This window comes from Physella acuta, unplaced genomic scaffold, assembly GCF_028476545.2.
Source record: "Physella acuta isolate Inbredline_101_S28 unplaced genomic scaffold, ASM2847654v3 ptg001157l, whole genome shotgun sequence".
Classification (NCBI taxonomy): domain Eukaryota; kingdom Metazoa; phylum Mollusca; class Gastropoda; family Physidae; genus Physella; species Physella acuta.
Window position 1 is genome coordinate 356,281 of NW_026732674.1, and position 144,179 is coordinate 500,459.

At 36.7% G+C, this 144,179-nt stretch overlaps 10 protein-coding genes across 18 annotated transcripts in view; 6 read left to right on the top strand and 4 right to left on the bottom strand.

The window, feature by feature from the left end:
- The first annotated feature begins 334 nt into the window (after nt 1-334).
- Nucleotides 335-40,353, top strand: LOC131956538 (neuroblast differentiation-associated protein AHNAK). Of its 3 annotated transcripts, none has more exons than XM_059321044.1 (8): nt 335-575; nt 3,923-4,004; nt 11,738-11,803; nt 11,916-12,038; nt 15,787-15,960; nt 17,770-17,835; nt 18,243-38,972; nt 39,458-40,353. In XM_059321044.1, exons 3-8 carry the CDS (start codon nt 11,794-11,796, stop codon nt 39,478-39,480), a joined length of 21,126 nt encoding a protein of 7,041 aa, XP_059177027.1. In that variant the 5' UTR covers nt 335-575; nt 3,923-4,004; nt 11,738-11,793; the 3' UTR covers nt 39,481-40,353. The 3 variants fall into 3 exon arrangements, with proteins under 3 accessions (XP_059177027.1, XP_059177028.1, XP_059177029.1); XM_059321045.1 differs by having other exon boundaries at nt 39,461-40,353; XM_059321046.1 differs by lacking the exon at nt 15,787-15,960.
- A 9,490-nt stretch (nt 40,354-49,843) lies between these two features.
- On the top strand, nt 49,844-74,811 carry LOC131956523 (mucin-4). Of its 2 annotated transcripts, none has more exons than XM_059321016.1 (6): nt 49,844-49,952; nt 58,112-58,588; nt 65,983-66,172; nt 67,414-67,686; nt 69,130-71,280; nt 72,005-74,811. In XM_059321016.1, the coding sequence occupies exons 2-6, from the start codon at nt 58,293-58,295 to the stop codon at nt 74,114-74,116; spliced, it is 5,022 nt and encodes a 1,673-aa protein (XP_059176999.1). In that variant the 5' UTR covers nt 49,844-49,952; nt 58,112-58,292; the 3' UTR covers nt 74,117-74,811. The 2 variants fall into 2 exon arrangements, with proteins under 2 accessions (XP_059176999.1, XP_059177000.1); XM_059321017.1 differs by lacking the exon at nt 49,844-49,952 and adding an exon at nt 50,119-50,183.
- Nucleotides 74,812-78,499: 3,688 nt separating this feature from the next.
- LOC131956516 (SR-related and CTD-associated factor 4) lies at nt 78,500-95,834 on the top strand. 2 transcript variants are annotated; one of them, XM_059321003.1, is made up of 17 exons: nt 78,500-78,638; nt 86,387-86,515; nt 86,705-86,866; nt 86,977-87,094; nt 88,913-89,070; nt 90,351-90,584; nt 90,915-91,024; nt 91,218-91,371; nt 91,500-91,621; nt 91,719-91,808; nt 91,903-91,991; nt 92,067-92,167; nt 92,277-92,384; nt 92,660-92,825; nt 92,987-93,136; nt 93,438-93,607; nt 93,771-95,834. In XM_059321003.1, exons 1-17 carry the CDS (start codon nt 78,609-78,611, stop codon nt 95,199-95,201), a joined length of 3,522 nt encoding a protein of 1,173 aa, XP_059176986.1. In that variant the 5' UTR covers nt 78,500-78,608; the 3' UTR covers nt 95,202-95,834. The 2 variants fall into 2 exon arrangements, with proteins under 2 accessions (XP_059176986.1, XP_059176987.1); XM_059321004.1 differs by having other exon boundaries at nt 93,444-93,607.
- Nucleotides 95,835-97,382: 1,548 nt separating this feature from the next.
- Nucleotides 97,383-103,197, bottom strand: LOC131956530 (uncharacterized). The gene is made up of 4 exons (XM_059321031.1): nt 103,079-103,197; nt 100,218-100,431; nt 98,639-99,220; nt 97,383-97,666 (listed from the first exon to the last, which is right to left on the bottom strand). Exons 2-4 carry the CDS (start codon nt 100,410-100,412, stop codon nt 97,523-97,525), a joined length of 921 nt encoding a protein of 306 aa, XP_059177014.1. The 5' UTR covers nt 100,413-100,431; nt 103,079-103,197; the 3' UTR covers nt 97,383-97,522.
- Nucleotides 103,198-104,368: 1,171 nt separating this feature from the next.
- LOC131956545 (synaptonemal complex protein 1) lies at nt 104,369-117,054 on the bottom strand. 3 transcript variants are annotated; one of them, XM_059321056.1, is made up of 30 exons: nt 117,037-117,054; nt 115,966-116,017; nt 115,397-115,433; nt 114,674-114,828; nt 114,106-114,171; nt 113,585-113,652; nt 113,294-113,367; nt 113,078-113,136; nt 112,615-112,684; nt 112,240-112,313; nt 111,468-111,576; nt 111,217-111,311; nt 110,921-111,105; nt 110,740-110,807; nt 110,077-110,138; nt 109,697-109,813; nt 109,484-109,588; nt 109,120-109,223; nt 108,432-108,549; nt 107,817-107,887; nt 107,580-107,652; nt 107,380-107,451; nt 106,896-107,105; nt 106,483-106,671; nt 106,158-106,232; nt 105,952-106,062; nt 105,470-105,682; nt 105,047-105,166; nt 104,722-104,775; nt 104,369-104,615 (listed from the first exon to the last, which is right to left on the bottom strand). In XM_059321056.1, exons 2-30 carry the CDS (start codon nt 115,999-116,001, stop codon nt 104,436-104,438), a joined length of 2,970 nt encoding a protein of 989 aa, XP_059177039.1. In that variant the 5' UTR covers nt 116,002-116,017; nt 117,037-117,054; the 3' UTR covers nt 104,369-104,435. The 3 variants fall into 3 exon arrangements, with proteins under 3 accessions (XP_059177039.1, XP_059177038.1, XP_059177037.1); XM_059321055.1 differs by lacking the exon at nt 117,037-117,054 and adding an exon at nt 116,541-116,579; XM_059321054.1 differs by lacking the exon at nt 117,037-117,054 and adding an exon at nt 116,541-116,579 and having other exon boundaries at nt 115,945-116,017.
- An 856-nt stretch (nt 117,055-117,910) lies between these two features.
- LOC131956518 (SET domain-containing protein 4) lies at nt 117,911-123,412 on the top strand. The gene is made up of 11 exons (XM_059321006.1): nt 117,911-117,994; nt 119,144-119,278; nt 119,408-119,506; nt 119,739-119,865; nt 120,030-120,227; nt 120,331-120,556; nt 120,826-121,000; nt 121,577-121,655; nt 121,772-121,852; nt 122,198-122,324; nt 122,468-123,412. The coding sequence occupies exons 2-11, from the start codon at nt 119,212-119,214 to the stop codon at nt 122,594-122,596; spliced, it is 1,308 nt and encodes a 435-aa protein (XP_059176989.1). The 5' UTR covers nt 117,911-117,994; nt 119,144-119,211; the 3' UTR covers nt 122,597-123,412.
- Nucleotides 123,413-123,484: 72 nt separating this feature from the next.
- LOC131956519 (citramalyl-CoA lyase, mitochondrial-like) lies at nt 123,485-127,438 on the bottom strand. Of its 2 annotated transcripts, none has more exons than XM_059321008.1 (7): nt 127,301-127,438; nt 125,109-125,373; nt 124,674-124,886; nt 124,259-124,448; nt 124,062-124,175; nt 123,708-123,886; nt 123,485-123,599 (listed from the first exon to the last, which is right to left on the bottom strand). In XM_059321008.1, exons 2-7 carry the CDS (start codon nt 125,364-125,366, stop codon nt 123,504-123,506), a joined length of 1,050 nt encoding a protein of 349 aa, XP_059176991.1. In that variant the 5' UTR covers nt 125,367-125,373; nt 127,301-127,438; the 3' UTR covers nt 123,485-123,503. The 2 variants fall into 2 exon arrangements, with proteins under 2 accessions (XP_059176991.1, XP_059176990.1); XM_059321007.1 differs by having other exon boundaries at nt 125,109-125,381; nt 127,301-127,426.
- Nucleotides 127,439-127,734: 296 nt separating this feature from the next.
- On the top strand, nt 127,735-134,447 carry LOC131956517 (uncharacterized). The gene is made up of 9 exons (XM_059321005.1): nt 127,735-127,828; nt 128,546-129,656; nt 130,239-130,461; nt 130,550-130,735; nt 130,828-131,565; nt 131,689-131,884; nt 132,316-132,561; nt 132,709-132,802; nt 133,028-134,447. Exons 2-9 carry the CDS (start codon nt 128,553-128,555, stop codon nt 133,250-133,252), a joined length of 3,012 nt encoding a protein of 1,003 aa, XP_059176988.1. The 5' UTR covers nt 127,735-127,828; nt 128,546-128,552; the 3' UTR covers nt 133,253-134,447.
- Nucleotides 134,448-135,587: 1,140 nt separating this feature from the next.
- On the top strand, nt 135,588-141,514 carry LOC131956540 (WD repeat and coiled-coil-containing protein). 2 transcript variants are annotated; one of them, XM_059321047.1, is made up of 18 exons: nt 135,588-135,697; nt 135,811-135,873; nt 136,084-136,201; nt 136,466-136,620; nt 136,884-136,986; nt 137,156-137,228; nt 137,379-137,443; nt 137,530-137,636; nt 137,904-137,977; nt 138,346-138,453; nt 138,599-138,694; nt 139,292-139,445; nt 139,638-139,766; nt 139,943-140,307; nt 140,444-140,490; nt 140,586-140,644; nt 140,949-141,077; nt 141,407-141,514. In XM_059321047.1, the coding sequence occupies exons 2-18, from the start codon at nt 135,819-135,821 to the stop codon at nt 141,496-141,498; spliced, it is 1,929 nt and encodes a 642-aa protein (XP_059177030.1). In that variant the 5' UTR covers nt 135,588-135,697; nt 135,811-135,818; the 3' UTR covers nt 141,499-141,514. The 2 variants fall into 2 exon arrangements, with proteins under 2 accessions (XP_059177030.1, XP_059177031.1); XM_059321048.1 differs by having other exon boundaries at nt 137,931-137,977.
- A 64-nt stretch (nt 141,515-141,578) lies between these two features.
- Nucleotides 141,579-144,179, bottom strand: part of LOC131956541 (uncharacterized) — a 5,575-nt gene continuing 2,974 nt past the window's right edge. Inside the window, exons 2-4 of the mRNA XM_059321049.1 lie at nt 142,488-142,684; nt 141,915-142,131; nt 141,579-141,767 (exon numbers count right to left, since the gene is read on the bottom strand). Coding sequence (XP_059177032.1) covers nt 141,723-141,767; nt 141,915-142,131; nt 142,488-142,684 — 459 coding nt within the window. The 3' untranslated portion in view covers nt 141,579-141,722. The remainder of the gene's footprint in view (nt 141,768-141,914; nt 142,132-142,487; nt 142,685-144,179) is intronic.

Genomic DNA, 144,179 nt, shown 5'->3' on the forward strand with positions numbered 1-144,179 from the left:
AGACAATATTCTTTACACAGAGAAGATTGTATTTACATCACACACATATAAATGACACCACATAGATCTTACACATTAAGACAAAGATCATACACACTAAAACACACAGATCATACACACTAAGACACACAGATCACGATGTGTTTGAGCAGATCTTTTAATTTTACTTGAACAACAAGGACCAATACATTTTCCCCCCGGTCCCCGCATAAGCAAGCAATGGGAATGTTTGTTTGGAGTGTTGAGACCATCTCTGGACTGGCAAGTAATGCGCGCCCCCCTAACATCGCGAATTTGTGAGGTGGGTTGACACTACCTCGCGTCACGCAGGCCTATAGGGGCTGGGACTCTCTGTAGTACCGAGGTTAGACATTCCTGAATGTAGACAAAATATTTATGGCATTGGATTGAAGCCTTGTGTAGTGTGTGTTTTTGGAGGAATGAACTAGCATAACAAGTCATTGAGGAATACTGTATCAGTGGGGGATAGGTAGAGGTGGATACGGTGGCTTTTTTCTTTTCTTTTTATCTTCTAAGTTGGAGCTTTAAACGTCGAACGCATAACTTGGCATAAGGTAACTACTTTTTTAAACGTACGATAATATTTATCTATTTTATTATTAAACGCAGATTGTATTGAGAATTTATTTACTTTTGTAACAAGTTAAACGGTTTTTTAAACAGTCGAAGCAGTCAAGAATGCACGGCTGAAACGAGTTATCAGCCTTTTGTGATAAACAAACAGGGAGACTATTCGTTTGTTTACCTGGGTAAAGGCCCCTTTTTTTTAAACGTATGGTAAACAGTAAAAAGTTAACCGTTACAGTAGGTCAAGAGAATACAAATAGTAGGTCAGGTGAAGCTTTATTGTGTTGATGTGAACCCTCCGAATAGGTCGAGTAAAGCTCTATTGTAGGTCATAAATTGCTAATTAATGACAGGTCAAATAAACGATTAAAGATGGAGCAATTAGCACTGTGCTAGAGAGAGGTTGCATGGAGTTTTGCATGTACAGTTGCATGGAGTTTTTGCATGTACAGTTCCATTCTCGGACATACCGTGTACGTCTTGCTGCAGGCAAAAGATCAAACCTCCCCGGGGGTCACGTACAAATGTTTGCTAAAAAACCGAGTCACGGGCTCGCTAGGCGTGTGCCGACGCTCAGGAAAGACAAAAAAAAAAATCTTCAGGGATGAGCGACCTGATGCAAACATTAAGGGCAAGTGGGGAAGAAGGGGGGCGGGGGGGGGGGGGGGGGGAGGGTAGAAGAGGTATTTTACTACAAAAGGTCTTGTTGTGTAAGCTAGCGATAATATAGCTTAAAATAATGTCACTGAGTAAAAGACGCGAAACTTAAGTAAAAAAATTGTCGAACAGGAGCGTAACCACTGTTAGCTGGACCGGATAACAAACGGTCTTGCCCCCCCCCCCCTTCACCTTATACATATGTGTACGTAGCCCCCCACCTTGTACATATGTGTACGTAGCCCCCCCACCTTGTACATATGTGTACGTACCCCCCCCCCCACCTTGTACATATGTGTACGTACCCCCCCCCCACCTTGCACACATGTGTACGTAGCTCCCCCTCGCGTTACGCCACTGTATTTTATTACATTTGCAAACAGCGCACATCAAACCGAGATCAAGTTGTCCCTAGCTCTTTTTATTGCTGTCAGTTTTTATTGTGCGCAATGCTGCAATGACTAATCGTGTCAATTCGAAATCATTCTTAGCGTGCAAACAACAATTTCGATTGTTTAAAATTTGGACCAAATTAACAATTCATTCAAGAAAACCAATCATACGTAGAGTTTAAATAGGAGGGAGGGGGGGTTAAAAGGGGTGAAAGGGGCGCTGAGTTCGGTGTGCTTTTCGTTCCAGTCAAGTTGACACCACACTAACCTGTGCCACCGGTTGTCGTCAATCGACGCCCACTCGGGGAGATCTTAGGGCAAATGACTGTACGGTCTAGGACTTGCTTGAGCGGCCGGGCTAGAGGACATGTAACCATTAGTCACCCAGACTTAGATCCTAACTTGTACAGTCTACGTGGTGGTCAAATTGAACATCGAGAAACTGTTAATGAGTTGTTTGTAACATTATATGCAACTGTCACTAACCATTTCATGTTACTATCACTGTCAGCAGTAAATGCGTCTGTCACTGACCACAGTCATTGCAACGGTCACTGACACTAATCCATGCAACTTTCACTGACCACAGTCCATGCAACTTTCACTGACCACAGTCCATGCAACTGTCACTGACCACAGTCTATGCAACTGTCACTGACCACCCAACTGTCACTGACCACAGTCCATGCAACTGTCACTGACCACCCAACTGTCACTGACCACAGTCCATGCAACTGTCACTGACCACTGACCATGCAACTGTCACTGACCACTGACCACCCAACTGTCACTGACCACAGACCACCCAACTGCCACTGACCACAGTCCATGCAACTATCACTGACCACAGTCCATGCAACTGTCACTGACCACCCAACTGTCACTGACCACCCAACTGTCACTGACCACAGTCCATGCAACTGTCACTGACCACAGTCCATGCAACTGTCACTGACCACCCAACTGTCACTGACCACAGTCCATGCAACTGTCACTGACCACCCAACTGTCACTGACCACAGACCACCCAACTGTCACTGACCACAGTCTATGCAACTGTCACTGACCACAGTTCATGCAACTGTCACTGACCACAGACCACCCAACTGTCACTGACCACCCAACTGTCACTGACCACAGTCCATGCAACTGTCACTGACCACCCAACTGTCACTGACCACAGTCCATGCAACTGTCACTGACCACCCAACTGTCACTGACCACAGTCCATGCAACTGTCACTGACCACCCAACTGTCACTGACCACAGTCCATGCAACTGTCACTGACCACTGACCATGCAACTGTCACTGACCACAGTCCATGCAACTGTCACTGACCACCCAACTGTCACTGACCACAGTCCATGCAACTGTCACTGACCACCCAACTGTCACTGACCACAGACCACCCAACTGTCACTGACCACCCAACTGTCACTGACCACAGTTCATGCAACTGTCACTGACCACAGACCACCCAACTGTCACTGACCACAGTCCATGCAACTGTCACTGACCACAGTTCATGCAACTGTCACTGACCACCCAACTGTCACTGACCACAGACCACCCAACTGTCACTGACCACCCAACTGTCACTGACCACAGACCACCCAACTGTCACTGACCACAGTTCATGCAACTGTCACTGACCACTGACCACCCAACTGTCACTGACCACAGTCCATGCAACTGTCACTGACCACAGTTCATGCAACTGTCACTGACCACCCAACTGTCACTGACCACTGACCACCCAACTGTCACTGACCACAGTTCATGCAACTGTCACTGACCACAGACCACCCAACTGTCACTGACCACAGTCTATGCAACTGTCACTGACCACAGTCCATGCAACTGTCACTGACCACAGTCCATGCAACTGTCACTGACCACAGTCCATGCAACTGTCACTGACCACAGTCCATGCAACTGTCACTGACCACAGTCTATGCAACTGTCACTGACCACAGTCCATGCAACTGTCACTGACCACAGTCTATGCAACTGTCACTGACCACTGACCACCCAACTGTCACTGACCACAGTCTATGCAACTGTCACTGACCACTGACCACCCAACTGTCACTGACCAGAGTCCATGCAACTGTCACTGACCACAGTCTATGCAACTGTCACTGACCACTGACCACCCAGCTGTCATTGACATAGCTACTCCACGTCTTTAAAAAAAAATCCCAAAAGAGTGAAGACATTAACAGTAAACCTCCTCTAAATTGATGTCTTCTCACGACATTATCGTCTTTGTATTTTGTTTCAGCCCATCACTGGACCAATTACCTAACCTCATTAGTACCTGACCAATGAAACAGTTGGCGCTTGTCACGGCAGTTGAAATGATGGTAAGTTAGTTAGTAGGCGTACACTTGTGACAATGTCACTTTATCTGACTAATGACCACGTCTAACTTTATCTGACTAATGACCACGTCTAACTTCATCTGACTAATGACCACGTCTAATGTAATCTGACTAATGACCAAGTCTAATGTCATCTGACTAATGACCACGTCTAACTTTATCTGACTAATGACCACGTCTAACTTTATCTGACTAATGACCACGTCTAACTTTATCTGACTAATGACCACGTCTAACTTTATCTGACTAATGACCACGTCTAACCTTATCTGACTAATGACCACGTCTAACTTTATATGACTAATGACCACGTCTAACTTTATCTGACTAATGACCACGTCTAACTTTATCTGACTAATGACCACGTCTAACTTTATCTGACTAATGACCACGTCTAACTTTATCTGACTTATGACCACGTCTAATGTCATCTGACTAATGACCACGTCTAACTTTATCTGACTAATGACCACGTCTAACTAACGTCTGACCAAGTTAGTTAAATGCTGATGTGTTTTACAGGCTAAAACGATAGTTTAATGCAGGCGTAGGTGGCAGAGGCGTAGCGAGGGGGGGGGGGGCGGCGGGGGGGGGGGGGGGACATATGTCCCCGGGCGCCGACCTTAGGGGGCGCCAAAATGGGTTGTATAAACAGATTGAAAGTTTGAGGGGGTGTAAATCAAAAGTTTGAGGGGGGGGGGTGCTAATCGAAAGTCGAAAGTTTGAGGGGGGGGATGCAAATCGAAAGTTTGAGGGGGATTGCAAATCGAAAGTTTGGTGGTAGTTTTATATAGGCGTAGGTGGTAGTTTTATATAAGAGTAGTTGGTAATTTGATGTAGACGTAGGTGACAGTATGGTGTAGGCGTATGTGACATTTTGATGTAAGCGTAGGTGGTAGCTTAATGTCAACATTGGTAATTTGATGTAGAAATAGATTGTAGCTTAATGCAAGCTCAACTGGTTGTTTAAATGTACACGTACAACAGTTTGATGTGGGCTTTAAAATAGTTTGCATTTTTATTTAAACTAAAAAACTATCTTGGGCAGGGAAGCAAACAAACAAACAAAAAATTCTTTTAAATCTTTGCAGTTTAAAACATAGGGCGCTAAATTAAGTTTTTAAAATCTTTGCTATTCAATCTAAAATATATACTCTACGAACGACATGCATAATCCCTTCATTGTTATTTACCCAAAATCTAGCCAATAAAAACACAATGTCGCCATTTTGGGTGTCGGCACGTATTTGATTTGCTCCATCTCCTCCCCCCTTCCCTAGGTATTCATAGGAAAACTGTATGTATTGAACCTAGGCGAAGAGCCTTGCATGGCTGGCTTACCTAATAGACTAGATGGGCAGGCACATAGATCATCTGCAACACGCGATAGGTGCAGCCTGCGACAGGCATTGGCAGGACTAGCCGTACAAACATTCGCTTCCCTACTGTACAAATATAATATGTTTATATTTATAGCTGTGTGTCTCCCCTCCTCCTCCCCCCACCCCACAGTGTAATGGATGACTGCAAATCAAATTTCCACTTGAGCAATCAAGCTAGGATTTAACCTACATTGGACCAACAGGTAGACAAGACATTCCTTCATCGACGTCACAGTGGTTCCCCTTTAGTGACGCTCTTGTCTGTGTAGAGTTACAACACAGATCGGCCGTATTGAAATACATGGAAATTCATTCGAACGTGAAAACCAAAGGATGTGCTCGGGGGTTAATCATGTGGCATAATCATTTCACAGGTCTGGTTAATCATCTGGAAAAACCCATTTCAAATGTCATCTAGTTAATCATGTGGTATTACCTATTTAAAATATTATGAAGTTAATAGTGTGGTATAAACTTTTCATATATTGTCCATAAATGTAGTTATGAGACAGACACATTATATATAGTTCAGTGGCGTCGCTAGGTTGGGTGTCATCCGGTGCGGCACTTCACGGTGTCACCCCAACCCCTCCGAAAATAAGTTTTATATATATATATATATATATATATATATATATATATATATATATATATATATATATATATATATATATATATATATATATATATGGTTACAATTGGTATCACCCCCTCCCGTTTGGTCTATTAGCGGCAATATGTGCGCACATTACATTAAGCTACCTATTAATTAATTTGGGAAAAGCATCAATTTCATCGTGAAGTATTAGATTTTCCTCTGTAAATTTTGTAGTTGGTGTCAATGGTGTCAACCTCCCCGCCCCGCCCGGGTGATAGTTTTAAGTATGTACAGTTAATAGTAAAGATGTTTATCTATAGTTAGTTATTAATACAGGTGAATTAACTTTAATTAATTATTGATTGAACTGGCAAAAAGCATATTTCTTCTATATATTTTGCAATTTTTCGCCATGGTGTCACCCACTAAATGGTAACACCCAGTGCGGTCCGCACCCCCCCCCCCCCCCCGCGACGCCTCTGATGTCGTCTGGCCAACTATGTGGCATGCATATTTCATTATATCGTCTAATTAATAATCATGAGCAGTGTTTCTTTCAGGCACTGGTCATGTTAATTTTTTTGTAATTTACAGACAAGCTAATCACACCAATCAGCCAACGCTCTGTGTACAACTTTACACTCCGTCATTTTCAAATTTTACCGTGCACCGTCAGAAAGGCTAGTGACAAAACGGCCTCCGACAAAAAAGTCTAGGCACATAGACCCTGTCAAATGGGCCCCTTCAAATGGACTCTCGACAAATAGACTTCCGTCATTTAAGCTCCCGACAAATAGACTCTTATCGTGTGGGATCCTGACAAAAGGGCCCCTATCAATACGGTTTCCACAGAGACAGTAAGTCTCCCGGTGAAACCCCTCATTGAAATTGACCCCATCCTGTTAACTTTGCCAACAACCTCACATAGTACGAAGTGTGTAGCTCTTAGTGAGTCTTAGTCGGTAGTATAAGAAATACTATGTTTTTATATAATTATTTAAGGGTAATCTAGTTTTATAACGTCTATCAAAGGAGTCGGTTGTGGGCTGTTCCGACTCCGGGTGTTGTTGTAGGCTATCAAAACAAAACATCGTTTATCCTGTTAACATTATGTAAATCATTCTTTTAATCATCTGGTCCCTTTTTTTAAATTATTGGCACTCTGTTGTTAAGAGCTCGATTAGTTTGTTGGTTCATGGTTTTTCATTCAGGCATGTATGGTGGTATTGGATTTTTTTAAAATTGCGAGTTGCTGGTTGGATAAAATGGTTAGGTCTGTGCAGAACGTGGCCATACGATTTATTTGTCTGGGGCCAAGTTGTCGAGGGTCATTTTCTCGGAATCGTATATGTCGTGAGCCCATTTGTCGGGAGCCAATATGTCTTGAGTCTACATGTTGGGAATCAATATGTCGCAAAACACTATGAAGGGAGCCCATTTGTCGGGAGCCAATATGTCGTGAGTCTGTTGGGAACCAATATGTCGCAAAACACTATGAGGGAGCTCATTTGACGGCAGACAATATTCGAGGAAATTTTACGGAGCCGTTTTGACGCTGCCGCCGTTGCACAAAATTTTACAATATGTGGTCAGTTTACAAATAAATTCCGTTGTATGTGTGTGTGTGCGTTCGTGTGTGTGTGTACCATAAAGCAAGCAAAGACAATCCTAATAAATACAATCAAGCAGTTCTATTGCGATATTACTGGTGATCTGTTTAATCACCACTTGGCCTACATATTTAGTCATTCTCTGGCCACAACACGATACTATTTTGTTCATGACGAGTCTTGCATGCGGCAGAAACAAAAAACTGTTACGGATATTGCATCGACCTGTATGGCGGGTAAACATTTTATAAAGTCACTTCCTTCAGATTCAGTCAGGAAGATCGCAGTCACGTGGCCGATGTCTGGGCATCGATTTGTTTCTCAACCGTTTTGGAAAGTTGGTCAGTCTGACAACTTGCCACATAGGCCGCTTAAGGCCAAAGATTAGCCTGTTGCCAGGTAACACCGGCCATTTTGACAGTCAAGGTCTCTGCCCTAAAGAGGAACAGACATTATAGTATCGGGTGTAAACAGACGGCTGTTATTGTGCGTGAGGGAATCAGGCTTGTGCGTAGTGGAAATGTGCCCTTTCGATTTTTTTTTAAAGATACCAATATAAACCAAAGGGAGGGGGGGGGGGGAATTAAACGACACAATAGTCTTTAGCTAGCTGGATCCATACAATGGAGAAACAATTTAAAAAATAAACCGGGAGTGATCTCCCCTAAACTCTCTCGCATATTCTTATATAACTTGGAATATAGACATGATTTTTAATTATTTAAATTTTTAAAAATATAAAAAGAATTGCGCACCAATCGAACGCCAAAACAAAATGTGCATAATAGTGCGCAATATTATAGTACTTTATACATTTACATTTTTGTAAATACTTATATATGAAATTTCATCAACCTAGCTGTAACGGTACTCAAGTTATCGTGTTTACACACAGACAGACACACAGACAGACATACAGACAGACGGACAAGATTGCAAAATTATGTTTTTCCGTATCAGTAAGGTGTAAATGGTCGAGATTTGTAAAAATCTCGATTATTTTTTTTTTGCACGATTACAATACTTTCTCTATACTTCGTATATACGAGAAAGTAATAATATATCCTCAAAATATTTTCTGTTTTAATGGAAAAACACTCGAAAAATAGAATAGCACTGGAATATTTGTAATATATTTATACCTAGCATTCATAGCCAAGCCCCAATGTAGATAGTTTTTTTTATTTTGTACCAGACACCGTGGCTAGAAATGTGATACTACAGTCTACATAGGCTTAGGGGCTGAATGAGCCGACGATATGGGGCACACCAGAGTTAGTTCTAAAGAGAGTTATGAATAAGTCGGAATTGTAAACTATTCAGCGGTTTTTTACGTAAGACGGTCTCTGTGCTGCTATTCGTCACACGAGAGATCAGCGGCTTACAAACTTTTTCTCCCTGCACCTCTTTTGAAAAAAAAAAAACTTGTCTCCATTGAAAAATATACATATTCCAGATCCCCCCTTAAACAGCCCCTTATCCTTTATATTCATTAGTATAGCCAATTGCCTCATTAATCTACACTTTAAACGATCTAATCACCAAAAGTCGAACAAGTTTGAAACTAATAAATGAAACAATTTAAACACTGATTACACCGACAATCCTTTAAAAAAAGTATTTACCTATTATTTATAACTGTCAGCATATATAGTTGATACAATTATGGGCAACATATATGTTTCTCCTCTAGCATTAGCCCGCCCCTCCCACTAGCCCGCCCCTCCCAGTTTGGAAACCGCTGTTCTGACTTAAGCCCTGGCATAAATTACCTCCCTTACCTACACAATTTTAGTGACGAGGGTTAGGACCCGACGTAAAATTCTCAGCCCAATTAAATGTTTCTAAAATCACATGTAGATCATATATGTACGTTATTATTCAACAGATTCTCGTTTTTCTTAGGATGATTCGCCTATAAATGACGGTACGCCAATTTAGTCTTATATAACAACACCCCATCCCATTTGTGTCAGCTTATATTATGGAAGAGGTGGGGGCGGTGTGGGAAAAGAGTATTCTAATACCCACCCCTAATTATGCTGGGTGTATTTGAACATAGGCATATTCATTCTAGGATTGTAATTAAAAAAATACTTGTAAACACGTTTTTTTAATCTTAATAACAGTTTTTTTTCTCGACTCGCAAACTTTCGACAAAACGCCTTCGTTTGCTACACTATTGATGTAGAATAGGCCAATGTTGTGAAATATGTGTGTAAAACCATGCGAAAGTCTCTACCTCGTATGTGTGTAAGGAATGTAGCTCACAATTAGCTTTTAAATGCATCTTCTTTCCACTTCTCCATCCCAGATTAAGCCCACCTATTGACCTAATATTCACAAAATTAAGGTCTTTTAAAGTCCTATTAAAAAATTCAACTATATATACTTATTTTCATTTTTGTTTCTAAGAATGAACTATCTCTTTACCCTCCCCCTCCCACCACATAACACAAGCTCTTAAACTCGGACCCTTTCCTTACAAAAGGTATGTGACGTTATTTATGGAATTAGAAGGGAAAATTATTAGCGTGTCTTGACCGGAGGAAAGACTAGCATTCTCGGTGGTAGTCGGCGGCCATGTCCTACTTTTATTTAGCCTAGGTTACTTTAAGAGCATGTTACTTTGTGCCACGGTTACTGTCAGCCTAGGTTACTTTATGCCACGGTTACTTTTAGCCTGTTACTTTGTGACATTGTTACCCTGTTACTTTGTGCCAAGGTTTCTATTAGCCTAGATTACTCGTTAGGCTTTACCGGACTCTGATTAAACTGACCTTCTGTATATAATTATGTGGTTAACCAGCCCTTCCTCTTAAATCGAACACATTCCTATTTCAATATGTGTCCCCAAAGACAAAAAGGCGATAACCATCAAAATTGACAAATGATTGGGTGAAGGAGTTATCTATCTTGAATGATGAAACTAGCTCAAAAACCTTAACAAGCTTTTAAATTCACTAAAAATAATAACTGTAGCATCGCGTTAGCTAAAAACAGAATAAAATAAAAGCTTTGGTCCATCTATACATGTCTATCTGTGATTACAGAGACACGACAAGTGTATCTGTGATTACATAGGCAAGTGTATATGTTATTACATAGACAAGTGTATCTGTTATTACATAGACAAGTGTATCTGTTATTACATAGACAAGTGTATCTGTTATTACATAGACAAGTGCATCTGTTATTACATAGAGAAGTGTATCTGTTATTACATAGACATGGCAAGTGTATCTGTGATTACAAAAGCGAGAGTCTGTAGATAACTGAACCAGATATTTAGCCGAATATCACCTCTCTTCCTCCCCCCCCCCCCCCCCCCCCAACGTCGGGATACAATATCACAAAGTAAATCCCATGTATAAATTCCCCGGTTTTATTACGGTGTAGCTACCTGTTATTAAAAATAATAAATATAGTTATATAAATCATGCTATAGCCTACTAATGCTTTGAAATAATATTCAGTTTCTAATTCTCCGTTCTAATAAAAATAAAAAGTTGTTGTTGTAAACGTTGTTATTTTAAAATTGTATTACACATCCGCAATCTGACTTCAATCGACGCACTGAATCATAACTTTTACAAACACACACACACATACAGACACACACAGACTATTCTTTATAACTTCTTTTACTGTTCGTCTTTGGTCTCTGAGTTACAATAGGGAAGCAACATTTTGCAGACATCTTTCATAACTAAGTGCTAATAAAATAGCGTGATGTCGCCATGTCATTCTTTCAATATTCGCTTCTCAGAGGTGCGCACATGTCGAAAGACAGCTGGTGTTTTCTTTTCCTTTAACCTTTCTATCGCTAGGTTAAAAACGAAACGATCTGGTTAAACCACAATGTTGAAATACCCCCCCCCCCCCACCCAGCATATTGTGGGAATTTAAACTTGTACAGAATCAGTGGGTAGAACAAAACTATGACCGTCCATTACAGCAGTAGACAAACTATGACCGTTCAACACAAGAGTGACAGAAAACTATGACCGTCCTTATGTACATATTTTTTTTTAAATACAAAAATTTACGATTTCGTTAAATTACATCTATTTCTCTCTGCAAACCACCGATAGACTAACTAACAGCAATTCTATTTCTTTAAAGGTTGATGTGTATTGTAGTTGAGTGTAATGGAACAGATTTTATACTAAAGGATTACAATGGGACAATGTAAGTATTACAATTAATAGATATAACAAATGCACTGAGATTAAATACTGGATTTAAAAATATAAAAAGCAAACATTTTGGGCGGATTTTAAACTGCTGTCCTTTTTCGCAGATCCTTCAAAGCGGGGCTCTTTTAGCCCCAAGCAGCGTGGTTCCGCCAAAGCTGAAGTCACGGTCGGCGCCCAAGGTGGAGCAGACTTTGATAGTCTGGAACAAAAAAATGCGAAATCACCAGGTCAGTTCAAGAAGTAGCTTTGGTGACGGAGTTTCACATCATATTTTCACATTTCACATTAACTCCAAACTTTTCACTACATTTCACATTAATGCCAAAATTTACACAACATTTCACATCAACTACAAAACTTTCACTACATTTCACATCAGTGGCGTAGCCAGGATCGTCTCAAGGGGAGGGTTCCAATTTTTACCCGGGGACAAACGTTCGATTTGCACCCCCCCCCCTAAAACTTTCGTTTTGCACCCCTCCCCCCCCCCTCAAACTTTCGATTTTCACCCTCCCTCAAACTTTCGATTTGCACCCCCCCCTCAAACTTACTTTCGATTTGCACCCCCCCCCTCATACTTTATACCGATGGGTCTATGGGGGGGGGGGGTTATAACCCCCCCTAACACCCCCCCTTGCCTACGCCACTGTTTCACATTAACTCCAAAATTTTCACTATATTTCACATCAACGCCAAAAAATACACTACATTTCACATCAACTCTTAACATTTTCACTTCAATTTACTTGCGCAGCGCAACAATATCTCAACATACAATCTTGAATCATAACATTCAAATCCAACTCACACCACAATTCGTGTCAGGTTGATTCTCGCACACAATTAATGAAATCAGCAGCTTTTTTTCATATCACCCGTATCATTAATTCTTACAAATTCACATCAATTCTAAAATTAACGGTTCGTGTTACATCAAATCTTACACACAACGTTTGTATTGATTCTAAAATCCAAACTTGATTTCCCATCCACTAATGTTTTGACTAAAACCTCCACATCCGGGTATACCTGAACTTTAACATCAAACAAATTATCAGCACAATATATCTTCAACAACACAGCAGTACAAATGACTCATAGTGATTCGTGAATTACATTGTATCACTTCAACATTCTGGTACACATGACTCCAAATATTCTGGTACACATGACTCCAAATATTCTGGTACACAAAGACTCCCAACATTCTGGTACACTTAGACTCCTAACATTCTGGTACACACAGTCTCCCAACACCTATTGGCTACCACATACACACCATCCTGCGTTTCCGTCCCTTCTACACCAACAGATGACCAGTATATTTTGACCGCTATATAAGACCAACCAGAAGTCTAATGCCAGAACTGGAAGGTTTCAATGTATGCCGGGGTACACAAATGGTTGCTGGAGATTTATTAACTAAGTAGACACAAAAAACCTACTTTTATTATTATTGAGCCTATTTTCAACTCAATGCAAACATCACCCTAACAGAGCCGGTCACAATACACCGCCTCTCTATCGTTGAAAGAAAAGTCTCGTTGGAAGTCACCTGACTACCACACACATCTTTCCCCAGTCTGGTGACTAAAAAAATTGGCGTGGCAGTTCAAAATAAAAGATTATGTTACAACAGATTCCTGCTATGATGAGCATTTTAAAAATTGGAAATCATGTTAATTTACTAAGACCCCCCCCCCCTCACACACACACGTACTAGAACGTTGAGACGTACATTCGTAGGCTTAGGAAAATAGCCGGCTATTGAATGTGTCTTCACTCGACTGTGGACGTCAATAGGCCAATGTGTACTTTAATGGGGGCTTTAAGCAGGTGTGCCCATCAACCTGCGCGCATTTGTAGGCCGAACCTGTTGCGTAGGCCGCACCACTGTAGGCTGAACTAACTGCGTAGGCCCACACAAACAAAAAATGTCGCTTTTCGAAACAAAATTATCGAGCAGACCTGCTTACATAATTATGTAGGCTACTGTTTCATATACTGTTAGTATCATTACCAACAACAGAATTATTTTCTCTGTAAGAGAGCCATCTTTGCGACAACGACATTCGTAAATTAGCGTACACAAAAGGTCTATTACAATAGGGGTCAAACATTGTCCCGTGATGAAGTTTAGATTTTCTCTGATCCCTTCCTTCCTTCCTTCCTTCCTTCCTTCCTTCCTTCCTTCCTTCCTTCCTTCCTTCCTTCCTTCCGACCCCCTCCCCCTCCTCCATTAGAAATAACATAAAATTTCTAGGTGTCATGTGTAAACTACTTTCGTCAATTTAATTTTTTTTTAAAATAAAATACGTATATTAAGTACCCCCCCCCCCCCCACTTCTTCACCCCGTAGGTGTCGATAAGCTTGTAACGGCATTTAACTACGACCCCCACGGTCGAGAACTCCGCACCAGTACATCATAACTTGTAGCCTACGTTCAGACGTCGGGAAAACCCGCAGACAAAAATAGCAGCACTTTTATAGGAGCATTAAACTGTCAAGCTGAACGTGCAAACAGGGACTTTGATGTTCATTGCACACAATGCCAATAGAGACATCAGGAGAGGCGGGAAGAAGTTTTAGTGCAGTGTTAAATCGCATCTGACCCTTAATTGGTGTTAGGCATACGGCACATTTGCATATGTTGAAGATTTAAAAGGAATTGCTAGTGTCCCTTGACGGCGGGTGGAGGGGGTGGGGGGGGGGGGGTTGTTGAGGTGGTCACTCGGCTACAGTCTTACTAATTTAATCGACAGTTTCTCTCATATTGACACGTATATAAAATACCTCTGTCTACTAAAACACATGATTCTATTGAATTCTACAACAAATCAGTGTGTTAAGTAGAAATAAACATGGTCTGTTTTTTTCCTAGTTATTGAGACAGAATTTGTTTTAAATAAGTAAAAAAAAAGTTTCTTTTATCAGATAAATATCTGGAGAAATAGTCCACTATTTTGACTAATCTAGAATTGTTTACCTGTTTTTCTTTTATATTATTATTATTATTATTATTTTTGGACAACTCTAAAGAAATCTATATTAAGCACGCAGTTCATGATTTTTGTAAAACAGCTATGTCCGAATACCGGTTATTATTTTCCAAATAATAACAAGGCTGCTCTTATAAAAAAAAAATATACAGTAAAACACCAATAACGAAAAACAAAATACCTTTCAACGCTTATAGTAAAGACAATATTTTCAAAATGATCTTTAGGTAACAGTTGTTTTACAAGTTACTAGAATCGTTATGGAAAACCAAATATGGCGTATTAACTACAGAAATGTTAAGCAACAGGGTAGTGTGCACATGTTTATTAGACAACATGTTGTTGTACGAACTCTGTAATCGTTGTTGTATGGGGTATGGTGGTATTGAGCAATGTTAATTGTTATATCCCTAGCCGAATAATTAATAACCCGCCAGTGTGTGTGTGTGTGTGTGTGTGTGTGTGTGTGTGTGTGTGTATGCCTGCGTAGGCCTACGTGAATTTTCTTTTTCAATTCGAATTTTTTTTAAAGTTTAAACCGGGAACGAAATTTCTTTTTTCGAGGCTTAAAAACCTGATAGGTACAATTTTTTTAAAAATTTGCTTTAAAAATGTTGCTTCTTTTAGTGTCCTTCCCCACTTCTTTTTTTTTTTTTAGAAAAATCTCGTATTGACTAATTTAGCGTAGTGATGTTTCGGCAATGTTATAAAGCATCTTTTACTTTGGCAGGCAATGTGCTATGGCACCGTCAGATTGTTTTGTACTCACTGCATCTCATAAGCTGATAAATTTGAAATACTATTTTAGAACAAGGATTTCATTTGAAGCCGTGGATTCGTAGAGTTAGAGACCAATTTTCAAACTGGGCAGATTATTGTAGATTCAAGTTTTGTATTGCTAGAACCAGCGATAGGTAGCCTCCAGAGCAAGGCCGAGAATGTCTTTGTGTCGCTGATCAGACTTTGTTTATCCAGGGAGAAAACGTCGAAGGTTTCGAGTCCCGGTGTTGTCACTGAGGAAAACACCCTCGGGGCGTTGGACCAGAAAAAAACGGTCCCAAAATGCTGCCCGCCCCGTGTCCTTACCGGCGGAGATCTACAGGCCACAAAGTGAGACTGAGTCACAAAGTGGTGGATCCAGGCCACAAAGTAGGTGGAGTAACAGATTTCACAGATTTGCATCCGCTTAGTTGACTAACCAGAATGCTTCTAACCCCCAACGCCTTTTCTTGTTGTTTTCCCTGGCAAAGATATGTTTTTTTAATTGGTGCCATTTTTATTATCTTTTCTTTTTAAATCGATTTATATTGGCGGAAATGTTATATATAAATATACCCAGTGTTGTAAGTCTAAATGTTTTACTTATCGTTTTGTCAGGATATTGTCGATAAGTATGACAACAACAAGTAACACACAGTGTTAAAGACGATCTTTGATATCGCCAAAGTAAATAAAAAAAACACCCCAACTTCATTTCAAATCAAATGTATCACAGGTTCCTACAAAAGGAAATACGTACCGCTAGAAAATATTTTATTTAATTACTATTTAATAATAATAATAATATTTTTCAACAGGAGCTTAACTTTTAAAATACCCCACCCTACACATTAACTCAATCAATTAGTGCTGTCTTTTAATGATACATTACCAAGTAGCTTAGAAGCGCTGAGCACAGTTATTTGGAACGTATTTTCATATTTTTATTTTGTTTTTCTAACAACATATATACTTTTGTCATTGCATTTTTAAAAATCATTTTTCATTCTTCTTTTGCCTCTTGTTTCGGGTGGGGGTGAGGGGGGGGACGATTTATGCTGGAATATTTGAAGGTAATATAACAACAAACACAATATGGCTGGCTGGTCAGTTACAAGTCTAGAAAATGCAACAATTCCAATGTCAATTATTTAGGCCAACATACATCATTCTCAAATGTCAGTATTTTGGTCTTCAACATACATGATTCTCAAATGTCAGTATTTAGATCTACAATATTCATCATTCTCAAAAAACATTCTTGTAAACTTATGTAATTGTATAATAAACATCATTTCTACATTAATTTAAAAAAAACGAATCAAGGGTTTGTAACATATACTTACTACATGTCATTATTTGGAACAAAATATTTCTACATTGTCTATGTAAAAACATACATTACTGCTAAATCATTGCTGAAAAGATAAGTACAATTACTGTAAAATACGAAATAGTTAACAATGACATGTAACCTTTTAATACATTGCGAAACAACATCCAATGACATATTTGTATAAAGAACAGCTAAACATATGCTTACATATTATATTATTTTTAAAAAATAATTTGTAATAAAAAGAATACAAACCAGAACGTAAAAAAAATTGGATACTCTGTAATAATAAGAAGAGTGACGAATAGTCTAATGAAATCCTTGAAGATGGTAAGATGTGTCAAATTTTGTATAGATGTGCTTATATCTCTGTGTGTATTTTTAAAAATCATAATATACTTTCATATATTTTTATATTGTGCATTTATGTTTGAACATTTTCTTTATAATCAGATTTAAATTTATATTGCTTTTATATTTATTACAAATTTAAATTGTAAATTGGCTCAAGGTAACTAAATATAGCAATGATTAATAATTTTTAGAAATGAAATTAAAATGTTTTAAGAAATATCATCCATCATTGCCAAATAAACAATAATTTCATTTGGATTATGCAATTTTAATTGTTAATTTGCTAAAACCATAATTTCTTGCAAAATTAAAAAATCAATAACATTTGTTCTTTACACACAAAAAAACTTTTTTATCATTCTAAATTTAATGTTGTATTAAATACCAGACGTGGAACAGATACCTTAATTTAGAAGATTAGTGTCTCAAAACATTTAGCTGGTTGATCACTTTTCATAGTGATCGCTGAGTGTTTCAGAAAACAGCTTAACCACATTTTATTTCAACAGGTTTATTTTTGGATGACCTACATATGGAAGATCAGTCGATGGAAGCAGTGGATTTATCAGATAGTGGTAAGTGTGTACATCATTTCTAGATATTTCCGGTAACCCAAAGTGGACCTTATTTAACTTTCGGTTTTTCAAAAGCCTATAACGTGAGTACTGTTTCTCATAGAAGAAATTTCACATATAAGTAAAAGATCGAATTCTGTTTACTGTCAAATTTTGTGTAACTTCCGGTGACCGGAAATAAAATTTACGGTTTCTCAAATTTTTTTTGTTTCATTAAATTAAGCGTCTTCCTAAAAATGCCTACAACGATGGTATACAAAATAAATTTGTTGTTTTAAATCTATTTAGAATTTAGTTATAAAGCAGTTATATACTATTAAACTATTCAAACTAGTTTAAAAATATAATTTCAATTACCATACATTTAACAGATGGCTGAACCGTTTTTTATAACTCACTTTTTACAGAACTACATGGTCAACTACGACTTAAAAGTCCTGGGAAAAAGAATACAGAAAAATCGAAGAGCAAAAAGGGGCCACAACTAAGAGGATCAGGAAAGAAAAAGCAAAAAAAAGAAAAATCAAAATCTAAGCAAAAGGCTACATTGCCTGCAGGAAAAATTGGAGTTTCAGCACAAACTGCAGACATAGATACGGTTGCCACAGGCATTGTGAATGAATCAGTCACATCAGCACAACACAAATTAAAAGTGGAAACAAAGCAGAAAGGTGCACATTATGATGCAAACTTCACAGGGACAGCTGATCCTATTTCAGCTGAGGATATAATAGACCAAGTAATGAAGGCTAATATGCATGGGTCTTCAAAGACAGGAATTGAGTCCACAAAACTCGACATCTCAACAAAGGGACCAAAACTTGATGCCAAAATGCCAGGTGTTGCCATTTCTGGACCAAATGTTGACATTGGAAAAGCAGACCTTGGCGTCAAAGCCCCTAAAATTAAAGGTAAAGCACCAGACTTTGACGTCTCTGCAGACGCAGACTTTGGAATCAAAGGGCCTAAAAATGATGCTAAAATGCCTGGACTGGACGTTTCTGGACCACATTTTGATGCTCCTAAAGCAGACTTTGGAATTAAAGGCCCTAAGGTCGATGCTAAAATGCCAGGACTAGACATCTCTGGCCCACACTTTGACGCTCCAAAAGGTGATCTTGGAATCAAAGGTCCGAAAATTGATGCCAAACTGCCTGGCATGGATATCTCAGCACCACATATTGATACTCCAAAGGGAGACCTCGGAATCAAGGGACCTAAAATAGATGCTAAAATGCCTGGACTTGATATCTCTGCACCACACTTTGATGCCCCTAAAGCAGATCTGGGCATCAAGGGTCCCAAAATTGATGCCAAAATGCCTGGGGTGGACATCTCTGGACCACATTTTGATGCGCCCCATGCAGATTTTGGCATTAAAGGCCCTAAGGTGGATGCTAAAATGCCGGGACTAGACATATCCGCACCACACTTTGACGCTCCAAAAGGAGACCTCGGCATCAAAGGGCCTAAAATAGATGCTAAGATGCCTGGAATAGACATTTCTGGACCACATGTTGATGCACCCAAAGCTGATTTTGGCATCAAAGGGCCCAAAATTGATGCTAAAATGCCTGGTCTTGACATCTCCGCCCCGCATTTCGATGCTCCAAAAGCAGATCTGGGAATTAAAGGTCTTAAGGTGGATGCTAAAATGCCAGGACTTGATGTATCCGCGCCACACTTTGATGCTCCGAAAGGAGACCTTGGAATTAAAGGACCCAAAATTGATGCTAAAATGCCCGGAGTGGACATTTCCGGACCACATTTTGATGCACCTAAAGGAGACTTGGGCATTAAAGGCCCTAAACTCGATGCCAAGGCGCCCAATGTGGATATTTCAGGACCCGGTCTCAACATTTCTAAGCCCGACTTAAACTTTAACACACCATCCGTGGATGTGAGTTTGCCTAAAGGATCAATCGACATTGACAGTCACAAGAAAGGTGTAAAAGTGCCAGGCTTTGGAATTTCTGGACCCGGTTTGGACGTTGAAGGCCCGGGTGCTAACATTGGAGGTGATGCTGGATTGTCCTTAAAGGGGGATTTGAAGCTGAAAAAAGGAAAAGAGGACAAGGAACTCAAAATAAAAGCAGACAAAGGCAAGAAAGTTAAACTCAAAGACAAATTTAGCAACTGGTTGCACAAGAAAGGCGACGTGGATATTGATGCCGATGTTGACCTACCAGATGCCGAGATTTCAACTCCTGACATCAAGATTAAAGATCCAAAAATCGACGCCAAAATGCCAGGTGTTGCCATATCTGGACCAAATGTTGACATTGGAAAAGCAGACCTTGGCGTCAAAGCCCCTAAAATTAAAGGTAAAGCACCAGACTTTGACGTCTCTGCAGACGCAGACTTTGCAATCAAAGGGCCTAAAATTGATGCTAAAATGCCTGGACTGGACGTTTCTGGACCACATTTTGATGCTCCTAAAGCAGACTTTGGAATTAAAGGCCCTAAGGTCGATGCTAAAATGCCAGGACTAGACATCTCTGGCCCACACTTTGACGCTCCAAAAGGTGATCTTGGAATCAAAGGTCCGAAAATCGATGCCAAACTGCCTGGCATGGATATCTCAGCACCACATATTGATACTCCAAAGGGAGACCTTGGAATCAAGGGACCTAAAATAGATGCTAAAATGCCTGGACTTGATATCTCTGCACCACACTTTGATGCCCCTAAAGCAGATCTTGGCATCAAGGGTCCCAAAATTGATGCCAAAATGCCTGGGGTGGACATCTCTGGACCACATTTTGATGCGCCCCATGCAGATTTTGGCATTAAAGGCCCTAAGGTGGATGCTAAAATGCCGGGACTAGACATATCCGCACCACACTTTGACGCTCCAAAAGGAGACCTCGGCATCAAAGGGCCTAAAATAGATGCTAAGATGCCTGGAATAGACATTTCTGGACCACATGTTGATGCACCCAAAGCTGATTTTGGCATCAAAGGGCCCAAAATTGATGCTAAAATGCCTGGCCTTGACATCTCCGCCCCGCATTTCGATGCTCCAAAAGCAGATCTGGGAATTAAAGGTCTTAAGATGGATGCTAAAATGCCAGGACTTGATGTATCCGCGCCACACTTTGATGCTCCGAAAGGAGACCTTGGAATTAAAGGACCCAAAATTGATGCTAAAATGCCCGGAGTGGACATTTCCGGACCACATTTTGATGCACCTAAAGGAGACTTGGGCATTAAAGGCCCTAAACTCGATGCCAAGGCGCCCAATGTGGATATTTCAGGACCCGGTCTCAACATTTCTAAGCCCGACTTAAACTTTAACACACCATCCGTGGATGTGAGTTTGCCTAAAGGATCAATCGACATTGACAGTCACAAGAAAGGTGTAAAAGTGCCAGGCTTTGGAATTTCTGGACCCGGTTTGGACGTTGAAGGCCCGGATGCTAACATTGGAGGTGATGCTGGATTGTCCTTAAAGGGGGATTTGAAGCTGAAAAAAGGAAAAGAGGACAAGGAACTCAAAATAAAAGCAGACAAAGGCAAGAAAGTTAAACTCAAAGACAAATTTAGCAACTGGTTGCACAAGAAAGGCGACGTGGATATTGATGCCGATGTTGACCTACCAGATGCCGAGATTTCAACTCCTGACATCAAGATTAAAGATCCAAAAATCGACGCCAAAATGCCAGGTGTTGCCATATCTGGACCAAATGTTGACATTGGAAAAGCAGACCTTGGCGTCAAAGCCCCTAAAATTAAAGGTAAAGCACCAGACTTTGACGTCTCTGCAGACGCAGACTTTGGAATCAAAGGGCCTAAAATTGATGCTAAAATGCCTGGACTGGACGTTTCTGGACCACATTTTGATGCTCCTAAAGCAGACTTTGGAATTAAAGGCCCTAAGGTCGATGCTAAAATGCCAGGACTAGACATCTCTGGCCCACACTTTGACGCTCCAAAAGGTGATCTTGGAATCAAAGGTCCGAAAATCGATGCCAAACTGCCTGGCATGGATATCTCAGCACCACATATTGATACTCCAAAGGGAGACCTCGGAATCAAGGGACCTAAAATAGATGCTAAAATGCCTGGACTTGATATCTCTGCACCACACTTTGATGCCCCTAAAGCAGATCTTGGCATCAAGGGTCCCAAAATTGATGCCAAAATGCCTGGGGTGGACATCTCTGGACCACATTTCGATGCGCCCCATGCAGATTTTGGCATTAAAGGCCCTAAGGTGGATGCTAAAATGCCGGGACTAGACATATCCGCACCACACTTTGACGCTCCAAAAGGAGACCTCGGCATCAAAGGTCCGAAAATAGACGCTAAAATGCCTGGAATGGACGTTTCTGGACCACACTTTGACGCTCCAAAAGGAGACCTCGGCATCAAAGGGCCTAAAATAGATGCTAAGATGCCTGGAATAGACATTTCTGGACCACATGTTGATGCACCCAAAGCTGATTTTGGCATCAAAGGGCCCAAAATTGATGCTAAAATGCCTGGCCTTGACATCTCCGCCCCGCATTTCGATGCTCCAAAAGCAGATCTGGGAATTAAAGGTCTTAAGATGGATGCTAAAATGCCAGGACTTGATGTATCCGCACCACACTTTGATGCTCCGAAAGGAGACCTTGGAATTAAAGGACCCAAAATTGATGCTAAAATGCCCGGAGTGGACATTTCCGGACCACATTTTGATGCACCTAAAGGAGACTTGGGCATTAAAGGCCCTAAACTCGATGCCAAGGCGCCCAATGTGGATATTTCAGGACCCGGTCTCAACATTTCTAAGCCCGACTTAAACTTTAACACACCATCCGTGGATGTGAGTTTGCCTAAAGGATCAATCGACATTGACAGTCACAAGAAAGGTGTAAAAGTGCCAGGCTTTGGAATTTCTGGACCCGGTTTGGACGTTGAAGGCCCGGATGCTAACATTGGAGGTGATGCTGGATTGTCCTTAAAGGGGGATTTGAAGCTGAAAAAAGGAAAAGAGGACAAGGAACTCAAAATAAAAGCAGACAAAGGCAAGAAAGTTAAACTCAAAGACAAATTTAGCAACTGGTTGCACAAGAAAGGCGACGTGGATATTGATGCCGATGTTGACCTACCAGATGCCGAGATTTCAACTCCTGACATCAAGATTAAAGATCCAAAAATCGACGCCAAAATGCCAGGTGTTGCCATATCTGGACCAAATGTTGACATTGGAAAAGCAGACCTTGGCGTCAAAGCCCCTAAAATTAAAGGTAAAGCACCAGACTTTGACGTCTCTGCAGACGCAGACTTTGGAATCAAAGGGCCTAAAATTGATGCTAAAATGCCTGGACTGGACGTTTCTGGACCACATTTTGATGCTCCTAAAGCAGACTTTGGAATTAAAGGCCCTAAGGTCGATGCTAAAATGCCAGGACTAGACATCTCTGGCCCACACTTTGACGCTCCAAAAGGTGATCTTGGAATCAAAGGTCCGAAAATCGATGCCAAACTGCCTGGCATGGATATCTCAGCACCACATATTGATACTCCAAAGGGAGACCTCGGAATCAAGGGACCTAAAATAGATGCTAAAATGCCTGGACTTGATATCTCTGCACCACACTTTGATGCCCCTAAAGCAGATCTTGGCATCAAGGGTCCCAAAATTGATGCCAAAATGCCTGGGGTGGACATCTCTGGACCACATTTCGATGCGCCCCATGCAGATTTTGGCATTAAAGGCCCTAAGGTGGATGCTAAAATGCCGGGACTAGACATATCCGCACCACACTTTGACGCTCCAAAAGGAGACCTCGGCATCAAAGGTCCGAAAATAGACGCTAAAATGCCTGGAATGGACGTTTCTGGACCACACTTTGACGCTCCAAAAGGAGACCTCGGCATCAAAGGGCCTAAAATAGATGCTAAGATGCCTGGAATAGACATTTCTGGACCACATGTTGATGCACCCAAAGCTGATTTTGGCATCAAAGGGCCCAAAATTGATGCTAAAATGCCTGGCCTTGACATCTCCGCCCCGCATTTCGATGCTCCAAAAGCAGATCTGGGAATTAAAGGTCTTAAGATGGATGCTAAAATGCCAGGACTTGATGTATCCGCGCCACACTTTGATGCTCCGAAAGGAGACCTTGGAATTAAAGGACCCAAAATTGATGCTAAAATGCCCGGAGTGGACATTTCCGGACCACATTTTGATGCACCTAAAGGAGACTTGGGCATTAAAGGCCCTAAACTCGATGCCAAGGCGCCCAATGTGGATATTTCAGGACCCGGTCTCAACATTTCTAAGCCCGACTTAAACTTTAACACACCATCCGTGGATGTGAGTTTGCCTAAAGGATCAATCGACATTGACAGTCACAAGAAAGGTGTAAAAGTGCCAGGCTTTGGAATTTCTGGACCCGGTTTGGACGTTGAAGGCCCGGATGCTAACATTGGAGGTGATGCTGGATTGTCCTTAAAGGGGGATTTGAAGCTGAAAAAAGGAAAAGAGGACAAGGAACTCAAAATAAAAGCAGACAAAGGCAAGAAAGTTAAACTCAAAGACAAATTTAGCAACTGGTTGCACAAGAAAGGCGACGTGGATATTGATGCCGATGTTGACCTACCAGATGCCGAGATTTCAACTCCTGACATCAAGATTAAAGATCCAAAAATCGACGCCAAAATGCCAGGTGTTGCCATATCTGGACCAAATGTTGACATTGGAAAAGCAGACCTTGGCGTCAAAGCCCCTAAAATTAAAGGTAAAGCACCAGACTTTGACGTCTCTGCAGACGCAGACTTTGGAATCAAAGGGCCTAAAATTGATGCTAAAATGCCTGGACTGGACGTTTCTGGACCACATTTTGATGCTCCTAAAGCAGACTTTGGAATTAAAGGCCCTAAGGTCGATGCTAAAATGCCAGGACTAGACATCTCTGGCCCACACTTTGACGCTCCAAAAGGTGATCTTGGAATCAAAGGTCCGAAAATCGATGCCAAACTGCCTGGCATGGATATCTCAGCACCACATATTGATACTCCAAAGGGAGACCTCGGAATCAAGGGACCTAAAATAGATGCTAAAATGCCTGGACTTGATATCTCTGCACCACACTTTGATGCCCCTAAAGCAGATCTTGGCATCAAGGGTCCCAAAATTGATGCCAAAATGCCTGGGGTGGACATCTCTGGACCACATTTCGATGCGCCCCATGCAGATTTTGGCATTAAAGGCCCTAAGGTGGATGCTAAAATGCCGGGACTAGACATATCCGCACCACACTTTGACGCTCCAAAAGGAGACCTCGGCATCAAAGGTCCGAAAATAGACGCTAAAATGCCTGGAATGGACGTTTCTGGACCACACTTTGACGCTCCAAAAGGAGACCTCGGCATCAAAGGGCCTAAAATAGATGCTAAGATGCCTGGAATAGACATTTCTGGACCACATGTTGATGCACCCAAAGCTGATTTTGGCATCAAAGGGCCCAAAATTGATGCTAAAATGCCTGGCCTTGACATCTCCGCCCCGCATTTCGATGCTCCAAAAGCAGATCTGGGAATTAAAGGTCTTAAGATGGATGCTAAAATGCCAGGACTTGATGTATCCGCACCACACTTTGATGCTCCGAAAGGAGACCTTGGAATTAAAGGACCCAAAATTGATGCTAAAATGCCCGGAGTGGACATTTCCGGACCACATTTTGATGCACCTAAAGGAGACTTGGGCATTAAAGGCCCTAAACTCGATGCCAAGGCGCCCAATGTGGATATTTCAGGACCCGGTCTCAACATTTCTAAGCCCGACTTAAACTTTAACACACCATCCGTGGATGTGAGTTTGCCTAAAGGATCAATCGACATTGACAGTCACAAGAAAGGTGTAAAAGTGCCAGGCTTTGGAATTTCTGGACCCGGTTTGGACGTTGAAGGCCCGGATGCTAACATTGGAGGTGATGCTGGATTGTCCTTAAAGGGGGATTTGAAGCTGAAAAAAGGAAAAGAGGACAAGGAACTCAAAATAAAAGCAGACAAAGGCAAGAAAGTTAAACTCAAAGACAAATTTAGCAACTGGTTGCACAAGAAAGGCGACGTGGATATTGATGCCGATGTTGACCTACCAGATGCCGAGATTTCAACTCCTGACATCAAGATTAAAGATCCAAAAATCGACGCCAAAATGCCAGGTGTTGCCATATCTGGACCAAATGTTGACATTGGAAAAGCAGACCTTGGCGTCAAAGCCCCTAAAATTAAAGGTAAAGCACCAGACTTTGACGTCTCTGCAGACGCAGACTTTGGAATCAAAGGGCCTAAAATTGATGCTAAAATGCCTGGACTGGACGTTTCTGGACCACATTTTGATGCTCCTAAAGCAGACTTTGGAATTAAAGGCCCTAAGGTCGATGCTAAAATGCCAGGACTAGACATCTCTGGCCCACACTTTGACGCTCCAAAAGGTGATCTTGGAATCAAAGGTCCGAAAATCGATGCCAAACTGCCTGGCATGGATATCTCAGCACCACATATTGATACTCCAAAGGGAGACCTCGGAATCAAGGGACCTAAAATAGATGCTAAAATGCCTGGACTTGATATCTCTGCACCACACTTTGATGCCCCTAAAGCAGATCTTGGCATCAAGGGTCCCAAAATTGATGCCAAAATGCCTGGGGTGGACATCTCTGGACCACATTTCGATGCGCCCCATGCAGATTTTGGCATTAAAGGCCCTAAGGTGGATGCTAAAATGCCGGGACTAGACATATCCGCACCACACTTTGACGCTCCAAAAGGAGACCTCGGCATCAAAGGTCCGAAAATAGACGCTAAAATGCCTGGAATGGACGTTTCTGGACCACACTTTGACGCTCCAAAAGGAGACCTCGGCATCAAAGGGCCTAAAATAGATGCTAAGATGCCTGGAATAGACATTTCTGGACCACATGTTGATGCACCCAAAGCTGATTTTGGCATCAAAGGGCCCAAAATTGATGCTAAAATGCCTGGCCTTGACATCTCCGCCCCGCATTTCGATGCTCCAAAAGCAGATCTGGGAATTAAAGGTCTTAAGATGGATGCTAAAATGCCAGGACTTGATGTATCCGCGCCACACTTTGATGCTCCGAAAGGAGACCTTGGAATTAAAGGACCCAAAATTGATGCTAAAATGCCCGGAGTGGACATTTCCGGACCACATTTTGATGCACCTAAAGGAGACTTGGGCATTAAAGGCCCTAAACTCGATGCCAAGGCGCCCAATGTGGATATTTCAGGACCCGGTCTCAACATTTCTAAGCCCGACTTAAACTTTAACACACCATCCGTGGATGTGAGTTTGCCTAAAGGATCAATCGACATTGACAGTCACAAGAAAGGTGTAAAAGTGCCAGGCTTTGGAATTTCTGGACCCGGTTTGGACGTTGAAGGCCCGGATGCTAACATTGGAGGTGATGCTGGATTGTCCTTAAAGGGGGATTTGAAGCTGAAAAAAGGAAAAGAGGACAAGGAACTCAAAATAAAAGCAGACAAAGGCAAGAAAGTTAAACTCAAAGACAAATTTAGCAACTGGTTGCACAAGAAAGGCGACGTGGATATTGATGCCGATGTTGACCTACCAGATGCCGAGATTTCAACTCCTGACATCAAGATTAAAGATCCAAAAATCGACGCCAAAATGCCAGGTGTTGCCATATCTGGACCAAATGTTGACATTGGAAAAGCAGACCTTGGCGTCAAAGCCCCTAAAATTAAAGGTAAAGCACCAGACTTTGACGTCTCTGCAGACGCAGACTTTGGAATCAAAGGGCCTAAAATTGATGCTAAAATGCCTGGACTGGACGTTTCTGGACCACATTTTGATGCTCCTAAAGCAGACTTTGGAATTAAAGGCCCTAAGGTCGATGCTAAAATGCCAGGACTAGACATCTCTGGCCCACACTTTGACGCTCCAAAAGGTGATCTTGGAATCAAAGGTCCGAAAATCGATGCCAAACTGCCTGGCATGGATATCTCAGCACCACATATTGATACTCCAAAGGGAGACCTCGGAATCAAGGGACCTAAAATAGATGCTAAAATGCCTGGACTTGATATCTCTGCACCACACTTTAATGCCCCTAAAGCAGATCTTGGCATCAAGGGTCCCAAAATTGATGCCAAAATGCCTGGGGTGGACATATCTGGACCACATTTCGATGCGCCCCATGCAGATTTTGGCATTAAAGGCCCTAAGGTGGATGCTAAAATGCCGGGACTAGACATATCCGCACCACACTTTGACGCTCCAAAAGGAGACCTCGGCATCAAAGGTCCGAAAATAGACGCTAAAATGCCTGGAATGGACGTTTCTGGACCACACTTTGACGCTCCAAAAGGAGACCTCGGCATCAAAGGGCCTAAAATAGATGCTAAGATGCCTGGAATAGACATTTCTGGACCACATGTTGATGCACCCAAAGCTGATTTTGGCATCAAAGGGCCCAAAATTGATGCTAAAATGCCTGGCCTTGACATCTCCGCCCCGCATTTCGATGCTCCAAAAGCAGATCTGGGAATTAAAGGTCTTAAGATGGATGCTAAAATGCCAGGACTTGATGTATCCGCGCCACACTTTGATGCTCCGAAAGGAGACCTTGGAATTAAAGGACCCAAAATTGATGCTAAAATGCCCGGAGTGGACATTTCCGGACCACATTTTGATGCACCTAAAGGAGACTTGGGCATTAAAGGCCCTAAACTCGATGCCAAGGCGCCCAATGTGGATATTTCAGGACCCGGTCTCAACATTTCTAAGCCCGACTTAAACTTTAACACACCATCCGTGGATGTGAGTTTGCCTAAAGGATCAATCGACATTGACAGTCACAAGAAAGGTGTAAAAGTGCCAGGCTTTGGAATTTCTGGACCCGGTTTGGACGTTGAAGGCCCGGATGCTAACATTGGAGGTGATGCTGGATTGTCCTTAAAGGGGGATTTGAAGCTGAAAAAAGGAAAAGAGGACAAGGAACTCAAAATAAAAGCAGAAAAAGGCAAGAAAGTTAAACTCAAAGACAAATTTAGCAACTGGTTGCACAAGAAAGGCGACGTGGATATTGATGCCGATGTTGACCTACCAGATGCCGAGATTTCAACTCCTGACATCAAGATTAAAGATCCAAAAATCGACGCCAAAATGCCAGGTGTTGCCATATCTGGACCAAATGTTGACATTGGAAAAGCAGACCTTGGCGTCAAAGCCCCTAAAATTAAAGGTAAAGCACCAGACTTTGACGTCTCTGCAGACGCAGACTTTGGAATCAAAGGGCCTAAAATTGATGCTAAAATGCCTGGACTGGACGTTTCTGGACCACATTTTGATGCTCCTAAAGCAGACTTTGGAATTAAAGGCCCTAAGGTCGATGCTAAAATGCCAGGACTAGACATCTCTGGCCCACACTTTGACGCTCCAAAAGGTGATCTTGGAATCAAAGGTCCGAAAATCGATGCCAAACTGCCTGGCATGGATATCTCAGCACCACATATTGATACTCCAAAGGGAGACCTTGGAATCAAGGGACCTAAAATAGATGCTAAAATGCCTGGACTTGATATCTCTGCACCACACTTTGATGCCCCTAAAGCAGATCTTGGCATCAAGGGTCCCAAAATTGATGCCAAAATGCCTGGGGTGGACATCTCTGGACCACATTTCGATGCGCCCCATGCAGATTTTGGCATTAAAGGCCCTAAGGTGGATGCTAAAATGCCGGGACTAGACATATCCGCACCACACTTTGACGCTCCAAAAGGAGACCTCGGCATCAAAGGTCCGCAAATAGACGCTAAAATGCCTGGAATGGACGTTTCTGGACCACACTTTGACGCTCCAAAAGGAGACCTCGGCATCAAAGGGCCTAAAATAGATGCTAAGATGCCTGGAATAGACATTTCTGGACCACATGTTGATGCACCCAAAGCTGATTTTGGCATCAAAGGGCCCAAAATTGATGCTAAAATGCCTGGCCTTGACATCTCCGCCCCGCATTTCGATGCTCCAAAAGCAGATCTGGGAATTAAAGGTCTTAAGATGGATGCTAAAATGCCAGGACTTGATGTATCCGCGCCACACTTTGATGCTCCGAAAGGAGACCTTGGAATTAAAGGACCCAAAATTGATGCTAAAATGCCCGGAGTGGACATTTCCGGACCACATTTTGATGCACCTAAAGGAGACTTGGGCATTAAAGGCCCTAAACTCGATGCCAAGGCGCCCAATGTGGATATTTCAGGACCCGGTCTCAACATTTCTAAGCCCGACTTAAACTTTAACACACCATCCGTGGATGTGAGTTTGCCTAAAGGATCAATCGACATTGACAGTCACAAGAAAGGTGTAAAAGTGCCAGGCTTTGGAATTTCTGGACCCGGTTTGGACATTGAAGGCCCGGATGCTAACATTGGAGGTGATGCTGGATTGTCCTTAAAGGGGGATTTGAAGCTGAAAAAAGGAAAAGAGGACAAGGAACTCAAAATAAAAGCAGACAAAGGCAAGAAAGTTAAACTCAAAGACAAATTTAGCAACTGGTTGCACAAGAAAGGCGACGTGGATATTGATGCCGATGTTGACCTACCAGATGCCGAGATTTCAACTCCTGACATCAAGATTAAAGATCCAAAAATCGACGCCAAAATGCCAGGTGTTGCCATATCTGGACCAAATGTTGACATTGGAAAAGCAGACCTTGGCGTCAAAGCCCCTAAAATTAAAGGTAAAGCACCAGACTTTGACGTCTCTGCAGACGCAGACTTTGGAATCAAAGGGCCTAAAATTGATGCTAAAATGCCTGGACTGGACGTTTCTGGACCACATTTTGATGCTCCTAAAGCAGACTTTGGAATTAAAGGCCCTAAGGTCGATGCTAAAATGCCAGGACTAGACATCTCTGGCCCACACTTTGACGCTCCAAAAGGTGATCTTGGAATCAAAGGTCCGAAAATCGATGCCAAACTGCCTGGCATGGATATCTCAGCACCACATATTGATACTCCAAAGGGAGACCTCGGAATCAAGGGACCTAAAATAGATGCTAAAATGCCTGGACTTGATATCTCTGCACCACACTTTGATGCCCCTAAAGCAGATCTGGGCATCAAGGGTCCCAAAATTGATGCCAAAATGCCTGGGGTGGACATCTCTGGACCACATTTCGATGCGCCCCATGCAGATTTTGGCATTAAAGGCCCTAAGGTGGATGCTAAAATGCCGGGACTAGACATATCCGCACCACACTTTGACGCTCCAAAAGGAGACCTCGGCATCAAAGGTCCGCAAATAGACGCTAAAATGCCTGGAATGGACGTTTCTGGACCACACTTTGACGCTCCAAAAGGAGACCTCGGCATCAAAGGGCCTAAAATAGATGCTAAGATGCCTGGAATAGACATTTCTGGACCACATGTTGATGCACCCAAAGCTGATTTTGGCATCAAAGGGCCCAAAATTGATGCTAAAATGCCTGGCCTTGACATCTCCGCCCCGCATTTCGATGCTCCAAAAGCAGATCTGGGAATTAAAGGTCTTAAGATGGATGCTAAAATGCCAGGACTTGATGTATCCGCGCCACACTTTGATGCTCCGAAAGGAGACCTTGGAATTAAAGGACCCAAAATTGATGCTAAAATGCCCGGAGTGGACATTTCCGGACCACATTTTGATGCACCTAAAGGAGACTTGGGCATTAAAGGCCCTAAACTCGATGCCAAGGCGCCCAATGTGGATATTTCAGGACCCGGTCTCAACATTTCTAAGCCCGACTTAAACTTTAACACACCATCCGTGGATGTGAGTTTGCCTAAAGGATCAATCGACATTGACAGTCACAAGAAAGGTGTAAAAGTGCCAGGCTTTGGAATTTCTGGACCCGGTTTGGACGTTGAAGGCCCGGATGCTAACATTGGAGGTGATGCTGGATTGTCCTTAAAGGGGGATTTGAAGCTGAAAAAAGGAAAAGAGGACAAGGAACTCAAAATAAAAGCAGACAAAGGCAAGAAAGTTAAACTCAAAGACAAATTTAGCAACTGGTTGCACAAGAAAGGCGACGTGGATATTGATGCCGATGTTGACCTACCAGATGCCGAGATTTCAACTCCTGACATCAAGATTAAAGATCCAAAAATCGACGCCAAAATGCCAGGTGTTGCCATATCTGGACCAAATGTTGACATTGGAAAAGCAGACCTTGGCGTCAAAGCCCCTAAAATTAAAGGTAAAGCACCAGACTTTGACGTCTCTGCAGACGCAGACTTTGGAATCAAAGGGCCTAAAATTGATGCTAAAATGCCTGGACTGGACGTTTCTGGACCACATTTTGATGCTCCTAAAGCAGACTTTGGAATTAAAGGCCCTAAGGTCGATGCTAAAATGCCAGGACTAGACATCTCTGGCCCACACTTTGACGCTCCAAAAGGTGATCTTGGAATCAAAGGTCCGAAAATCGATGCCAAACTGCCTGGCATGGATATCTCAGCACCACATATTGATACTCCAAAGGGAGACCTCGGAATCAAGGGACCTAAAATAGATGCTAAAATGCCTGGACTTGATATCTCTGCACCACACTTTGATGCCCCTAAAGCAGATCTTGGCATCAAGGGTCCCAAAATTGATGCCAAAATGCCTGGGGTGGACATATCTGGACCACATTTCGATGCGCCCCATGCAGATTTTGGCATTAAAGGCCCTAAGGTGGATGCTAAAATGCCGGGACTAGACATATCCGCACCACACTTTGACGCTCCAAAAGGAGACCTCGGCATCAAAGGTCCGAAAATAGACGCTAAAATGCCTGGAATGGACGTTTCTGGACCACACTTTGACGCTCCAAAAGGAGACCTCGGCATCAAAGGGCCTAAAATAGATGCTAAGATGCCTGGAATAGACATTTCTGGACCACATGTTGATGCACCCAAAGCTGATTTTGGCATCAAAGGGCCCAAAATTGATGCTAAAATGCCTGGCCTTGACATCTCCGCCCCGCATTTCGATGCTCCAAAAGCAGATCTGGGAATTAAAGGTCTTAAGATGGATGCTAAAATGCCAGGACTTGATGTATCCGCGCCACACTTTGATGCTCCGAAAGGAGACCTTGGAATTAAAGGACCCAAAATTGATGCTAAAATGCCCGGAGTGGACATTTCCGGACCACATTTTGATGCACCTAAAGGAGACTTGGGCATTAAAGGCCCTAAACTCGATGCCAAGGCGCCCAATGTGGATATTTCAGGACCCGGTCTCAACATTTCTAAGCCCGACTTAAACTTTAACACACCATCCGTGGATGTGAGTTTGCCTAAAGGATCAATCGACATTGACAGTCACAAGAAAGGCTTTGGAATTTCTGGACCCGGTTTGGACGTTGAAGGCCCGGATGCTAACATTGGAGGTGATGCTGGATTGTCCTTAAAGGGGGATTTGAAGCTGAAAAAAGGAAAAGAGGACAAGGAACTCAAAATAAAAGCAGACAAAGGCAAGAAAGTTAAACTCAAAGACAAATTTAGCAACTGGTTGCACAAGAAAGGCGACGTGGATATTGATGCCGATGTTGACCTACCAGATGCCGAGATTTCAACTCCTGACATCAAGATTAAAGATCCAAAAATCGACGCCAAAATGCCAGGTGTTGCCATATCTGGACCAAATGTTGACATTGGAAAAGCAGACCTTGGCGTCAAAGCCCCTAAAATTAAAGGTAAAGCACCAGACTTTGACGTCTCTGCAGACGCAGACTTTGGAATCAAAGGGCCTAAAATTGATGCTAAAATGCCTGGACTGGACGTTTCTGGACCACATTTTGATGCTCCTAAAGCAGACTTTGGAATTAAAGGCCCTAAGGTCGATGCTAAAATGCCAGGACTAGACATCTCTGGCCCACACTTTGACGCTCCAAAAGGTGATCTTAGAATCAAAGGTCCGAAAATCGATGCCAAACTGCCTGGCATGGATATCTCAGCACCACATATTGATACTCCAAAGGGAGACCTCGGAATCAAGGGACCTAAAATAGATGCTAAAATGCCTGGACTTGATATCTCTGCACCACACTTTGATGCCCCTAAAGCAGATCTGGGCATCAAGGGTCCCAAAATTGATGCCAAAATGCCTGGGGTGGACATCTCTGGACCACATTTCGATGCGCCCCATGCAGATTTTGGCATTAAAGGCCCTAAGGTGGATGCTAAAATGCCGGGACTAGACATATCCGCACCACACTTTGACGCTCCAAAAGGAGACCTCGGCATCAAAGGTCCGAAAATAGACGCTAAAATGCCTGGAATGGACGTTTCTGGACCACACTTTGACGCTCCAAAAGGAGACCTCGGCATCAAAGGGCCTAAAATAGATGCTAAGATGCCTGGAATAGACATTTCTGGACCACATGTTGATGCACCCAAAGCTGATTTTGGCATCAAAGGGCCCAAAATTGATGCTAAAATGCCTGGCCTTGACATCTCCGCCCCGCATTTCGATGCTCCAAAAGCAGATCTGGGAATTAAAGGTCTTAAGATGGATGCTAAAATGCCAGGACTTGATGTATCCGCGCCACACTTTGATGCTCCGAAAGGAGACCTTGGAATTAAAGGACCCAAAATTGATGCTAAAATGCCCGGAGTGGACATTTCCGGACCACATTTTGATGCACCTAAAGGAGACTTGGGCATTAAAGGCCCTAAACTCGATGCCAAGGCGCCCAATGTGGATATTTCAGGACCCGGTCTCAACATTTCTAAGCCCGACTTAAACTTTAACACACCATCCGTGGATGTGAGTTTGCCTAAAGGATCAATCGACATTGACAGTCACAAGAAAGGTGTAAAAGTGCCAGGCTTTGGAATTTCTGGACCCGGTTTGGACGTTGAAGGCCCGGATGCTAACATTGGAGGTGATGCTGGATTGTCCTTAAAGGGGGATTTGAAGCTGAAAAAAGGAAAAGAGGACAAGGAACTCAAAATAAAAGCAGACAAAGGCAAGAAAGTTAAACTCAAAGACAAATTTAGCAACTGGTTGCACAAGAAAGGCGACGTGGATATTGATGCCGATGTTGACCTACCAGATGCCGAGATTTCAACTCCTGACATCAAGATTAAAGATCCAAAAATCGACGCCAAAATGCCAGGTGTTGCCATATCTGGACCAAATGTTGACATTGGAAAAGCAGACCTTGGCGTCAAAGCCCCTAAAATTAAAGGTAAAGCACCAGACTTTGACGTCTCTGCAGACGCAGACTTTGGAATCAAAGGGCCTAAAATTGATGCTAAAATGCCTGGACTGGACGTTTCTGGACCACATTTTGATGCTCCTAAAGCAGACTTTGGAATTAAAGGCCCTAAGGTCGATGCTAAAATGCCAGGACTAGACATCTCTGGCCCACACTTTGACGCTCCAAAAGGTGATCTTGGAATCAAAGGTCCGAAAATCGATGCCAAACTGCCTGGCATGGATATCTCAGCACCACATATTGATACTCCAAAGGGAGACCTCGGAATCAAGGGACCTAAAATAGATGCTAAAATGCCTGGACTTGATATCTCTGCACCACACTTTGATGCCCCTAAAGCAGATCTTGGCATCAAGGGTCCCAAAATTGATGCCAAAATGCCTGGGGTGGACATCTCTGGACCACATTTCGATGCGCCCCATGCAGATTTTGGCATTAAAGGCCCTAAGGTGGATGCTAAAATGCCGGGACTAGACATATCCGCACCACACTTTGACGCTCCAAAAGGAGACCTCGGCATCAAAGGTCCGAAAATAGACGCTAAAATGCCTGGAATGGACATTTCTGGACCACACTTTGACGCTCCAAAAGGAGACCTCGGCATCAAAGGGCCTAAAATAGATGCTAAGATGCCTGGAATAGACATTTCTGGACCACATGTTGATGCACCCAAAGCTGATTTTGGCATCAAAGGGTCCAAAATTGATGCTAAAATGCCTGGCCTTGACATCTCCGCCCCGCATTTCGATGCTCCAAAAGCAGATCTGGGAATTAAAGGTCTTAAGATGGATGCTAAAATGCCAGGACTTGATGTATCCGCGCCACACTTTGATGCTCCGAAAGGAGACCTTGGAATTAAAGGACCCAAAATTGATGCTAAAATGCCCGGAGTGGACATTTCCGGACCACATTTTGATGCACCTAAAGGAGACTTGGGCATTAAAGGCCCTAAACTCGATGCCAAGGCGCCCAATGTGGATATTTCAGGACCCGGTCTCAACATTTCTAAGCCCGACTTAAACTTTAACACACCATCCGTGGATGTGAGTTTGCCTAAAGGATCAATCGACATTGACAGTCACAAGAAAGGTGTAAAAGTGCCAGGCTTTGGAATTTCTGGACCCGGTTTGGACGTTGAAGGCCCGGATGCTAACATTGGAGGTGATGCTGGATTGTCCTTAAAGGGGGATTTGAAGCTGAAAAAAGGAAAAGAGGACAAGGAACTCAAAATAAAAGCAGACAAAGGCAAGAAAGTTAAACTCAAAGACAAATTTAGCAACTGGTTGCACAAGAAAGGCGACGTGGATATTGATGCCGATGTTGACCTACCAGATGCCGAGATTTCAACTCCTGACATCAAGATTAAAGATCCAAAAATCGACGCCAAAATGCCAGGTGTTGCCATATCTGGACCAAATGTTGACATTGGAAAAGCAGACCTTGGCGTCAAAGCCCCTAAAATTAAAGGTAAAGCACCAGACTTTGACGTCTCTGCAGACGCAGACTTTGGAATCAAAGGGCCTAAAATTGATGCTAAAATGCCTGGACTGGACGTTTCTGGACCACATTTTGATGCTCCTAAAGCAGACTTTGGAATTAAAGGCCCTAAGGTCGATGCTAAAATGCCAGGACTAGACATCTCTGGCCCACACTTTGACGCTCCAAAAGGTGATCTTGGAATCAAAGGTCCGAAAATCGATGCCAAACTGCCTGGCATGGATATCTCAGCACCACATATTGATACTCCAAAGGGAGACCTCGGAATCAAGGGACCTAAAATAGATGCTAAAATGCCTGGACTTGATATCTCTGCACCACACTTTGATGCCCCTAAAGCAGATCTTGGCATCAAGGGTCCCAAAATTGATGCCAAAATGCCTGGGGTGGACATCTCTGGACCACATTTCGATGCCCCCCATGCAGATTTTGGCATTAAAGGCCCTAAGGTGGATGCTAAAATGCCGGGACTAGTCATATCCGCACCACACTTTGACGCTCCAAAAGGAGACCTCGGCATCAAAGGGCCTAAAATAGATGCTAAGATGCCTGGAATAGACATTTCTGGACCACATGTTGATGCACCCAAAGCTGATTTTGGCATCAAAGGGTCCAAAATTGATGCTAAAATGCCTGGCCTTGACATCTCCGCCCCGCATTTCGATGCTCCAAAAGCAGATCTGGGAATTAAAGGTCTTAAGATGGATGCTAAAATGCCAGGACTTGATGTATCCGCGCCACACTTTGATGCTCCGAAAGGAGACCTTGGAATTAAAGGACCCAAAATTGATGCTAAAATGCCCGGAGTGGACATTTCCGGACCACATTTTGATGCACCTAAAGGAGACTTGGGCATTAAAGGCCCTAAACTCGATGCCAAGGCGCCCAATGTGGATATTTCAGGACCCGGTCTCAACATTTCTAAGCCCGACTTAAACTTTAACACACCATCCGTGGATGTGAGTTTGCCTAAAGGATCAATCGACATTGACAGTCACAAGAAAGGTGTAAAAGTGCCAGGCTTTGGAATTTCTGGACCCGGTTTGGACGTTGAAGGCCCGGATGCTAACATTGGAGGTGATGCTGGATTGTCCTTAAAGGGGGATTTGAAGCTGAAAAAAGGAAAAGAGGACAAGGAACTCAAAATAAAAGCAGACAAAGGCAAGAAAGTTAAACTCAAAGACAAATTTAGCAACTGGTTGCACAAGAAAGGCGACGTGGATATTGATGCCGATGTTGACCTACCAGATGCCGAGATTTCAACTCCTGACATTCAAAGTCCGACATATAAAGGGTCATTAAAATTTGACAGTGATAAGCCCGATGTTAGATTGTCAACATCTGATATTAATATGCCAAAAGCAGAAGTGAATGTTAAAACTCCTAAAATAAAATCATCTAAAAAGGACAAAAACATGGATATTAAAACACCAGACGTTGAAATAGCTGCACCTGATATTAATATTCCAAAAGCAGAAATGAATGTTAAAACTCCTAAAATAAAATCATCTAAAAAGGACAAAAACATGGATATTAAAACTCCAGACGTTGAAATAGCTGCGCCCGATATTAATATTCCTAAAGCAGAAGTGAATGTTAAAACTCCTAAAATAAAATCATCTAAAAAGGACAAAAACATGGATATTAAAACACCAGACGTTGAAATAGCTGCGCCCGATATTAATATTCCTAAAGCAGAAGTGAATGTTAAAACTCCGAAAATTAAATCTTCCAAAAAAGACAAAAAATCACAAAAAATTGATGTCAAATCACCCGATCTTAACATTTCATCTCCTGATGTCAATATGAAACCAGGATGGGGAATTCAAGCATTGAAACCAAATGCTAAATCACTTCTACTGGGGGTCACAGCCCCTGGCATGGACCTCACAAAATCTGACATGGGCATTCAGGATCCTAGCATTACTGTAAAAACACCAAGTGTTCATGTGGATTCAAACATTGACAGTTCTGGAGTACAAGAGAATTTTGAGAGTAGTCAAAAGGAAATGGATTTCATGGTATGCCCTACACTGCAGGGGCCTTCTTCAAGAGATCCAACATCATTATCAGTGAAGTCTAATATAAGCCTGGATTTTGATGCCAGTGTTGAACCAATGCACGCAAAAGGTAATTTAGATCAACCAGCAATGCTGAGGGTTCAGTCGACTGGTAGTGACACGTCATCAGATGATGGAAGCCAGGCATCGTCTCCAGGCTTAAAAAAAATCAGCTTAGGCTCTCGACTTAAAAAGGCCATACTGAGAACAAAAAGCTCGGAGGAAGAAACTCAAATCAAACCATCGGTAGGTGTGCGAACATCACAAAGAAGTAACCAAGACACAGGCGATGATGGTTTTACAACTATTGCGGAATATCAGATTGGTGAGATAGAAGTATCCACTGCCAAGAAGGGTTAGTATATTTAAGTTAACATCTATATTCATTAAACAGGATAGAGAAAAATTTTAATATACAGCAGAATTTGTTGGAACTGTATGATTATTGTTATCTGCTCTAAACTATAATGGTACAACAAAATTAAATTAAAAATATAAAAATGTTACTAATTCTCCTCATAAATATACTAAATGAAATAGTCTTGCACTTAATGTAGAGTTGACAAAGAAGTAATTTCCTTTGGTAAATTAACATTAAATAAAAAGATAATTATACCTTGCGACCAAGATAAAATGCATTGACAATCATTATCACAATCTAACTAATAAATTTAATAAAAGTTTCTATTTTTCTTATAGGGCTGGTAAGTAGGTCACCAACCAGTTCTATGGCCCATGCAGGTTTTATTGAGCCGTAGAGCAGGTTGGTGACCTACTTACCAGCCCTATAAAAGATATGTCATATCCAATAAAATGAACATTTTGTTTTCTATTGCACAGAAGAATGGAGTACAGACCTTTAGAAGTGGAAGCCAGTTAATTGTTTGAAGATTATCTTGCAATGTCTTCACACAGTGGGACATAAATCAGGCAGTCTGCAAGTTGCATCATAAGACCAGCATTTCTCTAACCTTTTTTGGTGGTGTAGAGCTACATGAATACTGAAATGCACAATACGAACTGTTTTCACAGAAAAATAAAATGCCTGCTATTATTATCTCTAACCTTTAACAATATATGTTGGTATCAACAAAAGTTCACAAAATGATGAAATATTGGTTGGCATTTTAGGTACAAATTTAACAAAATTTTGTGCGGTCAGCACTCTTTCAACACTATTCGCTATACATATTTCATCTCTTTACCATAACTGACCTTGAGCATTGTATACTGATTTTATATCATGATCATAATTGACCACTAGTAGTATATACTCATTTAAGTTTCCTAAAAACCTCAATTCATATCATGGATTTAATTGGCCACTATATAATCGGCCTATATACTCATTTACATATCTTAAAACATCATTTCATTTGATGATTTCAATTGGCCACTAGTAGCATATACTCATGTTAAATTTTTTGTGATAAATTTCAAGCAGCCTTTTTATTGCTTTTTTAATTTATTTATAGACACCTCTATATAATGTATGTAAATAAAAAATAACATGTATTGAGCACTTTATTTAAGTAATTTGCCCATGTAAACTTTTCTAGCTTAGTCTACAAAAACCACCTTAGCCCGGTGAAGGGATGGTATATATTTTAGAGGTATTTCATAAACTATAATATGCATAATTTTTGTTAATGTATACGTGAGGAAACAAGGTAACGCTTTGGTGTATGGCATCACTTAAAATTCAATTTTCAGATATGACCATTTAAAAAAAACAACCTTTTATTCTTTTTAATTCTAAATTAAGGCTAGTATTTTTTTTATTTTTTGTTTCTTTTCAGAGTAGACCTAGATTAAGATTTCAAATAGGTCAAATCTACATGGCATAATTAATGAGTTGTTATTAATAAGAGTTGAAATTCATTATGGGTCAAACATTTGTAAATGCTGAAATTTGTGGATGAATGGACAGCCTATACTATTATATATGGGCCTATATAAATTATATATATGTAAATTTTGAATCAGTGTGTGAAAGACATTGGCAGTGTAACATTTGATCTGGTAAATTCTCATGGGGTAAAAAAATTCTATGAATTGCTCAACTTTTGAAGTTTTGTTTAGTTTTTCATCTGGCGTTTACAATAATTCTATACTTTTTTTTTAAAATTATTTTAAATTTCTCAAGTTTAGAGTACTTTTATTTAAATGTTAAAGAATTTTGCAGGCAAAGAAAAATTGAAATGAATAATATAGCATGAAAGTCGCTCCACAATAATATATTTTATGAAAAATTTATTATTTTCATTAACATTTTTTTATTTACTACTTATGGTTTGTAAAAAATTATCTTTTTCAAGCATCTGCATTTTTTTTTTACAATTTTAAACAGCCAATTAAATTTATAAAAAAATTGACTTGAAAATTAAAATGGCCAAGTCTTTTATTGAAGAGTTTATGAAACATATATTCTTTCAATCTGTATAGCTTTTATATTTGTTTTTTTTTATATTTACACTATTTTAAAAAGAAAGATGTATAGCTACTTAATTATTTAGTTATTGCTCAGTAGTGTTAGGATGGTGATTTGTAAATAGTGATTGTTTTAAAAACCACTGTTTTATAAGAAAGTGGAAAAGCTTGCTTGTCAATTCAACAATAAATGTACTTGCTAAAATTATAATGTTTATATTTTATTATATTTTAATAATATGATTATTCCTTGGTGATAATGTAGAATACAAAATATGTAACAAAATGAATAGTTTTTAGTATTTTTAAACTAAAAGCTTTTAGTAACAATTTAGTGAAATGTACCAAATGTAGATATGTTATTAGAATACTAAGTTTTAAAAAACTAAACCTTTTTAAAAATATTTGTACTGTAGCTGGTTGTTGATAAAAAAAAATATCTACTGCTATAATATGTTACGTTTTATTTTTATTGTTATTATTATTTTTTTCTAATTGAGTGAAAAAACAGTGAGGTCACAAATTTTCAATGTAGGTTTATAATGACTAGAATTAAACCTTTACAATGTTCAGTAAACTATAAAAAAAGTAATACAACTTCTTTAATACCATTTTAAAAGTGAGATATTTATCAATAAATATGAATATTGATATAATTTTTTTTTATCAGTCATCATTATTCATTATATTTATAATGCATTCTATAAAACATTAATTTTTCGTGATATGCTGGTCTTAGCTATTTTGAGTAGAATCTAGATACATTAAATTTATGCGGTTTACCGCAAATTAGAAAACCTAGTAAATTAAATATTTTAATTTTAGTATGTTTATGGGCTTAAACAATTTAGTACCATATAGATTTTTTATTCTGAATTTAGATACATGTCAACCAGAGTTTCTTCCAGGCAACTCTTTTTGGGGAGCCTCCCCCCCCCCCCCCCCCAGCCTTCGAAGAAAGTCTACCGCCCCCAAACAAAATGGAATTTATTAAGAAAATATATGGAAATTTTTAATCTACCCCACCCCCCCCCACCCCCAAAATTCCAAGTGCTCCCTTCCCCCCCCCCCCCTGGTGTCAACAATTCATATTATTCTTAATTATGATGCCACTCCCACTAAATGTAATTTGGTTAGGAAATTATAAAATACTAGACTATAAAAATACATATTGATCTAGATTTAGATCTATTGCATTGTGACACAGTGAAGCTGGGGAGGGCAGAAGTAACAAATAATTATAATAATATGAAAATAAATATTAATATTTTCATTATGAAATAAAAATACACAGTGACGGATATAGATCTATTATGTAGGCTATAGCTAAACTAATAGTTTGAATTTTAATGGCTTATTTATAGTCAGTCTTTCTCTTAGTTAAACAAAAAGTTTGAACAGAAATTTAAGAAAAACAGATCTAATGATTATTAGTCTATTATTATTTTATGTGGCTAAGAGAAAAAAGGTGATACTTTTTAAAAATTCTTCAAAAGAGAGTCAACTAGGACTACTAGCACTAGGACTCTAAATTTAACTACGGTCGCTAAGGAAGCGTCTTTTTTGTCTAGGGCTAACTAACTAAATAAATTAATGAATTAAAGATAATCAAAGTGTAAGCTACGTATGCAGTCCTCTGTAATGTGTGATTTTTACAGTGTGTGGCTAGAAAGTTGACTTGTGCTTCAAATATTGGGGCCTAGGATCTAGATCTAGTCTATGTACTTTACTTAAATTTAGAAAAGCGTGTGTTCATCCAACTTTTTGGAAACCAATATAAAAACAACTAAGCGACACAACTGGCCTATTTTAAGCAAGAGAGTAGTTATTCCGCTTGTTGTATTCCTTGAATTTTGTTTGTAATGTAGCAATTTCCAAATACAAATAGCATATTTTAACAATAAATCACATTTTAGTGGCAAAAACACTCCATCAAAATCTCAAGTCAATATCGGTATAAAGTATATAGCCTTTCTGCTCCTTTAATTTTAATGTTTTAAAATGTAATTATCTTCTACATAATAAAACAGCCTATTTTTTTACACGAAAATGTTAGTTGGCAGTTTTTATTTGAAATCGCTGAATAACTGCATTTAATACAACCAGATCTAAAACTGCGGTTGTTGTACAAACAGCGTTCTTTCAGCGTCTGAAAAAATGCGCAAAGTTGTGGACAATTTTATTTTCCTTTCTACACTCAGAGTTTCTTCCAAGCATGCTCTGCCCCGCACCTATCCAAAACTAAATGGAATTTATGATGAAAATATAGTGTGTATATATATATATATATATATATATATATATATATATATATATATATATATATAATTTATAATGAAAATATATACTTCTACAAGTGTCCGACCCCCCCCCCCCTACCCCGGAAATTTAGTCGTCCATCCCCCCCCCCCCCCCCCCCCCCGGAGAAAAACGTCTGAAAGAAACACTGTCCACACTGCTGTACGCTGGTTGTCGAAAAGAAAATCTTGTCTTTGAATTGAAAGATTAAATCAAGTTCTTCATGGACGTGAAAAGGAAACAAACTTTGGTAAACTTCAAAATCAACCTTGGGTATATCAAGTACGAAATTGGCGAAGAAAAAAGTTACGAAACTGTAAAGAGGGAGATGAATACGAAGTTGGAATAAATACAATTTTGAAATAGGAGATCACTGGATACCTTGATTTCGTTGAAAACAATCTCCAGCGTTACTTCCCTTAGCTCAGGGGTTTCCAAACTTTTCAGTCCGAGGGCCGCATTGACAATCAAATTTCAGTTCGGGGGCCTCGGGCAGATGAGGCTCGTTAGCTGGGGACAGCAACTCTTCTAGGAGAGACAACTTCAATATCAAACAACTGCTGCCTTGTAGTTTGTTCTTGGTTTAACAAATCCAAAAATAAAAGCAGGCTGAAATCGGAGTCAATGGCCTCAATGGCGCATAACTAGTTGACACGTATCCTTAATTGTGATGGAGGCGTGGCCGAGTCGGCAAAAGCTCATGGTTGATAAATTCGAAAAAGTCTCGAGTTCAACCCTCTGGCAGATAAGGCTCGATCCCTTCCAACACTAAAAATTAAGAACAAAGAAGAAGAGAAGTTCGGGGGCCAGTTTCTTCCAGGCATGTCTTTGATATTTCTGGGCAAAGTTCCTCAGCAATCACCGACAAACAATTTTTCCTCGGACAAAAAGATCTCCGCGGGCCGGATGAGAGGACTTCGCGGGCCGTAGTTTGGAGACCTCTGCCTTAGCTGAAAGAAGAAGAATTACTTTGCAACGTTTTCCATTCTCTGCTTTCCTCGATAGTTGATTATAGTCTACAGCTTTTCCGATGAATTACAAGAATAAATTGGCGGAACGATTCCTCGGCACGTAAGTCGTTTAATAAAAAATTGTTCCAACAATCCTGCTGCGGTACATAACATACATACCCTATTGTGACGATACTTGCCTTTTGCGTTTTAGTTCAACAGGTGTCTACATATCACTGGGAGGGCGGATTTTCAACTCATCTTCGTTTTACACCAAAAAAAATGTATTAAATGTTGAGAATGACATGGGCTCAGAGGCATAGCGACCACTCCCGGCGCCCGGGGACAAACTTTCAATTTGGCGCCCCCCCCCCCCCCCCCCATGTATTTTACAATTCAAAACGAGCTAAAATGAGCTTTTCATTTTTTTTTCTAACCCACTTTGGCTCCACTATGGTCGGCACCCGGGAACATATGCACCCCCCCCCTCGCCCCGTCGCTACGCCTCCCCATGGGCTGGGCTTTAACAAAAACTCTTCCACTAATTTTGAAGCTGGTTGATAACAATTAATAACATGTACTTTTTTTTAGCTATCGCATTAATTTATTAACGCATGTTGGGAGGAAAATATAATGTAAAAACTTTAGTCATCTTTTTCTATATTACATTATTGAAATGATTTTTAAAAAATTGTTTTAGGGACGTGAGTTCCGGGGCTTTTTTTACAAGAAGGGGTTACATAGGAATTAGAGAAAAATATCCCATGACAGGGAGGGGGGGGGACACCTCCCTGATAACTTCAGAAGGGTCACGGTGGAGGTTGTTAGAGTAAAATCTCCCAGGACAGTGGTGGGGGGAGGGAAACCTCACTGGCGGCTTTAGAAGGGTTAGGGTTGTTAGAAAAAAATCTCCCAGGACAGAGACCTTGAGATCTGGGTTCGAACCCCAGCAGGTGCGGTGGGAAATGTTAAAGATGGTTGCAACAAAAATATAAGCGGCGTGGTCTGATGCTAGAGAGTATGACCGCTAACCCGAAAGTCTCGTGTTTGGATCCCGGGCTCGAGTCTGTAGGACGTCACTGAGTCCACTCAGCTCTGATAGGTACCTGACTCACGTTATGGAAAGTAATGGCGGATGAGCATAGTGCTGACCAAACTTTCCCTTCATAAGCCGATGTCACATTAACAGGTGAAATCTACTCTACCTGCCTCATGATGGAAATGGTACTTTAACTAACCAGCTTCATTTATTTTTACTAAGGCTAACTTATATTTAATGAGTACAAACAAAAAGTAAACCATTTTGTTATTATACAATTTATTTTTGGACCATAGTTCATTAAAACACTTTTATCATCGTTGTTTGAAGGAGACCGCCTACCCTAATTTGGTGAATACCAAAGGAAGTGTATATAGTGAAGTGATGTAGATAGAAAACAATGTTTGACAATGATTGAGAGCAGTGTTTCTTCCAGACTTTTTTCTCCGGGGGGGCACTTAAACTTTTCGGGGGGGCGGTAGACTTTCTTCGGGGGGGCGGACACTGTTAAAAGTATATATTTTCTATATAAATTATATAAATTTCATTTCGTTCGGGGGGGGCGGTAAAAAATTTTCGGGGGGGGGGGGGCAAAGCCCCCCCGAAGAGATGCCTGGAAGAAACTCTGATTGAGAGCAAAATCTTAGGAAATTTTACAAATCTTTCATCTTACCAAAAGGGCGGAAAATGTTAGACAAAGGGAGTGTACTCGTATTTCATAAGACGGTCTAGAATCATGTAAGGGTTAGTTTTCATAATGTGTCGTAAAGCAGTTTTAAAATGTAGGGCCCTACTGCTTTAGAATACTTTTGTTTTCAATTTTAAAAATTTAGGACCCTACTGCTTTAGAATACTTTTGTTTTCAAGTTTTGCTAAACTCCTGCTTTTTAAAAAAATATTAAATGTTATAATATGAGGGGTGGTGATATTTGGAAAAGTTCTAAACATTTATTTATAAAACGTTCAGATCTAATCGTATTCGTATTTGTGCTGTATAGTAAGTACACAATTTCTAATTTAATTATTATAACCAATTAGACAACGATTAATGAAACACCTGACATTTTTAAATTATTTTTTACGGTACTTTTAAACTAACATTAAAATAACCCACTACTAATTCATAGATTAAATAGTTAACATCCACAGACAGATACAAGATTAATCAGACCAGTGCTTGACGCCGAGTGCATCTACATCTAACTTTGCTTGTAAAATGAGTTTGTCTTTACATTATCAAATTTATATTACCGCATATCTCGCGGCGCCCGCAAAAGGGGAGATAAGCGATAAAATAAAAGATACTCTGGGCGGAAAATCAAAGATGGCGTCATTAATGAATCCTAATGCTTATCTCGCGAGGTGGATGGTGTATCTGGTCAAAAAAAAAAAAAAAAGAAAAAAAAAACACATTCTAGCCTAAAATTAAGCGAACAGAGTTCCTCTGTTTTGAAGTGGTATGCAGACACGGAAAGATCCGGTCACCTTTAAACTGGCTATATGGGACGGTGTTGCAATAGAGAAGTGAAGATCGTGTTTTATAACTCGGGCTGCTGGGTTGAACAGGCGTCTGGTTTAACGGAGTCAGGTTAAACTGTGACGTGGTTGAACTGGGGGGGGGGGGGGGTCTTATTGAAGTGTAGATGGGTCGAACTGGGGGTCTTATTTAAGTATGGCTGGGTACAGTGTTACTTCCAGTCTTTTTCTCACGGGGGGGGGGGGGGGGGGGGGGGGGGGGGGGGTGGGGGGGGGGGGGGGGGGGGGCACTGGATGGGTCGAACTGGGGGTTTGGTTAAACTTACAGTTGAACTCACTGGATAGCATTGCGTGCCTTGTTAACTGTAGGTAGGTTGAATTACGGTCTCGTTTAACTGTGGGTTTGGTTTAACTGTGCAGTGGTTGAACCGACGGCTGTTAACCAGGGTGTACTTCATTAAAGGTGTGGCTGACTCGTAATGAAGTTAAACTGGTGAGAGTTTAACTCAGATGGAGTTGAACTGAGCTGTCGCTAAACTGGAGGCTAGGGTTCTAGGCAAAGTTTCTTCCAGGCATCTCATCTCTGCCCCCCCCCCCCCCCCCCCCCGAGAAAAAAAGTCTGAAAGAAACGCTGGTTCTAGGTCCTGAGTAATCCGCGACCTCGTAGTACTAAACGGGGTTTCTTTCAGAATTGTTTTCTCTTGGAACGACGGGAGACACTTGAAACTTTCGGTGAGGGACGGACTAAATACTCCCGGGGGGGTATATTTATTTTTTATTTAAATTTCATTTCGTTCGGGTGTGGGCGGTAGACATGCTTCGTGGGGAGGGGGGGGGATTCCCGAAAGAAACACTGGTACTAAGTGCTTATTTAACTCGTTGGTGGTTTAACAAGGATCGTGTTTAACCGCCCCCGTTATATCCAACACCGGGCGGCGGTGGTTACACAGGTTTAAAATTAAGAGGCGCCAAGACTCGCTTTAAACATGGCCGACTCTGGCGATAAAATGTCCATCTATCAAAGCGGAGGAAGAGCCGAGGGCTCTGTCGGGGTGTGGTGTGATAAGGACGACATGAGGAGATGGGGTGAGACAGATTATTCACTCAGGGCTTGCGTTCTCTTATAAATTTCGAACATATTTTTTTTTCTATTTTAGGATGTACTCGAAGAGATTAGCCAATCTGTTCCAGCGATTTGCCGATGACGTCATAAGCTGCACCTCTTTTTATTTTTTATTTTTATTTTTATTTCTTGGCGGCAAATCAACTGGGTAGATTTTAAAACGATCATCTCAGAATGGCATTGGGTTTTCGGGTTTATCACGCTGTTTCTGATATTTGGACGCAAGGTCGCCTCGCGCTGTCGTGAGTTTATGTGCCAAAAATAAAGGTGGGAGGTGGTTGTTGATGGCAGGAGATTATGGCGCGGGAAGATGTTCATTGAAATTGATATTCGAATGTAAACGGGAGAGGAGCCAACGATGTTTATCTTATTATCTTTACCAAGATTTATATATATATATATATATATATATATATATATATATATATATTATTATATATGTATATATGTATATATATATATAATTTATTTATTTATTTACTTATAACTAATTATTATCTTGACAAAGATTTTAATATATATAGACATATTTTAAATAGTATATGTGTGTGAATATATATGTATATATATATATATATATATATATATATATATGTGTGTGTGTGTGTGTAAAAAAAATTAATATATGTGTGTCTGTGTGTGTGTGATATAGTATATACGATTGTATGTATTTGTGTCGTATTTGCTGGAGCGATGTAGATGTTCAGTATGCCACGCGGATGTGGGTTTATTGAACAAATAGTGTCCGCTGTTTTTTGTATGTTCTGTTGTTTTTAAAATTCTCTTTTTAATTTTTTTTTATCTAAAAATGTTTCTATATTTATATATTGAAGACAACGACCTTTTTTTTAAATTACTTTTTGGACCGGCATCACACCCAGAACATTCAAGCACAGCATCTTCAAAAGTACACTGTACGATCGCAGTCCTCGGCAGTCAATGTCATGCCATCTGTGTTTGTTGTGATATACATGTTCCATTCCCGGAAATTGCAATGACAATCAGATACAATGGCTATCATAGCAATCATACATGTTTTAACCATCCCCCCTCTTCACCTGTATTCACTTGCGTTTTCAATGACCAACAGCTACCGGTGTCACCATTTCTGCACTCACAGTTACCCGCATACCCAATAGCTGGCATTCGCCTCAACCGGCAACAGTCGCCGGCGGCAGCAACCGGATCCGGCAGTCCGCTGCGATTCCCAGTCGCCCACATTCGCCGTCACTGTCATGAGGAAATCCGATAAACCTGTCAGATTCATAACCCCCCAGAACTCAAACCTTAACCCCCCAGAACTCAAACCTTAACCCCCCAGAACTCAAACCTTAACCCCCCAGAACTCAAACCTTAACCCCCCAGAACTCAAACCATAACCCCCCCCCCCCCCCAGAACTCAAACCTTAACCACACAGAACTCAAACCTTAACCCCCCAGAACTCAAACCTTAACCCCCCAGAACTCAAACCTTAACCCCCCAGAACTCAAACCTTAACCACCCAGAACTCAAACCTTAACCCCCCCCCCCCCCCAGAACTCAAACCTTAACCACCCAGAACTCAAACCTTAACCCCCCCCCCCCCCCAGAACTCAAACCTTAACCACCCAGAACTCAAACCTTAACCCCCCAGAACTCAAACCTTAACCCCCCAGAACTCAAACCTTAAGCACCCAGAACTCAAACCTTAACCCCCCCCCCCCCCCCCAGAACTCAAACCTTAACCCCCCAGAACTCAAACCTTAACCCCCCAGAACTCAAACCTTAACCCCCCAGAACTCAAACCATAACCCCCCAGAACTCAAACCTTAACCCCCAACAAACCGAGCCAGGTTTAGATCAGAACAGCGCGGGGGCCTGTTATCCGTTTTACCTCCGATGACATCACGCCTCGTGTGGGCGCGCGCGGTTCCCCCGAGGTACCTGTACGAGGATGAGCAGTGAACGGTGCGTGTAGACTCACGTCAGAGGATGACAAAAACATGTCGGATTAAAAACACGCACCCGGGATTAGACAGGTAAGCGAACGTTTTCAGTTAGAACGTGTCCGTGGGTTTAAAATCTAATTACATTTTAAATCACGTGCGTGGTGTAATTAATTTATTATTGTGGTGGTTATTGATAGATTTATTGGATGTACTGCTAGATAGATTAGTTGCACTGCTCGATTGATTGGATGTACTGTATACGCTGTACTCTTGAAATGTATTGCTTGTACTCTTAGCTATATAAGGGTACTTTTAACCAACGTAAGTGTACTATTTTATTTTTCGTTGTTTTTTTTTTCAAACGAAGATCTATTGTTAACAAATTTCCTACTCTTTTTTCAAACGAATATTGTTTTATTCTTTTTTAATTGCATGTAAATATGTACTATAAAATTAAACTTTAAACTATTATTATTTTATTTCATGCTGATATAGTTGTATAAATTTACAGTGTTAAGTTTTTTATGGCTTAGTGTGGTAAACATGTACTTCTGAAGACTATGGCACAAATTATGTTAAATATTTCTAGTTATGATTTACAATTTTTAAACTAGCATACAATATGTATCATACCGGTGCGCCAAAAATAACAAGCTCAGAAACTCAAACTTAGTCCAAGTATTTTTAGTATCAGTTCAGACCCGACCGTCCTTGACATTGAGCTCATCTTTGACCTCCGAGCTGCGGTGTCGTCCTACCGGGATCCAGTATCCGAACTCGCGACTTCCGGGGTAGTAAGTGAGTGCTCTACCGCTCTACCCAGCCGTCCTATAAAGGTTACTAAGGTCCATCATTAGTTATACAAAAACGATAATCGCCAAATTTAGATTATTGGACTGCATAGGGACAGTACACATATTATATAACACATATTTCTATTGAGCACCAACCCAATATTATGTAATATTCCATTCACCACCAAATCAATATTATATAACATTCCATGCACCGCCAACCCAATATTATGTAACATTCCATTTACCACCAACCCAATATTATGTAACATTCCATTTACCACCAACCCAATATTATGTAACATTCCATTTACCTCCAACCCAATATTATGTAACATTCCTTTCACCACCAACCCAATATTATATAACATTCCATGCACCGCCAACCCAATATTATGTAACACTCCATTCACCACCAACCCAAAATTATGTAACATTCCATTCACCTCCAACCCAATATTATGTAACATTCCCAAATACCTAGCCGCCACCTCCAACACAAAACATTTTTTTTTTTAAATCAATAACATTATTTTTGAAAAGAATTTGAGTCTAAACTAGTCACAAAAGTGATACATATAAACCAGTCATAAAATGTATTAAGAACGGATTCATGAAATACCATGCCATAATTATAAAAATTAAAAAAAAAAACTTTATGTATATATTTCTGTTAGAATAATAGTTTATATATTTAATAAGTCATTATTTATGTCTACCCGTAATACTTAGCAATAAATTTGTCGGTTTAAAGTTGATTTGAAAATGTATCGCAGCAAAATTGGTACTTAAAAATAGCCGTCCTAAAATGGTTTGTAAATAAAGCTGTGAGTAAATAGTTAGTAAATATAATATAATCTATCTGTGATAAAATGGTTAGTAAATAAAACATAGCTTTAATAAAACGGTGAGTTAATTTAATCTATCTGTGATAAAATGGTTAGTGAATATAAAATATATGTGATAAAATGGTTTTTGAAATACTAAAGGTCTTTATCAAGTGAAGCTTAGGGCCTAGTATTGTGGTAAGTAAATGGTCCTGCACTTTAGAGGTTAGTAAATGGACTAAAATGGTTGGCAAAGGACACCAAAGTGGTTGGTATATGACATTAAAGTGGTTGGTAAATCGATTAAAATGGTTAGTAAATGACAGTAAAGTGGTTGGTAAATGACACTTAAGTAAAGTGGTTGGTAAATGACACTTAAGTAAAGTGGTTGGTAAATGACACTTAAGTAAAGTGGTTGGCAAATGTACTGATGTGGTTGGTAAACGACACTAAAGTGGTTGGTAAATGACACTAAAGTGGTTGGTAAATGACACTAAAGTGGTTGGTAAATGTACTGATGTGGTTGGCAAATGACGCTAAAGTGGTTGGTAAATGACACTAAAGTGGTCATTAAATATACTGATGTGGTTGGTAAATTACACTAAAGTGGTTGTTTAATGTACTGAAGTGGTTAGTAGGACTACATGACACCAAAGTTGCTGACAAATGACATTAAAGTGGTTGGTAAATGACACTATAATTGTATGTAAATGACACTGAATTGGTTGAAAGTGCCTGGTAAATGACACTAAAATGGTTGAAAGTGGATGGTAAATGACACTAAAGTGGTTGGTAAAGTGTACCAAAGTGGTTGTTTTAAAGTGCTCTAAAGTGGTTGGTAAAGTGTTCTCAAGTGATTGCTATACTGCACTAACGTGGACTTCATTGTGTAGCACAGTACTGCAAGACACTGTGAATAAAAGAAACTGCACCCGACCTGTGCATACATATTCCACATACATAACAACGGTTCCCATACCAGAGTGAGCACAATGTAGGTCACGAAAAGCATGTAGGTCACATGAAAATGTGAGGCAGGTACACACTCCATTCACCGCTCAAGACACCGTGTTAGATTTGTGCTATTTTAGTTCTGCTGATGAAAGATTTGAAATCAAATGTTAACGAAAGTAGATATCTATGATAACTCGTGTACTGCTGGTAGATGGGTGAGAGATGTTTACGGTGAGGTTCGCTGTTTTATACAGATTCTCTATGCCAGGTAATACATCTATGGTATGTTGTAATACGTAATTATGTACGAAATTTTTAAATAGAATATTTTAAATACATTAGGTAAAGATTACTTGTTAGGTTGTTAAATCGTGGGAGCTTCATGTTGTTTTTATTTTAATGAAAGCTGTTAAGTTTCAATTAAAAATTGAGAACTCTAAACTAGTGGTATGTATCGCTGTTGAAGTAAAGTCCAACTTTTTCTGAGACCTCGGCGTGTAAAGGGATAATAGGGGTCACATTTATGCTCAGGCTCAACTTCCAGGTACCCATTCGAGCTGGGTGGACTCAGAGACGTCCCGTGGAATCAAGTCCGGGAATCGAACACAGACTAGCGGGTTAGAAGTCGTGTGCTCATCCTTTAACCATCAGATGCCAGAACTGTACAGAAAGAAAAAGTTGAGAGAAGTAAACGATTGCACTGGGAGAAAATCGGAGAAGAAAATGGTTGCATTGAGAGAAAATCAGAGAAGAAAATGGTTGCACTGGGAGAAAATCACCATGGCTGTACTGGGAGATTAAGTAGAAAATCAGAATTCAATTCGACCACGATATCCTATTCAAGCAAACCAATGTCCGTAGCCAAACAAGCATTAAATTAGCGCTCTTTGATGCAAAAAGCAACAAACGGATTCAATGCAGGTTCATCAAATATTTTGTAGAAAGCTCTGCCTGTCCGTCCATCTTGAATCTTTACAACAAATTAACGAGCGACTTTTCATGTCCCGGTCAGGGAGATATCACACTTTCTTTTAAGTGGAGAACTAGAAACAGAAGAAGACCCATTAGAAAGATAAATGTACGATTTGAATATAGTCTGGAACAGTGCCTTGATAACCTAGTTAAAAGACCATCACGGCTACAGGATGGTGTGTGGTGAGGGAAGGGGTGGGGGGTTATGGGTGCCTTACCAACCCAAAATCTGACTGTAAAATCCAAGAATAGAAACGGGTATGGCGAGATAGAAAAATAAACAGGAAGAACAGTCAAGAGACGCGGAGAAAATATTATCTAAAGGCAGAGTCACGCGGTAGATATCAGCTGCACATGCGCAATAGACTGGTACTCTGAGGTCGGTCTTTTCAACCACGTGATGTTACAACACGTGACCTGTGATGCCAAACGACGACAGATGGTAGCAAAGTTAGCGACGATGGTGTGAATAAATGAAGTGAATAAGGTGTTGATGAGTGAAGTTTTAGTGAAGATGATGTTAATAATTTTAGTTTAAAAAAATATAACGTTCATCTGATGATAAAATTTAAAACCGATGTTATAAAAATTAAGAGCAGTTGATTTTAATGAATTTGATGTTAACTATTTTAATTTCGCAGATTGTATTGCTTTTACCAGTGGCGTAGCCAGGAATAGGTCATGGGAGGGGTTCAAATATTTTTCCATATGTATAAAATCATATATATATATATATATATATATATATATATATATATATATATATATAGGGGTGTAAGTCCATTGGAGGGGTTATAACCCCCCCTAACCCCCCCCCCCCCTTGCCTACGTCACTGGCTTTTACTATGTAAAAGTATAATTGCCTCTGCTAAAGTTTATCACAAAAGTTTGGATTACAGGAGGTTGTTGCCCCTTAATTTAACTCAACAGGAAATTAATTACAAATGTTGATGTTGATTACGCTGATATGCATCTGTGTAGTTTGAGTGTTTGTTTTTTTTCTACTCTGACTTCAAAGCGAATAAGATTTCCGTATGCTCGACACTCCGCTAGTTTGATTTTAATTAGGCATCAAACATAAAAGTTTTGTTGAGAATTATTATAATAATAATATAGTCTACAAAGTACTCTTCTCTATACACATTCACATACACGGATGCACGCTCTCACTTTGATCTTTACTCACCAACGTTTAATTAAACTTGATAAGCCATACCCCACCAGGAAACTCGTTAATTTACCCCGCCCGTAATTCCCCTCCCCACTGATGTAACCACGTCTTCCCTCTGACTTTTGACCCTTACACTGCAACAAATTACCTCCTTCATAAACATCCCTGTCAGTGTTTCTATAATCTAATTTCGACACAAAAGCCTAGCCCCTCCTTCCCCCTCTCCCTTCTCGCCCGTGTTTTTCTTTAAGATATTATTATAGTCAGCACTACATGAACAAGTTAGATCTAGTGCTTTCCCTTGGATGTAACATAGGAAGTTCCGCGCAGGCGGATGTCGGGCTATTTTTAGTAACACCACCGTTTGATCCACCCTACCTGTTGGTTGATGTGAGTCATGCGCTGCCGTCTGCTTATATCGCTGACAGACTTGTTTTTTTTTTCTTGTAAAATAAACGCTGCCAGACGAAATTTTATCAACTTGCAAATATCTTTGAGGTATTTTTGTATCCTTTTAGTTTATACTACCTGCCTGTGTGTTGTTACTAGTTAGTTTTTGCGTTTAGGAAGGATTAAGCTTGCTTATGGATCATATCCTAGATGCCTAATTACCCAGGGGTTGGGGGCGCGTGAATATTATATCACAAGGATTTTAATTATAGTTTTAGATTTAGGAAACATTTCTGCACCTCTAAAATGTGGATCCCCAGGCTAGAGCCCTATCAGCCTCGTCCTTTATCCACCACTGCTTTAAGTTTTCTTTTCTGGTGTAGATTGGTTTACAAAAAAAAAAAAAAATGTAGACAAAATAACAAAACACTTTTTTCCAATGGCAATACAAATGTGAAAGCTCTGCATAAATATTACCTTGTTTCAAGACATGTTTTTGCACAAATATTTTTTAAAAAGTTTCTTTATTAAGTTCAACGACTTGAAGTTTTACAGATAAAAATGAGGTAATGGGTTTTTTTAACTCAAAGCAAGGGAAATCACTCGAGATGCTTTTTACAAAAAAAAAAAGTTATTGGTCTTAATTCTTCTTCTAATGTTTTTAACTCTTACTATTGCAGTTGTTAGTCATTTGGTATGACTGATGGCGCGATTTGCGGAAATGACTGGGCAACACCTGGGCCAACCGCCACCACCACCTCACCCATCAACCACGTTTCATCACTAAATTACCAGAGCAGAAACTACCTCAAACTTACCTGTGCATATCACTGTATTAAAAACCCCGATACTAGCTGTAAGATTAGACCATTTCAACATCCCACGCCATGAGCCTTACATCTATAACACCAGGCATTTCCTTACATCTATAACACCAGGCAGTTCGCGGTTATCTGTAGCTTGGAGCGCTGGTCTCTTCAAAAAACACCTGACTGCGTGCTGCAGAAAGATCTCTAAGAAACTAGTTATTCCGTTTTCCTATGAAATGGTTTAGTATAATTCAGAATCTTACCCCATTCCCCATAAAATAAGACTCAACACTGCTCCTTCAAACTTGAGAAACATAATTATCCCCTTCAGTGGCGTAGCCAGGAATCGGTCAAGGGAGGGGTTCAAACATGTTTCCATATTATACAATCATATATATATATATATATATATATATATATAACTATATAGAAATATATATATATATATATATATATATATATATATATATATATATATATATATATATATATATATATATATATATATATATATATATATAGGGGTCCATTGGAGGGGTTAAAACCCCACTAACCCCCCCCCCCCTTGCCTACGCCACTGATCCCATTAACAGTGGAGTAGGCAAGGGGGTTAGGGGGTCATAACCCCCCCATAGACCCCTCGGTATATATATAAAGTATGAGGGGGGTGCAAATCGAAAGTTTGAGGGGTGGGTGCAAATCGAAAGCTTGTGGGGGGGGGTTGCAAATCGAAAGTTTGAGAGGGGTGGAAATCGAAAGTTTGAGGGGGGTGCAAATCGAAAGTTTGAGGGGGGTGCAAATCAAAAGTCTGATGGGGGTGCAAATCGAAAGTTTGTCCCCGGGTAAAAATTGGAAACCCCCCCCCTTCTTGAGACGATCCTGGCAGGACAGTGGCAGAGTGGTAGAGCACTCGATTACTAATACGTAAGACTAGAGTTCGTAGGGTCTCTGAATCAACCCAGCTCTGGTGAGTACCTGATTCACGTTGACTAGGTTTAGTTATGGCTGCTCTATTTCATCACATACCGAGGGGAAAAAACAGATGAACTCTACTTCATCTATCCGGTGGACAGTCTTGTCTGAAATGTTACTTTTCCTTGTTCACAACACTATGTTGCACCGTGCTCTTATTATAGAAAACGAAATATTACACTGTAACTACCTGACACTGTGTAATATTATATATTACATTCCACAGACACCCTCCCTCTCCGCGTCATATTACATAACTTTAAACCATAATTGTAATTAACAGAATTAATGAATCATGATGTAAAGTGCACGCATAAAAATGATACATTAACGTCACTTCTGCAAGGCGCCAGTTTACGTAATTTAAAAAAAAAATACCAGTTAAAATTGCTGAAGTTTCTTCCTGATTCAGCTAGATGCAAGTAGCCTACTGTTCGCACGTTACACTAACTTTAGAACATGTTTTCTGATCGTGTACGTCTACTGGTAGAATGAATGTTTAACTCTAATGTGTCACTTTACTCATCAAATCATTTTCACTTGATTTTCTTGGTAGACCAGTGGCTCTGTACCCTCGTAGTAAAACTGTTAGTCTAATTATTTAAATGAAGTCTAATTAAATACATCTATAGATCTATTTTTTTTTAAGTTATTCACTTTTTTCTAAGTTTTTTTAAGTTAATGTATATTAAAGAGAACGCCAAAAAAATGAAAAATTATATCTGATTACGAATATTACAATTTAAATTTATTTTCCAATATTGAGTTGTTTGCTGTTAAATATCATGGTTATTTTTTTTATGTACAACATTTCTATTCTTGAAATTGCTTTTTAAAAAAAAAAACAGAATTTTTTTTTAGATGGGACTGGTCATCTGGTACTCAATTGTCTTAAAACAATTATCAACTTTAAAATAAATTGTACATCGTGTGAGACTTTTCAGTGTAAAAACTTAGCCACAAAAAAATGTCATTTAATTCAATAAACAAAATTACCAGACATTAATGTTTTGTTATCACCTTGGACCAGTGGCTTAGCGAGGTCGGGTGTCACCCGGTGCGGCACTTAATGGTGTCACCCCCCAGAGGCCTAGCGACCCTTCCAGGGGACAAACTTTCAAACTTTCGATTTGCACCCCCCCCTCAAGTTTTTCTCTATATATTTTGCTCTTTTTTGCCTTGGTGTCACCCCCCTAAATGGTGTCACCCGGTGCGGTCCGCACCCCCCTCCCCCCCTCGCTACGCCTCTGCCTTGGACCACTATAGTATATTGTTATTATCTTCCATTGTTGATCTTATAATGCTATTCTCACGACTCAGCCCAATTGTTGTTTAACACCTATTTTTTTTCTCTCTTCAGTATCATCCTGGAGTCTTGCTGACGACAATGGCATCGGTTAATTCTTTCCGCTTGAATGCTTTATCACTCAGAAGTTCCGGTCCAAACAGAAACACCGACCTCACCTCTATAAACACCTTTACACCGTACATCTTCTAGACCAATTTTTTTTTAGTAACACCCTGCGGTCCCTGACTCCAAAATGGCGACCGGAACTCGTTTGATGGAGGAGATTAGTAATCAATTCCTCAACTGTAAGATTTGCCTGGAGAACTTTCAGGAGCCGAAGACGTTGTCCTGCCTGCACACGTTTTGCTGTGAGTGCCTACAGAAACAGTACGAGGAGGAGACCGTGAGCCGGACTTCGAGGTTTTCCATCTACAACAGAAACGTCACCTGCCCACTGTGCCGGAAAAAAACGGAGCTGCCGACTGGGGGCGTCCGGCGACTTCCGGACAACTTTCTCGTGTCCAGCCTGACGCAAGTAGTAGCTAAACGGTAACTTTACTACATCTTGATCTCCACTAGTACATAGATCTAGTAATGTTTGCTTCCGATTGATAGGATAATGCACTCTGTTGAGCTTACAATAGGTAAGATATATGCAACGAGCCGGCCCGCGGCATAACATACGCCGCTATTTAGTTGTTGTTTTTTCTACTTTTCAGTAATTCACAATTTGTGAATTCGACAGTACCAACGCTGACACTGAAAATATTTCTTTAAAACACTATAAGTAGCTCGTTAAGGACCATATAGATGGGTCGTCCATTGATGGCGTTACATTCCTGGGGTCGGATGGCTGTTCCAACTTTGATTATGATGTTTGACAAATGGGGGAAAGGGGGTAAAAAGTATGAGGTCACGTTTGTGTATTTTAAAATGTAATAATTTGAACAACTTTTTCAATTATTTTTTAAATTGAGGGAGTAGGGGTGATAGACTTTTTTTCGCTTCAATGTGACCTACTTTAGACTTAAGAAGAATCCGCCTTTTAGTGACGATGTGCGACGTTCTGAAAGAGGGAGTAAAACTATTTTAAAATCATGACATCATTCATGGACTACCATGTGAACAGCGATATATTTTTTTAATGTGATGAAAGAGTTGTTGGGCCAGTTGAAACACTAAAACTTTAACATAAATTTAACTCAAAAGTCTTTTAAATCGTAAAAGAATACAAAAGGTTTAGCTCTTGTTATATGTATTATTTTAATCTGTTCCTGGTTGTTGTGTAGCCTTGTAAAATTTTGAAATATTTATTGAATCAGGAAAGTTCTTAGAAAGTATCAGATATCGACATTTTTTAAAAAAATTAGTTTAGAAGGAAATCAATCCTTTAATTTACAAACCTGCATTTTTAAGATGGGGGGGGGGGGGGGGGTAGGCTGCGTTGTTATGTCATTTAGGGAGGGGGGGGGCTAGCTATTTGTGACGAAGTGTGACTATGTAGAAGGGGGCAGGTAAAATATCATTTTAAAAAGAGTGATGTCGTTTAACAATAACCCCCATTATCCGGCTATCGTTTTGTAAATGCATGTGGTTGTTTATATATCTTGCTCGTGTAAACTAGAGTAAGTTTGCAACCCAAGCTCCGGTCCACATCCCGAGAAAGTATCGCATCGTCTGAAGGTCCATAACACAGAAATTCCTCTTCCGGTTCGTTCGGCACCGCGCTGTTTCTATTTTTAACTTTCACTACATTTTGAACTTCCGGGAACAATAGAGGTTACATCCCCTTGCATGTGTGTACAGTAGCAGCAAATTCGGAGTCCTCCCCGGACGCGAGTCGTGTTGCGACGCCGAAGACGCCTAGCTCAGTCGGAAATGTGTAGAATAAACTTAGTCGCCGTTGGTGCCGGAGAAACATCGTGCTGAAGCTGATACCGGCAGTGAGAAGGAAGTCGACCTACACCTATGGAGCTCATAGACTTCGCTGGCGGGGAAAAAATAGGGTTTCGCGCTATAAACTGGTGATCTTTTGTTGTTAGGGAATTCGGGGTCAAGGTCTGACTGCTTTATTGCAGATGTCGCGCTAATCAGGGACCCCTAAAACAGGAATGCTTGATGTGTGGGCTGTTGTGGGGTTGTTTTTTTTTTTTCAGCAGATGGTTTACCTTTCATTTTATTTTTTGTCGTAAAGGTCTTGTGGTATCTGGAGTTTGTTTATTCGGCGTGTCTTGTGTCTTGATTTATTCTGCAGCGCGTGGTGTTAGGCTACACGCTACAGAATATAATAGATCGCTACATTAAGCCTACATTATAGCCTACCGTTTCCTATATCTTTGCCTATATCGTTGCTTTCAATCGTACCCTACATCGCTACATTACAATAATTACATCTTATTTTTTATTGTTCCTTTACATCGTAACCTTTATCGTTGCATTACATCCTTTATCGTTGCATTACATTTTATCGTTACATTATACTGTAACTTTTTCGGTACATTATATCGAATTTTTATCCTTACATTAGATCGTAACTTTTATCGTTACATTACATCGTAAATTATCATTACATTACTTTGTAACGTTTTCATTACATTATATATTTATATCCTCACGTTACATTGCAGCTTATAGCGTGACGTTACTTAGATAGAGGGTCTATTCTAGCTACATAGCTGGCACTACATTTAGCGTATCAAATTATTAACATATCAAATACAGACATTGTCGGATACTACATGTGACTCACTACACTAATTGTATACCGTAGTTGCTTGAATATTTCAAAATATTTTCACTCGAAAGATTGCCGTCTATATTTCGAATATTTTATGATGATTTTGACGGCACCTAACTCTAATGCATTAATTTATTATTTTAAAGTGACGTTACGGTCGTGTTAACCTTTCATTTATTTATGTTTTTTTTCTTCTTTCACAAGTTTTATCATCTAAATTTGTTAATCTGTCAGTTATAGAATTAAAAATAGCGCTTATAGCGCCTGGTAAAAATAAAACTGTGGGTGTAATCGGTGGCGTCTGGGCTTTTTAAAAAAAAATAATCGACGGTGTCTATTTTTAAAATAATCGGCGGTGTCTATTTTTTAAATAATCGGCGGTGTCTATTTTTTAAATAATCGGCGGTGTCTATTTTTAAAATAATCGGCGGTGTCTATTTTTAAAATAATCGGCGGTGTCTATTTTTAAAATAATCTGCGGTGTCTATTTTTTAAATAATCGGCTGTGTCTATTTTCTATAATAATCCCCGGTGTCTATTTTAAAATAATTTCCTTTTTATTTCCATGCTGCGACTGTGGCAGAACTTCCGTGTAGATTAAAATCACGCGGGGCTCGGAGTTATCCTGGTTACCCTCCGACAGAACGGAAGTCTAAAGTTGGTTGTGATCTGGTGTCTGCCATCTGCTCTCTGTGGGCGCTGCGTGTGTTGGTCTGCCCTTTGCTACATTCACTGCCACCGTAGCGCCAGGGTTATTTTTAGCCCCGCTTCTACTTCTCACATCCGCAATCCAGTGCTCTGGCACCATTTCAACGTTTGTCTCCCTCTCCTGTTGTTGTTGTTGTTGCTTTATCGGAGTTCTCTTTACACCCCCACGCCAGAAAGCAGGAGATCCTTATCAAGGGTAAAGAGCAGACTTTGCCATTTAGTAGTGTGGATTTCACCAGGGTTTAAGTGTACTTAACTTTGCCACTTGACTAGACGGGTAGATAACCGTAATAAAACACACAAGTAACCAAGTAGAGCACTTGTTATCTCGCTTAAAAACAACAACCAAGCAATTATTATAGATAAATATATATACGCCTATACATATACATATACATATATATATATATATATATATATATATATATATATATATATATATATATATATATACACGGTGACAGGACAAATGATCTCAGGACAAATGATCTCAGACAAAATATCTCAGACAAAATATCTCACGGACAAATGATCTCAGGACAAATGATCTCAGGACAAATGATCTCAAGGACAAATGATCTCAGGACAAATGATCTCAAGGACAAATGATCTCACGGACAAAAGATACCAGGACAAAATATATCAGGACAAATGATACCACGGACAATTGATCGCAGACAAAATATCTCAGACAAAATATCTCACACCCAATTTTAATAGAGTAGTTGATGATTTTAGCTGATCTGAATTTTTTTTTATTGATTGTCATATGGTTTTGTTTATTATGTTTTAATATTGTTTATAGGCCTATATAATAATTGTAAGAAATGTTTGCCGTATAAATTTGTAATATTGCACTAAACATTTTAAAGTTAGTATTAGTAATATAGTATACGAAGATTAAAGATTGTTTTTGATAGACAGCGTAGGTGGGCTTGCCAAACATGAGACAATCGTACCACGTCAGGTGGACGAAACTAGATAAAAGGAATGAAATAACAATAAAGACACACCTTCGTATCAAGGTGGCCGCCCGCTTTGATGGCAGAGACATGCCTTACGGGAAAGATATCTGCCCTCCATGGACAATACAACCAGCATCAACAGTCAATAGTTATGCGTCGGCCACACCTTAGTGATCAGGTGACAAATTCCTTTTTAAATAAACAGCGGTCATCGCGGAGCTAAGTTTGTCGTAGTGTGCATCAAACAAAGCAGTATTAGTGGTGATTACTCATTTATGGCCTCTTTCGTTACCTCGCAGATAGGTTTGAGAGATTTGGAAATGTGAAATTAGGACATGTCGAGCAAGAGTTCACACAATATATAATCACATAGTATATGAGAGGTGTGATCATACTGATGTACAGGGGCGGAACTACAGTGCCGCCAGACCCCGCAATGCGGGGGGGCCCAGACCGAATGGGGCCCCAAAAATCCCGGCTAAATTATTTAAAAAAAAAAATTAAAATAAAAAATTAAAAAAAAAAAAAAAAAAAAAAAAAAAAAGGTGGAGGTCGAGTTATCTTTCTTCTACAGTTACAAAAAAAAACACGATAGTCGGCAAACGTCTTTGAAAAAAATGTACAGACTATAGCTCGAGAGACCGCCAGACATATAGACAACTTCAAAGACGCAGGGGCGGAACTACAGTGCCGCCAGACACCGCAATGCGGGGGAGGGGGGCAGACCGATTGGGGGCCCAAAAATCCTGGCTAAATTATTTTTAAAAAAAAATGTTAAAAAAAAAATTAAAACAAAAAAAAATTAATTTTTTTTTTTTTAAATTAGGTGGAGGTCGAGTTATCTTTCTTCTACAGTTACAAAAAAACACGATAGTCGGCAAACGTCTTTGAAAAAAATGTACAGAATATAGCTCGAGAGACCGCCAGACATATAGACAACTTCAAAGACGCAGGGGCGGAACAACAGTGCCGCCAGACACCGCAATGCGGGGGGGGGGGGGAGGGGGGCAGACCGATGGGGGTCCAAAAATCCTGGCTAAATTATTTTTTAAAAAAAATGTAAAAAAAAATAAAAATTTAAAATTAATTTTTTTTTTAAATTAGGTGGAGGTTGAGTTATCTTTCTTCTACAGTTACAAAAAAACACGATAGTCGGCAAACGTCTTTGAGAAAAATGCACAGACTATAGCTCGAGAGACCGCCAGACATATAGACAACTTCAAAGACGTAGCCTACCTTTTTACTTTTAGTGGCGTCGATTAGGAGAACAAAAAAGGATTGTTATATTGTTTACATTATTAAATATATATATATATATATATATATATATATATATATATATATATATATATATATATATATATATATATATATATATATATATATATATATATATATATATATATATATATATATATATATGATTGTGTGTAAACTACTGGCCTGGACTCTACAAAAAATATAATTATTTATTTCGATGTCATACATTTATAATTGCGTTCATTTTTACTTTAACAACACTGTATCAATAAACTTGTGAAAGTTTAAGTTATCTCCCTTTAGCGAAGCATCTGAAGTTTTTGCCGGCACGCTTTGAAATCGGGCTGGGGAAATGTTGCGGCGACTATTCTGGTCTTCTAGACGACCGGAAAAAGTCGGCACTATTGATGTAGATGTTTATCGGCACTTTCTTGTCCCCTTCCCTTGAACCTTCCCAACTCTCACCCCTCCCCCCTCACCCCCCTCTCACCCCTACCCCTCACCTCTACCCCTCACCACACCCTTACTCTTACAATAAGATGTAATGCATAGATTAACGAACCGTCTATGAACTACTGAACTGTAAACTGACCACTTCTGCACATTTTGTTAAAGACACTAGTCAGTAGTTGTTCATTTACCTGATGAAGTATTTTGTTGACGAGTCTAATTCACACAACAAGGAAGGTAAGGCTCGTCTTTATATTATTAATTGTTTTATAATTAGTACACGTATTAATTGAACATTAGTTATTAACACTAAATACATTAAAGTTAATCAAATTTAGGATACAATGATCTAGCTTTTAAGGCTAAAAACAACCAAAAGATCTATATCACCTTTGAATGTATTAATGTTTAATTTCATGTTTAGCCCGTAACGGGGAGGGGTTATATTCGGTTATAATATGGGGTGGGTCTTTGGCAGTGTTTCTTCCAGACGTTTCTCTTCGGGGGGGGGGGGGGCGCTTGAAATTTTCGGAGGGGGGGGGGGGGGCGGGCACTGTTAAAAGTATATATTTTCTATATAAATTATATAAAATTAATTTCTTTCTGGGGGGGGGGGGTGACACCATTAAGTGCCGCACCGGGTGACACCCGACCTCGCTACGCCACTGCACCCGATATATATATATATATATATATATATATATATATATATATATATATATATATATATATATATATACATATATATATATATATATATATATATATATATATATATATATATATATATATATATATATATATATATATATATATATATATATACATATAGATATATATATATATAGGGGCCTAAAAAAAATTTTTGCGGGGGGGCCATTTTTTTCTAGTTCCGCCACTGCTGATGTACCTGCCAGCAAAGAAACGTAAACGTTATGTTTGTGTTAATCATGCAATAAAAACAATAGTTTATCGTTACGATCCTGAAGACCCATTCACATTTTTGACAAATATTTCGCGTGTTTTGAACCTTAATGTTGTATAACTACCATTACTTTATTAGTTTTATACATTATCATTTATTACAAATTTCAGGCTAAAGGAGTAAGTTTGTTATAATTTTTACTTTTTCAAATCAAATGCTACTACAAAGTTTGATAAATCTTTTGATGGTTTGTTAGGTTTAACAAATTCATTTTATTCACAATTATTATGCGTAAAAAAGTAAACAAACCCATATTAACAGTCAATAAAAAAGGTTCAAATCAACTAAAATCATCGTACATACTATTAAAATTTCGCTGTGAGATATTTTGTCTGAGATATTTTGTCTGAGATCATTTGTCCATGATATCATTTGTCCTGATATATTTTGTCCTGGTATCTTTTGTCCGCGAGATCATTTGTCCTTGAGATCATTTGTCCTGAGATCATTTGTCCTGAGATCATTTGTCCGTGAGATATTTTGTCTGAGATATTTTGTCTGAGATCATTTGTCCTGAGATCATTTGTCATGGAACCAAACACACACATATATATAATATATGTGTTTGTGTATGTGTGTTTGTATATATTTATATGCGTGGGGGACTGCTTAAATATCTTTTTTGTTAATGCTTATATGTATATAGGCAGAAATATAAATACGTACAATATAAGCCTATATATATATATATATATATATATATATATATATATATATATATATATATATATATATTCCTAAATAATTCTATATAAACTATACATGTGTTTGTGTATGTGTTTGTTTATATTTACCCGTGTGCGGGGCTGCTCATATTTGCTCAAAATATTTTTTCCAGAAAAATCTACAAAATTCCCGCCTGTGAAATTTGCATCAATTCCCGCTCCAAGAACGTGGACGCCTGCAACAAGTGCCTGGACTGCGGCAAGCTGCTCTGTAAGCGTTGTGTTGACCTTCACCTCTCCACCAAGGTCACACAGCAGCACAGCCTCATAGACATCGAGGGGGAGAAGGATATACAATGTAAAGTAAGTTGGTGGGGAGAAGGATATACAATGTAAAGTGAGTTGGTGGGGAGAAGGATATACAATGTAAAGTGAGTTGGTGGGGAGTTTGTCGCGAGGGTGTGATCTGACCCACTGGCATGGATAATTATCCCCCAGGGGAGTGTGGTCACCTGAGGTATATTTTATCTTCCTGCTATGTCACGAAAGGCTCATGATGTTAAAAGATCTTAAAGATCAACATCTCAGATTGACCTAGTTCGTTAGCCGCTCGTGGTAGGGTTTTTGACACAGGCAAGTGGGTTTTATCATGCGGGGGGAGGCGTCCTATGGGATTTTTCCCCCAGTGACTTAAACGTCACTTGCAGCTTTAAGATCTTGATTCATGTGTTATTTGTAAGCGCAAATGCAGACACTATCGAGATATAAATCTAGCTAGTAGTATCCATTTGGAACAAAAAAATGTCTTAAATTATAAACGATTTAAGTATGTGAGAGTGTCACATCTACCTTTTAGCATTAAAGTAGTAAATCAATGGAAATTTCTTTAATTTACAATTATAGTTGTTAATTCTTTTAATGGGTTGGTACTTATAATAGAGTCTATAGTTAACTCTAAAATATTATAATTATTAATAGACGGCAAATGTTCATATACCAACATATTTAAATAATAATCGATAAATTACATTTTTGTATTTTATTTTTTCGAATAATTTTTTTTTTTTTACTGTTTTTAGTAATATAGTTTTTAGTCGTTTCCCTTTGCAGTTTTAAGCTTTTGAATGGGAAGCAACTAACATAAATTAATGTTCAATGTCATCTCGACTTTTTTACAAGCTTTCCCTTTCACATTGGAGGGGGGGTGGCAAAGCCCTCCCGAAGAGATGCCTGGAAGAAACTCTGATTCCATTTACAAAGTCGATTAATTTAGAATTTTATTGCTCACCCTACAACCAGCCCACACTTTAGATGTATTAGATCTATAGACAGTCAAAATTGTCAAACTGGGGTTTTCCTACTCTGGAAGATGTGAAGCGTCTAGATTTGTTAAGATTTCAGTTTTAATTTTTTGGGTTTTTTTTTTTTTTTTGCAGGGTTACAATACATCATGTATACTACGTATTTAAGAAAGAACACAAAAAACCATTGCACTCAAACTCGTAATTATTGTAAAATCATTTTCTACCCTGGCCAACATGACTTCAGCATCTTTATGATCAGCCCATTCAGCCTAAATTATTTTACTTTTCCAATTATTCTAGAGCCACCCCGACGAAAACGTCCGTTTCTACTGCGACCCGTGCGACGCCTGCATCTGTGTCGTCTGCGCCTTCCAAGAGCACAGGGACCACGAAGTCTGCTCCTTCAGTGACGGCTCCGTCAAGTACCGGTGCAGGCTCGAATCCCTGCTGGGCTTGTGTAAGGAGCGGGTCGACCAGGTCAGCACCAGGCTACACGTCATTGACAAGTACGAGACGCAGATGAAGCACGTCAAGGAGTCGATACGGGACCTCGCCATCAGTTACATAGCGCAGGTAAAGCCTACATAGGTGAAAGGTAATTTGTTAGTGAGATTATATAGGTAAAAAGTACACAAATTATTCAGTTTTTATTTAACTAAATTATTCAGATAATAATAGTTATTTGCTATTATACACGCTGACCACAGCCACACTATCTGTTTTAATATGCCGAGGTGAACTTTACAGGTGAACTTCACTTTACTACTACTTCTACTACTACTACTACTACTACTACTACTATCTGTACTACTACTACTACTACTACTACTACTACTACTACTACTACTACCACTACTACTAACTACTACTACTTACACTACTACTCCTACTAACTACCACTACTACTACTACAAAAACTGCTACTACTACTAGTACTAAAACAACAACAACTACTACTACAACTATAACTACTACTACAACAACAAGAACTACTACTACTACCACTACTACCACTACTACTACTGCTACTACAACAACAACAACAACAACTGGTACTACTACTACTTTTACCAATTCTACTACTACTACCACTACTACCCCTTCTACTACTGCTACAACACCAACAACAACTACTACTACTACTACTACTATACACGCGGAAAGTATTTTAAATATTTTCAACTTGATTATACAAGTAGAATTGCATGATAGGTAAAAATATGCTTCATGGTTACATTTGACGGGTAAATAATCTAATCTAAAAGGTTGAGGTTCATGTATAGAATCGATCTAAGCTGAAAGGTTGAGGTACAGGTATAGAATCGATCTAAGCTGAAAACTTAAGGCTCAAGTATCGAATCGATCTAAGCTGAATCCGTATGCGAGCAAATTAATGACGCTTGTTCTCCTCCCGTATCCCAGTAAATTTCAGATGTTCACTGTTATCCTTCTTTTACATTTACAATCATTGCCAGGAAAACTATGAGCGTCAAAGCTCCATTGATCTGCGTAGTAAAGATTTTTACCACAAGTGAGAAATGTCAGGCTCAAAGGGAAACAAGACACGAATACATACATATATATATATATATATATATATATATATATATATATATATATATATATATATATATATATATATATATATATATATATATATATATATATATATATAAAAAGTAATAGACAGTGTTGGAATAGAATGTTGACACCGCCAATTTGAATAACTTAAGGGTAATTAATGTTTAGAGGCTTTAGAGAAAAATCCAAAACACTTCCGCTAGCATGAAGTAGCATTAACTAAGAACACAGAAATGATATGAAACGGAAGCGTGTGAACCCTCTACGATGTAAACGACCGACATGATTCAAATATTTGAACCAATGAAGTCAGACTGAATGTCTTATGTAAGATTTTAGTTTCGGGTTGGTAGTAAACCATTTAACCTCCCAGTCATGCCGTCCCATCTATTAATAATGACATCAGCCATTAACGTATTGAGATGTTGTTTGCAGGTACGGGCGAAGGAGAGAGAACTGATGAAACTGCTGGAAGAATCTGACGGCGACGACATCAAAAACCTGGTCAACCAGAAATCAGCTCTCCAGGAAAATCTCGACGAGCTCCAGAACACCTGTAACCTGACAGACATCATGCTGAAGGACAGGGGCGTGGAGCTTCTGCTGGTGAAGAAGGAGATGGAGGACAAGATGGGACGTCTGCTGGAGCCCATTCTCCCGGACCTGCCTTCAGATTCCACCTATGACGTTCAGTTTGTTCCTGGGGTTGTCGCCCTTGGTCGCTTGTCGTTTGGTCTGGATAAGGGTAAAGAAAAAGAGAACCTCAAAGACGTGGAGAAGGAGATCTTTTCGATAGAGAATTTCTCCAAAGACCCGGATGTCTTATCGAACTGCACGCAGACGGATAAAAGCCGCACGAAGGAAGAGTCGACGTCCATGCTCTCTGACATGAAAGAAGCGTGTCATATCTCCGTCCAGACGGACCATCTCGCGGAGGTGTGTCACGCGTTGAGTCAGACTGACCCCAACGTGCGTGTTATACAACGGACAGAAACCAGGGAGAAGGGGATAACGGCGCTGATCCTAGACACAAAATCAAAAGGCACCATGACGGAGAGGTCGGATGTCAGATCTTTGAAATGCCAGACTGACCTGGCCGCAGACCAACCACCGGCCACCCTCAGCTCGCCCACCCTCAGCGCTTCTTCCAGCACCTCAGACGTCACCCTCGAGAAATCCTCCAGCTTTTTCTCGCGGGCGCCGGCTCCCGATCTGTTGCCTAGCAGCGCGGGTATGACGCCCAGCATGTACGCAACAGGAAGGAAGATCAGAAGTGTGAAAAGCCAGACGGAGTTTGGAGCCAAGGAGATTGAAGAACTTATTTCATTGAAAGATGCGGCTGTGGTTGTTTCGGCTGATTTAAAATCAACTTCCGCTTTGGCTCCGGAAAATCATATACGTAAGACAGATTTAGCCGAGAATGAGAAAAATATAGTTAAAATCCCGGATGAAAAAGGTGGAAAACAAAATAGCTCAAGCAAGGCAAGAGACGGGCTTGGCGATAAAATAACGACGAGGGATAAAGTAGCTACCACTGATAGAGAAGTGTCTACCGTAAGCGTCGCAATGTCGGACCGCGCTACTGGGACTTGTTTAGTCAAAATGGGAGACGCCGGATGTCAGGTCACTCCCAGGGTCAACGTCGTCTCCACGAACACACCTTTAGTGCAGAAACACGACCAAGGCTGTCTCGTGGACATTGTAGCCACAAAACCTACCACGGCGCAAGCGGTACCAGAAAAACCAGCTGTGACGGCAGCTCCTAAAAAGACGTGTGACAAGGCCTCGGACCCGATAAAAATTCCATACTTTTCAAAAGCCACAGAAACGCTGAAAGTTAAAACATCGTCGTCTTCGACAGAAACAACCTCGGCTGCCCTTGTCGACAAGGATACATCTACCTCCCTCACTAAAACCGTGGACCAATGGACAGAAACACCCGCCGTTCAAATGATCAGCACCGGCGTGACCTCCCCCGTCCCCGCCACCCTCGACGTCGGGGTGGCCACGAACGTCGTCCTCACAGACGAGCAGGCCACCAGCACCGACGTCAGAGCATACCGCGACAGCCACACGGAAACAGTCCTCGTCGTTTGCGACAGCGAGACCCTCACAGACGCCAAGCTCTTCGCCGACGCCCAAACCGCAGTGGATGACGACCGGCGGAGCGAGTCCTTAGACCCGGTTGATACCACCCAGCGCCGCCCGGGTCTGCAGCTAAAGCAACAAGACAGTAGTAAACAGAAGGCGATGTGTGTCTCCTGTGGCGTCCGCGCCAAAGACGAGAATACAAAATCACCTCAGCACAAGCTACCAGCACCTGCCGGCGCTCACCACACCAAAGAGGACACGGCGCAGCATCCCATCAACACACAAGACGTGGGGACGATGGCCATCTCCTGCTTGACCACTCACCTTGAGCTGCAAGAAGCAGGCACGCAAACACTCTCGGAGCTGCTCGACAGGTCTGGCATCAGCTGTCAGCTTCTAGAAACAGCCATACAAACCTCCCACCCTCAGCTGTACGACAAAGCTTCGGCCACGTCGCTTGATCTAGAGCTCGGTTTGCTTGGCAGACATTTTTGTGTAAGTAGATATTTCACAGCAGACATTTTTGTGTAAGTAGATATTTCACAGCAGACATTTTTGTGTAAGTAGATATTTCACAGCAGACATTTTTGTGTAAGTAGATATTTCACAGCAGACATTTTTGTGTAAGTAGATATTTCACAACAGACATTTTTGTGTAAGTAGATTTCTCAAAGCAGACATTTTTGCAACCTTTCCTACTCCCCCAATACTTGGCCGGGCAACACAGAAATACTGGTCTTTTAGTTTGGAAACCGCTTGCGTAAACTATTCGGCATCTCACTTTCTTTTCATTCAGATAATAATATATGCTATAGGCCAGGGGTCGGCAACCTGCGGCTCGCGAGCCGCATGCGGCTCTTTTGATATCAAGATGCGGCTCTCCAGCTCCTTGAACAAATACTAATAATCTTAATAAAAAAATAAAATATTTGAAATTTTAAAAATGTTAGTGGCTCTTTAAAACCAGGGAAATTTTGAAAATTGTAACTTTTGGCTCTTCCGCTTCAAAAGGTTGCCGACCCCTGCTATAGGCAGTCATTTTACTTCGATTTAGATATTTCACAACAGGCGATTGAGTGAGAAGTCGTGTAAATGTTGTATATAACCCTGTTCTTGTGGCCTTTCACATTCTCGTGTTACCATCTCTACCATGGTCATTCACATTCTCGTGTTACCTTCTCTACCATGGTCATTCACATTCTCGTGTTATCTACCACAGGACGCGGCCACGTCGACTGAGTCCCTGCCCTACATCGGCCTGCTGAGTGAGATCGACGTGGACGAGCTGATCGTCGTGCCAGAGGCGGCCTTCGAGCTGGTCTCCGACACGGACTCGGAGCCCGACGTCGTCATGGTGGACGACGAGACGGCGACCGACTTCGTCCAGCTGGTTGAATCCGGTACCCTGACGGACGACTTCGGTGGGGACAGCATGACGGAGAGTAACAGCAGCAAAGGGGTGGGGGAGATTATACGATCCCTGGTTCAAGCTGAGGGCGGGGCCTCCCGGGTCGAGAGCAAACACTTGGTGTCTATCGGGGTCAACACGGCGACCAAGCTCACGTTCGAAAAAGAAACCTGCACGCCGATCCGGCATTTGTTCAGCAAGGGCACCATGACGTTTTACGTTTCCAAAATGGACAAATCGACCAGCACGCAGGCGCGGGTGATGACGGGACACGGTAAGGTCAAGGCCGAGGACAAAGCGACGATGACGCGCGAGGTTGCGCACAAGAACGCTGGGACTGAAACCTACACGGCAAGCATGGACGGGAAGATCACGGCTTGCATTTCAAAACTCAGGAACGTGTCGGAGAGGCTGAACAGCCCACCTGAGAAAAAGTCGGTCGACGTTTTCTTTAATAAGACTTTTAACACCCCCGCCGCCGACGAGGCTAAAAAATGTGATCAGCCACCTCTGGACGCCCAAGAAGACAAACGACAAAGTCAGTTAAAAACTCTGTTAGACCAGACGAATGCTGTGCTCAAGTCGCCTACTCGAAAAGCCCAGCCCATAACGACTTTAAAATGTCGTAAACCCGCTATAAACAATAAACCCGGTCCAAACCTCAAACCTGAAGAACCCAGTTACAAAAGTCAAAGTCTACCTCGAGCTTTTTCATCGGACCGCACTGGGACTGTTAAAATGGGTAGCCAGACACTGACCGACCGGGCAGGGACGGTGAAGATGGGCAGTCAACCGTTGACCACATCTGAACGCACGGGGACAGTTAAGATGGGCAGCCAACCTTTATCTTCAATGCGTCTTCCGCTTTTAAGATACAACTCAGCGCCGGGGAGAATCGCCACTGTGCCTTCCCATCCAATGAAATCAAAAACCTCACCACTGCCCTCCCCTAAGGTAAGCAGGATACCAATCACAAAAAAGCTTAGTCCGCCAGACTACATCAGCAAGCCAACCGTCCAGACGGCCAGCGTGGACACTTTACCTGAAGCCAAAAGCCCCAAGCCTCAAGTCCGGCGTCCACTGCCCAGCATCACAGAAACCAGAACCCCGTCCTCCTGTTCAGACGCCTCCACCGTCTCCCACACATCCGTCGGATCCCTGGGAGCCACGCATCGATTATCGTCCGGGTCTTCTCTGCCGGTCAACTCGGGCGTTGAGCCGGAACAAAGACTTTCCGTCGGACCGTCAGTGACGCCTCCTCCCAGGTCGCCTTCGGTGAGCACAGCGTTTTCCACGGCGTCCGATTCTTGTCCGGAGAGCATCTTGTCCAGCACCGGCTCAGCCGAAACTTTACACCTGAATCCGGAAGAAAAATCGACCAAAAAACAAGGTTTGGGCTTCATGCAGAGATTTTTATCCAAAAAGAAGAAAAGCCAAGACGACAAGAAAAAAGAACCTTTAAACGTTGTCAAATCAGGACCGACAACCGCATCCGCTGTTGCTGCCTTAGCCAGTGCCACCCCACCTTTACCCGCCCCACCTCCAGAATCCCACGCTCACATCAACCCCCAGTTTCCTCCGCATCATTACCCCCCGCCCCCTGAACCCAAGTCTCCTCCCCCTCCTCGCAAACCCCGCCCTTTTGTTTACGTCCGTCAACGAATTTTCGCCATCCAGCAGGACAATGTCGAGGACGTAGAAGAGAAAAAACTGAAATCGGACGAGAAGAAACCAACCGCGCCGGAAGCTGCCACCCCCCAGTGTGAACCAAGCTTAGATAAAAACAGTCAGAAAACAAAAAGCGGAACCAAGAAAGACGAAAAAAACAGCCGCGACAAAACCAAGAAGGCAGAAGGGAGTAAGTCAAAATCTTCTGCGGCGAAAAAGAAGACGAAGAAGACGGATGCAAAAGAAGAAGCATGAAGCGAATCTTATTCTACCTCCTGTTGGAAGACTGTCCCTAAGACCTCAACTTTAAATGTTTCGGTCAGAATAACAAAAAAATACTTGGTAGCACTAATGACTACCTCCTTTTTACTTTTTTATTTCGTTTCCATGTTGTTGTTCTGAAGAAGTTGAGGTTTTGAAATAGTTTTTGCTTTAATGTTAACTTTGCATATTAGTGCTTCGGTTGAGCTTATCTTATTTTAGATGGCTGTTTAATCACGTGTTAAATATTAATATTAATATGCAAGAAATTGCAAGACAATTTGTAAAATAAGCCTATTTCGTTATTTCGACATAATGGGTGAAATGTACTGCGCGGTAGATAGAGTACATTCTAACTATCGCCTTTCCGCAAAAACAGGTTAAGGGATACAAATTCCACGGAGGTAGATTCGCTGACTGATATAGATGTGTACACATTTTGCCTGCAATATTTCAGCTTTTAAATAACAATGTTTTCGCGTATTTTGTTTTATTTTTTAATTTGACATATCATACTATATTAAAACTGTTTTAGGCTATATATTATGATTGCAACCCTCCACGTATTTATTCACATAATAATGTATATTTGATGATGTAAAACAATTAATCGCGGTACCAATAGAAATTAGAAAGCATTGTTTTGTATATGATAACTGGTGTAGAGCCAAATAAAAATTGTTAAACTATATCATTCTCTCATCGTCTTTTTTTTAACGTTCATGGCAAAATATGTAGGCACACGTTGTACTTGCTATTATATATATATATGTTATATATTATATATTATATATATATATATATATATATATATATATATATATATATATATATATATATATATATATATATATATATAATATGCTTGTATGAAAAATATCAAGGGAAAGGTACGCATGCTAAGATCCCTTAATTAAAATGTTTTCTACAGTTTTAGTGACGAAACGTTTTACCAAAATAAACTTTTTATCTCCTGCAAATCAATCAGCAAATGCATAATTCTACCTGCATCAGAGAAAAAACAAAGAAGCTTGCGAGAAAATCAAAATTTAATCAGAAGAGTCTCTTTTGTATACTAAAACTGAACTGAAGCTCTATTGAACCCAGAAAGAGATTCTGACCTCCCTATTTTTAAGACTTCCCTTTTGGAACACAAATCTATCTGCTGTTGAGTGTATAAAGGAAGTTGAGGGTCGTCGCCAGATTCAAGTCGTCAAGCTGGCCTCATAAATTTCCTTGATATTCTAATGTGCACCGTCAAGTGGAGTCTTCAAATTCCAGGCCCTGGCGCTAATGATTTGGAAAAACAACATGATTACATTTTTAAAAACTTTTGTGACACTACGGATTTGTACCTACCGTCCATTTCACAGTTCTTGATAAGGTTCACTTGGACGTAAATATAAAAAAAAAAAAAAAAAAAAAAAAATTTTGCTCTTAATTGTAACATTGTATGGGAGAAACAACGGGTCAAGAGATAAAAATAGTTCTGTTTTTTTCAGGTATCTCTTCTGGCAATGCTAGGGGGCTGTTTATACCGGGGAGCTTTAAAAAATCCGAAATCGCAATTATTTAAAAATAACTAATTATTAATAATTGTGTTTATATTATATTAACTATAGACATGGTAATATAAGATAATTAAGGTATTTAATATAAATCTTTAAATTTCGAAATTTCAGATGGCTATCTATTATTAATGTTGATTTAGTGATCGCTCCAGCGTTCTAAAACACATGCAATGCAATTTTGATTTTAATAGGGCTTGTAAGTCTCATCTTCTCTCACTTTGAATTAGAAATCTCGTTAGCCAAGGAGAGATTTAAATTTTCAAACTAAAGTAACTGTTGTGAAGATGATTCTCACTGATAACAAAAACGTGGCTGCTATTTGTTTCTAATTTTTACTCCAATATTTAAAAATCATAATGAATTTCCAAAATGAAACCAATATTTTTTTAAACATTCAACTTTGTTTTGTACACATGGCTGGGAACTAATGTGTTTGCATTAACAATCCCAGAGTCCGTTGTTAGTGGAGAACGAAGTTTTCAAAACTGAAATTAATTAAAATTCACTTGCATTCAACTAGGTTGCAAAGCACACTTAGCACAATTTCAATAGAATGTGACATAAATAAAGGTTAGTAGAAGATTTTGCGAAGAAGAAGGCACGAAAAGTTAAATTCTGATTTTGTAGTCTACTAACTTGTAAGGTTTATGCAATAAATAATAAATTAATGAGACTTTAAATGTATTATTTTCTTATACATACCTATTTTTTTTTTTAATTAAATCGCGTGAAAGAGTGCGTTTTAATACGTTTTGATTAGGACGCTAAAAAAAAACTGGCGCCTGACTGCTGCTACCAACAGCTAACGAGCCTTTAACGAAATGATGCGGAAAACCAATAAATTCAGAAAACAAAGAAAATTCGGCTCACAGTCCAAATAAAAAAGATATATAAGCCTTTTATCTATTGATTTGAAACACATACACACACACACACACACACACACACACATATATATATATATATATATATATATATATATATATATATATATATATATATATATATATATATATATTAAAAAGCAATATTAAAAAGCAATGTTAGAAAACGAGTTTTTATTGCCGTTATTTCGCGTTTTAGAAAACTGTATTAATAAATTGTAACAGGAATTTATTAAAATACTCTATTTTGGCAGAGTTCAGATAAGATTTTGGAAAAATATCGATGTTTTAAGAAAAATGCAACTGCAATTATGAGGGGGGTTGTAGGCTGAGGTGTGACGTCATTTTAGGGGGGGGGTCTAGCTTTATGTGTCGATGTGTGGTGGAGGGGAGGACTGGTAAAAAACGTCAAAAAAGCGTGACATCTTTTATGGATGACCCATATATATATATATATATATATATATATATATATATATATATATATATATATATATATATATATATATATATATATATATATATATATATATATATATATATATATACATATACATATATACATATATATATATATATATATATATATATAGCCTATATGGGGACATCCACAAATGACTTCACACTTCTAGAGGGAAGAGAGGATCCGATGTTCTTTATTTTGCGATTACACATTTGAAGATTTTTAAAAAGTAAGAAAAAAAAATTGTGCCGTTATTTTGTTAAATAAGCAATAAAAGAATTGTTTAATATACTCTGTTGATTGATTTTAGTTAATATTTTAGAACCAAATCGATGTTTAAAAAAATTTCATGCTGCTAAAGCCTGACAGGTCACATGAAGTACATTAGAGCCATAAGACAAACTAGGTCATTTGCAATTTTGATCGAGGTGTAGGCTTTTTGTGACAATGTGTGACGTAACGGAGGAAGGGGGGGGGGGGGGGGGGGGGGGGGGTAAACATAATTTTAAAAGCGTGAAGTCATTTATGAATGACACCTAGATTTTAATTTATGCATGTGTGTGTATATACATATACATATATATTCAAATTATATATATATATATATATATATATATATATATATATATATATATATATATATATATATATATATATATATATATATATATATATATGTATGTGTGTATATATATATATATATATATATATATATATATATATATATATATATATATATATATATATATATATATATATATATAGGCATATATATATATATATATATATATATATATATATATATATATATATATATATATATATATATATATATATATAATTTTATTCCTTCTCGAACACTAAAATCAATTTACTCCCTTTCTTGTTTCTGGTCAGTGGGATAGATGGATGTCTGTTACGCAGCTCCAGTATTGTATATTCATTTTTATGCTTTAATGATATTTTAAATCTAATTGTTTTCCATTAGTGGACATTAACATTTTGCCACGAGGGTGTATCTTTATATTGACATGCCACGGCTAAGATTTATTTTTAAAATGATTAAGCTAGCAACAATTTCAATATTAGAATTAAAGTACATGTGTGTTTACTCTCTAAATATAGAGAATTTCAAAGCTATATTTTAAAATAATTTTCTGTTATCTGTTTATCTAGAAATAGCTGTAAATGACAGCAAAACGATCCCCTACTGAAAAAGGCTAGGACTAGCTAAGAACTGGGCGTCTCTTCGAATTTGTTCCACGTTGAATTGATTTCAGATACTGATTATTTACTTTAGCTAATCCTAAGAGTGTTAGTTTTAAATTAATTATCATAAAAATATACGATTTTAAAAATATAATACGGTTGTATAAATTTCATTCCTTGCACCTTATTTTACATTTCCTAAAATTTCCAATTTCAAAAAAATATTGATGTCAAGTGGATGTTGAATTTATTGCACATTTGGTAGCCATTTTCCCACGCCATAGCCGCTAATGAGCTATCAGTAGCGATGTTGATTATTTATTTTTTGACTTAGTTGAGATATAGCCTATAAATTAAGTATGGAAGCAGTACGTGCTTTTAACAATGAGGTTTGTGTTCATTTATATTATTAGTAATTTACTAACAATTCAGATCTAAAGCTAGATTTATGTAAGATTGTATTCTAAATTCTAGTGTTTTCACTTCACATTTTTCACGCAACAGGACTAGGGTAGAGATAAGATCATAAGAGATATTTCAGAGTCGGTGGTCGGCATAGTTACATTTGTCTTGCCTATAATCCCCTAGATCTAGCTCTAGTCTTTGTATTATTTGGAGATGGTAGTTGCTCTTTGATAGACAAAATTAGACACATCAGTAGTCTCTCTTGAGTAGACAGAAGTTCAGGTGCGGATACATCAACACTTCTGTTTTTTTGGCCTGTGGCTACTTTATTTAGATAGTTTGTGCCAAACCACAGCTTTTGGCGTGTTATATATATCTTGGCCTATGTTCATTTATGTCTTAAAACTTTCTGGTCATTTCGTTTTCAGTGACCTACTTATTTTGGTTAAGGCATGACACACTATGTGCTAGAATTTCTCACTAAATCTTAGGCTTCTTCTTCTTCATTCTTAATTATGAGTGTTGAAGGGTAGGCTTTTTGATGAGAATTACAGAATGATTTTTTTAATTAAAAATGTATTAATAATAGCTAGAATACTAGTAAACTAAGCTAATTTAGCATATTTTAACTTTCTGTGCAATGTCATTATTACTGAAAAAAATTCCAAAGTCAGGTCAGCCTGTGGCACCCTCCACTGAACTTGAAAGAAGGAAAAAAAACTTGACCCGTGACCTTCATTAAAACAGAATTTACTTATGTTTCTTTTTAACTATTAGTAAACATGTGCTTAATATTACCCAATAAGTAATAAAAATTTGACAATTAATTTTAATTACTGTTGTAAAGTGAGATAAACAGCTTAATAAACACGTGTTTTCTTGAGGGGGTGTGACCCGGGTGTGGCACATCGCATGTAACTTTTTATTTCTGTGTCTTATGACTATTTGTTCACAATCAGCATGCTATGCTTTTAAAATTGATAAAGGGTAAGTATACCAAGCTACAAAACCTAAAATCTAACTAATAATTCATACTTTCAGTTTAAAAAATAATAAAAACGATCATCAATGAAGAAAGCGTAAACATTCTATTTTTAGGTGTGACAAAAAAACAGTCATAAACCTAGCCAAATGATTGGATTCTTGCGCGGCACACATTTTCCCGCGCCTCGTGTTCACCAAAAAAGATTATAATAAAATGGCATTATTACTTGAACGGACCACATCTCATTCCGACCATAAGTTATTACCAGTTAATTGTAATGTGTGTAAAATTGATACTTTCAAGTTTCATATACACATAGTTTGGTTTATTATACACGGGGTATTTTAGAGTTATTTGATTCGAAAGATGAGAATTATATAGAGCTACTTTCACTAAGGCGCCGCTTGCGAGACAAACAAAGAAATTAGGCCAAAAGTAGATCCGACAATTCTTAATTAATAGACTTAAATAGAAACGGATAGTTCCGATTTCTAAAATTAACGATGGCTTCGTAATCATTAGTTTTATCCCTCTACCCATTAGTGAAAGCGAAACTGGTCGCCATTTTTGGTAAGCGCATGAGCCGTGAGATGGCTTCAAAACAACAAACCCGGAAGCTGTGAATCGAACGGCCTAGTTGAAGGGGATCGAGATTTATCTGCCAGTGGGTTTGATTTCGAGACTTTGTTCGAAATTATCAACCATGAACTTTTTGCTGACTCGACCACGCCTCCAACACAATTAAGCGTCAACTGGTTATGCGCCATTGAGGCCATTGACTCCGATTTCAGCCTGCTTTTCTTTTTGGATTTGCTTCCATAGCCTTTGTCCAACCAAGAACAAACTACAAGGCAGCAGCTGTTTAATTTTGGAGTTGTCTCTCCTAGAAGAGTGGCTGTCCCCAGCTAACGAGCCTCATCTGCCCGAGGGTTCGAACTCGAGACTTTTTTTTTTCGGTTTAGCAACCATGAGCTTTACCGACTTGACCACGCCGACCCCAGGCTAAACTTATGCAATTTTCAATTTAAACATGACTACTGAATAATAAACATCAATATTTAATCCATTAGGCACTAATTTTTATGTTTTTAGTTTTAAACTAAATTACTTAATTTAATAGTAATTGCCACTCACTGCCATGCACGACAGACCTCTCCATGACAACCTAACTTACGTCTGAAGCTGCGGCAAACCACGAATCGGTTCGACTTTTTAATTGGCTATGCACCAGAGTTCCTCACTAGTGATGAGCCAAATAGCGGTCACGTGGTTTTTAAAAAATAAAAATAAATTGGTTGTGATACGGACGCTGGTCTTCTGTATCTACACTGCTATTATTTTAAAAGTTCTATTAATTTTAATGAAACCCAACTTTTGAATTTAGCCTCCGTTCTCCAAACCAAATTTTAAAATGCTTTTCTGGCAAATCTAGCCCTGCCACCTATGGTTTGTTTTTATAACACGAAAATCCCGCCATTTTGCTCGTGGTAAACATTTCAATCAGTAATTCTAAGAAGGTCACTGGAACTAAGACGAAAAATCGTCGGAAGTCATGCATCCGGTCTGTACGCCATATTGTTGTTAGCAACCAGCCACGTCTCTGGGTTAGCGAGTAATACTACTATGTGCACATGGTATGTGGCCTGACTGATTTAGATAAGATTATTTAGGCCTATATTATTGTTTTGAGTTTATATTTTCCTCAATGTAACAAGTCTGCCTGTTGGTTGAGGCCACCCCGTGGGCTAGTTTTGCCAGGGATACAAAGGGTCAATTCTTAATATCCGATATTTAATTAAATTAGATCTAGAATCTAGATTTAATCAAACTCTGGAAAGAGTGGGGAAAACATGTCCTAGTTTGACTTATGGCTCTAATGTACTCTATGTGACCTGGCAGGCTTTAGCAGCATGAAATTTAAGACAGTGGCTGAATGGGAAGGGCACATAATGTAGATTCTATTCGTTTAGGATTAATAAACTCTAAATGAATAAAATAGCCCCATATGCAAGTGAGGCATGTGCAACAGGCTTGCCAGTTTTGGGAAAAAAGTGTCAGCGTGACTTAAAACAACATCTCAAATTCTTTGTGTAATAATACAAAATAACACATATTATTATAGTAAGATGGTTGCAGTAGGCCTATATTACAGTACACTTTATTAGTTTCCTTAGGCCTATTAAATGTTCCAGAATGGTGCCCAATGGAAATCTGGGGAATTCCGGGGTTTGTTTTTTTTTTTTTTTTTTTTGCTGTGACTGTGTGTCAGCAAGCTGTACCTTACTCTAGATCGCGTTAGATCTAAGAGTAGAATTGTTGCAATTTTTGGACTGGGTATTCTTCAACTTTCTGATATCTACAAGATCTAGAATCTAATTCTAATGTAGGCTAGATCTGGTTAAAGTAAAGCACTTAAAGAGTTAACTGGGCAAAAATTTTAATGGTCCCACTTGAAATTATTAAAGTTTAAAGAGGCCCTGTAATTACTGTAAGTAAATCATGTGCAGTGTTATTGAAACAAATGTAACAGGTAGGCATATAGACGATTTAGATTATCATGAAGAACGTTATGTTTATTTTACGAGTTTACCGGATCTAGAAAATCTAAATCTAGTCTATGTTGTTTTTGAAGTTTTAAAAGGCCAATAACAGTTGGACATGTTTTCTTCACAAGAAATATCAAATTTATTTATAACATTTCCTTGCTAAATTGGAGCATTTTCAAATTTTCTGCATTTGCATCTTTTTTTAAAACTGATTCTTAACATATTAAACTTTTAATTGTTTGAATATTTTTTGGCCTCTATAACTGCAAAAAGTGTATCCATAGCAATAACTAGGTGGATGGCATTAATTAATAAAGGTGCTAAAATATTGATTGCTATCGATATCCTTGGCTTTGAATGAAACTTCATTCAGTGACAACCGTTGCAAATGAATTTAAAAAGGACCACTGTAACTAAATATTTTTTCTGTATCAGATATTTCAGCTGGAGTTGCAATACCACTTTTAATCATATAGTTTGGTAAATGTGCAGCGTAATATATACCCCATTTTCATTCTCTAGACTCCTTCAAATCAATGCTAATTACATAAATCGTATCACCTACATTTACAAGATCTGCTAATAAAACAAACATTGGTTAGAAAGAGAGCATAACTGCTTACCCAATAGCCTCTGTTCAGAATCTAGAGAGTGTAGGACAAAGCATAATCTTGGAGTGAGAATACCTATTTGATCTAGTTTGGTAACCAAACATATATTGACCTTTCAAAGCCAGCCAATATTGACGATATTACTCTAAAGAACTGTTCAAAGAAAAGAATCATAATTCCATTGCCTCTATTGATCAAAATTAATCAGTGCTTCACTGATTAGGATTTACCCACTAAAGTTAACAAATAAAATTGCAGTTGATTCTTTTAATTACTGAGCTTTTTTTTTTAATTAAGCCTATTTATAGCCCATCACTTTGTTGACACAGGGTGGAAATTATCTTTGATCAAAACAATGATTGAGTTGTTTTCTATTTTCTGTTTTATCTGCAATGGAAGGGGTTTCATTTGGATGAACAAAAACACAGCTAGTCTCCTTATATCTGGTTATTATAACAAATTTTAGCTGGTATCTCTACCTCGAGTCTTGATCATACTATACTGATATACTAGCAGAAAAATCTGTCCTGCTATACCAATACTTTGCAAGAATAATAATTATTTATTGGTGGTTCATTAGTGTGCAGAGTTCAGATACCAGCCACTTTTTTTTTACCTGTCACACTATAGGTGAGATAAGTCTTTTTGGGTCAAGCACTGCAAACTTTCTGCTGATGAAAGCCCAGAAAGGAATATTATTTTTAACTCTAAAAATTGTTCCCATTTATGTGCCTACTAATTATGATAAAAGATTTACTTACACTAAATTCAGAAGTAAATTGTATAGGCTATTTGTATTAGTGACTTCAACCAATTTATTATTAAAGACTTAGCATATGAAGCTATATGCTATTAATTGCCTACTCATGCATTCCTAAAAGATCATCCCATCTAAAATGTTTTCTGCATGTTGCACACTTATTTTGACTACTTGGTGTTAAGATTAAAAATAGACAATTATTTTGTTATTCATTCACTGAAAATTGCAGGCACTTTTGAAACTTAAATTACTTTGATGTAGGCCTATAGTTGAGTATATGGATTTATAAAAATTTTAGTCTGGCATGCCAAATGTTGGTTGTATAAGGAGTTGGCAAATTGTATGTTAAATTTTAAGAATTTAGTTGTATTTTCACATACAGCCTAGTTTTGATTAAACAAAATAGATTGCTTTTTGGTGTTATATTTGTTTATATTGTGGGTTTGTTTGGCGGGTTGGTGTGAAAAATCTGTCTACATTGTGAGTAGTATTTATGAGTGGCTACTTCATGAATTATGCTCAAAAGCTTTCACGATTTGTAAATAGTATTTTAGGTCATTTTTACTTTTTTGTATTGAAAATATGTGCATTTCGTTTTTTGTTTCTTTCTAAATACAATAATAAAATATATTTTTATTTTTTGTGTTACAAATATAATAAATTCTGTTTTAAAGTTTTTTTTTAATGTTGTACTGATTATCATCTTCTAATGTTTTTTGTTGAGCATGTGGTCATTCTGACGTGTTGATACAAAAAAATAAAATGTACTTAAACTTACTGGTTTCTTTTTGTTATTTTTAATTATATCATTTGTAGTTTGTAGCTCTACTTCAAGACTAAACATTAGTTGGTCAATTTGTTTTACTTTTGGCAAACTGAATACAGAGAGTAAAGTTAAAGATAGTCGTTTGGTTTGTTTTGTGTAATAAAAACTTTTGAAATATCTCACTAATGCTGAGGAAATTTAGAGTTTTTAATTTTTTTAATGCATTTTTGTACAAGGTCTAAGAAAGTTCTAGTAGAAGGAATCAATATTTTGATAATCCAATCTTTTTATTTTAACTTAGAAAACATTACAATATAAAATTAGTATGGTATATTTTTCAGAGAAAGAATAAGCATTTTTATAGTCATTGCAGTTGTAATGTTAATGAATATTTTTATTTGCAAGTACAGGTCCAAGCGTATTTTGACTGTGAATACAAATTTGGGTTACTTTAGTGTGTTTATTCCCTCTGCAATCAAAATTGACAATTTCTATTAAAGTATCCATTGATTGTTTTCAAATGTTGGCGACAAGTAAACAAATTATTTACTCATGCTCTTATAAACCCCTATTTTAACAACAATAACCCTTATTTAGAAATTAGTGGTTTTTTTTTTTTTTTTTGCCTAACCATGTATGAAAGTGTCTTTTAATGTCTGGCTCTAATAAAGCATAGGGTAAGGTGGGGTAATTCCACACACGGGGTAATTCCACACACTATATACTGGATACTCTCTATTTTTAATGAGAGTAAAGTTTAATTAAAAGTTACTATTCCCTGTTTCTAAGAGGTGATTTCTTGTACTTTCTGATACTGTTAGAGAAGCGTTCACCTACATTCAGAGCAAGAATTTTAATTTTATCTGCATCTATCTTCAAACATCCTTAGGTAAGTACAACACCTGCACTTTTTAAAAAATATTTTTTTGGTCTTATTTTTAATTGTTGTCAATTATGTATTGATCATATGAAAGCTTAATCATTTTTGTTAATAGTAACAGTTAATGATGCTAGATTCAGCCTTTAATTTAGAACAGGAAAGCATATTTTTTCAATAGTTGGTGTGGGGCAATTCCACACACATGGTGTGGGGCAATTCCATACACTATAGTTTGTAATGTCCCATGTTGCTTTTTATACTCTTTAGAGGGTTTGACTTTTATTTTAAACCATTTAAACTGGTTGTGGCTAATTCTGTAATTCACAACTCATGATTTAATCTTAAAAAATACTTGAATAGTACTAGATCTAGTACTATTTATTTTTTAAAAAGACTCTGCTATTAAAGTTAAGTAAAATTGCCACATACTTCTTTTATTTCTTTATCTATTATTGTTTTTACTGTACCTATATTATTTATTATAATTTATGCAATATGTAGAGCTAAACATCCTCATACACACATTAGTAATTAGACTTTCTAACATTTAATTTTGTATTTATTTCAGAATGGTTTACAATTATAAACGAATAACTTCGGCCTATGACAGATGAGAGTAGAATTCAGGAGGAAGAAATTGAGACTTTCTCCTCATCCAGTGATGAAGACTGGTTGCCCCCATGAAAAATTGTTTCCAAGGGGAAAAATGTTTTTTACACATTTAAAATACATGAATTTTAAAATTTTCATAATGTGTGTGGAATTGCCCCACTTGCCATGTTTTTGCAATAAAAGTAAAATATTTAAAAATTGTATTTTATTTTGTGAATTATCTTTCTATTTGTTTGCCATCATATAAGTAATGCATGTCTAGTTTTACCCTCAATATTATATTGTGGTAGTGTTGATTTTAGATTTTTTACAATTTTTTTAGAAAAGTAGTGTATGGAATTACCCCGGGTTACCCTACTTACTTATTGGCTAAAATTTACTGCACAGCCAATCAACTGCAACTCAAAATAATTATTACATTTTGTTAAGGATATTTTGATGAAAAATGAGCTTTGTTGTGTGTTTTTTAACATATTGGTGTGACCATTGTTTTGACAGACAAGTTTATCTTCTGCTACTCAGTGATCTCACAGAGAAATAACCTGTTGTTGACTACCTTTGTATCATTTCAGCTTTCCTCATTGTATGAGAGTAAACCTCCTGTATCAAGGGCCAAAATGGCGCAGGTTACAAAATGTGCTATAAAAGCTATTAAATTTTATAAGCATGTTGTGCAAAGTGTGGAGAAATTCATCCAAAAGGTTTTTCACTTTTTTTTCTTTTTTATTAACAGTAAATTAAATTTTCTCAGTGATTGTATAAACATTAGAACTCTACATCAATGTATATTTATGGTTTTGAATAATTGTTTTATATTTAGGAATTGTAGTGATTTCTATTAATGTATTAAATTTTGTTTGAAAAACTGTATTTTTATTCTTTTTTTTTAGTGTAAACCAGAGTACAAAGTCCCTGGCCTCTATGTTATTGATTCCATTGTTCGTCAATCTAGACATCAGTTTGGTCCAGAGAAGGATGTTTTTTCACCTCGATTTACAAAAAACATTGTCAATACATTTGTTCATCTTTTTAAATGTCCTGTTGAAGAACGGGTAAGTGTTATATATTTATATGTGTATGTTGAAACAGAAAATGGATCTTAAGTTAAAATAAGCAGCTCAGGTTGCTGAAATGTATAAGTTGATTACACCTTATTTTTCAGAGTCGTGTTGTTCGTGTATTAAATCTTTGGCAAAAAAACACAGTATTTCCCATGGAAGTTATACAGCCTCTTTTAGATTTGGCAGCTGACCCAAACAATTCTGAACTAGTTACTGCAGGTAGGCAAATCTTATTTATGAGTATTTTTACTCTTAACTCCTGAAAGATATACATACAGAGTTCGTACGCTGTCTGGAAAGTCTGGAAAAAGTCTTGAATTTAGAAAAGTGAATTTAAGACTTAAAAAAGTCTGGAAAATCGCTAGTTTTTGGGCAGGATTTTTTAAAAGTCTGGAAAAAGTCTGGAATCCAGTTTTAGAAACAAAACTTCAAAGTCCATATTTTCCAAGTTAAAAAATTGCTATTTTTAGGTGAAATTACTCCAATTTTTTCCCCGCGCTTTTACGCGGGTTTACACTGTTGTGACTTTTTTCGCTGGTTCGCAGAAAAAAAACGGATGCTCAGTTGCTACGTCATTGGAAGAGGAGGGGAAGGGAGGGAAGAGATATTTTGTGTTGCGACTGACCGTGTGAATGTGTTACAAGTATTTAAAATTAAATTTAATGAAAGAATGATCGCCTTCAGAATTGTTAGGCTCTCGATTTTACCCGCTATTTTTCATTTTTTAAGTTTTCACGCAGACAGTCATAACAAAAAAATGATGTGGGTGGTGTATGAATGGTAGTTTAGATATAATTTATTTGTCTCTGAGGGTCATCCGTTTATGACATCCACAATTTTTTCGGATTTTAAACCCACCCCCCCCCCCCCCCTCCACACGCGTTCACTTACTTTGTATTAATATTAACATTTATAAGATTAATAAGTCGCGAGGCCTCCTTGGGTTCATACCCATATTTCTGTTTGCTTCAGCGGTCGCTTACCAAAGACATACTAATTTTATTTAGGAGTCGTCCATAAATGACGTCACACTCGGAAAAGTCGGGAGGGGGGTTTTATAAAGTGTGACGACACGCTCTTGCAATAATGTTATGGTGATATAAATACAGTGTTTTGTTTACACGCTGGGATGGTTTTTAACACAAGCATAGATTTCAATGCTGACGATTAAAGCTAGACTACCCCGCCCCTCCTTGTAACTACGGTCACTTGTGTGAACTCACCGTGACCCCAAGTTTGTAGTTGGTACTGCTTGGTAAGGAGGGTGGAGGGATAAGTCACATCTCAGTTCATGTTATGACGTATTAAACAGGCATACTGAAGCCTAGACTACTATGACCTCACAATGACCCCTTCACCGTGTCTTGTGGTTGTGGGGGGAAGGGGGGGAGGAGGATACCGGCAATTTTTTTTTATTGCAGACCCGTTCCTCAGCTATAAGTAGTATAAGTGTATAAGCATAATAAACAGTGAGTGATGTGGTTACAGCCTGCAGAATGTTTTTTTTTTGCTCCAATTTTTTTCTTTACAAGTAGCCTATATTAGGCTACTTAACAAGAGCAGACCTAAATTAATACATTACGTTAGTATTCTTTAAAGTAATTAACTCTCACTATTATGCAATACCATTTTAATAATAGTTTAATTGAAAACATAAGCATTTTGATCATGAACAGATTACATAAGTCTAATGTTTAAAACAAAATAGCTGCATCATTTTAATCAATTATTTTAATTGTTAAAACTTTAGGTGGAGTTGAGTAGGCAAACTTAGAAAAGTGATTTTCTGTCAATTTGGCTAGAGAAAGTTCAATATAAATATATCTCAACTGCCTAAAATAAATGTCAATTTAGTACAAGTAATTATGAGAGTACAAATGGTGCATCATTTTATAAATTATTCGCGAACACATTATCTGTATAAAGTCTGGAATTTTTCCAAAAAAGTCTGGAAAATGTCTGGAAAAAGTCTGGAATTTCATTTTGAAAAAGTAGTACGAACTCTGTACATACTATTCACGAGATATTATTTTTCAGCTCAAAGATCAGTTGATGCGGTTGTCAGTGTCACTCAGAAAGTGCCCCTGCCTGGAGCTCACTCTGGTAGTAATGGTGGGGATGCTGGCTCTAACCAACTTCTTCAGCAGACAGAAATGCTGAGTACAATAACAAAACTTTTACAGCAAGCACAGGAGGTCTGTACTTTACAAACTTTTTCTTAAATTGTGTCTATCTATTAATATAATGGTAAAAGTAGAGGCATGGGTAGCAAAATGTATTGACAAAATTACAAATGCTTTTATTTAACCATTAATGTCCCGTAACGCCCGCTGCCGCCCGACACCGTTAATGTCCCGTAACGCCCGCTGCCGCCCGCTTAAAATACGCATAGAAAAATTAAATTTGTTTCATTAAAATTTGGCCTACAAATCCTAATTTTTAACTAAACAGGAAGTCGGATGGTTTCAGCATCCTTTTCCGGTCTTATAATTTCAATGGCGCTTTTGAAAGATAAAAAATAATAGCTTCTTTCGATCTCGAAATTTTAGACTCATCTGTCCTTTTTTTAGTAGATTTAATATTAAAAATAAGATAAAATAATGCCTCTAAACGTATCTAGGCATGTATTTTATGAATTATTTATCTTAAACATAACCAAATTGATATTTAACTGTTAAATTCGATGCTTAGTTGTTTAGACAAAAATAAATAAAGTTGACTACCGAAAATGACCTGTTTTGAATTTTCTCCGACATTTTTTATTTTTTTACTGTACTTTTACCGAATATAATATATTCTATTTAATACTGTTGGAAAGCCAGGTTTATTCCCAACATTAAGCAGTAGTTTTTATCTTAATTTTCAATTTCATTTAGACAAAAACAAATATTTTGTGAAACTATTCACTTGATCATACAGAGTTATGCTCCTTACATTGGGCCGTCATGGGTGGAGTTTTGGTAGAATGAATGGGACATTAATGGTTAAACTGTTTTATTTATAGGCAGACAAAATGTATGTTTTATTTTATTTTTAGAGCATTTAAAGCTTGCTATTTTTAAAGGTTTTTATGCTTGTTTTAAGCATGAAATTTAGGTTTCTTTAGAAGCAAGAAGGATTATAACCCTTCCAAGACTTTCCATTCTGATGCTGTTGTACGTGATAGGCTGCATAGTCATTAATTATTGTGACCCCAACTTTATATGTTTTAGAGATAAGGTATATGCAAAACATCAACAGGACATTACACCACCCTTCCTTTAGTTAGGTTAAATGTAGGTTTAGAGTTGGGGTTAGGGTCAGGGTATTTCAGGGTGGGGGGAGGGGATTGTTCTAGACAGGCTCTCTTGTAAACCTGATACAGTTTCTATTTAGTTATCACTATGCTGTTTTCATAATAGTAATAGTGATCATTGTGTCCCATTGAATGAACATTACAAGACCATATAAATCACCCCTGCTGTTCTGTTTTTAGGGTTCTATAACAGGCACTGCTCCTGAGTCTGAGCTACAGCAACTTCAGCATTTGCAGCAACAGCTGGTGATGCAGACTGAAAGAATTTCTAAACCACAAGAATCAACTCCCCCAATAGACAGTAATCTACTTGCCCAGATTCAAATGTTGACTAACCAGCTGTTACATAAAACTGGGTCTGATTCAGGGGACACTGGGAAGCTACACAAGGCAGCTGAGCCATTGTTCAATAAGGTCAGTTTATTTATTGGCTATTCACTTTTGTGCTAAACTGTGGGGCTGAACACATATTGTCATCTATCTGGCTTTTAGAGTCATTTGTTGTTGTTTTGTTTTTTTTAAATGGTATTATTTTATTATACTATCTGATTGTTGGCAAAACATGGGTCATTTTTGTTGAAATTCTCACTTTTTGTAGCATGGTTCTTGTGCTTCTATGTAAATGAATATCCAACAGGAAAAATAGGTAGTTTATGTAGTGATATTCCTAGTTTATAAATTACCATTATTTAACCATATTGAAGAACCCATACAGTAACAGGTGATTGTTTTTTTTATTTGCAGAAACTTTTAGATTTTGATTATGGAGACAGTGAGGAAGATGATGATGGTCAAGATCATCATCACCACCACCATCACCAACAACCACAGCAAAGATTATTGCTACAACCAGGGTATGTTCTTGCATCGATAGATAGCTTGCACAGTTTTTTGTATTCTGCCTTTTAGCTTGGCTTCCAAATGTTAATTCAAATGTATATTTTATGGTTAATTAGTATCTGAGGACATTATATAGTTATGTTTTTCACTTGTGTACAAATATAATGAAAAATTAAGGTTGTTTTTCAAATGTGTTTACTATGTTAGGCCTGGATTACTGCAAAACTCAGATCTCCTGCAGCAGATCCAGCAAATGTCGCAGCAACAAGAGCAACTTGAGTCTGAGATTGGTGCTCAAGAGCAACTGCGTAGACGGTTGCTGGAGCAGCAGCAACAACAGTTTGATAGGGAGATTGAGCAAGTAAGGTGTACAGTTCTGCTTACACTGAAACTTTTCTTAACACACAAATAATTACTTTGTTCCTTACTTGTAAAGGTGTTAATTTTTTCAATAAATCTGTGTTTAACTGGCCTTTGAAACATTTTCAGGCTGCTATAATGGCAAATCAAGATAATTACTCTAACCAAGATATGGATAGCCGACAAGGGGATGGGCAAGAGCAAGATTTCTCTGGTAGAAGACGGCACAGAGATTCCAAAGAGAGATCTAGGTAAACTATTTTCGTTGTATTTCTTTTATTTCTTTATTTAATTGTAGTATTATTTTATTTTTAAACAATTGTGAATGTAATGATGTTTTTTCTATAGATCACCACGTAGGAGGCCTAGGCGTTCGCGGTCACGTTCCAGAGAAAAGAGAAGGCGATCTCGTTCTAGGGATAGACATAGACGGTCGAGGTTAGTACAGTGAAACATTTTTTCCTATGACAAACTAGGTTAAATCATCATTTTCCTGGTTATTTAATACAGTGCATCATTATTTATTTTATAGATCAAGGGATAGAGAAAGAAGAGATCGTGAAAAAGAAAGGGAAAGAAGAAAAAGAGGACTGCCACCATTACGAGAACGCTACGTTAGCAGTAAGTTTTCCCTACACTTATCATATTACTCTATTTTATGCTTGATATATTTTAATAAAACCACTAATTTTCTAGTATGCAGCATGACTTTATGGTTTGGACATTTGACTAAACACACTACAGAGGAGGAGCTCAGAGAACACATTGAAAAATATGGGACCATCAAAACAATAAATGTAAGTACATCTTGTTTTATGACAATCTGATAAGTTACTTCAAATTTACTAAAAACAATTAAAAGTTTAGACAACAGATGTTTACACATTAAATTTATTTTTTGCTTAGATGATTCCTCCAAGAGGCTGTGCATTTGTGTGTTTGACAAAGAGAAAAGATGCTTTTAAAGCATTGGATAGACTTAAAGGAGTCAAAGTCAATGGGAATGCCTTAAAGGTTGGTAATTATGTGGTTTGCTTGATATATAGCTAAATGATGACTTTAGTGAATTGTTTTTGTATATTGTTTTCAAGCCACTTGATGTCACTCAACTACATCACAATACCATTATTCATATTACCAATTTAAGTCATTGGTTTATAATAAAATACTAAATTAATTTAAATACAACTAGTTTCTTGTGCTATTGCTAGTTAGCCACATATTGAAGCCAGGTGCATTTTTAACATTGATCTTTGAATAACATTTAGACCTTTAAATTTATTCAACAGGTTGCCTGGGCTCCGGGTATTGGTGTTAAAGAATCTATGTTCAAAGATTTGTGGGATGTTGATTTAGGAGTTACATATATCCCTTGGGAACAGTTACCTTCAGATTTGGTACCTTTTGTGGCTGGTGGCATGGTTGATATCGATTCCTTGCCAGAAAAGTTAAAAGGTTAGTTTTTATAGTGGTTAACTGTTACATTTCTGTGCGATGTCTTGATTTGGTACATTTTTTTTACTATTGTAACCTTAAGCATTTTATTTTAAGACTGATAAAAGATGAGTGTTTTTTATTCAGTGAGGTTAGCTTTTTAAAAATGTCTCTACCATCAGGCATGAAAACAGGAGAAGAGGATGAGGGAGAGGAAGTCCAGCACCACCATCACCAACAACAGAACCAGACAATGGATGGAGGGATGATAATGCAGCCTCCTCCTCAGTTGCCACTAAATTTAGGACAACCACCTAACTTTCCTATGCCAGGTATGGTAGACAAGTAAAAAATATTTCATTTGAAATAAAAAGCAGTTTTCAAAGATCATTGAGCAGCCGTTTGAAACTAAGAATTGGCCAGTTTTTGTAGTTTTTTTTGTTTTTTTCAAAGATCCATTTATACTTCACATTAATTGTGGTACCTTAATTTTTTCAAATATGTACACCTATTTGTTACTTTTTTGTATCATCCGCAACAAACCAACTAGTTTGAATTTGTAGTCCAAATAATTTTTGGAATGAATAATGTGACTCCTCCTATTAATAGTAATTTACTAATTTATGTTTCCAGGTCAAGGTCCAATGGGCATGATGGGATTAGGGCCACTTGGCATGCTGAATGCACCACCACCACCAATGAACATAAGGCCTGGAAATATGAACAATATTGGTGGAATACCTGGACTGGGTGGTCCAAGGCCAGGACTAGCAGGGATACGGCCAATGAATATGGGACCACAGGTACTGCAGTCTGTCTTAGACTATTGCTTTTTTATTTTGATGTCTTCAGTGCTAGGGCAACCGCATATGGCTATAAATAGTTGAGCTACTGTAATACTCGTAATAACAAGAATTTAATTATTCCCAGACAATCTTTAAGCAATTTATTTCCTTAATTCTTTAGGGTCCCATGGGAAATGAGATGCTAGGAGGTCAAGCACCAAGTCCGAGAATGGATCTACGGTCTTCACAAATGGGAATGAATTCTCCTCGTGGACCTTACCCTCCTTTTGGGAATATGCAAAGATGGCAAAGTCCTGGTGGCATGAGACCTCCATTTTTCAATCATGATCAGATGGGAGATGGAGACATGCGTGGCATGGCAGAACCCAAGGAGTGGCCACCAGATGATGAAGTCAATGCAGAGGATGAGCCAGATGAAGACATGGATTCAGATGAAAGAATTATTCCACCGGGAGGTCGGATGAACAGACCTGGAATGCATAATCTCCAGGGTCTGGGTCAACCATTTGGACCCCACAACCAAATGTTGCCACCAAACCAAATGCTGGGTATTTCAAGAGCCCAAAGTCCAAACAGTGGCATGCCCTCGTTGCTTTCTTTACATATGATGCCTCCTGGCCAACAGCAGCAGGTTCTTGCTGTTCAAGGAGGTCCAGGAGGGTTTGCCCTGGCGCCTGGTGGGGTTAGGTTAGCTGTTGGGGTCAGGCCTGGTTTGGTACCTACTTCCTCTCACATGCTGCCCCCCTCTGCTGGGGGTATGCCCAGACCAAACTCCAGCCCAAATTCAGACATGCCCAACTCCCCACAAGATGATATGATGGGCTCCCATTCTGCTGGACCCGTTCCACTCATGCAAATTCAGGGTGGCAATCGCCAGCCCAGTGGTCCTATCTTAGGACGAGGATTTGCACCAATGACCATTAGACCCCGAGGAGGTCCGGGTCTCTTAGGGTTGCGGCCTGGGGCACAGGGCATTGGTGGCTTTGCAAGGTTTGGTGGGCCTCGTCCATTAATGGGACCAAGCTTCCATGGAATGGAGAGACCACCATTTGGCAACAGGTTTGGTGGACCTTTGCGTCCTCCTATTGGATTCTTAGATCAGGATGAGAGAGAGGATAAAGATGAACGCAGACCACCACCTAGAATTGATGAGCAAGTGGTACCAGGGGATGTTGATGAGCGCCACACACAAGACTTGGATGAAAGGCAGGATATAGATGATAGGCCCAAGCCCACTCGTGCATCTGGTCGTCCCAGCCGATGGTCCCATGCAGCTGGAGAAACATCAGGTTCCGAAACCAACTCCCAGCCTAGTGGTGATGTAGAAGAAGAGGCTAAAGATGCCAGTGACAATTCAATTCCTGAAGAGAAAGCAATTCCTGTCGAGATAGCAGACAACTGTGATGCTAGTGATCCACCCACTTCAGATAACTTGGATGTGCCCCAGGTCCCCATTGCCGATAACCCAGACACACCTGTAGGCATGCCCCAAATCTCTCCGACAGAAACTTCAGATATCCCCAATCAGACTACAGAATCTCTGGAGGATACTCCTGTTATAACCAGTGTCGGTGTAGACCCTCCTTTGTAATGATGAAAGCTTGTTTTAGTTTTGGGAGTACTTAAGAGTTCTGCTGCCTATGTGATCAGCTCACGTGTTAGATTTTAACCAGTTTATTGTTTGAATGGGGAAGTCAATAAGTTGGGTGGTGTTGCTTTATTCAGATCCTTTCACTTGATTTAATTGTGTCTACAGTGGTCCTGTAAAAATGAAATTCTTCTTAATTGCTTCCTTTACTTTCATTATTTAAAAAAAATAAGTGGTTTGAAATAACGGTAAGTTTGTCATGACAATTGTCATGTTAAACAAGATCTCTACCATCGCCTGCTTATACTACAAACAATGCAGCTAAGGAAAATGACAACTTGTTTTCAACGGGGCGGCAACAAATCCGGAGGGTTAGTGTTACCCTAGGTTTGTATCAGCGTATGCCTAATGTGCGTACTGCTGTTGTCGGTGTAGGAGGGGGGAAAGAGGAAGGTTGTACTTTGCTTTTTGTAATTTTATTTTCTTTCATTGTATCTAAAAACCAGTAAATATTTTTATGAGATGTTCTTGAAATTGCTAGCATTTTTTTAAATAGGTAAAGTAACAGTCGGTACCTTATATTTGGTTCATTTTGAGGTACTGTTACAGTTTGTGAAATAAAATTTTAACAAAGTTTTGGATAGAAATTATTTTTTTCACAACTAAAACTAAAATCAAGATAAAATTTAAATGTACTTAAACTTCGTGGCCTAGATCTGACCTTCTGTAACCTTCCCTAATTTTTGTCCCTTTAGCATTATTTTCTTTTGCCTTACTATTATACTTCTTATCTGACTTAAGTTGTCCTATCTTTTAATTACAGATTATTTAGATCTGTCTCTCAGATCGGAAGTATTCATTTACTTAAATGATTCCGGTAGGTCTATTTGAAATTTATTTGCTGAATATTTTGTGATTCTAATTTCACAAGTAGATCTACCTGGAATCTTATTCACGCACTTCCGGTTCGACGGTACGGGTTTATTTGCAACGCATGTGTTATATAATTATATATAATGTACCATTTCTTTTTAATTTTAACCACAATTTCTTAGACCGCATTCAGTTGAATTTTTGTTTGTTTTTTAAACCCGTGCTAAAGTTAGTGTCAAATTACATTAATTACGGGTAGTTTTTTTTTTTTTAAACGTAGGCCTAGCCTAAAAGTAAAACTAAAACACAGTAGTAAACACTAACTTGGTGGTTAGTTCGACTAAACGGTGTAGAAAAGTATAGATAATTGGAAGTTTAGCTGAATTTTAAATGTTAGGCGGTATCGGTATAGTTTGTTTTACGTTAAAATCAACGAGATCTAGATTTAATTGTAATATATGCATTCGTTTCAGGGAATAGGCTTACTAACTTTTATGTATGGTGGTCTTCTTGTACTTCTACAAATTACAATAACCAGTTTACTAATCTAAGAGTTTTTAAGCAAACTTGACTCAGCAAAATTAAAGCCTTTGTATGGTTATCAATATAATTATAAAGTAGGCCTACACCTTTGTACTAATTGTACAACGAACTATTAAATAAACCGGGAGTGATCTCCCCTAAGCTTTCTCGAATATTCTTATATAACAACACGGGGAAATTATTTTTAATCCCATTTTAATCGCTTTTAAGAATAGAATCTCGTAGGAAAAAAAATTGCGCACCAAGTGAATGGCAAACTGTGTATAATTGTTAGATCTAGTACTTTCATGCCTTTTTTTTTTTTTTTTTTTGAGACATTGGAAATAGCGTAAATTACTCAAAATTTGACAGAAGGCAGGGCGTTAAACGAAATTTCACATAATCTATAAGTAAAAAGTCTTGACTCCCTGCCTTCTGTCAAATTTTGGGTAATTTCCGTTGATCGTGAGTAGTAATCTGAAACAGTACTAAAGTTATAGGCTTTTGAAAAACTAAAAGTTGAATAAGTTCTGTTGTCGGAAATAGCTGATACATGACTACAAATTTGATATAATACTTGTAGGCGAAATTTCATCAACATAGCTCTAACGGTACTCAAAAGTCCAGTTTTTCCGACTCGATTACGCAAAACGTCGAAATTTTGATAAATCTGAATTTAAAATTTTTGCCCGATTAAAATAAGTCCCCTATACTCCGGATATGATGAAGTACTGAGAAGTAATACAGTGAAAACTCAAAATTTCAGTATAAGAAAAATGAAAACTTCCATTTATCTTTAATTTACATTATGGCACAAACATTTTAGAGTAGCCCACTATAAAAAGATCTCCATTATTATTTTTTCACTAAAATGAGAACGTGCCTGAAACTGAAAATAATAGATCTCGTCTGGTCTTCCTTATGATTATCTAGGTTTGGCTGATTCTTTTATGTATTTCTGCAATGATCGCTCCATCCTCGCTCAGTTCTTCTGCCGTTTTTTTCTTTTTCATCTTGGCAATGTTGTTTATGAAAGAATCTACAGATTTTTGTGTTCGGTTCATTATTTCTAACTGAAAAGAAAAGAATGTATATATAAGTATAAGAAATAAGGAGCTTTGCCAAAGTAGTATTAGTCATTAGTGATAGAACTACGCTCTGGTTTATCGGAATGCACATTTCACATGAAATGGGTTTGTTCTTAATAGTGTAACAAGTTAAACAAGACATCAACAAAAGTATTAGGCCTATTACATCACTGCGCGATTAATACAACTTACTGTGGTAGTGTGGGTTATTAATTCGTTATGCCTGCTTACTGACTGCCATTCGATTTTAAAAAAAAAAAAAAATACTTAACATACAAACTGCAAATACACTCCAACTTGTATGAAAAGTTGTGCCGGTGAAACTGGAACGTTCAACATTAACGCTATATCCTGCTCTAAATCTCTTCGTATGTTAACTAAGTCATTTTACAAAGAATTTTTTAAAAGACAAACTGCTAAATCAAGTCACTGTAAAGCAAGGATCTGGAAAACAAGTGCCAGAGTGGTGGATCAAGAGTAAGTATACCAACATGATGCACTATTGGCAGTGTTTTTCCAGGCACTGGGGGGGGGGGGGGGTCGGGGGACGAAATAATGGAATGTATACTTTAAATCGTGTCCCGCCCGTTCCCCGAGAAAAAGGTCTGGAAGAAACACTGGTTGATCATATGACTAGGGAGTTTATCTTGTCTCGCGTTTTTACAACACGGCTACAGTATATGTCGCTATCAATAAATAATAAATTATCAACGTTAAAACTTTGAGTTTCAAAATTTATGTATAGGCCCTAGTATAAATTGAATTGTTGATGTGGGGAGTTAAACTCTTTTGTGCCCACGCAAATTGGTTAATCATAACAATATTTGACAGGACGAATGGACCTAGATTGGCTAATGAGTTCACCGTGCTAAACAAGATATAGTGTCGTCATGCCGTCGTAAAGTACCTGTCTTAAAAGGGTCGTTCAACACAAATTACCCATGAAATTTCTCTTACCTCTTGTTTCTTACACTCTTCGAGTGCGGGTTTCCTTAAAGCAAAAAGTTGCGAAGTCACACCATATCGCATGTTAAAAGAATTATTTGCCTGTTGCAGCCCGCTGTTGCCTCCCCTTGAATCTTTCTCCACTATTTTACTGGCAACTGGTTCGGACATAGTACGCCATCGGTTCGGTGCAAAAGGTGCTGAAGGGCGGGCGTATAGTGAACGATGCTGTGCTAAAATCCCACTGTTGCCACTCCGCATAATATCTTCCATAAATTCCCTTTGAAATTTTTGTACGCGCAAGTCTGCCAGCGGCGCAATACCAATTTTACTTGGGTTCTGCACAAATCCATAGATCGCGCTGGATGGAGCAGAAAACTTTGGCTTTTCAGAAACAAAACTGGGTAAACTTTTGGTGCGGGGCTGCCTTTCATCTCCGTTGGAATGGTATCGGAACCCGTGCCAAATTGTGTTGTTGTTTTCTAGCTTTGCTTTTATCAACTTTCTGTGTTCTACGATAGAAGCGGAGATTGACGAGTTGACGCGATCTAATCCAGTGACGGATAGGGCTCTTCTCTGGCGGTCTAACCTGAGCTGGAAAATTTTAAAAAAAAATTAAATCACTTTAACGAGTCTGTAAAGAAGTAGACTTGTTGGGTTACTTACCTACAGCAGGGGCGTAGCGGGGGGGGGGTGCGGACCGCACCAGGTGACACCATTTAGGGGGGTGACACCAAGGCAAAAAATAACAAATAGAGAAAAGCTTGAGGGGGGGGGGTGCAAATCGAAAGTTTGAGGGGGGGGTGCAAATTGAAAGTTTGAGGGGGGTGAAAATCGAAAATTTGAAAGTTTGTCCCCGGGAATGGTCGCTACGTCTCTGGGGGGGGTGACACCATTACGTGCCGCACCGGGTGAGACCCGACCTCGCTACGCCACTGACCTACAGTGTTTCTTTTAGGCATCTCCTCGTAACGGGCACTCACCCACCCACCCCAATCGCCACAAACTTTCGAACAATTGTTTTTTTTTTTATTAATTAAAAATTAATGGGAAATATGCGACCAGTCTGACTATTTAAATTCTACAAGAAACAGGACAATAAAAATAAAACATGCCCTGATTTTTCTTCACACCACACCGTGCAAGGATGGTGATGTTAGTAAAGTCTGCACCAAGCATAATGCAAAAAAAAAAATTAAAAAAAAAACTAAAATTTTATTTTATGACATTAACGGCAGGTCGTACTTAGTAACCAAATACCATTAGGCCTACTGATAGATGGGCAAAATATATGGTAATGTTGTGTTTAACTATCTATAGTCTATAGTTAGCTATTAATTTAACTGGATGTAGTAGAATTCTCTCTTTATTTGACAAGAATGTCTTTGCAGTTTTTGTGTTCCGTCTCTCTCCCCCCCCCCCCCACCTCCCCCAAATGCCGTCACTCTGTGGGGTTCACAAACTTCAGCCACCTCGTGACGCTAACGTTTTTAAACTACTCATCATCGGGATCCGACAGTTTACGTCACCGTCGCCACAAAAAAGATTACTGTAAACAAACAAAAAAGGGGAACAATTATAAATGTATTACCTTCCTTTCGTTAGGCAACATAAGCGTCGGTTTATTTTTTTTCATTTGTCTAAGGAGCGGCATTGCCAGTTTGTCACTGGTAATCTGTTTTATCTTGATGGTGTCCATTTGGATTGACTGGAGCAGTTTCGGCACGCTGTTCTTGCGGCCTCGGACGATCCCGGCTCGAGCGATCAAGCTTTCAGGCTCGGCCATGACTTACGTACACTATTAGCTGTCAAGGGAATTAAGGACATTAGATGGCAGCAGTGTTGGTTCCAAAAATTTTTTCTCCGAAGAGATGCCTGGAAAAAACTCTGGATGGCAGTGACGTAGATAGTGAGGTTTTGGAGGCTGAACCGACCCCCCCCCTCCCCAGTAGCGTACGCAGGGGGGAGCAGGGGGAGCGGCCGCTCCCCCTCTGGCCATTTTCAGCAAAGTGGCGCCTTTTTGGAAACTTTTTAAACTCAAAGATTTAAACAACGATATTTGTTAAAAAAATATTTTTGGTCGACACATCTATGTAAATCACAAGTTTTCTTTTCATGCAGCAATTAAGCATTATTGTACTAGTCTAGTAGTGTCTACGTTTACAACACCCGACCTCGCTACGCCACCGTATATATGTATGTTTAGGAAAGTCATCTAAAAACTGACGCTATATTCACTCTGAGTTTGTTATCTTCCCCCCCCCCCCCACACACACACACTTCACCACCACAATTGTGTAGAGCAACATTAATGTCACACCTAGGTATACACTGGGTTGGATAATTGACCTACAGTGACCGGACAGTGGTGAATGAAGTTGAACCCACCCCCCCCCCCCTACCCACCCCGAACTGATCTGTTAAGTACAATTAGAAAAACGCGTAATGCTGTACCAAAGTACCATGCCGCCAGAAAATTAACTTTTTAAACGTAAAACTCTGTGAATATGGTTTTTGCAATTACCAGTAAAAAGGTGTGTGATCAATACAGTGATCTAACCCATACCTATCACTATGTTAAAAAATTATCATTAAAGAACACAAAGAAGCAGTAGTTAATTAAAAATATATGATCTGAACTAAAGGACCGAAATTTAGTTAAATGTAGACTGTTATTCCGAATGTTTTTACTATAATAACGAAAAGCGTGGTTTTATACAATCTCTGATTTAAAAAAAAACTTTCATTATCCTGTAATACTTTAGCATTTATGATGATGATATATTAAATTTTGATTATAGACAAAAAAAAATTGTAAACACGAATAGTGTTAAACAATTTGATTATATTCTAAAGTAACTATTTATTTGTTTTGAAATTTATAATTAAATGTGTAGATATATACATATTTATACTAAGAGAGTGATTATTTCCCCTATTTCACTTGTCTTGAATAATTTCCCAGGAATTATTTTGTAAGAAAAATTTTTACAAGAATTACAAAATAGATTGTGTTACGTTCATTGTTTTTGGTTGTGTGTGTATATTTTTTTGTTCAGATTGATACAATTTTTGTTTTGTCGGCCTACATTGTGTGTTTTTCCCCACGTTTTCTTTAACTTGCTTTCGCGTCTGTTTGGTTCTCCAATCAAATCTTGCGATCGAAATTTCGGGCACTTCCCGGTTAGCTAGCGCGCTGAAATTTTCAGGGAAGCTTTGTTTCCGATGACCATAGAATATTCAATTGTTATTATTACTAAATTGATCCATGGAAACATTTTATTGATCATTTTAGGCCGCTATATAATTGTACAAAAACGTGGGGGAAAAGGGACATAACCCAGTAACTGTAATTTGATGAAAACAAGGTTCGGGACTCTCTCTCTTTTTGCTTACTGACTAGTGTTCACGCAGTGTTTGTGTACAAACAACCAGAACGTAACAACTGGTGGCCAGTATGGGGGAGACGATATGGTCGAGTGGTTGGGCACACGATTGCTATCCCACTCGGCGCGGGTTCAAATCTATGTGTTCTAGTCAGTAACGTATTCACACAACGTGTTTTTTTTACGAGTTGTCTTTTTACGAGACTTTAATGCTATACAACTTTTACGAGATTTTAATGCAAACAAACAGACAAAGACTAAAAAGTAGAAAATAATAATCATTAACAATGTTTAAAAAAAAACACGTTTTCTGATTGAACTAAAAAGTAGAAAATAAATGTTATACATCACAATAATGCAAGCGATCACTCTAGTATAAGCGATCAAAAACGTGGGGCGCCGTGATTTTCTGACAGTTTCTAATACTGTTGAATCTCTACAAGCTCCCTAATAAAAGTCAATTCTTATTTCTTAAGAGTGCTACTTTCAGTTTATTTTACATCATAGCGAAGTAATAAAATACAGCTAGTAATATATATATATATATATATATATATATATATATATATATATATATATATATATATATTTTAAAATACACGTATATAGAACGTGTTAAAAATTAGGCGCCTTTTTTTGCTCTTTTCGCTCCCCCTACAAGGAAAACCTGGATACGCCTCTGCCCCTCCCCCACATGTAAACCAAAATAACGTAGTCTACAGCTACACTACCGACGACGGTGCACGGTGCGTTCTTGTTGCCTTCGACGTTTACAAGCAAAACCAAAAAGACAAGTATAATCGAAGGCAACGACCCATGTGGCGCATAACACGTAAAACTTAATTGTGTTGGAGGAATGGAAGAAATCCTGTCCAACATTACAATTAAGAACGAAGGATAAGAAGATTTGACTATGACATAAACGATCTTCTAACACTTCTAGATCTAGGTCTGAATGCTACTGTGTTATCTTTATTTTAATAGTGACAGTCTGTAAACTGTAAGCTATTCGCTTAGATCATTCATGACTTTCAAGTAAAAAAAATTTAGGTTAGGCATTACATACCAGCGTGGCAAGTGTTCGTGCATTTAATCTCAGCTGCCTATAAGAGTCAACTTTAAGTTTAAGTGATTCTGCCAGTGTGAGTGAAAACACTCATGTTAGACTTTGGAAATCTTGTATTTTCTAGTGTTTATTTCATGCTGTGTTTTACATGGTGCGAATCGGGAACGTTAATGGAAAAATCACTCTTGTATGTGCAAACTCCGTAGGCAAAATCAATACATAATTATAAAAATCGTTTATTATTTAAGGGAAAAGAAAACTGTGGCTAGTTGTTGAACTGGTATATAGCCTTTTCAGAAAATGGTAGCGTGTGTCAAACTTTTCGAAGCTGTAAAAAAAAAAAAAAACTCATTGCACAAGGACACGCGGTATAGGCCTCTTGGATTTATAATCAACGAGCCGACCCGCGGCGTATTATACGCCGCTATTTAGTTGTTTTATTTTCTACATTACAGTAATTCATAATTTGTGAATTCGACAGTACCAATGCTGCCACTGAAAATATTTGCTTTAAAACACTAAAACCCTCCTCCCCCCCCCCCCCCACGTGAAAGCAGCCTCCACTTAGTTACTTCCCCTAAGTATAAAATAGTTTTAAACTAAATTATCTGCCCCTAAACCCGGCTCTACGATGTAAACATTTAGCGTGAACTACAGCTCACCAGACCATGTGGGGGTGGTTGCGATATGCCTAGAGAGGAAAAGAGGGGACTGCTAGGCGCGCTTACAGCTTGTTTTCTAACGTCTCCCAGAAGAGAATTATATATATAGATTAAAATGATATTTAACCTCTCTTCTTGAGTTGTCTAACCTTAACTCAATACTTGTCTGACACTTTTGGTTATCAACCTTTCGTTTTGCTCATCTTTTTTTTTTTAAACAGCGATTATACTTGAACAATGTTCAATGTTAAACATTAACAAAACTAAAATATTAAATTAATTTTACACAGGCCATAACCTTAAAGTAAATAAAGAGGCAGACATAAAATCTAGATCTGTCTTTTTGTACACAGTCAATCGTCAGTGAATAATAGGTCATAACCATACGATGCAGAAGTATAGACCACACGTGTTATAACTTTTATCTAAAATCTAGATAGGTTCTGCCTTTTACTTTTACACAATCACATAAAATATGGAAATCTGTATGACTTTATCAGTCCTCACAAGTCAATGATGAAAACTGTAGTAATACTAAAGCGAACGGCAAGGCAAAATCGTGCTGTAGGGGAAATTAGGCTACATATCTCGGGCGAAAAATAATGTATTCAACACAACTCAGCTGAAAGATAATTAAATATAAACTTTATTCCATTCAAATTTACCAACAACACATGAAATTAAACAACTGTGACCTAGTCCTCTGATGTGAACCCATAAACAGAGTCGAGATCAAACCATGCTTGACCAGCTATATCTTTTTTCATTTTACTTTTTGCACTGGCTGCCTTGTTTTTTGGAGATGTTGTAAAAAACACATTAGATTTCTTAGCTGGGGCTTTCCTAATGTTAAGCGTTTTAAGATCATCAGCAATCTGTAATGTTTTACAAGAATATTTTTTCATTAAAACGTAAAAGAAACTGAGCTCATTAAGTTATTAAAATATCTATCAGCACACTAATTCTAAAGTTTTGCCTTACCTTTGCACATGATTCCTCATTTTTCTCAGCAGATTTATGGGATTTTTTTTCCTGCTTTAAGTAAAACAAAAATTGTTATGAAATGAATCAGCTAAAATAAAAACAAAACAATATTGTCACACTAAAAGACGTAATAGGAAGAGAACAATTTTAAATGTTTTAAAAGTATTTTATAACATGATCTAGCTTGTAAATCAAATTTTTACCGGCATAAAAAGTCTAACCAGACAGATTTTTAACAACTGCTTGTTTGTCTCAGCTTCAAACCAAGTTAAAGTGTCATGTAAGCCAAAACAATGTATACAATTATTTGACAACAACATACCAGCTTTTGGTGGTTATCTCTCAAGGTTTTAGTTAAGGGAATCTTGCTTGGTGTACCACTTTTAGGAGTTGACTTTAAAATGGGTGTAGCTACAGGTTTATGTGGGCCTTTTGACTCTGTCTGAAACATTTAATCAAATAATATATAAAGTTAAACTATGTGTTATAGACTTTGAGCATAACTTTTGAATTTTTTAGTATTATTAAACCAATGCAGAGGTTCATAATTTTTTTTAAACTTTAGATTAACATCTATGTATTATCAAATCAGTAAGTGGTCACATTTCTTTTACAACATCCACAACAGTGGTTAAACCTCATCTACATCTATAATTGGTAATGTAAAAATTAGTTTACAAAAACAACACTTTAATGAAAACCGATGATAATATTCACTAAATTTCGATTATATAAGCAGTTTTACATCCAATTCCATTAAATCAGATTCATCAGATGACCCCTCCTTATCACAGCCGTTGTTTGCAAAGGCCACTTTCCTTCTTTTGGTTACAGAATTACATACTCTCAGAATACTTCTCTGAGGTGTTTTCAAACCACATGATGTAGGCCTATTTGAAGGGGTTAGCAGAGTATAAGTTACTGGCATTGATACAGCTTTTGGACTTGAGGGTTCATTCTAGAATGTAAATATAGTGAAATCATTATCTTTAAGCAAATAATATAATAAATATCAACCTATAAAATTCTCTTTACAAACAATGTTAGGTAAAGGAATGTGAAGATGAATGAATAAAATTAAATATGTGACAGTGAAAAGACTCAAGAATACACCAGTGACAACTGCAAATTCTTCTTTTAAATATGTTACACAAATTTCCTTCAATATTAATTTTTCTTTAATATCAATTATAATTATTTGTATTTAGATTTATATATTGCATGTACCTTTTTTTCTTTTATACTTTCACTTTCATTGTCTGCTCTATTTTTAGATGTAGGTGTTTGCACTTTATTGATTGGGTTCAAAGTGCATATGACATCAGGAATTGGATTTTCCTTTTTAAAAAAAGTACAATATAAAAACAACACCTTAAGCAAATTTAAAACAATTTTCTTTACTATGATGTAAAAAATATAAATAAAAACTGTACCTCATTTTTTTGTTTTAATTTGACTGTTAATTGTTCTATTTTCGCTTTACATTCTGTAAGTTCTTTTTCTAGTTTCTGAATATCAAAATAGAATAAAAAGCCTTTTACCAAAACAGCAACAAAAATTAAATGCAACAGAATCCTAGTATCATAAATTGATCAGTTAATCCCAATAAACCCAAATATACTCTACTTTTAAGTAGGATAAGACAAGGCTACCAGACACCTCTAGCTTTAAAGTACTGTACTCAATAGGCCACATTTATTTTGTACCTTAGAAGATAAACATACATTTGTCTACAAATCCCACAATGATCTGACTTACTAACACATAAGCCTTTTCATTATCCATTTTCATGGTCAGACTTTGAATTTCTTTATTCTTTTCACAAACAAGTTTTTCATTGTTCTGCTTGTAGGAATCTAAAGTTGCCATCATTTCAGTCAACTGAGCATCTGTAAGCTTTAATGCATTATCTTTTTCCTTCTGTGCATTACTTTGCATTAAAATTGCCTGTATAAGCCAATTAACATATATAAATTAAAACTTTCAGTATACAAACCTAAATGATAATTTGAAAAGACAGGTTTTTTAAAACAAATTCTCCTGTATTAATTTATAATGCTTAAAAGGCTCAGGTTGAAAATATTTTTCAGTATGCCATATCTGTTAATTTAAAATAAAATGAGATCCTGCACAGTAAAAACTGAGTTAAAAATTTTTTCTTAATAACCAACCTTTTCCATTGCAAGTTGAGTTTTTTCAAGCTCATCAGCACAAAGCTTCTTTATTTTCTTCACTTCTTCTTCACAATTTTTCTTTGCCATTTCTGCTTCTTCTTTTAACATTTTCACCCAGTCTAACTCTTTTTCAACTGTAAGTAGCTTCTCTTTATTTTCACTTAAAACCTTTGATTCAAATTCTAATTTCCCCTTAAGAGACTGTATCTATATAATAATCAAAATGTCAAGTTCATTTTATAAATGCATCATAGAAATATAAGCTTTTAGGAGAAAATATTAAAATTCTGTTTGAAAAATTTGTTTAAAATATTTATTGTAAATGAACTGTCCAACATGAATATTTGTAAATAAACAAGCTTATAATATTCTCTTCCAATGCAGTAACTCACTTTATAATAAGCCTGTATTCTAAAAGCAGTGTTCACTTCATTACATATCAATTTACCCAGATTAACTATAAAATTAGAAGATTAAGTACCTCGTTTTCTAGTTCTTTATTTTGTTCTTCTGTTATAGTAATTTTGCTTTCATGTGATATCAGTGACTTATCCTGAAAGAGAAGTCTTGTTTTAATAGAGATCTAGTTTCTTTTTGGATTACATAAACACAAGAAAGATAAAATATTAGTTTATAATGTTTAAAAGGCAAAAAAATATATGCTGAGGCTACAAAACTCACCATTTCATTATTTAAATTACTTATCTGCAATTTTAGATCTTGGATTTCTTTTAGCTGCTTATTTGTATTAGATCTAAAGACAAAGTTAGAATAAAGGTAAAATCATTTTTTATCCTGGAGTTAAATTAAAAAGAAAAATCATTCTTTTAAAGCTTTGTCTGTCAACACAGTCAAAATATATAAACACCTCAATACTTTTAAGATATTAGACTATATGTATTAAGTTAGCAGACAAACCGTAGCAATTCAAGTTCATCTGTATAATTCTTCACTTCATTTTCTTTTTCTGTGTTCACTGATTTAAGATTCTAAAATGTAATATAAAAAGATAGGTGATTTACAGTTTTAAATTTAATTTATTTCTACATGAAGTAAACATCTTAAATAGAAGTTACATAAACATTTGAATTTAAAAAAAAAAACTAAACTGTTTGGTCATTTCTAACTACAAGTTTTTATCTCTATCAATGTGTGCATAGTACAAGGAATAAACTTTTAATGTTTATTTTAAGTTATTTTAATTAAAATAGCCTTTTACTCCACTTTTTGAAACATAAATAAAATAAAATTCAATTTATAACTATTTACATTTTAAATGTGTATAAGGGATCATCATCTGATTGTTAATAGGGAAATTTAATTTAGAAGCTAGTCATTTCACCAAAAATACTAAACATTTGTAGTATCATGAGGTAATATCTCTTGTGGAGTAAAATAAACAGCATTTTAAGTATCCAAAATCATTAACATACCACTACCCAAAGTACCTACTATGTCATTTGAATTAAAATGGTAGAAAGAAAGATCATTCAAAACAACAAACCTTAAACAAAAACTAATTAACATTCATACCTCAATGGAAATGTGCAAAACTTCTACTTCTTTTTCTTTATCTGCTATAAGAAGTGTATTACTTTCAACCTTTTTTATTAGATCTAATACTTGCTTTTCTAACTGTTGATTCAATAGCCTACAAAAAAAAAGAAATTGTATTTTACAAACTTATTTTACAGACATAAAGCAGCCTTACTTAAAGCAAAAAAACTGCACACATTCAAACTAAAGTAGGTATTGTAAGCATTGTAAGTAAATGTATTTTGGACCTATTTTCAGAAAGAAGTATGTCTATTTTTAGACTAAACAAGAAAATTGTAGACAGATTAAATGTTAGATTCCAAATGAAAAGCAGAGACTGACAAATTTTAAAATAACACACCATAGACCTACCAGAAAAGTGTTCTTAACTTAAGCACAGCCAAAAATAATCAAATCTAATACTCTGTCTAATGACATTTTATAGGAGAAACTAAAAATCTCCCATTACAAACAAAATAAAGAAGAATCAGCAAAAATGAAAATTTAAAAAAAATTCATTTCAAAGACATTGTGAATTTTGAAGTAGATGGAAAATTTTATTTTAGTTATGTATATCACTTTTTTTATACAGTAAAAAGAAAAATAATTTTTTACAAATTTAGGCCTAATGCATACTTTTATAATACATTATTATGCCAAAAGCTTATTATTTGTTTGTACCAACCTTTCTTTTTCAATCATTTCTTCTAGTTTGCCAATGCTGTTCTGTTGTCTAATATTTTTATTTTCTTCTTCAGATAACAGACACTCTAAAGATGAACATTTCTCCTATAATAATACCAAAACTTAACATGATTGAACTTTGACTTAATCTTCAAAATAATTTGAAATTTACTTCTTTATTTTTCTGTAAGAGAAAGGCCCCACTTTAAAGATCTTTCTTGTAAATGGTCTAATAATACAGTGTGTAAAACAGTCAATGAATTTAAAAGCTCATAAATGAATATACTTTAACTTTTTCTATAAAATATTTTAAGTAAATTATCTATTTTCCTTTAATAATAATACTGTAAGCTGAAAATCTGTACCTGTTTTGCTTCTATATCAGCATTCAAATTAGCAATATGCTTGATATGGTTATCTCTCTCAAGAAGCAGGCAAGAAATCTTGGTTTGTAGTACTTCATTTTCCTCCTGTAATGAGACAGCTGTAGTTTTCAGGTTCAATATCACAAGTCTTTAACAACATATGATTACTTTTTAAATTGTGAAATTTCAAAATAAAATTTATAAAAAACTGACCTGTGCTTTTAGTTTGCATGAACTTTCCCTATCCAGTTTCATGGTTAACATTGAGATCTCATTATTAAGTCTACCAATTTCCTCCTTATCATCATTTTTCTCAGCCAACAAATTGTTCTAGATAATGTTATGAAACTGTTTATTTTTGTGCAGCTATAAAAACCAGCAATAGAAATCTCTATTTAAGATTTTAGCATGCAATGTTTTAAAATGATTTTTATGTTAAAAAATTACAGGATGGCATTGTTTATAATTTAGAGCTAATTACAAAACATAGGTGAATGTACAATATCACCACATTCAACAATTCTGGCTATGTTGAATTTTCAGGGAACAAAAAAGTAAAACATGCACACATATTTTTATCTTTTTATGCCTACCACTTGAAACTTTTCAACATCCAAGTTCATTTCACAGTTCATTTTTTCTATTATTAACAAGTCTGTTAAGAGAAAAAAAAAGATTAATTTGAAAAATAATAGTATTTATTTTATGAAAAAAAAATATTTTAAGTTTTTAAAAATATTGTTAATCATTAAGAATGTTTAAAGCTCCTACATAGCGAGATAAAGAGGATGTATTGTAAATCTGAATAGAAATTTTCTTAATTACTTAGGGGTCATCCATAAATGACGTCACACTCGTAGGGGGGAGGGGGGGTCCGTAATTTTGTGACGATGTGTGATGAGGGGGAGGGGGGGGTCAGATGTTGCGACGTCACATTTTTGCATTATAAAAAAGCAATGTTAGAAAACGAATTTTAGACGTTATTTCGCGTTTTAGATAACTGTTTTAATAAATTGTAATAGTTTAGACAAGATTTTGGAAAAATATCGATGTTTTTAAAAAATTCAACTACAATTTTGAGGGGGGTTGTAGGTTGAGGTGTGACGTCATTTTAGGGGGGGGGGGTCTGGCTTTTTGTGACAACGTGTGACGGAGGGGAGGGGGGGAGGTAAAAATAAAAAAAAGCGTGATGTCATTTATGGATGACCCCTTATGAGTATTTAAAAAAAAAAAAAAAATAGAATATCAAGTGTAACCTTTTGAATTCTTAAGTTCTTCCACCAAGGCTATAGCATCTGTTAGCTTAGTTTCACAATTCTGAAGTCTGAAAATTATTAGTTTATAAAATGTATTAAACTCAATGTTTAAAATTATTCTTTATATCATATACATTATTTAAAAAAACAAGCCAGCAATTGTGATATAATTAGAACATACTCAGAAAGCTTCAAATCTAATTTTTCTTGTGTAATTTGAAGTTCTTTTTCAATATATGATAATTGCTCTTCAAGTCTTGTTTGAGACTCTTTCATTTCTTGTTCCATTTTATCTTTACTTTGTTCTAAAGACTGGATGTTAAGTCTTTGTGTTTCTATCATGTTTTCAAGTGTTAGTTTTTCCTTCTGTCATAAAAAAGGTGATAATTTATATATAATCAACCATAATAAAACTGTAAAATACTATCATGATTCATCATTATACAGAATTATATTGAAGGAACTAATATCTTCTACCTGAAGTTCAGATATTTTAGATAAAGACTCTTTTAGTGCACCATCTTTTGAGAGTAAATCTTCAGTCAAGCAGGAAACCTTCTTTTGAAGATCATCTAAAATATAGAAAATAAAATGAGTTTAGGCTGAACACTAATCTCAGAAAAAAAAAACTCAGGTGTGAAAAATAATGAAACAAATAAATGATAAATGCCCCAAACACAAATTAATAATCCTGGTGAGTTTACAATTTTAAAAAATGTAATCCTTACCCACAGACTCCATCATGGCTGTTAATTTGCATTCCTTAATTTCTAAAACTGCATTTTGACTACAAAGTTCTTTTGTGATGATTTCTGTATTATCCTTTAACATTTGTATCTAAAACAACAATTTGTAGTTTCTGAGAGTATTTTTTTTTATAAAACTGCATAAGATAAGTGTTGGCTGGTACCCCATTTAATACACCCCCCTTTTCCTCCAGCATGGCCTATTTAGCAATTCAGTTGCGACCCGGAATGAATGCATCACTATCTCTCTTCTCATCGGGAACCTCCCATTATATAAGTAATAATGACAAAAATATTTGGCATTTAGTTGTGTCAAGCATGAATTGAAAAATACACACATGTATTGTGGATTACTTTTTTTAAAATCAAGCTTGTCAGAATTCTGTATTTAAAGTACTAATTATTTCTTTACTAAAACTTCAACTTATTTATAGAATTATTATAAAAACTAGTCTGTTGTCTTGTCTGAAAGGGAAAATGAATAGAGTAGGCTTTTCTAGTAATCTCATTTAAAAAAATTAGTTTTCAATTTAAAACTCAAATTACCTGGACTCTTTTTCTGGTTTTATGTTAAGTGGGCTGGCATTGGAGTAGGGGGAGGATACTTGTTAAGAGCTAGAATTTGTAAGCTATTCAAGGCCAATCCATGATCTACATAGTTTTGAGATTCCATAGGTATACTAGTCTGACAGATCTTTACAGACATACATACACATATTCATTTAATCAAAATTATTAGGCTGTTGCTAATTACCTCTTTATTATTATCAGCTAATTTCTGAATAATTTCCTTTGATTTTTCTGCATTTTCCTTCCTTTCAGAATTAACTGCAATGAAAATAGCAGTAGTGTAGAATTTGGGTTGTTACCATATTTAAAATTATCAGAAGGATGCAGAATGAAATGTGTTTTAAAGGACATAATATAGAAGCAAGAGTGCTTGTTTGTTTTTAATAATTAACCATTTTAGAGAGTACACCTATAAATAAAAACTTATGTAGTTTATAGCTAAGATTTTGGAATAAGTATTGAACTAGGAGATATAATTCGGATGATGAAAAATATTCATTCTAGTACTTATTCCATAGAAAACAAAATATTATATAATTTATCTGTGTAAAATAAAAACCTTCATCCTGAAGCTGCTTTTCTCTTTCTAGGGCAGTAATTTGTAATTTGTTAAATTTCAATGTCAACTCCTAAGGAAAAAAGTATTTTCCCAATTATTCATAAAAAATTTCAAACATGAAAAACAAATATGTATGTTTTGGGAATTCACATTAAAGAATAAAAATACATTAAATTACAGTTTCTATATATACATCGCAAAAAAACTTCATTGCATTCAGATCAAATTTATCTGATAAAATACTACTTAAAAACTTTTAATTTTTGTTGGAATAAACTTTTAACCCATCTTTATTAAAGCTTCTTCATTAATTCTTATCCCAATTAATAATTTTTAACTAAAATGTTTGAATGTAAACTTTGTATTTATAATGCATAAAATGAAGCTGAAAGACTGTTTGGTCATCTAAAACACATGACATGTCTTAAAATACAAGTGTGTTAAAAACAAATGATATAAGTACCTCAAACTGTTGCATATGTTCTTTTCCAATATATTTTAATTCTGTTTTTTCAGTTTCACCTAAATAAGAATTGTGTGAAACATATTTATGTTAGCAATTTCAAAATTTAAGATCACTATGATAAATACAAAAGCTGAAGCTTAATTTTGAACTGAAACATATTTAACATAAAGCAAAAAAGTGCTGAATTAAAAATTAGACAAAGGAAATATTTACATCTCATTAGTCTATCTTCCATTCTAGCTGCATGGCATTTTAACAAAGTGCACATCTCTCTTGTTGAATTAATCCTTTAAAATAAATTTTATATATTATTTCATTTCTTATTCATAAAAATCAATTCAAATGCTCCTGTTTAAAGAATTAAAAGAAACAGAAGCCAAGCATTATAAGCAAGTGAACCCTTATAGCTATGTATACAATTATTATTGAAAAAAGTTTTTAATAGCTAAATATATATGGGCAGACAAGAAAAGGAGCTGTAATTTTACTAATTTAATTGCTAACCTTCTAAGTACTTCTTCTCTGTTACTAATTTCTTCCTGAAGCATTGCACTTGTTCGCTCATTTTCAAGCTGTAGTTTTTACAATTGTACAAGATTAACAAGCACAGTTATTTTTTTAGAATTTTTATTTATAAACTTTGTATAAATGTAAATGAATACGCAGGAAGGTTTAACCTAAATGACACTCATATTCATATTGAAAGTTTTAATAAAAAGTAACAGTAAATATGAGGAATTCATTTAAATAAATAAATACTTTACATACATTTTTTTTTGCTTTTCTATTCTATTAAATTGTTGATTCAGCATAAGTTAAAAATTATCCACCCAAGCTGCATATTCAATATAATAGCAAAGAAAAAGGAAATAGTCCAATAATTATCTTTTACAATAAACTTAAAGAATATGCAGCATTGCTGAAGTAAAAAAAATATCCAGCAACATCATGATTATTAGCTGTCAAGTCCTAATAAAGAAAAGTACAATCTTTTCTTCTTCAAATCTTTAAATTCATGAGATTACCTGCAGTTCTAATAAAGATTTTTTCATTGTTTCTATTCGCTGTGATGCTTCAATCAGTTTCTTTTCCTAGACAAAAATACAGATAAAAAGAAATTATTCATAAGTTCAGTTACTATAAAGCCCACATACTATGGCACCACAACTGTAAGGTAATTAATGTAAGGTGATTTAAAAAATTGTCAAGTAGGTATATCATTTTATTATAGTTAATAGATATAGGTTGAAAATGCTAATCTATTTATAATAGATAATAAAGTATATAATTAAACAAAGTACAAATGGCTTAGAATTTTTAAAAAATAAAATACAATAAGATCTAATATGACTTTATCCATTAATCTCCTGGTTGTTCCAGCAGGCAAAATTATAGTTCAGAAGAATGTATGAACAGTGATTCAAATGTCAGGCCTGTTAACATTAACCTGACTGATTGTTTGTAGATTCTATGCATGCCTTATAAAAGGATAACACTGAATAAAATAAATCTGCTCTTGAAGACCTTGTTATAATACTTAGCTTATTTGTATTTTTTTAAAAATAAAATAGAACATGAAAACAATTATAATACCTTCTCTTTAAGCTCCACATCAGTTTGTATTTTCCACTTCCTGATCTTATCAGCTTCTTTATGTAGCTTTACATGAAGTGTAGACATCTGTTCACTTTCCAGCTGCTGCTGGGCACCAAATCTTTGGTGTGCCATTGTGGTTGTGCTATGTACATCTAATATATTTAAAAATGTTAAAAATTCACTGTATTGTAAAAATAATGTGTAAAACTGCATGTTTATACCCAAATAAATGAGTACAGAAACAAATAATTTATCATTCCAAATTGATAGATTTTTATAGCTAATACATTTTAGAAATTGTATATATATATATATTTATATATAGATCTATGTGTGTATGCACGATATATATATATATACATACAAACACGCACACAAACAGACTTATATAAATTTAAAATTTACTAGCCATCTTTATTTTTTAAAGAAACATAGATACCCACACCAGTGACATCACTAGTTTAGGGGTCACTCTGTGCTGTAACTGAAGGTGTCACCCCACCCCCTTCCAAAAATGTTGCTTTTTCCGTTTGGTATAAGGAGATTTTATTATTAATATTAAGTGTCATCCCCCTTGAATGGTTTCAAAGCAGTCAGTAATGTCCTTTCCTTTCTCTTTGTGTTGCTACTGCTAACGTAATGTATTAACTAGAATATAATCGTGTTAGTTCGCAGAAAATATATTTTTGTGCCAACTGGAGTTTCATCAAACCTGATTACCTCTTGCATTTTCTTGTTGGTTCTTTATTACTTCAAGCTGTAGAAGAAAGTGAATGAGTAGAATTAATATAAGGTGGTCCTTATATTCTAAAGATTTTTATAGTTTAAACTACAGATATGAAGATCTAAATATCTAAAGACACTTAAGATTGCATCTTAACATTTTTACAAAATTGATGCAATGCAGACATTCAAATTATTATATCATCTAGTTATGTTAAAACTATCAGAGTATAAAAGTATAATAAAGTATAAACTAAAGATTCCTCATTAGACCTAGTGATCCATTGGGCAGATGAAGTAGAGTTCATATGTTTCTTGGCTCAGCATATGAAGGGATAGAAAAAATTGTGGTCAGCAGTATGCCCAGTTGCCTTTACCTTCCCTAATATGACTTAGGTACCCTTCAGTCTGGTGGACTCAGGGACGCTCTACTGATTCGAATCAGGATTCGAACTCGAGACTTGTGTTAGAACTTTAGAAGTCTAGCGCTCTACCACTAGGCCACACCATCCCATGATAAAGTATAATAAACTATAAAAACTAACCTCTTTATAACTGTTATTTACCTGGGGCTGAAACCTGAAAAGTGGTTGACCATTCATAGTGTTTTAGGAAGAACTGTTGAATAATAAAAAAATTAATTTGAATAAGAATGTTTGAATAATAGAGATCTAATATTGTTTCACATGTTTCTCGTGCTTTTTTGGGGTAAGGGATCATCAAATAATAGACAAATATTCAAATATTAATTTAATATCTATACTATATATATGGCCGGCCAGGTCATATGTGATTATAAGATTATGTCATATAGAATCTAGATTAGAAGTTAATAGTTATTTAATAATTATTAATTAATAATTAATTAAGTTATTTAAGTAAGCTAGATCTAGAATCTAGATCAAGTAAGAAGTAGATCTAGATCTAGATCTAGATCTAGATTCTAGTCCCCAATAAAATAAAGTATATTAGTATAAAGATCTAGAATTCTAAAATCACTAAAATGAGATTTTTATTTAAATTATCTTTTTATTGTTTAACACTAAATCTAGTAGATCTAATAAATTCTAATCACTAATCAATGCTAATCAATTCTAATTGTTGACTAATTCTTCTAAATCTAGCCGATTGTTTACATTACATAGTTAGACGTTCTTGTGTCGTCTGCTGTAAAAAGCCGGATGATGCATAATCGAGAAGTAGTGGTTATATGTAGTCGATTTCTCGCTATCATTGAAATAATAAATTGAAACTGGGCATTATCAGTAAAACAAGAATTAATCATAATATAAAACAAATTTATTCGTATTTCTGATCATATTATTTCAATCTTTGAATAATTAATGATCGTTTCAACAATTTAGCTCGAAAACCTAAAAACGAATAAACAGTAGTCGATTTGTTCATTTTTAGATAAACAACGGTCTTGTTATTATGGTACATACCATTAACCAGTAACAATTCTGCATACATAAACAAAACGAGAAAAATTTATTTGAAATAGATTGAAAAAAAAGTAAAGATAAGAAAGAAAATTGCAATTGATTAGAAAATAGACTGTAATTATATAAACTTTTGAGTAGGCCTAATTCTTTTCTTTCTCGCGTTACAGAAATATTCTTAAATAATATTCTTACCGGAACGGTTGGTTGTAGAAACATTGTAAGGCACAGGTGCTCGATTCCGCTCTTTTTTTTTCAAAACTGCAAAATATTGCCTGTTTAAAAATAGTTGATCCTTTGACCTCCCCTAGGGATTGCCAATACATGAGGAAAGGCTTTTTTTTTACGATTTTATTTTCCTTCCTCGTTGTCACAAGTCAGGCTCCCAGCAGTGCCAGCAATGTCATACCCCCCTCCCCCCCCCCCCATTCACCACATTATTTCTTAAAAAAAAAAGCATTAGCTTTAAAAAAAATAGTAAGCGATCTGGCTTTTGTGATGATGTGATTATATCCTCAGATATGCAGGATGCTATTTGCGACCCATCACTTAGTTTATGTTAAGCTTTTTAGAACAGTTTCGTTTCTTTTCGAGATTTGTCATAGCCACGGTGCTAGTTTTAATAATTTATCTTGTTAATACAGCTGTTAGCAGTCAAAAACCTAGAACTAGATTTTCTGATCTAGTATCTAGATTAGATATTTTAATTTTATAGAATCTAGTCTAGCAGTTCTAGAGGGCTTTAGTTTAACTTACTTAAAGAATTAGGTCTTAGCTTAGTTCTTAATCTATTATCTAGATCTAGAATAATTATTAATTAGATCTAGCTAGATATGATATACTGATATAGTCGTGTGACTTTATACATTATACAACGACTCGTTGTATGTCACGTCGTAACGCCAAACGGAAAACTAAAACTCTATTTTTAGTTTTAGCGTATTTCCAATAGATAAAATTTTTTTAAATAGATAGATTGACAGGAAAAATATTAAATATTATAGGGCCTAAATAAACTAAACTTTAATCTTTAAACTAGATCTAGATTAATATTAATAATAAGATTTAGATTTTAGATTCTTATCAACTTAAAAAAATCTTAATTAAAAAAAGGCCGATGCTAGCCGGAAAAAAAGATACGCAATGGACAATGGTGAGAAACTACGACTTGCCATCACGGCGATGTTTTTGATGGTACTGCGCATGCATGTGTTTACAACCGCAGGACCCTTACCCCCATTCACCGGGCCCAATCCTATCCCTAATCCTAATCCTATCCATAACCCTAACCCTAGCCATAGGTCACTGTGCATGCGCAGAACTATCTTTTGCCGACTAAGTGGAGATGTTGGGGAGAAAAATCTTTTTCCGAGTAGTCACTTCGTAAAAAAATGCTGTGCCACCCTGTAAACAGTATCACAGGACAGTAGTAAAACAAATTTCACAAAGAAGAAATACTGAATTAAAAAATAACTAGATCTAGTAACTTTTAGCTAGGGCCGATTTTTACCTCTCCTTCCCTTCTGTCACATATCGTCACAAAAAGCCACACCCCCCCCCCCAAAATGACGTCACACCTCAGCATACAACCCCCCTCAAAATTGCAGTTGAATTTTTCTTAAAACATCCAAATTTTTCAAAAATCTTGTCTGAACTCTCTCTACATAGAGTATTTTAATGAATTCCTATTACAATTTATTAAAATAGTTTTCTAAAACGCGAAAAAATGGCTAAAATTCATTTTCTAACATTGCTTTTTTATAATGCAAAAGTGTGACGTCCCACCATCTGAACCCCCCCTCCCTTCATCACAAACTGTCACAAAATTACGGACTCCCCCCCCCCCCCCTACGAGTGTGACGTCATTTATGGACGACCCCTAACTACGGTAACTAGTAACTAAGTCTAAAGTAAAGTCTAATCTAAGGCCTTGCCGTATAGCCCTAGGCCTTGCAGCTAGTAGCTAGGATAATCTAAAATATTAATCTATTGTTTAGCATGTAATCAATTCTGGCAAAGGCTTCCATTCCAGTATGACAAAGTTGTTTCATTCAGATATCTCTCGGCATAATTGATCATTTAGGTTTTAGGCCTATAAGATTAATGTCAGCTTGGCTGGGTTGATAAAGCTCATGGTTGCTAAACCATGTCCATGAGGCTTGACAGGTGGAGATAGCAACCCACAGTTACAATTAAGAACAACGAAGAAGAAGTCAGAATAAGGATTAATCATTTCTGGGATTTATAAAAACTAATGTCTGACCAAACATTACCAATAGCTCTCTTTTTTTGCACATTACAGTATATATGTAAAGCAGAAGTAGTAAGACACAACCTAAGTCCTGTTTTCAGAACCAGAAATTGTAAATTATGAAACATTTGGGAAGATGCGGTAGGCATCGCCATCGTCAAGTAAAGGTCGAAAAGCAATCATTATGTAAGAACTTTGTAGACAAGTTTTAGCAGGTAGTTTTAGATATTATTTTATTATATTATTTTTGAAGATGTTATTTTCAGAACTATATTTTTCATTATTTAGATATAAACCTCTATTTAAAAATTTCAGCACTATCTCATTTATGTGAGTTCATCAGATTAATCAAGTGGATTAAACTTTCCAGCCAGTGTAGATGTACTAATTTTTTAAAGCCTGCTTGTTTCAAAGGTACATTTTTGGTGTTTCTCTCTTTCTTTTTCAATCTATATGTTAATTTTAAAAATTATATTTATATAGGGCCTACTACTTTAGACGATATATTTAGTTTTTTTAAACAAATCCAATTAAGACTTGACTTTTTTGGTTTCAATAAAACTGTCAACAAATACATATATGTTACTTCCTTATTATTAATCAAAATATTAAATTTAATATTAATTGTGTTCTTTGCTTTTAAAAGAAACAGGGAGAGGAATGATGGCAACTAGGAAGATAAACAAAGGGGAAGTTATTGTGTCAGTTCCTTATAAAATTTTAATCACTGCAAAATCAGTGTTACAAAGCAACTTAGGTTTGATTATTCAAAGGTAAAAACAATTGTATTTAAAGAACCTAACAACTAATATTTGGATAATCTTTGACTGAGCATACATTATAAAAAGCATTATATGCATTATTTTATCTGTTTTATGAAAAATATAAGTTTATTTTTATTAACAATTTCCAAAAAAATTATTGAATTTGTTTCCAGATCAAAGTGGAGTTTTACACCTTATCAACTACTGACTTTGTTCTTAGTGGTAGAGAAAATTAAGGGAGAAAATTCTTTTTGGTTTCCTTACATCAGCACTCTTCCAGATGAGTACAGCACCCCTCTTTTCTTCACACCAGCAGAGATATCATTTTTGACTCCTCAAGCAAAACATTTGGCTGAAAAATATAGACAAAGGCAAGTTAACCATGCTTTTTTTGTAATTGGAATGATATTATATTATTTTATCGAGAAGGCTGGTTTACATTATTTTAATGTTAAAACTGAAATATTTTTTTAGGTTTGATATAGCCAGCCAACAGATGTTGGATTTTCTTGAGATGTTCTGTCCATCTCACTTCTCCCTGGTTAGCCTTGATGACCTAAGACTTGCATGGTCAGCTGTGGCTACCAGATCTGTTTATTTGCTGACAGAATCTCATCCATCCATTTTTCTTCATCCTGATGAGAGTAATGTTGCACTTGCTCCTTTTCTTGATCTACTTAATCACAAAGACACTGCTCAAGTAAGTCAATCAAATTTTTAAGGAGAGTGTTTAAGTTAGTATAATCTAAGTAACTTGGATACTGTTTTAGTTAGCATCTAATAACAAGAACATAGTATGCTAAGATCTGCTGAGGGTACTGTGAAAGTTAATCTATACCACAAGGATTCTAAGTAAATAAATTTTAAAACTATGCACACCTAAATAGAAATAGAACTGCCATTTTATTGAATACCTACTTAAATTTTATTAAATACTTGGATTACTGATGTTGTAAATATATATTTTAGGTGAAAGCAGGAATGAATAAAACTTCCTGTTGTTATCAGATCAGAACGGAGAACTCTTGTCAAAAAAATGATGAGGTTTTTATATGTTATGGCCCACACGATAACACAAAATTATTTATCAACTATGGTTTTACATTAAAACAAAACATTTACAATGTCTTCCATTTTACAATAGGTAAGTTTTATATTTTATAATTTTGTATATATTACATTAATTACATTGGCAGATTTTAAATAGCTTAAAACAAAAAATCTTCATGTAATAAACCAGTCTTTTTGTGCAGAGAAAGCAGATTTTATTTTTGCAATCACAAAATTTGATGAGAATGTGTGAACAAAACACAGTAATGGCAAACTTATTTTCTTTTGAAGATTCCATTTATTAATAATAGAACATGTTCTTTTATTAAGTCACGAAACAAACATGAATTTCTATTAAGTTTTTAACTGAGAATTTTTTCATAGTGTGTCCTCTACTGCTTAACCAGGCGGTTTCCCTTAAAAGTTAATATCTGAAATTTAAATATAATGAAGTGGAATGTCTCTACAACTTGAGTTTCTAAAATTATTTTAATATATAATTTTGCAAAAGCACTGGTTGTAATTTACATAGAATATTTTAGTCTGTTTATCGGCTTAATAATTTTAAGTACACAGAATATTTAATGGTTTTGGTATAATTAATTTAGAACTTTACACGACAATCTGTATCATCTGTATGTTTTCAAATTTAAAAAAAAATTGTCTACAGATGATGTAAAGTTGTGCCTGTCAAATGTTGCAAGTTGGGATAAAAAAGTTGCCATTATCAAGCAGTGTAGTTTAGACGAGTGAGTAGATTAGTTAAAAGTAAAAGCATCATACTATTAGTTATTAGTATGTTGTTTCCTTTAATAAAGAGTTTATATGAATTTTTCTTAAGAATAATTTTGATTCATTTCAACAGAAACTTCATTTGTGGGTCAGATGGAATTTCATGGTCACTTAAGGTTGGACTAAAAATTGCTGTCCTTGAGTGGAAATTGTTGTGAGTAATTATAAGATTTTCTTGACAAATGTGTTTATGTATTTAAGACTTTCTTGGTGATTAAAGAGCCTCAGAAATTGATTTTGTTGTATATTAATTTTATCACCTGAATTAAAAGCTTTCAATTTTTTATTGTTTAATATATATGAGAAGTAAGTATACTGTAGTGACATTTTTAAAATTCAATTTCAACCTAATTGTTCAAGCACTGCAGATTTTGTGTTAAATGTTTATATTATACATATAATGGAAATTTTAAAAAGAGCATTTTTATTAAATATTTAACACTCAGATTTTAACGTTGTAAATTGTAAAGAACACTGGCTAACTATTTGCTGCTTTTAGATCTTCATGGAAATCACTTTTGCAAGATATTCCATTGTCAGAAGAAAATGAGATGTCTGCACTTGAACTGGCAAGAAAACTATTTTCATGTGCTCTCGCAAAAGTTCAGGAGCATTTGCACATTGTGGTAAATAAAATATATCAATCTTAAGGTTTCATGATAAACTATGAGAAATGCATTTAAATGCAATTAAATACTAATCTTTCGATGTGCTGTAATTACATAAATTTTAAATACAATATATTAACTTTTTTAAATCTTTGGCCTAGTTGAAACAGAGTGATTCTCCCCATTTCAACATACTGCTTTCCCTTGCTGAACAAGATGTGTTGTTATTGGAGTCCGCTCTAAAATCTCTAATCAACTCCAAGGTTCAATATAAAGATGTAGCAGGGTGAGAAATATCAAGCAGTACATAATAAAGAGAACTTCTACTACACTTGGCCAATGTAATGGATTATAGCAGATGGTCAGACTAAATTCTATGAGTCATGATGAGCTCATAGTAGATGGAGATTCAAAAGTCTATGGAGTCATGATGAACTGGTGGTCATAGCAAATGGTCAAACACAAGTCTATGGCAGTCATGATGAACTGGTGGTCATAGCAGATGGTCAAACACAAGTCTATGGCAGTCATGATAAACTGGTGGTCACAGCAGATGGTCAAACACAAGTCTATGGCAGTCATGATAAACTGGTGGTCCACAGGATCTAACAGATTTCTATGTCCTATAAATGTGGTGTTAGTTATGCATTAACTATGGAATACTCAGTGAAGCAAGTTCAACTAAAGTTTATTGGTGGACTTGGTAGTGCCACATTATAATGTGCTAAAAACAACCTGAGACAAATTTTACAAACTTTACAGTGACACTAACAATCACACGTTTATTGTAAATTGACAGATACCACAATATTAAATTAAAAATGTATCTAGAAATGTTAATTTAAAATCTGAACTTCTTAAGGAAAATAAAATATTTTTGCAGTTGCCATTTTACTAGTACATTAAGTCTTATTTTAATAGTTGGAAAGAAGTGTGTTGATTCTGGAGTGGATTGTTTTACTGCCAGTTGTTTGTTATGTTACAAAATACTATAAATTAACTTATAAATTACCATCTTTAGAGCCATAAGATAATGAAGAGAATAAAAAGTATGTGTTAAAATGGCAGCTAAATTTTAATTAAATGCTTTCAACATTGAACACACAAATGCCACTTTTCAAATAAAACATCTTTGACAAAAATGTTATTTTATATTAAATGAAAATTTGAAATGTCTATTGGCTTTACACATTGTTTTTATTTTCTTTCAACATTTTCAACAAGCTTGAGGATATTCTTGGCTTGCCTAAGCAAAGGCATGTCTACCATCTGACCTTGAAAAACAAATGCACCCTAAGAGTAGTAGAAGAATAAAACAGGTTATTTATTCATCAAAATAGAATAATACAAGATCATGTGAAGTTACACTAACTAGACCATAGGGAAGGTAAAGGAGATTACCTGGCCAGATTTTTGGTGTTCATCAAAAGCACTGCTTAATTTCCTGGCCCAATCCTGTTTTTCAGGGCTGGGGGTAAATGCTGCTTGCACAGTGGCTATCTGCTTTGGATGTATCACTTGCTTTCCAGTGAATCCATATTGTGCACCTTCTTGTGCTTGTCGCTCAAGTCCTGTTAAATCTGTACAAGATATTTTGCCTAATTAGGCTACAAGTTAAATTTCTATAAACTATATGATAATATGGCCAATATTCAGCAGTATTAACAGGAAAATTATGTATTAAATGCTACAATTCAGGATTGATATACATATTTTAGTAAGTTTCAATTAGTAAGACAAAGACAAAAGCTGTACCATTGATGTCCACATATACAATATCAATAACTTGTAGTCTGAAAGCTTTTGCTGTCATTACAACTTTCTGACGAGCATAAAGCAATTCTTTAGCTTCTTGAGTTTTTTGTGCACCTAAAGAAAAGAAATACTTGCTTTACTGACAAAGAAGATAAACTAACGAATAAAGTCTGGATTCTTTTAAAAATATTGCCCACCTATATCGGCTAGGAAGTCATCAGAACCAAAGACCACTCCATCTATGTGGAAATGATCTGCCGCTGAAAATTCAACAGCTTTATCTAAAACTTCTTTCATATTTAGTAATCCTTGGCCACTCTCAACATAAACAAGTAAAAAGGGCTTATATTTACGGCCAGCTTTTGCAGCCTTGAGGCATTCTGTAAACTGATCAAGTTCATTGGAGTTAATCTGTGGGAGTCTTATGTGTGACAACAGAAGAGTTTAACTGCTGGTTAAAGTAAATATTTACATAATAAATTTACTGACTAGTACTCTTTCAGTTAAAATGCATAGTATTAAAAAAATTAAGTGATAATCCACATGTATAGCTTAGTTTTGATTGAATTATGCATTCCAATTTGACCAAAACCACAATACATGTACACTCACTGTGACCAAGTCTTCAACTGAATCAACTTTAGGTAGGAGCAGAGTCTGGGGTAAGCATGTTACATCTGCACAAGAACCAAGGTCTCCTCCTATAATTGCACCAATATCTGCTTCCATTAGCTGACTAGACCTTGAGTTAACTCGGAGGGCCAGATCCATGTTCTCTATTTTAAGGTAGTCTAGTGCTTCTCTAATATTCTTCCGTGCCTCTGCCTTGTAATGTATGATATATATATATATATATATATATATATATATATATATATATATATATATATATATATATATATATATATATATATATATATATATATACACATATATATATATATATATATATATCGTACTTATAAAAATTTCTCAATGAATTACAATTAACAAAACTGATATGGTATGATCACTGATAAAGACAACATGTAAATACAAATAATTTACTTTCATATTAATTGCAACTCCATCTTCACATTCTAACACTGCACAGTCTACGCCCAAGTGGGGAATTTTGCTCAATTTTTTTTTGTCGTGACCAGGTACATACATAACAGTTCTTCGAGGGATGTAAGGGCATTTCAACATTTCTGTTACTGAAGAAAGACTACGTGCCCAAGTAGGTTGCACAAGAGCACATTTTATTCGGTGTGGATGCAAGATCTGACTTTTAAAAAGGCTTGCTACAGGCCCTTTATATGCCATAGTAGATCTGGAAAACTAAGTTGGAAAAAATAATTTTTAGTAATTGCAATGTAATACTAATGTGCTTTAGATTTATAAGCTATATATATATATATATATATATATATATATATATATATATATATATATATATATATATATATATATATATATATATATATATATATATATATATATGCCTAAATATACATATCTAAACAGACATCCATATACTTATAGTTCTAGGGATACCACTAATACTAGATCTACATGTATATATTTATAATTTATTTTATATAAAAAACTAAATGCAATAAATCACATCACTGTTTTAAAATTATTTTTACCTCCCTTCAAGTTATAAAAAAGCTCAACAGTTTTCTCTCTTTCCCCCCCCCCCCCCACCTCAGTATATGAACCTCTCAAATTGCAGTCTTGTTTTTAAGACATTGTTTTCTTTTTAAAATATTAATGAGCTTGGTCTACAATGAGTATACTAATCCATTTCCTTAATAATTCTGTAACAATTTACACAGTCTTTTAAAATGTGAAACATTGGCTAAAATTGTTTTTAAATACTACTTTTTAAAATGCAACATTGTGTTATCAGACAAACAAAAGTGCACAGAATATTTTGCTCTCCCCCTTTTCCCATCAACTATAGACTATCATGCAGTCTATTCCAGAGCCAGCATTAGGAATATGCAGGGCCTAGGGCCAACCATCAGTGCAAGGCTTGAGTTTTTGGTGTCTAAAATATGTACAGTGAGGCTGTATCAATTCAATGAAATAGTGTAAAAATGTAGGTGTGTGTGCAGAGGTGCGTGGATGCCCAAGAACGGATGCGCCCCCCCCCCCCCCCCCCCCCCAAAAAAAAAAGATTATATATAATAGCCAATATATCATATATATATACATGCACACATAATAACACATAAATGTTTAGGAGTTTATAAGCTAATGCTAAACTTCTCAAATTGATAACATGTTTATCTCTCCCACAGTTTACCCAATGTTTTTTAACCTTTTACTAAGATAGTAAATCACTTTTGACAGTTCTGTAATCAATACCAATTCACTAAAGAAAATTCAACCACATGCCAACAAATTAGGACAATAAAGTTGTTTGAATTGTTTGTTAATGACCATTAGTTAATATACAAGTCATGCGTTTTAAGTGTATTTTAAAAAGAGACTGTTAGTAAGCTCAGAATTTTAGACAAATTACAATATCAGTTATGAATATCCAAAAGAAATGTAATCATGGAAGCTCAGTAGGGTGGAACTTTGGGGTGTGTGACGGTGGGGTAAGGTAAAGGATAACTGTGCATTTAAATCTATGGCTATTAGATTGCAAACCCTAAGAAAAGGGTCTCCAAGTTCGAGTACTACGTTATGGATCTCTGACTGGAGACATTCGATAGGAGGTTTGTGCTTATAGTATATAGAGCGTTCACGTATTACATTTCCTGTCAAGAAAATAAGGAGTGTGTCACAGGACCGATAGCTACACTTATTTATGAGTTTCATGATAACATGCTCGGGGGATGCCATGAATGCCGGTAATTTTGACTTGTGAGAAATCAGGACAATAGTACAATAAATAATAATAAATATTTAGCAAAACTCTGCCTGATGTATCAAAACTATTCAAAACAGTAGGTAGGCCTATGTTTTTGTATTATTGTATTTAATTATTTATTATTTATATTTTAATTTTAAATTTTATACCCAACCTTAATTCAATAATTCTTAATTTAATTATTTATTGTAGGCCTTAGTAGTATTTATTTAATATATTTAATTTTAATAATATTTAATATTTATTATTTAATATTTATTATTTAAAATTTATTAGTTTAGGCCTAATTAGTATTACTAATTAGTAATTTAGTAATTTAATTAAATTTATTATTATTTTATTACTATTTATTATTTATTAACTATTTATTTACCAATAGTCAGTGAGACGTAGGCCTAAGTAATAGATCTATATTATTTTGTCTATGGTCTAGGCCTAGTATTTAAATATTTTAAACCGAGCTTTGTTTACTTAAGTTTACTAACTACACTAAAACTAGTGTTTACATTTCATTTGCTAACCTTGAATAAATAAAATAAAATCGTTATTTTTATTTCAACTTTTTGAGTTTCTATAAAAGGGGGCATTTATTGTTGAAAATGCTGCGATTTTTTGTAAATTTATTTATTTGTCGATTTACTTTGATAATTAATGATTTTAAAACAAACATCAACAATATATATACGATTTAAAATACTTATATATAATTTGAAAGTTGTAAATTAAATTAAATTATAAATTAATGAACATGCTAGTTTACTTTCTAAAAACAAATGAATGGTCCATTTGAAGCCATTGCTTCCCTAGCGACAGATGTATTGGTGATTTGTATAGTAATGTAAACAGTTCATAAATTCATGGATGTAAATAATATTTTTGAAGATTATTGAACAGGTTTAAGGTAACATTTAAAAGTTAAAATATTGAGACAAAATAAATGACAAACCCTTTGGATACATTCATTTAAGTAAGCTGTAATTTAATAATTACTTAGTCATTTATTTTTAACAGACCCTGAATAAATATTAGGCTAAATAATTAAATATGAATAATGATGTAGATCTAGTTGCTAGCTATTCTAAAACTATTGCACTGATAGTTGTATTTAAATTTTCAAAAAGCATATTTATATTCAATTAATAGGCTTACATATCGAAAAGTACACAAATTTATATTATATTGGGTTTCTATAGATCAAGATCTTTTTGAGAGGGATATTATTTTAATTTTTAAAAATAATATATTAAAATTATATTTAGAACATCAGTTGATGTACAATTAGCTCTAGAAAAGGTGAGCATTTCAACTGTCATGGTGGATTAGATAAAACAGGATCAGACAAAATTTGTTTTTTAATTACTAACTATAAATGTTTTTTCCAACTATGAATTGCTTTGGCATTTAAATCTTAAATGCTTACATAATATGGCCACTCCTTAGCAACCAAATAACATAAAATAAAACTTTATCTGGAGTTAGATAAAACCATAATAGATCTAGTTAATAGATACTTATAGAATAGGCATCCATGCTTGAAATGTTTCACTTAGACTAAGTCTTAGTTCAGTTTTTTTTTTATTGACAATATAGGCTTATACTTGAAAAAAATATCTTGCAGAGAAACAATGGCAGATGAAAAGTTGGTTGAACAACAGTTAAAGACAGAATCTTACATTACTCCATCTCCTCCTTCTAACCCTCCTCCATCTTATAGTAAAATTGAACTGCCTAATCAAGGTTCTGAAAATAATGGAAGAGACTCAAGGATAAACATGCCTAATAGAGAGAATAGAGTGAGATTGGCTCACCATTCACCAACAATGTTTGGTTTAGTGCCTGAACGCTGTGTAACATTTTGTATAGATACTTCAGGAAGTATGTTTCAAAGTCTTGATGTTGTGAAAGAACATTTGATGGAGACATTGTCATTGATGGCATCACGAACAGATGAGCCAATGTTTAATTTAATTGAATTCAATTCCCAAGTGACTCAGTGGGCTGATAAACTTGTTCAGTGCACACCAGAGATAGTTTCAGTTGCAGGAAAATGGGTGAGTGAGCTGCAGGCCAAAACAGGTACAAATACACAGGATGCTTTACTGACAGCATTGGCTGATCCTTTATGTCAGGCTATTTACCTGGTCACAGATGGTTTACCAGATCAATATGCAGAGGAAGTGTTAGATAATGTTGTTGGAATGTGCAACACACAGCGGATTCACTGCATTTACATCACAGGAGAGAAGGCAGATGATGCAGCTACAGATTTCTTAGAAGATTTGGCTGTTGAAACATTTGGCTCATTTCATATTGTGACACTTACCACTCATGGGTGTGTTGAGAGAATTACACCCATATACCGTTCTGATTATACACATGATAAAGTTGTATACACTGTCAACAACACTCTGAGGCCAAACATAAAATCTTGTAGTGTAGCAACAACCCTACAAATTGATCCTGATGAGGTGTTAGGCTTAACTCCCCATGCCAGGTCACTACTGCTCCCTGCAGCTCCTCTGTTGACATATCCGGCATCACAACGCTATTATTACCCATATTACTGGTCCAGATATCGGCCAGCCAAGGCCTATTTGAAAGCACAAGATAAATTGGCTGATCCTTTGTTTGGGCTGTCACCATCTGCAGGAAGTTTACTTGTTGGAAAGAAAGTAATAGCCAGGAGAATAGAAGATGGATTTTTCTACCGAGCAACAGTTCAAAGTCAGGTATGACAGTAACTCAGTTAGCTGTAGAATGTCACAAGTTTGGTATTAAGCCCAGTGTTTCTTCCAGACTTTTTTCTCCGGGGGGGGGGGGGGGGCACTTGAAATTTTCGGGGGGGGGGGGACACTGTTAAAAGTATATATTTTCTATATAAATTTATAAATTATATACATTTCATTTCGTTCGGAGGGGTGGTAAAAATTTTTTGAACGGGGGGGGGGGGGGGGGGGGGGGGGCTTTGCCCTCAAAGAGATGCCTGGAAGAAACTCTGATTAAGTCTCAAAACAGTAGATAGTCCCTTGACCAGACAGTCCTCTTCCCTCCCTCATATACAATTCATAAGGAAGTAGGACCTTTAAAAAAAAATACATCCGTATTTGGGTGAAAGTAATTCTAATTTACCATAGCAATAAAAAGAGATGAATTATATTATACTAGCTAAACTTAAATTAGATGGTAAAATTTGTCTATTGTAAAAATTTGTTATTAATGGTATAGAATAGTTAAAAAAATAAATGTTTTATTCAACATAAAGTGATTTTAAGCAAAACTAATATGATCTAATTCATTATTTTTTCCAACAGAATCTTGGAGAGAAATTTTTGATTGCTTTTGGACCTTGCAAACATGGTAGATATCAGCAGACAGAATATCAGGACACCTTTGTCTTTGATATAGTGGATTACTATGATGCTATTCGGCACACCATTATTACTGGTGATGAGGTTTTGGCTCCCTGGGAGCCAGAAGGAGAGAGATTTGCACCAGGAATAGTCATTGATGGACAGGAAAAGCGTCATGCTGAGGGTATGTGTTTCGGCTATAATAAAGCTTGAAATAGTTATTCAGTTATTTCGTTATTTTCACTTTACTTTACCATGTTTTATACATTAAGGTCCAGATGACAAAATGCTAACAGTCACATTCAGCCATGGCTGCACCAGTAAAGTTGCTCTCAATACAGCTGTATGGATCCCACCATCCTTATACGACAGACTTTCTCTTGAGCTCCAGATGCCAAAAGAAACCAGACAGAAAATTTTGTCAGTAACAGACCATTATCCACTAGAAAATTTGCCAGGTAAATAGATTTTAAATGTTTTTCAGTTGTTTTATATCTAAGTTACTTCGTTGTTTTTTTCAACCTAACAATTATTTTTATAATCTTGTCAGGTTACCCAACATCAGGACCCCTGGCTGATCCACCAGAATATCCATATGTTAATCCATTCCTTGTTGAGTCCAGTCCTCTTTTGTGGGACCCTTATCTATACAGATACTCTCCATATCTACCAGCTTACTTTGGGTACCCTTCTTTTGTTGTAAAAGCAAAAACAGATAAGAAAATGATTACTACAAATGAGGATAATACTAAAATAATACCTGGAACTGAAATGACCAATCAAGAGCTGGAAGAGCGAGTAATGTCACAGTTAATGGAACATCGCTTGACAGGAGACAGCACCAAAAGTGATAGTCAACTAGTGGATAGTACCACAGATAAATCCAAAGCTGAAAGTCTATCTGCTAGTGGTATTAAAGAGAGCTCAGCATCACGGCTTCTAAACAAGAGGGAATCACTAAATGAAAATGCTGTGAAAAAAAATGTTCATTTTAGTGATAGCAAAAGGGTAGAAACAGTTTGTGATATGGAGGATTATTTAGATGATTCTGCCTTTGATGAGTATGGAAATCCAAAGAAGAAGGCAGACCTTGGAGTGAATACAGATTCCAGTTTGTTATTTTATCATTCTAAAGGCATCAGTGGCAGGCCAAGGTGGAACAAATATTGTTATAACAACTCCTGTTGTAGTGGGGAATCTAAGTGCTCAGGCTGCACAAGGCCATTTAGGGAGACAGCACTTCAGGCACCTTTAGAAGCACGAGATCAAAGAATGTATCCTTGTAGTGGTATGTAGTTGTTCTGGGTTTTGTCTGCATGTATGTTGTATAAGCTGAGTTTTCTTTATTTTTCTATATGATACAAACTAAAATTTGTCATATTTTTATTTAAATATTTGTTTTTTCTTGAAGTTGAGTGGACAAGTCCTGCCTTTAAATATGTGGACACTTTTGCCAAACATGAGAGAGCAAGTTCTGTGCAAGAATGTTTACAAGGTGTCAAAGCACCAAACAAATCCCACAACAATTTGAGCCATACTAACGTGGCTTTGAAACCCACAGTGATGCTGACTCAAGAAGAAAGGGAAGAGGCTCGCAGGCAGTATAGGTAAGTTATCCCAATACTTACTAATTCAATATTACAATAATGGTGAGTAGCAGAGTTTTAAAAAAACCTATTTAGCTTGGTTCCTATATAACATCCATGTCTACCAATCCCTAATTGGTATCCTAGAACAATTTTAGGAATAGATTGTGGATTGATAATGTACTGACCACATTATCCTTGCATATAGAATAGCTTCAGAAACATGTCATCTGCTTTTTCCCCTAAAAGACATCCTAAGGTGCCAAATGTAAGAGCTCAATCTGCCCTTATTTGTTTAGAAAAAACAGTATGAAGCACTTTTAATCTGACAGTAATCTTGGTGCTGATTTATTTTATTATTGAAATGTAGGCTACATTATATAAAATTGTGAGCTTAGTCAAGTTGAAAATATTAGTCAGTAATAATTACAAAATTCTTACTAAATATCCAGGCTCAAGAGAGTGATTCAGCGTGAAGCAGAATGGCAACAAAGATTAAAAGACACTGATAATGTCAAGGCTTTAATGCAGGACCATCACAGGGAACGTGTCTTAAGTCAGATGGAGAGAGATAGGCAGCGCCAAATAAAAGAGCAAAACGATATACAACGAATTAGAGAAGCCAAAAAGCAGATCAGTGCTCAACTTAGAACAAGAATAGAGAGCAACCAAACTGTGGAATCACAAAAAGAAGAAAAGTATGCTTCAATGTGCTATTTTTTTTTAAATAAATTATTTACCAATTAAGTTTTTATTGGTAATATATGTAATATTGATATTTAAAACTATACCATGAAACCGTCACCCAAAAACATTTAAATTTTCTATCTACTTTTAAAATAAAGGCGTCTGGAAGCTTTGAGAAGAAGAAGAGAAAGAAGGGAGTTAATCCAAACACAACATGATAAAGAAATAGAGAAATCAATTGAGAGAAAGGAGGTTTGTAATTGCTTTTTACTTCTATGTAGTTGAGAGAAAAAAAAAGAAAATTAAAAGAAATTAATATTTGAACCTCCAAAAACTTGTTTATCACTGCATGCATGAAATCTCACAATCTATTTGATTTAGTACTCAACTGAACTTTTAACGTTGACATCATAAAAAACAATACATTTTTATTCTAAATAGTTTTGCGTAGTTTGAATTTTGTTTTAATATCTAAAGCTAATTCGCAAACAAAACAACACTGCTCGGCTGAGTGCTTGGACCACTCATCTTGACGAAGAAGAGGCAAAAACAGCAACTTTAAACAAGCAGCACCAAGAGGCTAAAGAGAGGCGTCTACAACAATTCAGAGAAAAAGAAAAAATTGCCCAGCAGAAGAAAGATTTAAGAATAGCTGTGACACAGCAAAGTCAAGCTTTGTATAGATCTCAAATATTTGCATAGTTATTTTGTAATAAGTTTCCTCTAGCCTCATTTTAAATTCACTTAATTAATGTTACACTTAGTTTATGTAGACCAAATGTACTAATTTATTTATGTGCCAACATTTTTGTCAAATTAATAATATTTGAAATGTATTCAAGTTTCTTTTTACAATTGCATCAAAGATACAAATATCTGCTTGTTGTTATTTTAAAATTCCCACTCTCTGAATTTTTAAAAATCATACATGAATATTTCTAATTAATTAAAATGTTTGCTAGTCATGCTCATGTGAAGAACTGCCTTAATTTATACAACGATTACCAAAGCCTAAAAAGCCTCTGGGCTGTGAGTGGCATTAAGTAATATGACACTTTTATCTGTCTCATTGATTCAGTACAAGCTGAAGACATCTGAACAAGGATAAAATACAAGCCAGCATGGCTAGTTAAATTTAGACTCAGTCTGCTAAAATATGTTGAGTCTCTGCAGTTGTCTTGTCTTTGCCATAAGAAATCAGTGTTTGAAATAATATCAACTTATGTTTTATTTGAACATTTTATGTGGCTTGACTAAAAGTAACATCATAACGTAGAACATTAAAATGCTAGATATATAATGTATACTTTTAAAGCTCATAATTTTCTTTTTTTTTTCAATTTTCAATTTTATATTATTGTTATATCTGTGATAGGGTATATCCCAAACATGATCACCCGGTGTATGTATTAGTTTTGTGTAGCATAACATCTGACTACCAAAACAACTATCTAGAGCTGGCTATATCTTATTTGGGGAAACAGCTGGTCATTCATCAAACCACCATGAACTGATAACAGAATTTAATAAACTTACAGTAATATTGCTGACAATTGAATTTAATAAGCTTACTGTAATATTGCTGAAAACTGAACTTGATAAACTTACTGTAATATTGCTGACAACTAAATTTCATTAGCTTATTGTAATATTGCTAACAACTTAATATAATAAACATACTGTAATATTGTGATGTTCTTGTTTTTGAGCATAGACAAGATTTTGATATGCTTTGTAAATTTTAAGTCATCTGCAACCTTACACATGTTAATTTTTGCACCTGGTAATGGTATATTGGCTCTTTGTTAGTATTTATTTTATTTTTCTAGACAAAAAACTACACATTTTTCACCGTGTACACTTTTTTATTTATATGTGTAGGAAAATAAAAACCTCTCATTCACTTATGGCTTAGTGTTTCATTATTGATGGTTTAGCTGTTTTGTAGATGTCTGCAAACAAAAGAAGTCTTACATGATACCATATACCATATGGAATTTATATAGAAAATATATACTTTTAACGGTGTCTGCCCCCCCCCCCCCCCTGGAAATTTTAGTCTGCCCCCCCCCTCCGAAAATTTCAGCCTCCCCAGGAGAAAAAAGTCTGGAAGAAACACTGCAGCTGATCAACGGAGTTGAAGTGAATCAAACTGTTAAAATTTAGTACTGAACAATAACCAATGCAAGAGGATAGGATTTTTTCTTTTTTCATTCATCACAAAATCTCAAAACCACCCAAATATAATGTCACATTCAATGTTGCACCCACCTCCTCACACACACACACACACACACAATTGCAACATTATTTATTTCTAGAATACAAAACAAGCTAGGTCAAATTTATATTAACCAATTGCAATTTTTTTAAAAAGTCTTTAGACTTGTTTTGCTAAATAATTGTAAATAGACATATTCACTATTCAGTTTTAATTATAAAATGCAAAATAGTGATATCACAATTTTACCCCTCCGCCTTAGTTTTAATTATAAAATGCAAAATAGTGATATCACAATTTTACCCCTCCCCCTCCCCCATTTCCTTCATCATACATCTCAACGGTCCGGCTCCATTACTGTATCTTATTATTTCTCCCCCTCCCCCACCAGGAGATGACGTAATACGAAGTCTGAACGTGCCTCCCATCCCCTAGCCTAGAGATATCAGTGTGACGACCCCAACATCATTATTATCTTGTAGTACTCATGTTTTTACATAAATGCGATACTCAATTTCTATTGTACAGGATAGACAACCCTTATTAAATTTTCCTCTACTGCACCGGTCAGTAGATCTGTATTAATTTCCCTACTAAGCGTCCTTGGCTACAATAACAATAAATCTACACAATTCAATCAACATCTTTCGTGTTGCAAACAAATGTTTAACTTACTTAAATATTTATAGATCTAGATTAGATCCAAATATTTCTTAACATCATAGGTTTAGCTTAATTAATAAATTAATTATTATTAAATCTTGACAAGTCTAAAAAATTAAAAAACTAAAAAAAAAAAACAACTTTATAAGTTTACTTAAGGGATTAATGATTAATCACTGTTAAGTTAAGTGTTAAGTTAATCTTGTTCAAGGCCTTGTCTTTTATTAGTAGATAACAGCTGCGCTAGAGCTTGGCATTTAAAGGTAGGGCCTACTTAATTTTTTTTTCTCTGCTAGTGCTAGTTTTTTTGTTATTTCTTTTTTAACAAAATTTCAGATGCTGTTAGTACTGTTAGTGTTATCTTTATAATTATTAGGCCAAGTGATGGAACTAGGTAAAGGAAAGCTCAGAAAAGTTGGGGTAAATAATTTATTTTCAGGTAAAATTTATATTCATAGCTCTTGTCTTAACATTACAAGTATATTTTTTGAGTTAGTCCACTTTTCTTAGTAGTAACTAGTTAATACAATGAAATAAATGTTTAAGTTCTGTATATTGCTACTTACTGTAATCTAACAACTATTTTGTACGTAATGACACATTGTGCATTACACATCTTATGCCAAAAATGTTTATATTTTAAACCTAGCTTATCACCCTAAACATGGCATTGTTTGGACAGATGGACAAAGAATTTACTTAACCCCCATTCAAATAGAAACAGATCATCTGAAGAATGGGACATCGATACAACTTTTTGAGTTTGAGTGAGCTCATAATTTAGCCTCATCATTTGACATAGAAGCATAATAAATGTCATTAGTACTTTCATTATATATTTCTTATTTTAAACAGTCTGAGTCCAACTGTTTCTGTGACCTAATCATATGAAAGTTTTGTATAGTTAGCACTTGGTTTAACCAAATTTAGCAAAAAAATTCCAAAGTAAAAACACATTTAGTTACCTTTTTGTTGGGTGGGCACTACTTGACATTTCAGAAGTGGTGTAAGGTAATATCATATCTCCTCAGCAATGTGCTCAGTGTCCACTGGAGTGCAGTGAGCAAGTCATGCTATTTGTGTATCGTACATACCCTACATGTGACCATATGGGCTGTGGGTGGATCATGGCCACAGTTCAGCATGAACCAATTCAGAAAAATTAATCATCAAGCCATTCCAGCAGGTAGACTTTTATTAACTCTTTTTGTTTTGTTGCTGTTTGGTAACTTTTCCATTCATAACAACTGCTCTGGATGAGGTACAATAAATCAGTCCTCTCAAGCCAAATAGTTTACAATTTTTTAGCCTTATACTTTTCTTTCAATGTTATTTTTCCAAGTTCTTCATAGATTAACTGTTACTTATTAGTCCTCCAATTCGATGTCAATTTTGTTAGGAAATTTATCAACTGAGATTCCCAAACTGTTGGTTGCTATTTTATTTCAGGCTGTCTATGGAATCCTTGTGAAGATATATTGTGCATTCTTCACAAGCAGCAATGCAACCTTTATTATCAGCAAGAAAGCTTTTCTTTCCCTGTTTTGCAACGGTAAAAAAACATTTTATTCAGTTTTTATCATTAAAGTGAATTTAGATGTGAAATAACTAAATTTAGTCTGTGAATTTGATGGACTTACTACAACTTGCCAATAAATATTTGATTGTGGGATTTTAGAATTGGAATGTGTTATTGGCTAATTATATTTTAATTTCCTCAGTGGCAAATATTTATGTGGCTGTTGGAGTAGTGATGGAAAAAAATTGTATTTGTCTACAGGATCTTCACTTTTGGTGAGTAGCAAATCCAGTGGTAAGATTGGTTTAATTTTACTTTGATTCTTTCATATCCACTTAGTTAAGCATGTCACCAGATACATCTAACACTATTATTATTAAAGGCAATTTAGTTTTTAAGCTGATTCCTGGACCCCTTACCCTCAGATATACCAGTGGCAAGACTTGAAGCTGATGGATCAATTTACCTCTAGCACATGGGAATCACCTGAGTATTACCTATTTAATATTTTTCTTGTTTTTCTTTATTGTTTTTTTCTTTTCATATTTTGATTACATTTTTTCTTCTCATTTTCAGACTAAAAGCAGAAATAATTTCTGTCATACCTGTCATGGAAAATGCCATATTGTTTACTGCACAGGTTTCACTGGAAAGTTTGATCTGTACGCCAGAGATGTTTTCAGGTAAACCAAAGCACAAATGCCTTATTCAAATATTTTATGTTCTGTACACAATCTTGATAAAGTTGATAGAGCTAATTACTACATACATGCACACATGTAGCATACATGTGCTAATTTTAATAGTCTAGCCTGTTACTTATCCACAAAAATAATAGACTATAAACCATGCTATTGAACATCTTAAATTCCCTAAACATAGACATGCAGCTGTGCTGTTCAGGCGTAAATTGATTTATGCATACTTAATTTCAAACTTTTTTTTTTTAGCTCTGAATAGTTTTATTTATCTTCCAGAAACTAGCAGCTCATTTGAATCGAGTCTTTTCAACATGTCTTCTCAGGTAATGTCTAATATCATAAACATATTATTTATTTGTAGTAAAAGTTTTACATTTTGTTAATAACTAAGATTTTTACAAACACTGAACAATCCTTATTCCACTGTGCACAAGTTTATCAGTTCAAATAATCAATGGCAGTTTTCAGGTTTTGTTGAACAAGTCTTTCTGTACAACAATTTCAGAAACTAAAAGAGAAAATATTCTTGAGAAGATACTGGTCATTTCTTTTGTACATCTGGACAATCACAGAAAGTTTTGTTACAGGAATTTTGTGTAGGCTCAACTGAGTTAGAATGTATTAACATTTTTTTTTATTAACAGTATTAGAGTATCAAGTTGATGGCTTTATAAACTTTAATTTGTGGCAGACAGTAAGAAAATTGACTTCTATGTTGATGCTGGTGCCTGACAGTGGTGGGGAGCCAATCAGTGTTTCACTGCAAGGAATTCTCAATCCTGATATTATAATATATGAGGTCGGTATGCTGATAATGGTATATTTAGTCTGAAGTTTCTTACTATAAGGAAACATTTTAAGCAACCTGTAATTATTTCCGTACTTAAATAGATTTTGTGTTGTTGTGAACTACTGTTATTCTAATAAGAACATTTATTCTCCAGCATTGGAGTCGGTGTATAGTGGTTGGCAGCAACACCCAAAGTGTTATGCAGATTTTTACTTTAGTCAAAGACAAACTGATTCAGTGTGGGAATATAGTGAGTATAATAGAAAGCATACATTTTAAAATCTTTCAATGCATCCTTTACTTGAAAAGTAAAGAATGAATGAATAGCATGTTTGGATTGTAGAGCAGACTGCTAAACTGAAAGTCTTGAGTTCAGAGAGTCCACCCAGCTCTAATGGGTACCTGACCACATGGTTCCTTCATTAGCAGAGGTCATAGAAACAGGTGAATTCTACTACATACGCCCTTTGAACACTGATTTTTCTTTAAAAAAAAAAACAAAGCCTCAAAAACAAGTGAACATATAACGCATCATGTTATAGTCTTATTTTTGTTCATTGTTTGTTATTTAAAAAATGTTCAAGGGGTCAGTTTATTCCGATTATGCTATATAATTATAAAGTTAATTAGTTCAAATTAGCATGGTAAAATAATGCTATTTCTTTGTTCCTCAAATGGTATATAATGCTAATGATACTTCAACTCTAATGCCAATTGAAAACCTAAATTAAGGTGGTCAAAATTTAGTAGGTTGAATATTAGTAGTAAAGCTTTGGCAGAAGTAGAGCTCCACTAAACATTTTTTTGAAACCCCATATTCATTTATAATGTTGATACTGTTGTGTAGAATCTAGAAAATAATGAAAGGCTGAAAGGCCTTTGCACTCACCTGTTGACACCAGGCATACTAGTTCTGATTGGTGAAAAGGATGGAGCTGACATCTTTGACATAGCCACCCAGTCACAGTTTAGTCTGACACTCAAGTACTTTAGTTTAAAAGGTTAGTTACTGGTGTATTTTTAAGACTATGTTGGCCATTTTGATTATCTTTTAGTATTTTGAATGATGTTATTACTCTTTTTAGTTTTGATGAGAAAATATTAATCTATAGGCCTATTATTTTGTTTGTTAGCATTAATAATTAGGGCTTACAACCAGAATAATGTTTTAAATATCTTTTTTTTTTGTGTAGATTATAGTAATATTGCCTCTGATAGTCAAGACACAGCAGAGCCTGTAAAATTTGAATGTCCAAATTATCTAATAAAAAGCATCAGCTTTAGCTCAAACAGTCTACTGAGGGATGAACTCACTTTGCCAGGTATTTTTAAAAAAAGGTTACATTAAGCTTAAGTAAATTGAGACAACCTGAACTCTAATGACCACTTATCAAGGTTTAAAAACATTTTTTTCACTCTGACAAGACCTAAAAATTTAAGCCTTTCAATATCAGCAGTAATATTTTAAACCATGAAAATTTTAATTTTTTTATGTCAGGAGAATCACTTGGCTGCAGAAATATCAGCAGTCTAATTCAAGAGCTGGATCACCAACCGGTGAATCCTCAATTAGAAACTGTGTCATTTTCAAGTCAGGCTCCAGTCTTTAATAACACAAAACTATTGAGTCTTTTTGAACTGAGCGCAAAAACCAGTTCTGACCAATTGCTTGACACAACCAGTTGTATGTCACACCATGTACTTCAACCTGTGACTGCTGAAGTAAAGTCTGGAGAACAAGTGACATCTCATGTCTTGGGTAAAGATAACGCAAAAGCTAATGTCAAGCCCAAAGTTCATACGACAGATGTTAAGTCTAACAAGGAGAAACCTGATGCCTTAGCACAACAATTGCAGTTTCAGGTAAACAGAACAAATCATATTTTGCAAACTGTTCGAACTTAGGTAATGTTGTATTTATATCAATGTTTATTTACCAATTTTTTTATGCAGCCTCATTCAGTTAAGAACATTAGTGCTCAAAAATTTGTATCCACAGGAACTGTCTTTACTCGCATTACAGAAGCAGCTACAGGAATTATCTCAGTAATTTTTAAATTTCATTTAATTAAGCCATTTTTAATTTTACTGGCTGGTCCTCTGTACTGGTTTTGTAATTATGCTGTATTTAATCCTCTCAGGTGTGTGAAGCAGACATGTTTAATTTTACCCTCCAAATATCAAGACTTCAAAAGACCAGGTAACATTATGATTGCTAATTGTATAAAGCAATTAACTTCCCAGTTATTCATTCAGATATAATAGTTAGTATTATAAGACTTAAGTACTGTCTACATACTTCATTTATAGTTAATGGAAATAAATCTACTTAGTAGTGTAAAAAAATAAACTGGTCAGTTAGTATAACATCAAGAAACACACTTTTTTTAAGAGAGCTATTTTTTCTTAAAATTTCAAAGTGGAACCAGTGAATGTTTTGCATTATATATATTAAACCATTTTATTATGCCTAATATTAATAATACATTTTAAAATTTCCACAGAGTTGGTTGAGATTTACTGTACAAAAGCTGGTGCCACAGAGAGAAAAAGATTTTTGTTGGATGATGGACGCTTACACCTGGATACAATTAAGACAGCGTTTAATCTATCTTCAGTTGAAATTTTACTAGGTAAGTATCTTTTGCAGAAAAATTTACTGCACAGCTTACATTTGATGTAAATTACTTGAAAAGCACCATTTTGTCTCATTTGTAGAGTTCAATTTTGCTTAAAATTTTTTAAAACTGTTTTATGTATCTAATATTTATGGCTAAACTAAAAACAGAGATTATTTTTATCAATGTTCCTTTATTCAAAAACAACTTTCAATATTTACTTTAAAGCTGAAATAAAGCCAAAATTGGATTTACATGCATTTTTTTCAAATAATCAATCTCAATAATAAGTGTCAGTTTCAGCAGGTAAACAATAACTCAGATGAGTAACATTACTCTTTCAGATGGTGAATATTGTGTTGTCAGTGCAAACACAGATGGCTACATTCCAATGAAATTTTCAGCTGCCCAAGAGTTACAAATATCAGGATTTTGATTTTAAATGTATTGAAATTTGCTTTTGTTGGTTGTCTGTAATATGTAAATACAAATGCAAGATGATTTGTGTTTTGGTTTATTCTATACTTCATTAGAAAAATCTTTTTAAAAATAGGTAGACCTAGTAAAATTTTTTTTAGTGTTTATTAAAATTTAAAATCAGAATGACCAATATTGACATTCAAACAAAAATTTACAGTAGATAAAACAATAACACAAATGTCATGGCCACGAAATTTTTGTGAAATTCTTTTTACAGCTTGGTTCCTAGGAGGAAAAAAAATAACATTAATTACATGACTGCACAGTTACTTAAAAATTATGTTTACATATTTGCATAGAAAATGTTTTAGACAGGTAAATAGGCAGTTGTTAAGAAATACTAATAATCATGTACTATTTACTAGTGCCTACCATGTTATCACTGGATGGTTCCTCGCCTGACTTTAATCTTTTTCTTGGTGAATTTACTTGATTTCCATTGCTAACAGGTGCGTCACCTGAAGGTTTGTCGATGCTTTTTGAACACAGTTGTAGTTTTTTATCAAGACTGTTTTTACAAGGTGGTGGCTTTAATCTGGATTCATAAACTTTACTTTGACTAGCTCCTTCCCCATCTGTTTTTTGTTTTCTAAAATAAGAAAAATGAGAATAGCATGATAGCCTATAATTTGAATATTTTAAATAGGAAATAAAATAGTTAAAACTTTTAAATTAAAGTGAGTCTGTATATAGTTGGATAGATTTAGAAGATATCAAACAACAGACTGATACTGATTACAATTAAAATACCAAAAGCCAGGACTTATTTTTGTACTAGATGTTCATAGGAGCCCAAACTCTACCTGGGTGAGACAGATTGAAGTCTCAAGAAATAAAATTGAGTGGACAAACATCTGACACAGGAACTTTCATGATTCTTTGATGTGTAAAACTAGTATAAGTCTTAAGTAATCATGCAAAAACGAGCATTTAAAATAGGCTCACTTTTTTAATGGATCCTCTTCTTCTGTTCTATTATGATGTCTTTTTGTTGCTAAAATTTGCTCCCTGGTCATAGATTGTCCACGCCTGTTGTTTCTATATTTCCTTTGTGGCAAAGGCAAAATGTAGCAATTGTAAAGTTCAACTAGAGACTCTTTGTTAAGATTTTCCAAATCTTGGTTTGATGATCCAATGTAACGCTGAAAATACAATATTAATGTAAAATGAAATTAACAAGCACATAATACTCAAGTCCAGTAGCACAATACTTTTATTCCTGTCCAACAGATGATCAAGATGAGATTATTTAAGTTAAATATCATTTCTCATTCTAGAACTAGATCTACTAGGTTGTTCATAATTTACTTATTTTTGTACTGACTACTTGTACTTAGACTATAGCCTACTGGTAATTACTATTTGCAGTATGGCAAAGACCCATGGGTACACTTGTCATTTGTATCTGTTATAACTTTAACCAACTTACATTTTGGGGGCTCATGAAAGAGGAGATCCACATGAATAGTCAGTATTTAAGAATTTACAATAAGTAGTAGTAAGCGCATCCTAATTTCTAGTACTCAGCTGATTGCAAACTTTAACTTAAATATACTAATCTTGTAGGTACATTAGTAGACCTAGAGTGTGTAGCAGTTCAGAGTTATTCTTGGATGTAAAAAGGGGCGGTACTAACTAATCTGCCTTTATGCTTTCCCTTGATAAGCCATGTGTGCTAAACATTACATAACATGACATAGTGGTGAGAAATGTTGAGGGGAGAGTAGTGGTAAGCCTACTGATTTATATAAATCTTTGATCTCCTCCCTGCTGGACCATGATGGTGAAATATGAAATAACAATAACATGCCATCTCTGCTGGTCTGAGATCTAAGAGCAGTCATCTATGCTACCAACAAAAGGATTAGAAGATTTATGGTGGGTTAAAAAAAAGATAGGTGCAGGGGTGCTTCAAAGATTAACTTATAGAAAAGACAACAAGAGCCTGGTAGTCTCACGTTATAGCGTCGGAATTAATCCAGTAATGTTTGTTGAGTATCGTTAACATTCGTTTCTGTAAACCAGGGGTCTCCAAACTACAGCCCGCGAGGTCCTCTCAACCGGCCCGCGGCAATCTTTTTGTTCACAGATTAAATGTTAGTTGGAGGTGGCTGAGGAACTTTACCCAGAAAATTCAAAACAATTTGAAAATGTAGCTTTGTGTGCAAATACCATTGCCTGTCGTGTTGCAAACATTGGTGATTACATTGTGATTCAAATAGCGAAAAATGCAAGCAAGTTTCGCCATTTTCTATTGCAATGGATGAGTCGCTGGACAGCTGTTATACCTCTAAAATTCTTGTGTTCATTAGAGGTGTGGATGAAGACATGAACATAACACAAGAGCTGGCTAAACTTCTTGTGTTCATTAGAGGTGTGGATGAAGACATGAACATAACACAAGAGCTGGCTTCCCTACATAGAATGTATGCTACCCGAGAGGATATCTAACAAAAGATAGCTCAGAGACATGTTGAAAGATACAAACACAGAATCGCAAGATTTACCATATTTCACAGCAGTAATATGGCTAATTTGCGAGAGATTTCTGAGCAGAGTATTTAAGTTAAGAAAGGAAATAGGTGACTTCCTGGAAAGTATAGGCAAGCCACAGTCATTAATGTCTGATGAAGAGAG

Excerpts from the sequence above, each read along its gene's own strand:
- LOC131956538 (XM_059321044.1), top strand. Across the intron at positions 12,039-15,786 it reads AAAAAATGCGAAATCACCAG|GGAGAAAACGTCGAAGGTTT; the intron begins GTCAGTTCAAGA and ends TTGTTTATCCAG. Across the intron at positions 38,973-39,457 it reads AGTATCCACTGCCAAGAAGG|AAGAATGGAGTACAGACCTT; the intron begins GTTAGTATATTT and ends TCTATTGCACAG.
- LOC131956545 (XM_059321054.1), bottom strand. The coding sequence starts at position 116,001 with ATGAATGGTCAACCACTTTTCAGGTTTCAGCCCCAGGTAAATAACAGT. Across the intron at positions 112,685-113,077 it reads AACATATGCAACAGTTTGAG|GAGTTGACATTGAAATTTAA; the intron begins GTACTTATATCA and ends TTTTTTCCTTAG. Across the intron at positions 107,106-107,379 it reads ATAAAGAACTAGAAAACGAG|ATACAGTCTCTTAAGGGGAA; the intron begins GTACTTAATCTT and ends ATTATTATATAG.
- LOC131956518 (XM_059321006.1), top strand. The coding sequence starts at position 119,212 with ATGAAACATTTGGGAAGATGCGGTAGGCATCGCCATCGTCAAGTAAAG. Across the intron at positions 120,228-120,330 it reads GCTGAAAAATATAGACAAAG|GTTTGATATAGCCAGCCAAC; the intron begins GCAAGTTAACCA and ends ATATTTTTTTAG. Across the intron at positions 121,001-121,576 it reads TGTCTTCCATTTTACAATAG|ATGATGTAAAGTTGTGCCTG; the intron begins GTAAGTTTTATA and ends AATTGTCTACAG.
- LOC131956517 (XM_059321005.1), top strand. The coding sequence starts at position 128,553 with ATGGCAGATGAAAAGTTGGTTGAACAACAGTTAAAGACAGAATCTTAC. Across the intron at positions 130,736-130,827 it reads TCCACTAGAAAATTTGCCAG|GTTACCCAACATCAGGACCC; the intron begins GTAAATAGATTT and ends TAATCTTGTCAG. Across the intron at positions 131,885-132,315 it reads GAGGCTCGCAGGCAGTATAG|GCTCAAGAGAGTGATTCAGC; the intron begins GTAAGTTATCCC and ends CTAAATATCCAG.
- LOC131956523 (XM_059321016.1), top strand. The coding sequence starts at position 58,293 with ATGGCGACCGGAACTCGTTTGATGGAGGAGATTAGTAATCAATTCCTC. Across the intron at positions 58,589-65,982 it reads ACGCAAGTAGTAGCTAAACG|AAAAATCTACAAAATTCCCG; the intron begins GTAACTTTACTA and ends TATTTTTTCCAG. Across the intron at positions 67,687-69,129 it reads CCATCAGTTACATAGCGCAG|GTACGGGCGAAGGAGAGAGA; the intron begins GTAAAGCCTACA and ends TGTTGTTTGCAG.
- LOC131956516 (XM_059321003.1), top strand. The coding sequence starts at position 78,609 with ATGGAAGCAGTACGTGCTTTTAACAATGAG. Across the intron at positions 86,516-86,704 it reads TGGAGAAATTCATCCAAAAG|TGTAAACCAGAGTACAAAGT; the intron begins GTTTTTCACTTT and ends CTTTTTTTTTAG. Across the intron at positions 87,095-88,912 it reads TTCTGAACTAGTTACTGCAG|CTCAAAGATCAGTTGATGCG; the intron begins GTAGGCAAATCT and ends ATTATTTTTCAG.
- LOC131956519 (XM_059321008.1), bottom strand. The coding sequence starts at position 125,366 with ATGGCATATAAAGGGCCTGTAGCAAGCCTTTTTAAAAGTCAGATCTTG. Across the intron at positions 124,176-124,258 it reads TGACTTCCTAGCCGATATAG|GTGCACAAAAAACTCAAGAA; the intron begins GTGGGCAATATT and ends TCTTTTCTTTAG. Across the intron at positions 123,600-123,707 it reads AACACCAAAAATCTGGCCAG|GGTGCATTTGTTTTTCAAGG; the intron begins GTAATCTCCTTT and ends TACTACTCTTAG.
- LOC131956540 (XM_059321047.1), top strand. The coding sequence starts at position 135,819 with ATGGAACTAGGTAAAGGAAAGCTCAGAAAAGTTGGGGTAAATAATTTA. Across the intron at positions 136,202-136,465 it reads ATACAACTTTTTGAGTTTGA|CAATGTGCTCAGTGTCCACT; the intron begins GTGAGCTCATAA and ends ATATCTCCTCAG. Across the intron at positions 141,078-141,406 it reads TTCAGTTGAAATTTTACTAG|ATGGTGAATATTGTGTTGTC; the intron begins GTAAGTATCTTT and ends TTACTCTTTCAG.
- LOC131956530 (XM_059321031.1), bottom strand. The coding sequence starts at position 100,412 with ATGGCCGAGCCTGAAAGCTTGATCGCTCGAGCCGGGATCGTCCGAGGC. Across the intron at positions 99,221-100,217 it reads TGTTGCCTAACGAAAGGAAG|CTCAGGTTAGACCGCCAGAG; the intron begins GTAATACATTTA and ends AAAATTTTCCAG. Across the intron at positions 97,667-98,638 it reads AAGAGTGTAAGAAACAAGAG|TTAGAAATAATGAACCGAAC; the intron begins GTAAGAGAAATT and ends TTTTCTTTTCAG.